Source organism: Melozone crissalis, unplaced genomic scaffold, assembly GCF_028551555.1.
Source record: "Melozone crissalis strain CALT ecotype California unplaced genomic scaffold, PUWL_Pcris_2 ptg000061l_1, whole genome shotgun sequence".
Classification (NCBI taxonomy): Eukaryota; Metazoa; Chordata; class Aves; order Passeriformes; family Passerellidae; genus Melozone; species Melozone crissalis.
The window spans coordinates 8,619,723-8,738,946 of NW_026535839.1; the positions used below are offsets into that span (position 1 = coordinate 8,619,723).

General features: G+C 42.7%; 1 protein-coding gene across 1 annotated transcript; it reads left to right on the forward strand.

The window, feature by feature from the left end:
- Positions 1 to 2,830: 2,830 nt before the first annotated feature.
- On the forward strand, positions 2,831 to 72,565 carry TRPC7 (transient receptor potential cation channel subfamily C member 7). The gene is made up of 12 exons (XM_054288178.1): positions 2,831 to 2,894; positions 10,561 to 11,338; positions 29,988 to 30,170; positions 44,796 to 44,960; positions 49,816 to 50,032; positions 54,745 to 54,978; positions 56,792 to 57,056; positions 62,469 to 62,664; positions 65,642 to 65,863; positions 68,493 to 68,573; positions 71,489 to 71,564; positions 72,347 to 72,565. Coding segments are annotated over exons 1-12 (2,562 nt in total). The 5' UTR covers positions 2,831 to 2,892; the 3' UTR covers positions 72,490 to 72,565.
- Positions 72,566 to 119,224: the final 46,659 nt, after the last annotated feature.

The window sequence follows — 119,224 nt, forward strand, 5'->3', positions numbered from 1 at the left end:
TTCTCCCCAAAAATCTTTCTTTAGTCTTTTAGTCTTTATTGGTGGTGCATGTATAACTGCTTGAAACTCCAGATATAAGCAAACAAAAATAGACTTTTGTTTAACATGAATATGTGAAGCAGTTGATATTCTCTTTCTTCAATATGTCTGGGAATACAATAATATTTGAGGATAAAGAATAATGAACCAAATAAAAACTGAAGAACTTTCAAAGCTACAAACCTTGAGAGAAAATGTGAAGTCTCAATATTCATTCAATGTCATGACATAACCATACAATTCCATGGCTTATAAAATTGCTTGATTGTTTCCATCTTTTGATTCTGCAGAGAAATGTGCACTTGCTTGGTTTTTATAGTATGTAACAACTACCATGTGTTTCCTTTAGTTAAAGGCACAGGTGAGATGGAAAAAGTAACAACTTGATTCTTTAATAAAAGAATCTTGCCAGTGAGGCAAAAACATTTTTGGTACCCTCTACAAGAGTGCAAATATTTGATGATTTTTGGAAAAAAACCCACAAGTTTTCTATGGTTTCTTATTCAATACAACTTTAGTCAGAAGTGTTTTGTATAATATTAGAAATAGATTTCTCAGCACACTCTTTTCATATGAAACTGTTGCAATAGCAAAATGCAAAGTTAATCATGATGAAAGGCAAGAAGTTCAGAACCTTCTGATAAATGCCTTTTAAAAGAAACAAGTGTAAGATTTCTTGGTTCTGAAGCTGTGGGTTTCCACTGGTTCTGAGCTGTGCTTAACCAGAAACCTACAACAATACTTTGTACATATTTAATGTGCATTGATAATAACAGACTAGAGACATCCCCAGTCCCCTTTTTCCCATTTTTTTTTTCTGCTTTGCATGTTAATCTGGCATAATTAATTGCAATTGGGAGTGCTGTCAGTATTTTATCAGCTGCAGATTTATGGAGTGGATAAGATGTTGATTATTAAGATTATTAAGAAGGTCCTCCTGATAACTGAGTGCTAGACATTGCTGGGGCTTTAGGCGTTTATGGCTGGGCTTTGAGTTTTTTTAAATAAAGGTGGGAAAAAGATAAGAGCACAGAAATAGAAATTGTGAATATTTTCCAGTGAAGTTACAACTCAAAAGGGTCAGGAGATGTAATTGCAACTGTACAGATACATGGAGCAGAAATGTAGTACATGCATTTCAAAACTATCTCAACAGCATAAGTGAGTAGGTAGCTGTGGAGTCTTTCTTTTGTTTTCTTTCATTTTATTTTCCTATCTGCACAGGTTATCTTTTCCTACACAATGCTGTTCTCCCACGAGCCTGGCAACATCCACATCCTTCTCATATTTGCCAATACGAGACCTGATTAATTACAAAGTGAACTTCAAGAGTCCCTAAATGGGGCAAGACCAAAGCCATGGGTGCATTTTACAGAAAAGGAGGTGCTGACAGTGTCAAAACAGAGTGCAGTGAATCCTGCAGAGCTGGCTGCTGCCCTTGATCCTTAGAGGTTAATACTCTCTCCCCCAAATTCAAGACAAAAACTCTCAGTAGGAAAAGACTTCCCCTCCTCACAGCTCAGGCTGGTAAAACTAACTTCGTTGCCCAAAGATGTGGGTTGAAAGTCCTGCATCAGGCACCTTTAAATGTTTCTAAAAGGCATCATCTGGGATGCTTAGAAAAGAGAGAAGCAGAAGCCACAGCAAGCTCTCTGTGGTCCTTGCCAAAATGGTCAGTGCCCTCAGGTGTTTCAATCAAATAACATCCTCAGCTGATTGCACAGGTTTGAGACTGAAAGATGGTGAAAACTCTTCTCCTAATCAGTGCTCCCACTTCTTGCAGTGCTGTGAGGGGGTGGCAGAGGGAGAACTTGGGGCAAATCATCCCTGTGCCATCCTCCCATGTGTGCTGTTCAGAGAGCCCAGGCCTGCCTCCCACCATCACCCCTCCAAGCTGAGGGGTTCCTCCAGGCTTAAACTCCCAGAGACACAGCAGGGGAGGCAGGGTGCATTATTTGGTAATTGCATGAGTAAGTGGGGATCCCTGCATCCAGGTAAGGCAAAGGAGGGGAGTTGCACCAGTGGGGAAGGACATGGAAGGTCATGGACCTGGAGAGCCCTGTGTGACTGGAGCTGTGTGGGAGGCACAGGGAGCATCCCAGGGGGATGACTGGGGGAGGAACATCCGCTGTTACCTCTCGGAATGGGGTGCAGAATGACGCCCCTGTGCTCCTGGATGCAGCTTCAAGTTGTTCTGGCAGATCTACTCTGCCACGCAAGGGAGGGGAGTGATTGAACTGACTGATAATTTTGCATGCTGGTTTCACTCTCCTTTCCCTCCTGTCCTAGCACACGCATGCACACAGCCCTCCTTCCTAAAAGACTCCTAGGTCTCCTAGGTACGGGATCAAACACTCCCAGCCCGGGCATGGCAGAGGGGGAGAAGCGGCTCCAGCCCCTCCCGGAGCGGGGCGGCACAGCGGGGTGAGCAGAGCCCGGCATGCGAGGGGAAAGCCCCCTTGGAGCCCCCAGGCAGCCCTGCCCTCCCCGGCAAGGCTCCCTCGCCCCGCCTGCTCCGGGGCAGCCCCTGCCAGCGCTCCGGGCTTGAGAAGGGGGCGCGCCCACGCCATCATCGAATCCACACCCCCGGGAGGACAGCGGCGTGCCAACAGGGGGAGGGAAGGCGGGCAGGACAACGCCACTCTCATGCCAACCTCGCAGCCGGCTCTTCCTGCAGGAGGCGAATCGCGGGCGCTCCCGGGGAGCCGAGCCCCGGCAGAGCCGAGGCTGGGATGAGGATGAGCGGCTGGGGCGGCGGCTGCAGCACCGCGGACAGCGGCAGCACCGAGCGGCACCGCGGACAGCGCCCCGCGGCCACGGCCGCCCGCTGAACGGAGCCCGCCCGACGCGCTCATGTGAGAGGCTCCCCGGGGATGGAGGGACGGATGGGTGGGTGGATGGTGCCCCTGCCCCTCTCCTCTCGGCTCCTGGCTCCAATGCCGCTCCTCACTTAGGCACTGGGAAGTTCTGTGGGGGTTAGAGAGGTCTCTGGGTGACTCTGTCTCCTGCGAGCCTGAGGATGAGCTGTGGGAGTGGGGAGGGTTGGTTGTGTGTGATAGAATTGATTTTAATATCAATCAGTTTGGTTTGGCTTTTCAGCAGTGCTTTGCCTTTTCACCGGTGGTTTGGCTTTTCACGAGTGGTTTGGCTTTTCATGGGTGTTTTGCCTTTTCACCCTTGGAATTTGTGCTTGCTGTCAGTGTAACGCAAAGGGTTTGTTGTTTGTTAGTAGCCACATGGTTTGGAGGCACGCTGTTGTCTTCTTTGGTAGCTGGGTGAAATGGTTAAGAGTTTGTTTTTCGTTAAAGCAGTTTGGGCTAGGTGAAATATAAAAAGAAGAAGTGAAAGGGGATGCTGTATCCTGCCTGTATCATGCCTGTTGCAGCTTGCAAGGGCTAATGGTTGTCAGGGGTCCTTCTCTGCACGCTGTTTCCTGTCTTGAGATAACTATGAAGTGAGCATTGAAAAGGGTGCATCAGCAGGGGAAAATGACATGCAGCCAGAACAGAGATTATTAGTTCTTTTCAAAGCTTTTCTTGCTCTTTTTAATGGAACTGCTTGTTGAAAATCAGCGTTACACTGCCCCCTGCTTGAACAATTAGAGATTTTTCGTTTCTCTCATCACTAGTAAAAATTTATGAATGAACAGGTATATCTCTGTTGTGTTCTCTAGTATGATCCAAGCCTGAGTTTTGAAGCGCTTCAACAGTGAGAGTGAATTATTCCTAGTTCCTAAAGCCAGATTTAAAATAAAAAAGTAGAACTCATTCTTCTTGTGACAGTTCATTTGGTGGTCAAACATATTAATGAATGAACAATGGGACAGAATATAAAAATAGTACATTTTGGTACATCTATATCAAATGTTCTGTGATAAATTTGTAATAATTAGCCAACTTCACAACCAGAGATTAAGGGGAAACAAGGAAGGAAGGGGAAAAAAGTAACCTAGTACTTGTTTTATAACACAAGAATTTGAATAAAAGAGAAAAGATCCTAATTTGTCAGTCTCTTCTGCTGTAAAAGTAATGTATTGGTGCACAACATTTCTATGGGATGGGGAAGAAAATGCTGATGATTAGTTTATAAGAAAGAGGAGGGTGAGACAGCTGAAAAGCAGCGGATGTTTTTTTCTGCAGGATAGCTGGTAGAAAACCAAATTCCATTTCCTTTTTGTTTTTCCAAACCACAAGACAGAGCTGCCTCCTTTTTAACAGAGAGCAGGGAGGATTGGAAAATGTAGATGCTGTTAAAGATTTGGTGGTCCATCCTCAATGTTGCTAGGCTATTTTCCTCAGACCTTTTGCTTCACGTCACAAAGATGTTAAAAGTGTTCATGTGTGTCGTTGATCAGCAGTTTTTAATGGCACCAGAGGCCTGGTTTGTCTTCCTGAACATTCTCGTGCTGCCATTCCCTAAAAAGATTTGGAAAGGTGTGGTTTTGCTGACTGCTCCATGAGGAGAGAGACCTCTTTCCAAATTTTTCTTTTATTTGTATGAGCAGTGGGAATGATGGGGAGGGGATATCACTTCCTGCATCTGGTTTGTAGGGCTACTCTGCAAATGAATTAATATTTGCCTGCATGGGCTAAACATTTCTATTAATTACATCAAAAAATCTGTTAATGAAAAACCTAATAATACATCCTGGACATGTACTCAACTTTACATGTAGGAGAATGACCACATTGCTGACAGTATTGAATTGGGGTTTTCAAAGTTGGTCACAATCCAAGAATAAATAAAGTGGCACATCAGCTTTTCAAAGCATAGAAAACTTCTGAATAAGCTGCTGCCAATCAAGGCAGCATCCCAAATTTTACTGAGTCTGTTTACATAGTAAATCAGCAATATGTGAAATAGGATACTCAAAATTCTTGTCTTACAGGAGAAAAAGCTTGACTTAAGGTAAGATTTAGAAGGCTGATTAAGATTTTGGAGAAAAAGGGGGTATCAGAGGACTCTGGCAATACAAGTCTGTGCAGCATTTGGAATGCCAGAGTAGCCTGTTGTATATAGGACAATAAATATATGCAGTTGTGTTCAGTCTGTGTTCCTCACCTGAAGTCTGGAGTATACTTCAAAATAAGTTGCAATTTTTAATTAAAAGATTAAACATTATACTATTTTTACTCTAAAAAAATGAATTATTCTTTTAAATTGATTGATTTTTATATCAGTTTTTATTTTCTTTTAGAACCCAATTTCTTTCTATTTTGTTCATGTTTATAGCATGTCTTGGCTGGCCAGGTTTTCTGTGTGGAACCAAGGGTTAACAGAGAAAAATGGTCCTTTGATATATAAGAGCTGTGTCAATTCCAAAGAGGCCTCAGGGAGTCTGGAGCCTTTATGTGCCCTGATTCTTTTCAGAAGTATTGATGTAAGTAGAAAGAAAAATAATAAGTAAAGTGTCAATTTGACAGTTTCTGAGGCTCTGTAGGAACTGAGGGCAGTACTTTCAAAATGGCTTTCAGAAACTGAAATTTTCTTTTCAACAAGGAAGAGTTAAGGTCTCATCAAAGCCTGCTATGATGGGTGCTTACAGAGCTTATAGGGCACAGTAATGGTTTCAAATCCAAAGTCTCTTCTGTAGTTTCTGGACAAAGGGGGCATTGAAAGGGCACAGGGAGACGCCTGCCAGCTTCTCCCCACTTAGTGAAGGCAAACCCAAAGTGTAGGCAGAGACCAAGTGTCCCTAAAGCTGCCTTTGTAAATGTCCTGCTCAATTTCTAGGCTTAGAGACAGGTAAAGGTTGACATCATCTGAGAATTCCAGAATTGCTGCAGTTCCTAATACCTATTGATTTCAATACCTTTCACAGACTTTGGATGTTTTAAAATCTCAAGCAGGTACTATTCAGCCTCTCCTACAGCTCTGGTTCAAAGCCATGTGTAAAAACTTCAATTCAGCCTTTTAAGGTATTTGGGTCTTTGAACATTTTCTCCAAGCCCCAGCTCCAGGTGGTGGCCCTGCCCTCCCATAGGTTTTTCTGTGGTACTAGAGAGGCAGCACAAGGTGTTGAATGGCAGAGTCTGGAGCACTGTGGAAAGGAAGGTCAAGGAGAGGCCATTTGCTGGAATAAGCTCCATGTGGAGCAGTTCAGCTCCTTTGTTATGACCACCCTGTCCTCCCTGGCAGCACTCAGATCAGTTAAGAGAGTGTGGCTGCAAAAAAAAAGGAGAGTTTCAGCTTCAGTGTGTTTCTAATGCCTCCACATTAAGAACAAATTTCATGTTATGCCATGTTCCCCTCTCAGACACTGTCTCAGCACCGTCAGAGCCAATTGCAAGGACCTGCTCTCAGTCACTTTAATTAGAAACTGAAATGGTCCCAGAGGAAGATTTGTTACCAGCTAAATCACCTTTCAGAAAGAGCTATTCTTCTCCACTCCCCACAGGAGTCCAGACATCTTGTGGCTCCCTCAGCCATGGAAAGCTGGATGTGCTTTGCTGCAAGCAGTACTCAGGCTCTGAAATTTTTAATTTTCTTTTCCTGGACCATTTTGTCTCCAAGAGCACTGCATGCATTGGCATCCTTTCCTAGAAAAACACAGTATTTAACTGCAGTGCCTGATGAGTTTGATCACTAGCTGTCTCAATAAAATATGCAAATACAGAGTCATTTCAATCCAAAGCACCTTTGAAGAAAAATGATAAGATAAATGCAATCAAGTCACAATTACTTTTATTAAGTGAGCACATTACACAGGCTCAGTAAATATGATTAGTTCTAAATGTGCCTGCACACAGCTGAAAAGCAGAACAGAACAAGGTGTTGAGTATAGTTGTGATATTGCAGGAGGGTTCAGCTTCCAAGAGCTTCAGCTATTGCATCCTTTGCTCTTTGCACTACTGCTTCTCTTGTCATGGTTCAGTGCTCAGGTCAAGCATAATTATAACTTTTTTTCAGAAGGGGGTTTGGCAGCTGAGCATGTCTAATGAAATTATTCAAAGTTAAAGGTGTAATTTTTTATTCATCTCTACTTCTCTATAAAGATGATAAAGTGTGATAGCTGAGATATTGATCTTCTCTGCTGATGAGCAAGGGGGTGGGCGGGTCATAATTCATCTGAGGTGAAGCCCTCTGGCTGATGGTGCTCTTGCCCTTAGCTGCAGGGAGTGGAGAGCAGCTCTGTGCTGTAGGGACATCCCTGCAGAACCTTTATGGCAAGATAAATATTGGATGGTCGTTATCTCTGTGAAGAGCAGGTGTTCTTTCCTGTTTCCTCTTTTTCTGATGTAATTTCAGTTGTTAGAAACTGTGTATGAAACCAGTGTTCTCTCTGAATTGAAGAAAGTGAAATGAAGGTCCTCTTTTTCTGGCATGTTTTCACATATACAACAAACAGGTGTGAATTAGCTCTAGGCCAAACTCTAACCTCTTTTTCAGGCAAAAATCTTAACTAGGCCAACAGTAATATTTTGTGTGTTTATGTTTACTTTGGGTGTGATTATAAGACTATCTGTCCCATCTATCTGCCTCCATCTAGAGGCAAAAACATACCTGAAAAGTTTTTCTAAGAAAAAAAATGTAAAGTATCAAGAACTGCATGTCTAGATCAGGAAAAATATCTAATAGATTTCTCACTGTTGGAAATTATACATATTTCTGAGTTGCTTCCAGTACTGATACTATAACAACAAATATAAGATTGCCAATGTCTTACCATACATGGGTTTTGAATATCAAAAAAGCCAAGTGGAATTCCTCCAGCTTGAAACAGCTAATAAAATTAACTGTCCTAAAATATTCAGGCATGTGCAATCCTGCTGCACTCATGGGTGATCACTGAGCACCTACCTGGGCTGGACTGGTTTCCCCTTGATCCCAGCAATGATGGCTTAAATCATCACTAGCTCATCCTTTCAAGTTGCTTAACATTTTAAGAGATTTAATTCAACACTCAGGAACTCCCAAGGCTGTAAATTTTTAAAAAGTGCTTTCTAGTTCCATAACTCCCCACTTAACAAAGTCACAACTCAGAAGTGTTTCTTTGCATGTGCTGTCCTTGCTTGAACTCAGCAAGGTTCCACTACATGTTCAGAATGTAAATGCTGTCCTGAATAGCTAAGGACAGGAGCTCCAGTTTAAAAAAGCATTTGTGCATATGAGTAAACACTTCTTTTTAACCACATGTTACTCGTCCTGGCCTTGCTGGAACTGCTTTTCAGATGAAAGCTAATTACTGAGGAAAATATCAGTGTGTATGCATATATGTTTCCAAAATTTGGACTCCACTGAAATCAGTGAAACCTATAATGTTGACTTCAAAGGGTCCCAAATTTTACCCCAGGCATTTTTTTGGCTTTAGAGAACTCTATATTTCTGTGAAATATGTTAGTTGCATACTTTATTTATTTAGTTGTTATTGTTTTCTCTTATAGTAAATTTCATGTAGTCTAGGGAATTCATTTACTTAACCATATTGCCTTCATTATTCTTGTATACCTCATCTCTATGTGCTTCTTCAACTTCAAACCATGCTGGAAGGAAATAGTTTTGAGATTCATACAGCACTCTATCTCTCAGTGGAGCCTGGGATCATATGTTCAGTTCCTACTAGCTTTTATTAAAATGTTACAGTTATGCATCAAAGCTTAGGGGGAGAGGTTCTCAATTATGAATCTGTTTCAACCTTGTGTGGTCACATAATTGATTCCCTAGGATTTGTTTAAATTTTAATGTAACTCTTAAGAAAATGCTGTAAAATTTGTTTGAAAGTCTTCAGTCCATATCAGCACAATGAATTAAATTATAATTATGTGTTAGTTCCATAATGAATTAAAATTTTAAGTATGTGTTAGTTCCATAAGAACAGCAACCTTGAGAATTTCAGTGTCCTGGATCTTTAGATATTTTGGGTTTCTGATACTTTGTGTTTTGCCAGGTTCTTGCTGGTTCCTTTACTCCTTTGTTACCTATTCTTGAAGGCAATGGACCTTCTCCACTTTGTCTCCTGGCACAGTTCCCTCTCATCCTCACTGCAGAACTTTCCAACTTCTGTAGTATTTTTTCAGAGCAACACATGAACTTTTCATTGACTGAAGGTCAGCACTGACTTGGAGAACAGATGGAGTGTGGAAGGATGAACCTTTGCCACCCACTGAGCATTAACACCTGCTTATTTGTTACATCTGTCCACTGCAGCTCAGAGGCTCCTGAAGATTTTACCTAAGTGCTTTAGGACTTTCTATTGGGCTGAGTGCAAATGCTGTCTGTGAAAGAGGTGTTGTTTTTACCTTTTTAATCAGGCTGCACATTCTGTGGGCTTTGGATGGCAATTAGCTCCACAAGCTTAGACTCTAAAAGGCACTGTGGGTGTGCTGAATGCTGCTGCAATAAAATTTTTTAAAAGAGCAACATTGAGACAGCTCTGAATGCAAAATATGAATGTTTTAAAGGCACAGATACATTTAGGATTTATGTTTATTTCATACAAAAATGCATTTTCTCATCCATGAGACAAACTGCACATCACATTGCTTTCTTTGGGACTTCCAGAGAAGGTGGAATAAGGATAGTTTATCATCTCACCAGCTTCAAGTGAAGGGCATTTCAGCCACATAATCAGTGAGGAAATTTATGACCCTTTTTCTCCTGCCCTCTGTTTGTGATGAGAGACTTGTGTCTTGTATTTCTGCAATAGCTCTCTAAAACATGCTTACTGGGGACTGATGTGATATATGAGGAGTTATTCCTGTGTTTTCCCAGAGTCTCCCCTGGATCTGGGTACTTGTATTTGAAGTAGTGGCTGACTGTATTTCAGTAAGAAATTAGACAGTTCATCATTAAACTCTCTAGATCAGGAAACAGAAAAATGATATTATGTACCTTGAAAAAAAGAAGGGAATGAATAGATGGTTTTCTTGTACCAGCTGAATCTTATCAGAATATGCAATATAATTATCCTTGTTACCATGTGCTTAAAATTAGAAGCATATAAACTTTATGGAACATAGTTTACTGGCCTGATCCTAGGTCTATTGCCAAGGGAGAGTCCTGCTAACTTTCTTTAGGGCCCTCAAGGACAAAATTCAAGAAGAGTAGTTCAGAGAAATATTGTCTTATGCACATTAATCCTAAATACGATGCAAACAATACAAATGGAAAATTATATATATTATAAAATATAAGAATATAATATATAAAATTATATATTTTATATATTTATCATATCATATCATATCATATATCATATCATATCTAAAATAATATCATATATAAAATAATATGTAGTATATAAAATTATATCTATTATAAAATTATGCATTTTTTTTCCTATTTATCAAGTCAAGGATTTGCATCCATGTTGCAATCAGGAAGGGTGAGCAAATCACTTGTCTTTTGTTCAGAAGCTAATCTTTATTCCACATATATCCTAAATTATTTTAAGTAACTGGCGCAGGCCACACAAAGCTAGCCAGATCTGGTCATGATGACACATTTCCAACCTTATTTCAGGTCCTGTGAAATCATGACTGTGCTAGGATGTAACCAACATTCCTCTGTGGTTTTCTGCAGGTTGAGACACAGCAATTCTAAAGACATGCATCGGAGGCACGCCACCCTTCGGGAGAAGGGCCGGCGCCAGGCCATCCGGGGCCCTGCCTACATGTTCAACGAGAAAGGCACCAGCCTCACCGCAGAGGAGGAGCATTTCCTGGACTCCGCAGAGTATGGCAACATTCCTGTCGTGCGGAAAATGCTGGAGGAATCCAAAACTTTGAACTTCAATTGCGTCGATTACATGGGACAGAACGCCCTCCAGCTGGCCGTGGGGAACGAGCACCTGGAAGTGACAGAGCTGCTCCTCAAGAAGGAGAACCTGGCCCGAGTTGGGGATGCCCTTCTGTTGGCCATCAGCAAAGGGTACGTGCGCATCGTGGAGGCGATCCTGAACCACCCGGCCTTTGCGCAGGGACAGCGCCTCACGCTCAGCCCCCTGGAGCAGGAGCTGAGGGACGATGACTTCTACGCCTACGATGAAGATGGAACTCGCTTCTCCCACGACATTACCCCCATCATCCTTGCTGCCCACTGCCAGGAGTATGAAATTGTTCACATCTTACTACTCAAAGGTGCACGGATTGAAAGGCCGCATGACTATTTTTGCAAGTGCAATGAATGTATGGAAAAGCAGAGGAAAGACTCCTTTAGCCACTCTCGCTCAAGAATGAATGCCTACAAGGGATTAGCCAGTGCTGCTTATTTGTCTCTGTCCAGTGAAGACCCTGTCCTTACTGCTCTAGAGCTTAGCAATGAACTGGCCAGGCTAGCCAACATTGAAACTGAATTTAAGGTAACTCACCACTGTGCCTTTTTCCTTGGGCTGAGAGTGTTCAGGCTATTGAGTAGTTTACATGTTTGATCAAATTTTGGGCTGCTGTTTGAGAGGTGGGGGAGTAAGACTGGCAAAGACTGCCAGATGTGTTAGCTATGCATAGATTCAGATCACTGTCAATCTCCAGTTAATAAATGCTTGGAACTGAACATTGCATATTACAGCAGAAGCTTAAGTTTCTGTGTTGCACAGTGTGATTGCTTAGAATCTCTAGTTTGCAGCAGGAATAAAAATTAGATTGTTCAAAAAATGGAGACTCGTTTTTTGTAAGAAAGGTAAGTCTTTTAATTGAGCAATCTATTTTAGAAGCAGAGTTCTAGAGACTGTTTTAAGAATCCAGTACATCTAGTTCTGCTACAATGATAAAAGGGATAAATCAAGAAATTTTGGTTCTCTGTAAAATAATTTAAACTGCATTGCATCTTAATGGTTTGGTGCTGCATCTATACATGATGAATTGCATGAAAAAGGAAAAGAGAAACAATCAATAAATAGCTATGAAGTTTATCATCATGCCAAACATAAGAGTAGAGCTTGTGGAACTCTCTTACAAGTTATTTGAGATTTCCATTATCATAATGAGTTTGTAAATGTCCAATGCCATTTGCAGTATTTCTGTATGTCATTTACATGATGTAAAGAGCATTGTCTTCCTTTCTAATATAAATTAGTCATTAAACCCCTCATTTTCAGTGGCTCAGCCATCAACATTAGCCTTTTTTCTGACTTATGGCTATTGTGCAGCTACAATCAGGATCAGTGACTCTGGGGTAATAAATTCCGTGTTGTGAGTACACTGGGGCAGGATGCTCACCAGGAATCCCACATTTCTAATTAAGAAAACTATTCATGTGTTAAAGCATCTGTTTCAGGATTTGTAGCTGTATACTACTAAGGACTGGGGAGATCACCCGCTGCACCAGGCACTGGTGGGGCTGCCTTGAATCCCAGGTTCAGTTTTGAGCCCCTCACTCCAAGAAAGTCTTTGGGGTTCTGGAGTAGCTCCAGAGAAGGGCACAGAGCTGGGGAAGGGTCTGGAACAGAAGTCTGATGAGGAGCAGCTGAAGGAGATGGAGCCTGGAGAAAAGGGGGCTCAGGGGGCACCTTCTCAGTCTCTACAGCTCCCTGAGGGGGGCTGTAGCCAGGTGGGGCTTGGTCTTTTCTCCCAGATAACAAGCAACAGGAGAAACAGCCTCATGTTGTGTCAGGGGAGGTTCGGGCTGGATTTCAGGGAAGATCTCTTCACAGAGAAGGGGGTCAAGCCCTGGAAGAGGCTTCCCAGAGAAGTCGCTGTGTCACCATCCCTGAAGGGATTTAAGAGATGTGTAGAAGTGTCACTTGGGGACCTGGTTTAGTGGTGGCCTTGGCACTCTTGGGTTTAAAGCTGGATCTTGGAGGGTTTTTCTGACCTAAATGGGTCTATGAATCTGTGCTCTCCAATTTAAAAGTAAGAAGAAAACATATTCTCAGGATTTGTAATTGAAAAAATCACAATCTGGTGAGATCTTCTGGGCAATAAAATCAGGGTAAAATTTTGCAATCTTTTTTTGATGTGCTCAGAATGCAAGGACACAATAATTTGAAGGGGAAGTTTTATTTGGATTCAGTCTGGCTGAAGCAACCTCCTTGGGCTCAGTGAATCCCGGTGCTTGAGTGAGGGTTGCTCCAGTGTGAGGGCACTGGAGGCTCATGCCCGCACTTAACAACAATAATATCTCATTAATGCTCCAGCTTCTTTTCATAGACAGTTGTTTATTGAGAGGAGCATGAGCAGCCCCAAGCATTGAGTGTCTGTCAGTCCTGATAAGTGTCTGGCTGCAGAAGAGTAAATATATTTACTCTTCTGACATAAAAATACCAGAATCTTCTCTTGCACAAATTCTCCAGGAGCAAACCAACAATCCAATATTGAAGAGCTCCATGGTGGTTATATCTCTGCACTGGCAAATGGATGGGAATAAATCAATACCCAAAAAAACCCCAAAACATTAGAAACCATTTACCAAATGATGCATTTCCAGGTTTTCCAAGTTCATTGTCTTGTTGGAAGGGTCTGTGCAGCACACATCCATGAATGTTAGTGAAGTACCTACCCATACTATCAGTTTGCTTCAAAGATTTCACATTCCTTTGCTATATTAATTCTTCCAGAAATAAGAAAGCTCTCAAGATTCTAATCTATTCTCACTGTAGCAAAAAAACCCCAATACCCCTTGAGGTATGTATTTATGTAAAAATATTTATTCTTATTAACATAATCAGTGTGATGTGAAATAGGGTATTAATAAAACAGTGGGGGGTTTTTCACAGAACATGACAACTTAAGAATTTATTTTGAGGAAAGAAGACAATTGCTGAAAATGTATTTAAGAAGTCCGCAAATGAAGAAAGTTTATGAAATTAGACAAGTTCTAGAGGGCTTTTTTTGTGACTAAAATAGAATTTTCCCAGAAACTTAAAATGTTTGATTCCTAAAGTTCTATAATTAAAATTGGTACTCAACAGATTTATAAAATTATCACTCAGGATTGTTTAAGAACATTATTTAAAAATTATGTGCAATTGCAGAAATGCAGTTTTCAGGAGGTACAAAGAGTCCTTGAAACGGAAAGACACAAAATTTTAATAATGTAGGTGGACAAATAGTAATTTAGTAACCTCTGAAGAAACTGCTAGCATGAGCTAATTAAAATATAAATGTAGTGCCTCTCTCCTGCTGCTTGCTGCCCCAAATCTCTTATGCAATAGCACCTTTCAGCACATCAAAATGAGAAGCCAGTACATGTGCTATTTTTTAAAGAACATTAAATTTTTTAAGCAAGTTGCCTCTTTGTGCAGAGAAATGTGAAGCAAAACAGCCACATGGTCTACTTTAAAGACAACTTGTGTTACCTGTGGTAGGCCAATTTATCCATTCTCTAGTTTTTTACTGTGGCAGAAACTGAATAGATTTCTTTCACCCTAAATTGCTAAGATTTGGTAATATGCTGCAAATCTGATGAAACAGGTTTGCAAAATTTTGTCAAAAAACAAGTTTTCGTATTAATTGTAGAAAAAAAAATTGCTATGAAAGATGTAGTCCATTAGTCTAGAAATAAATGAGACCCCTTCCCCAAAGTAAAATGAAAAGTATGGAACCAGTTGTTTTTATGAAAATACATATAGAAGTGGGGTGGATGGGAAACCCCTAAGAGATGGATTTCAGAAGAGAGAGAAGCAAACATCAGAGCCCCTGAGTGTGTTTGCAGGTCTTTAAGCAATGATATTCTCCTCTAGTGGAGGCAGCCTAAGCTGAAAAAAAATACCTTAATTAAGTGCTTTGTCATTTTTGTATATCCCACTTGAAAGCTCAAAATTAAGAACTAGTTCATTACTTTCTCTCTCTTTCTAGTTTTAATCTTGTGTTTTAAAAAGCCAAACCAATATCCCATGGAGCAAAGGCAGTTCAGACTGGGGGCCTCATTTGGTCCAGTGGATGGGTCCCTTCTGTACTGCCCTTGCAAACACAGAGAAAGAGAGCATCCCGTGTGGATTGAAGGGTTCCAAGTGACCATGACTCTGCAGAGTGTAGGAAAATCTGGGTAGGAAACTGAGGGGCACCCCAATTCAAAAACAAAAAGTACAATTAAAACAATTATAGGACAAAGTTAAAGTGTTTTGTAGTTTTCCACACAGGGAGGAAAACAGATATTAGGCTAATGATTTATATGTGAAGCTGTTTTGAGGGAGAAAGCGTTTATTGTCAGCCTAGCAGAGCTAGGATCCCTCTAGCCCACACAGGAAGAATTCTCCTCTCTCATTCTCCCCATTTTATTCAAAAAACCCCATCTCCGTACATTCCAATATCTTTAAAGCTTGCAGATCTTGGACCTCAGTCATAAAGCAAATAATCCTTATGCCATCTACCAGAGGATTCTGTTTGTTTTGCTCATATAAATAAGTCTGATGTCACTTGCAGTGTGAATAACAGGGCCAGGGTTTGTCCATCTGAAGCAGCATCACCCCTGAGCCAGGCTGATGAGAATTGCTCTCCTCTTTGGTCCAGAGAAATCCATCTCCCTCGTGGCAGCTTGGTGTGAGAGCATATGCAGATGTCTGCCCAGTTACCAGCTGTTCACAGCCAGGTGACTCATTTCCAAGACTGGAATATTAAAAGCAGTGTCAACAGAATTGTTTTTATATGTCTATCAAAAGCCTTAGAAGATTGAATTTCTAGCAAACAGCCTGCAGGAAATGCCTTTGCAACTGTCTTTAACAGCAGCATCAGCTTAATGCTACTGTCCACTATGTGGAAACTGAGTGAATCCCAGAATAATAGTTCCGTTTACTTTTCCTGAAGCAGTGACTGTGTACTCCTTTTTCTGGTGAGATCCCACTCCACAGCCAGCACTGTCTTACAGCCTTGCATGCTCTCAAATTAGACCACATGCTTGTGTGTGTCAGGAAGCATCCTTGTGATGAAGTAAATCAGGCAAATCATTCCATTTAGCAATCCAGACAAATCAAATTAGAGCCTTGCAAAGGAGACTTAGAAAAGATCTCACCAACCATGAGCAGTAAATCAGAGCTCAGCTCCTCCTGACTAAAATGTTACTAAAAGCAAGATCAAAATCACCACCTGGAAGACATATGGTGTGTGGTCTTTGTTTACTGCTCCCACCAACATTGTCAGTGCAATTACTACAGCATAACATGTTTTGTTTCTCACTTATATGTTTCTTCCTGTCTCTCTTCCTTTACAACACTTTCTCTACAAGCTTTTGGGATCCAAAAGCAGGTCCTGGCAGTGAGCCTGTTCTCATGTGCAGGTGAGCATCAGGTGCAGGCTCAGGGACTGTGGAGGCTGCAGGGATGAGCCTGAGCTGCCTCTGCTTCCATTGGGCTGCAGTGATGCAGAGCAGCTGAGCCTCAAACCCCTCTGTTCTTACGATGCTGAAAGAGTAAAAAACAGCCCTTGAGACTCTGTGACTTGTTAGGGTGATCTGGCTCTCCTCTTGCCTCAGTAAATCAGATCCAGCTTTTATTCTGGCTAACTATAAACTGTTAACTTCACAGGATATGCTTATTTTAAACTTTTTAAGAGAAATTACTTAGTCTACTTTCTCAGTATTTCTGGCGCCATGCTGCAGGGAGTTAAAAAAATCATTATTATACTCTTGGTGTTTTGAAATAAGAGTGATAAAAAGATGGAAAATGGCATGAAACATTGAAAAGTAAAATAGTAGGATGGGGAAATACTTTGAGAGAATGGAGGATAGCAGTGAACTTGGAAAGAGAAAAATTCTTGAAAACCCTCAGACTGTAAACCAGCAAGGCTGCACTTATAAACTCTGCTTTCTACCCAGGCTGGACAGACTCTGGGGTTTGTTTGCTCTCAGGCCTGACTGATGGGAGCTGTGCCTGCAACTCATCTCCCACTGAAAGCAGAAACTGGCATGGGAACCTCTCTCATTAGCCTCATGAACATTCCTGTAAATCCATCACTTCATATTTCCGCTCCGACCCATTCTTCCTTCAGTGATCTTCTCATCTTTTCTTAATCTCTGCCCTCAACATATTCTCTGGCAGACATCTTGCTTCTGTTATGTTTGGGAATACTTTTTATGACTCATATTTATTATTTCAGCAAGCTGCTCTTAAAGGCTTTAGTGTGTTCATACGGCATTTGTTTAAGTTTTCATTTAATTTTTCAGACATTCTGTTCTTTTCTTTATTTTTCTTCCAGACAGGAGCTGCATTTTAAAGAGAGGGATTTTTTTACTTAAGCAGCTTTCTTTTTTTTCCTCATGTTTCACTTTGCTGGGTTTTAAGAAGAGAAGGCAGCAGGGAACTTCAGAAATTTGGTCTGGTAGGCAGAATGTACTCATTGCCTTTTATTACTGTTTTTATTTCTCTTGCAAAGCTCTTAGTCTTACCTACTGCCTGTTTTGAAAATTAAGCATTCCAGTACAAATGAGTATAATAATATCACTACTCCCAAGTGATTTTTTTTTTATATTAATTTTTCTAGGTCAATATTTAGTGAGAATATAATTTTTTTCTTAGGGATGGAGTCAGGGATGTGGTTTGGTGGTTTTTAACTTTTAAAAAGAACTGATCCTTTTTCCCCCCTCTCACCTATAAGCTAATTTTCCCCACTGCCATGAAAACACTCACATTTAGAACCTATAATGTTTTTATTTTAATTTTCACTTGTGCAAAGCAAATGCATAAACAGGTACAACCAATTAATTACCCAACTCATAGTACAGGAAAGAATCAAGTTCCAGTAAAGCAGGAAAACAAATTTCCTATTGTTACAAGTTTAACTTTTTTTTGGAACAAATTAGGTATTAAAATAAGAGAGGAAATTAAAAGTGATAATGGAAATAGCCTGGGATAAGGAGAATAGATTTAAGCCTTCTAGTGAAATCAGTGTTTGGCTTACTGAGTGGGATTCACTCTGTGCAGAAGGAACTCATTCTCTATGCTGTTCTTTTTCAGAGACAAATTCACTAATGATAGCTGCTTCACCAGCTTTGTCTTAATAGCTAATTAATTAATCGTGGTTACATGTTTCTAAGGATATGTAGCAGAAACTGTGGAAAAAGAATATATATAGTCTTTCTGCCCTTAGAACCCACCAAATCTGTGACTCTTATGTTGCTCTCTACGTATTTATAAACTAAGAAATATCCTTTATATTTTGAGAGTTGTTTTGGTAAGTGCTCTTTTTAGGCTCTGTGATTAAATAATTTTCTGCCTGGCATATTGCCCAAGGAAAATGGTTTTAAAATGTTGCATGAGAAGAAAATCTTCAAAGCTTTTCAGAGTGGTGTAGAGCCATTGCCAAAGCTGGGATGTCTGGAGCTGCCTTGAGAAACCCAGATTTGTATCTCTGTGTGTGAAGGTGTGTTAGCATCCGTCTGTGTCTGCTCACAGTCAAGCAGAGCAGTAGGTGCTGTGATTCACAGTGAAGGGTTTAACTCAGTCATCTACAGCCCACACCTGTACCTGGGAAAATGAAGACCATTTTTCATGGAAGTTGTAACTCTGTTGGCAGCACAAGCCACTGAGCAGTCACATAAAATTGGATAATGTCCACTGCCCACAAGGTTATTTCACCCACCTTAGGAGTGACATGGTTGTTAAAATCTCCCAGCTGAAAGAAAACCTCTTTAAAGTTATCAAAATACTTTATATGCAGGAAAAACTTTTCTCTACTTTCCTAGGGAACCAGCTCATTCTCTCTTTTGAGAGAGTGAAAAGGGAAAAAAGATTCTTTGTACACATCAAAGCATAAACAATGCATCAGTGGAAGAAAATGGAAAATTTGAATTAATGGTTGAATCGCCTTAGATTGAATTAAGCCTCCCCTAAAAAATCTCCAAATCTTGAAGAAAACTTTCAGCATTTGAGGATGGCAAGACAGATGTAACCCTGGAAATATCTGACTCTCCCAGACAGTATGGCTGGGATACTTTTGTTCCCTGTGATGCTACTGCAAGTGAGATTTTTGGCAATGCCAGTGTGCACGCCATCAGTGCAATGTTTATTGCCCTTTACAGCTCCCTGGGAAGTCATTTTTAGTCCTACTCAGTTAAGGATGATCAACATTGCAACTGCAGCACTCACATCTTACTGCTTCCAGCTTGATTGAATGCGTCCCTGGAGCAGGATTTTAGTTTAGGTGAGCAACAGACATGATCATAAAAATATAAAATAACATGGAATTCTCTTATGATCATTAATGGGAGAAAACATCTGGGAAGCAGAGAGCAGTAGAAAAGTGTCACATAAGGAAGTAGCACAGCAGTTGCCTCACCACTGCCAAGCAATTCAGAAGCATTTTTTACATATAAAGCTTTTAAGCCAATCACTGAGATGCTTTAGCTAGGTAGAGAAATAAGTGTAAAATCTGGAACCAGGTGAAATTGCTTTAAGGTAATTTTCCTCCTGGGATTTCAATGTTTTCTTAAAAATAAGCAGCTCATCCTCCAACAAGAGCCCATTTCTGAGGAGCTGGAAAATCCCTATACGAATAGTTTAGAAATACTTCAAAAATTTAAATGTAAAAAGTTTAGCTTACCACAATCTCATTATTGTTACATGATGATCTTTATAACAGCTTTAACATGGGAGGAAAACTCAGTAGCTGGCAAGATCATGACCCATTTGACCATCATCTTCAGATTTGTTGAAGCCATGATTTCTTCTTCACCCTTTGACAGAATGACATGCAGTGAAGCAGTGGAGCGACCAGCAGGTCTGATCCAAGGCTGAAACCTGCTCATTAATTCCTCTTTTTATACAAATGAGGAATGACAACTCACATCTTGGATCCATCACAGCAAGGCGTGATGGGCTGGTGTATCAGTAGGTGGGATTGATGCCTAGCACAATCTCTCCCAAAGATCTGGATTCTCCCACAGGATGAGCCTTTGTCTCTCCAGCCTCTAAGCAATAAAGGTGAGACAAACCCCTGTGTGCCACGTCCTGCTGTTCCCTGGCTGCCCTGTCCCTGTGCCATGGTGCTGGGCTGGAGCCCTCGCAGCGCTCTGGAGCAGAGCATCCCAAATTCCCTGCCAGCACTGCTGCCAGCTGCTCAGGAGCTCTGAGAGCAGGGACAGTGATTTGGCCACTTGTCTGTGTTTAGTTAACAGTGACAGAGTGTTTTTCTTTCTTGTCCACTGAGTGTGGAAGACAAAATGAGTCCTGGTGCTCAAACTGGTTCATGCTGTCAGTGGCAGTGCAGTGAGAGGGTTCCTGCTGCCCTGAGCTGCTGTTGAAAGGAAAGACTCATTGGGCCTTTCCATCCCAGTCACTGGGTCCTCTGCAGGGAGCTCAGAGCTCCTCTGACTTTGAGCTTGCCCTTACACACTCACACTCATCTAAGAGAATTTTCTCAGCCCACTTACTTGTGGCCACATTTCTCTTCACAGAGAAAAGCAAGGCTCAACTTCCCAAGGATATTTTCTGTGAATCACAGTGAGGAACCTCAGAGAAAGAAGAAACAATTCTTATCTCATTTGCTGTGCCTGTGTTTGTGCAAAAGTAGAATGCAATATGGAGATTGTTTTCCCAGAGTGATGGTGCTTTGTTTCCTTGGCCTGTCAGGACCAAGTGTATGTGCAGACTGGTGGTCAGCAGAGTCACAAAATTCTATTCAGTAGAGTTGAGTTTTGTGCAGGTTCAGTTTAGATGTAGTGTAATATAGCATTAAAAGTAATTAATTAGGCTTCTGATATCAATGGAGTTCTCCTCATCATTTCTCCCTTGATCAGGGTTTCTCTGCTGTTTTACTAACTGATATAAAATGGCACAGCAACACAATCCCCCTTCTTCCTCCACTCATCAATGAGTGGTACCAAGAGTGATCAACCTTAGAACACCAAAGGTGAAGATATTTTTCAGAAAGCCAAAATCCAATTCTTGTTGAGGAAAACAGACAGAAAAGGCTGTGATCACTACTGTGATATCATTCCAATTCAACATTGGTAAGCTTTGTGTTTAATTAGTGCCAGCAAATGGCCAACCATTCAGCTGGTACCAGCACTGGGGTTTGGGAACAGTTAGGAGCCAGGAGGTTTATCATGAGGAAGATGACTGCTTTCCAAAGAGTGCTGCTCATTATTCACATTGGGAAGGGATATCTACTGGAAATACAAATGAGCATAATGAGGAAGATTGCTTGGAATAGAATAATGGTGTTAGATCAGCAGATGGGAGAATGGAGTCAGGTACGTTTATCCAAGGCACTGTAGGGAATCAATATCATATTAGTGAATGTAAATGAAGTAACACATTCTGGGGATCTCAAGTCTGACATCAAATAGGATGCAGATGGGCAGTGATTTAGTTTATCCCTCATTATGTTGTTAATTGTTGTTATTGTAGATAATTATGATGAACTTATCCTCACTGAGTCCAGGCAGACTATTCAGAGAATTGTGGATAAACAGTAATGGTGTACAAACAATTTCATATTGCTTTAAAATGGTGCTAAGTACTGTAGAATCTATGGTTTTTTGGCATTCACATGATCAAAAATGGCAATTTTCTGGAATTTAATTCGTTGCAGGAAAATTGTCACCAGTGCAGCATGGAAACAGCTCATTACCCACTGGGTGTCATTTCATTCTCACTGTCCAAACTCCAGGATCGGAACTCATTTCAGAACAAAGAGATATAATTATACACTTTTTATATTCATATTTCTGCTCAAGAAGGTTCTACAGCATGACTTCTAGGTCTGCTCTTCTCAAAGAGAGGAGAATTTCCATAAAGTCAAGAGTGCTCTGTGACAGGACTCAGCAGCTGGAATCACATTTTTCCAAAGTGATTCGTTGCTGTTTATGTGCCATGGGAACTACAATTTCACCCACTCTGATGCTTGTGACCAGTTTTATTAGAAGCTCTCCTTGCTGGGCATTGAGAACTGTGGTAGTTGGCTCTTTGAGACCTGGAAAACATAAGGTTATTTTAATTACTAATATCATTTTGCAGTGGCTTGCAATTAGGTCAACATTCACTTGCAGGATGGATTTAGGAGGAGTCTTTTTCCTGATATGCATGTGCTGCTGCTTGTAGCCAAAATTCCTGTGAGAGAAGGCACTCATAGCACTTTTGAACACACAAATGTGTTTTTTAAGCAAGTCGAAGGTACCAAATTTACCTCAGCCTAAGGGATAAATGAAGCTGTCATGAGCAAACAATTACTGTGAATTTAAATACATTATTTTCTCCTGGTTGTTTGCCCTCTTATTTTCAGGAAACACAGAGATTTCAAGCAGCTGAGCTGAGAAGAGCCACACAATTGAGGAAGAGCAGCTAATTCTTTTAGTGCAAGGAAACTATTTCATCTCAAATTGTATAGGAAATAGAAATCTTCCCCAGTGAAACTTGCAACAAAGAGATCAGGAATGTAATATACATGGGAAAATGTCAGAGAGAAAAAGTATGGATGGCATGAGGAATGAGAAGCTTGGCCCAGAGGTATAACTTTGTGCTTTGATAAATCTCTCACATCAGAGCTGCAGAATGACCTGAAAGGAGGCTGTGATGAGGTGGGGGATGGCCTTTTCTCCCAGGTGATTTCCAGTGTCATATCCCCACACAAGGAGAGAACAAATGTTTGAATGTCATGAAGATGGATTTGGAGCAATGTGCTGCATCTTCATGAGCTTGATTTTACTGCTGACATGAGCAGATCCTAAACTCCTCTTCAACCACAAAACCATCAGAGTGTTATCTTGAAATGCACAGTTTGCATTTAAAGAGAAGCTGTTGACAGGACACAGGAGACAGGCCCTCTCCTTGACCGCATTTGTGTATTCCCCACATTTGGCATGCACTTTTCACTAATACCTCTGTCCTGTTTATGAGACATCCAGGGACTTGACAGTTTATCTTCTGAAAACAGGTGTTTCAGCATAAACATTCAAATGAGCTAGGGAAAATCTGGAGGGAAAAACCACCTTTCACTTAGCTGAGGAATCAAAAGCTGTGGCTTATTTGTGATATGTTTGAAAACAAGCTGAGGTGATAGGAAAGAGAAGCACCTCAAGCATCAAATGCCATCTTATGTTGAAAAGCTGCTATGCTAACCTTAAGACTTTAAAAATTCTCATTTTTTAAAAAAAATTTAGACCAATATAATTTCTGTTCTAGGTTAATAAAATATTTTCAGACACTTGGAATGGGGTGGTAGCTCTCTGGTGAATAACACTGGTGTTCCTGCACAGGGATGCTCAGTAATGGTACCTGTCAGGCTGAAGGTGACTTTGGGGGAAAGGAGTACAGGAGATGGAGGTGTTTTCCAGGCAACTCATTAGGTATGAAAAGAAAGACTGTATTCTGTTCAGGGTGAGAACTTTGGATAAGTCAAATCATCCTTTAATTTCAGTGTAGAGGGAGTTCACATGTACAGGAAACTTATTTCAAGTTTCAGATAGTAAAAAAAAATCAATAGAAGTAATAAAAAAGGCTGAGTGGATTCTGAAATTTCTTATGCCAGGGAATCTAAAACTTTGAAGAGTCAGGAATTGTGCTCAGTCTCAGTCCTTAACTATAAGGACTATGTTTGATTTCTGCATTTGCTTTCCCAAATAATACATCCATTAAATTTAGATTTTAAAAACCATCCAGACACCTTTTAAAGGAATTGTTCCAAGGGGAAGTCAAAGTAAAGTATTTTTCCTGTTCTAATGTTTTTATTGATGGAAAAACACCTTCCAAAATTTATTCATTAGTTTTGGTCCCAGAGAACCTACATTTATCAAAAATATTAATAATTTCCCAGAAGGCATTATTGGTAGAGTCTGTAGATTTGTAAGAGCTAGAGCAGAAAAGAGCTAAAGTGCAAAAGAGTAGAAATGAAACAGGGAGGTGCAAACCTGTCCTTTCTGCTGCTTTTGACAGTTCACACTTCAAAGTTCTTGGAAAGTTATTGCTGAAGGTTAAACATATACCTGGACCTGCAAATGATGCTGCAAAAGCATGGTAACAATTCTAAAGGATTTTCAATCCTGCAACTAGAATTACTACCACCATCTTGTTGAGCTTCTTGAAGTATTTCATGTATCTACCAGTCAATAGGTATGAGATGAAATTCAAAGTCAGTGGTTTGATGGATTCCTAAACGCTCTATCCCCTTGGTGGAGGGATATACTCTCTCAGAGATGAGCTTCTGCAGTGAATATGAAGACATGAATTGCAGCTAGAAAGCTGAGGAGAATAAAGAGACACCAAAAAAAAAAATCTTATTGTAAATCAGTCAGTGCAACTGCCATTGAAATCCTTGTAGTGATGCAAGGGATATTATTTCCATGGCTTGTTGGAAGTCAGAAAATTTTTGGTCCTCAGTCAAACAATCCTGTTGTTTTCTGGGTTTCATTGGAGAAGAATAATGTCAACACAGACACACTCTGGTTTGTCCTTGGGCTCCTGTATTGGCCATATCTCTTGGTGTCTCCTGATAGAATCTAAAATCCCCCTTTGCTCTGCCATGCTGCAGCCTGGCCCTGCTCAGAGGACAAACCATGGCCATGTTTATCTGGGCTCCATTTAGAAGGGCCCAAATTGCTTGGAAAGCAACAGAGTCACACTTGTGAAATGTCAAACTCTTGTATATGAACAGATTGGTTATTATATTATGCACGCTGGAGATTAAGAAGTCAAGGTCTGGATCATTTTGAAAATGAAATGAGGCATCTGTTCCTACCTCTAGAAACATTTAGCAACCTGCACCTGAGTGAGGAAATGTTTTAAACCAGCACTGGGCTTTAAATTCAGAGGCATGCCCACGGCTATGGCACAATGTACCCAGAGCTCCAATAATTCTCTGATGTGCTGCCACTTAAGGAGCAGGAGAACATAAACCAATGTTTATGTGCTTGCTGAAGAATTAACTGTACAGCCTTGGCATAGACTGTGCATGTAGGCATTTAGTCTGGAAACAATAAGAATGCACTCAACTGTATTCAAAAGTGTCAGCAGCTGGCAAAGCTTTTTGGGAGGGTGCTCAGTGCATTTCAGAGCAAAGCAAAGTTACATGGCCAGGATCAGTGCAGGGCCTTCCTCAGCATCTTCTCTCATCACCCTTCCTGCCACTGGCCTTGTGCTTCTTTTCACTCCCAAACACATGGCCAGCCAAAGACACTGTAAGTGCACACAAGGAAATCTGCCCCACAACTTTTCTGTACAGGCTTGTGCATATTTCATGTGGTATCTAATTGGTAAATATTTATAAGCATTTTGAATATTTGACATGATGGTTTATTTAACAATTTCATTACAAATCTTGCATGAAATATTTCTGCTTTTTGTCCCCCTCTTTTCTCTCAGCTTTGTTTTCTTTCTACAATAATTTTTACTTGGGGGAGTTTTCTGTTCATATTTACAGAATTGCCTCTCCATTTTTTTTCCTGCTGTCTCTTCTCAAAATGCTAATCTAAGCAATGCAATATTTCTCTCCTTGATATATGTGTATGTGTGATGTAGAATAAATACAAAGAGCCAAGAGCTCAAAGAAACATAAAAAGAGACTCTGTGCAATGTGCCTACAGCTTTCATTTGCACAGCAAATTTATAATGCTACCCAGAAATGCCAGATAGGTTCCTCATCTTAGTTTTTCTCATTTCACTTAACTTTTTTACTCAAACTCCATCCCTCTGACCTGAAACAGCTCTTTTCTGAAAAAATCTGGTTGGTTTTGAACAGATGTGGAGACATGACAGAGTTCATTTAGAACATAATCAACAGATAATAATAGGGTACTCAGAGAAATTGCAGTGAATGACAAGTACCATCAGCCTTTTCAAAACAGCAAAATTAGACATTTTTAACTCCACATGCACAACAGTGTTAGAAGAAGCAGGAAATTACTAATTTGGAATCCTTTTATTACATTCTAGTTTTTAAAAAATGATATTGTAACATTCTCAGGCATTATCCTGATCCTGCTCTGCTCACTGCCTCTATTGGAAATAAAATTCTCTTCCATGTGTAATTTGAAACAGACTGGCTCTCTTGCCTACTGGGTTGTATCCCTCATCTTCCTCCCTGAGGCTTGACAGCAGGATGAGGCCTCTCATCTCTCATGTGTGATCTGCAATTTTCATTACTGTAAAAATCCATCTGGTTCATGAGCCTCTTAATCCTCAAACTTCCATAATGTGGCATTTAACTGGGAGTTTGGGAAGGTCTGGGTTATTGTCATTGCCTGTGTGTGCTTCTGCTGCTCCGCCAGGAGAACTGAGCTGGGGTTTGTGTCCCCAGCCCTGAGTTTCCTGTTGTGGTACAAGTCTGACCCCACTGCCTGGCCAGGCTTGCAGCCAGGATGGTTCTCCACAAAGCTTATTTGGACAGCAGGGCCGTGAAGTGCCTGGTTTAGGGGTAGGACCCAGCTGGCAGGGCAGTGGTGAAGTGGGGACTGTCCCTTTGCACCCCAAGGCACAGTGGCCATCTGCCCCTCTGTGCTCTGGCAGAGTCAGGGGAGGCCTCAGGGCTGTGATCTTCAAAAACCTTGGTGTAACCAGAACCACAGAGAATCACAGAATGCTCTGAGTTTGAAGGGACCCACACAGGTATCAAAGTCCAGCTCCTGGCCCTGCACAGAGCAGCCCCAAGAATCCCATCATGGTCCTGGGAGTGTTGATCTCCTTGAGCTCCGTCAGGTTTGACCTGTGGTACTATGACCACTGCCCTGGGGAGCCTTTTCCAGTGCCCAATCACCCTCTGGGTGAAGAATATTTTTCTAATATACAACCTAAACCTCTCCTGACACAGGTTCAGGCCATTTCCCCAAGTTCTGTAACTGCTCACCAGTGCAAGGAAGTATCTGGAAATGCATCCTTGTTCTTCTTCACCTCCTCCTCCCACCCCTGGCTAATCTCTGCCCTGGGGTGCAGCCTCCCATCCACTGTCCCAGCACTCCTTCCTGCAGGGAAAGCAGCACCTTGGATGCTTCCAAATGTGTGAAATACAGGCAAATGTGTGAAATAAACAGTGCTGGCATGAACACCAGTAGAGCTGGGATGTTGCCTGTAAATAAATCTTCTTGGCTTCCTTGGGATTTTTCCCGTGCGTCAGAACTCACAATTCAGGATTTCAGGTGCAGGTACAGAATTTCTGCTTGCGTCACCAGAGCTGGGCATTGCAAGCCAGGATCAGGAGAGGCTTGGCTGTCAGACCTCTATTAATCTCAGTTTTTAAGTAAAGAATAATGTGTGCTTGAGAGAAATACCTTGACATGAGGAGAGTCATTGAGCGTGTTCTCGCCATCAGGGTGATCAGGATTTTCTATGATGACTGTGAGCATTAAGGAGCCCAGAACAAAGATGACAAATGATTTTGTAAAAGGGATCATCAGAAGACACAGCAGGTTCAGTGATCTTTGAGACTTGTTTTAACAGATGAGCAGTCTCCTGAGAGATGTAATATGCCTGCCTGCCTGGCTGCAGAATTGCTGTAGAGCAGTTTATTTTATTTTATTTTATTTTATTTTATTTTATTTTATTTTATTCTTTCTACAGCTTGTACCTTGGACAGGATGTATGGCTGCTTGCATCTACTTAAAAATCAGAGTAAAAACCTTTGACTGAGGAAATCATCCATAGTTCCTACAAACGTACAGAATCAGTAAAAACATTAAGGTTGGAGACATGCATAAAGTCGGGTCTTGATAGAGTTTGCCTGCTGGGAACCTGCCATTTGCAGATGCTTTGGAAGCACTTTGCTAGTTGCTACTAAATATCTTTCCTTAAAGAAAGGAGAAGAGGGAAAATAATGCAATCTAATACAAACTAGTTGCTCAGATGATGTGGAAGTGGTGATGAGAATTAAAATGTGCTGGTTAAGAGATAAGCTTGTGAACTTTGCAAACAGTACATAGAGAATGGTATTAAAGCCCAGCAGAGTTCTCACCCTTGGTTTTTTTTAAGCTGCTGAGCTAATTGAGCGTCTCCATTACCTGTGGCAACAAGGCATTTCATGCCCACCCTACACATGTTTTCAGATCCATCCATATTTGCTGTCCTTCACTATTTCTGTATTTATTTTGAGGCTGATATTTTTGTTTGGCCATCTATTCTCTCAGTGAAGAGGTAAGCTCTCAATTTATTGAAATTCATCTTGGTGTGGGGAAGATTAAAGCATGGAATTGCTTTGAGAGGAGTGCTTTGAAGCCATAAAATAAAATCTCTTTCATTTACATTTCAGACTTTACCTCACCCTGTATTTGAACACATTTACTCCACAAATCCTATCTATCTCCACAAAATGCTCTTGTACTGGATTTAGATGTAAATGGACCATCAGATTTTGCCTGAGACATAAGAACATCTTAAATCTTCGAGCTCTAGCTTGGCACATTTATGGAAGTCTTGGTGCCCCAGCTTCTGCAATGGGGCATTCACCCAGATAAAGATCTGCTGGTTGTGCTCTTTATGTCTCCTCTTAATGAAGATTTGAGGTTCTTGCTCCCCTCCATTAACAACACAATTAGAACACCTGGTCTGACTACAGCACTAAAGGACAAAGAGAGAAACTCAGATCTAAAGTTTTTTGATACATAAGAGGATGTAAGCATACAAGTTTCACCTTGCATGAGGCGTCAGCAGTAAAATCCCTGCTATTCCCCAGCTGTCTTCAACCCCTTCTCCTAAACTCAGATCAGAAATGGCTCCTTCCCCTTCCTGTGAGAATGCCCCACTTGCAGCCCTGAGGGGCTTTCTGGCTCCCTGTGATTATTATTCTGTGGTTATTCAATTATTCTGTGCTCTACCCAGCTCTTCCATGCATGAAAAGTGAAGTTGGGACATGCACACACATTCATGGTAGAAGTAACCTCAAACCCATGACAAAGTCATTAAACCAACTGATTTTAAAAATTCATTAACATCTCAGTTCTGAAGGGGAAAAACTGACCAAAGAAGTTAAGCCATCTCTAATTAAGTATTTTAGACAGTGCTGTTCCAACTAATTAATGAATGTTTGTACAGTGCTTTGAGATCTTTGTGTAACAAGGAAGGCTCATATGTTGCTATGTGTAAATGATAGAATAGATAATTTAGAAAATACAGAAGCACAAAGCCAGGTTACCCTTATCACTTCATCAAAGCCAAGTTTAACTGTCTTCTTCTTTTGGCTGCTGGCTTAATTAGATAAGGTTCTGAATTTAATTAACTCATCAAACCTAATTTGAAAAGACCTCTCAAATCAGTTAGAGCTTGTCTTGTGCTTATTATTCCTATTTGTTGCATGGAGCCTTTAATATCACCATTTTGTTATGATATGAATGGTAGCCTTAATTGCGTTCTAATTTACAACATTTACTCAGATGGTGGCACTCTCCTTGTTTTTTAAGTGTCAGCTTGTGAAAATCAATCACAATTTAATTTAGGGAAATTGCTCTTCTAGTCCTCTGTCAAGTCAGGTACAGGTTACCTCCTCCCCCGTAAGTGTAATTTGGGTTCTCAAAGTGAAATTATTTCACAGGAAATCATGTTGAGTTTCTGAAGTTCCATTTCTTGGAGAGGTGGTATGACAATTTTCATCTGGATGCTCTTTCAGGACAGTTTAACTAAATTCCAAGGTTTGAGGCTGAAGTTGGTATTGCAACTATATAATTCATTTGAACACATCTGTGTGTGATGCTCCAGCTTGTTGTACCAGTCTGAAACTTCTTGAAAGTTATGAAAGAAAGAATTACTAGGAAAGAATCTAAACTGTAAAATTTGCTGTGTATTTTACCCAGTTAGCTGGACCTTTTTCTTGGCCATATTTTTACATTCCTAGAGATACACCACACAGAGAGCAGACATCAACTGATTGCTTAAAATCAAAATTTCCCTAGAAATTATTTACTTGTTCTGTAAAACTTGTTCTATTATCATGCAAACTATGCTGCTGGTAGAAACATTGCTAATTAAGTCTGGAGGAGTTCCTGTACTTTTGTGAAAAGCCATCAACATGCTGTGTAAATGAAATGCTTTCTTACTCTTCCAGGCAGCAGTTTTGCAGGAGTAACCTTGCTCACGATTGCTCTCTCTCCTTTCTTTCATTTGCTGTTTGCAGCCCAGCTTTCCAACACACAAATTAATACCTTTTTTTTCTGTTTTTCCTCAGAATGACTATAGGAAGTTATCTATGCAATGCAAGGACTTTGTTGTGGGGGTGCTGGACCTGTGCAGAGACACTGAAGAGGTGGAGGCCATTCTGAATGGAGATGTGAACATCCACCTGTGCCCTGAGCACCACCGGCCGAGTCTGAGCAGGATTAAACTTGCTATTAAATACGAGGTCAAAAAGGTAAGCTCCTCCTTTGGGTCCCATATGTCTTCACATTTAATGATGCTTCCTTGATGCCTCCTGAAAAATAAACAAAAGATAGATTTCAGTGGGACCAGGACTGTCCCTAGAATTTTAGCAACTTGTGGCTTGATTTGTATTTTCTCACTTGCTTTAATGTGGAGAAGGTTATCTGCAAAGTGAAAAATAAATTCTTCTAGAAGTATTTGAAACAACTAGCCAGCCTTACAGAAGCGTGTTGTGTGAATGGAAAATGTCATTCTGGCAAATTCTAGGCCTGGGTGGTCCCAATTAATTGCTCCTACAATATGCTTTGATGGAAACTGGGCTCCTGCTATGGGACTCGAAGAGCATTCCAAATTTTTGAGCTAACATCTGGTCTCTCATTCCCCTCCCAAGCCCACCACCTGCTCCATTTTGCCTCTTGACTGTGCTGGCTGGAGAAGGTCTTTTCCTGTTATGAAAGCCATTAATTAAAGAGAATCTTAAAACATATTTGAAATTAAATGCTTTCATGCAGGAGCACGTAGCACAGAGCCAAATATTCTCTCCTAGGATGTTGCGTCTCTGCTTTGTTCCATCACCAAGACCAAGCTGAACATCTCAGTTCACTCTCAGTTCAACAAGCTGGGTCAAGCTTAGTAATTGAAATTGTTGCTTTGGTAACAGGAGGCCAAACTTGCTCTGGTGCTCCTTCAGAAAATGAACTAATCTAAAAGACACAGTGCCTCATCATGGAACAGTGCCCAGTGATCCATGACCTGAGAATCATCAGTCACAGAATCACAGAACATTCTGAGCTGCAAGGGACCTTGAGCCTTTTCAATGTGTGAATTCTCCTGTGCTACTTTGCTCACTTATCCTCCTGAAAATTTGTGTCATCCTTTTGCTACCAAGACCACGAGCTGGAGCTGCTGTGCTGCTCTGGGCACTTCCACCCTGGCTTACCTGGCTCCAGAGGGACATTCCCCCATTTCTTACCCTGTCTGTATGCGCAGCTTTTCACAATGCATGAACATTGACCTAAAGCACCAGTGGGGGTCATGTACAGTGGATCTTTTCATTAATAAATATCTTCCTAAGCCCAGGAGAGCTGAGCATCCTTTGTGGATCACAGCAACTTGTTGCGCACTGGTAACAACAGTTAAACTAATTGCAGGATTTCAGGATGGCTCTCATGTCAGCACTTTTCAGCACATTCCTTTCAGCAGCTGGTGTGTGTCTATGTGTAAGATGAGTGTTTAACTGCTGACTCCAAAACAAGGCAGTTCAGCCTGTGAGAGACACAGACACACTCAGATAAATGGGTTTGGCTTTGGCAGTGACGTGATAATGGACTGATGTTGGTCACACTTGCTGAACAAAGACATTGTGTTATGGTGACACAGTAATTAATTCCTGAAGAGGCAATGCACTTCAGGTGCAAGCTTTTTATTCAGTTGAGAGATATTTAGGTTTATGTGTACAAATCCTGTGCTTTGAAATCCATTTCCATTTTAAGGAAATCCTATAACAGCGAGGGGTCAGAGGGAGGGTGAAGTATTACACATATTTAATGGACAGATTCTGTAAATTTCAAGTCACTTTTCCAAAGCTAATGACTCATCATGACTAGATCTTGTCCAGCTCTGGGCTCCTCAGTACAAGAGAGATGTGCAGCTCCTGTGATGGGTCCAGCAGAAAACAAGGATAATTAAGGCACTGGAGCACCTTTCTTATGAGGAAAGGCTGAGGGAGCTGATCCTGCTCACGCCTGAGAGGATTCCCCATCCATGCCTGTCAGTGCCTGCAGGGAGTGCCCAGAGGATGGACCAGGCTCTGCTCAGTGCTACAACTAACAGAAGAGACATCAGACAGGAACTGATGCCCAGGAAATTCCACCTGAATATAAGAAAGAATTTCTTTACTGTTATGTGACCAAGCACTGGAAGAGATCACCCAGAGAGTGTGGAGTCTGCTCACTGGGGATACTCAAGAACTGTCCCAGCATAATCCTGTGCCATGTGCTCTGGGATGACCCTACCTGGGCAGGAGTTTTATACAAAACAGCTTCAGGGACTTCAGAATGGTCTGACGAATGAAAAAAAAAGAAAGAGGGGTTAGTGGTTATGAGTTATTTTTTCATTAAGTTCATATCCAGACTAAATATTTGCGCTCGCATGGGAAATTTTAAGAAATATTTGATGTTTAAAAAATCTATTTCTACCATTAGCTTCTTAATTCCCATTTCCATATTAATACTTAGTGCCTACAATAGACTTTCTTTGATGAAAAATTGCAGAGAACCATGAAATGCATTGAAAATTATTATTTAATATCCATTATTTTACTTTTACAGCTGCTGATGCAGCCTGTATTTCATCACATTTTTATTTCTAGAGTCTGGCAAAGATGTCAAGGACTCCCACCCTCAGAAGAGCAATTGCATCTGCAGAGTTTCATCAGGCCTTTGCAAAATCTTTTAAAATCTTTCTAGCTCTTCCAAATTTCTTTGTTACTTCACTGTCCTCACACAGTGCAGTTACTGCAATTATGGTGTCTAAGGAAAATCTTGTGTTCACTCAGAGCTGAAGCATTCTTACCTTCTTTGCTCAGTAAACCTGCAGCTGGTACCTACAGCAGGATTTTTTCTATATTAATGGAAATGTCTCTGCATTTTTCCTTCTGTGTTTCCAATCAAAGTCCCCTGTTACCTCATTCATTTTCAACTTCAAAAAAGCAATTCTCTGGTCAAGTGAAAGGACATGGTTTTATTGATCCTTATCTTTATTCCTAATTCACAAAGTTTGAGATGAACCTTGTAAAGTCATTCAAGAAAGCATCAACAATTATAGGCTCCATTTGTTGGTCTCTTTTTTTCTTTTCTTTTCTTCTGCAAAACATCCTACTAACACATATGAGAGAATGGTGAAACGCTTAAGGCTCTAATTCAAGGACTTTCTATAATAGAAAGATATTTGAAGAATTAAGAAACACTGCTTTTACATATTTTGCATCAAGGAGAAACCCAAAATTACAGTAGTTTATAAAGTCTTTACAAAAATGGTGCATTGCTGTTATTCTTCACACTTTTTGAAAGAACTAAATAATCACTCTGTACTCCAAGATTTTTTGGAAAAAATCACTCAAATATCCTCTGACCAAGTTTTCCAGAAGCATTTTTCCATTTAGATCAGCTGTCTTAATGATTCCTTGAAATTTATCAAAATGGAAACAGTTTTTCAAGAGCAAGACAACCAATTTTCAAACACTTAAGCAGTTACTGAGTCCTGGATTCTTTCCAAGAACTGAAATTTTTGCCCATGTTATGGGATTGTTGCAAATGTACCATTGTCTCCCCTGGTTTGTTTAGTGATGCTTTTAGAGATTTCTTTCTCTCCCAGCTCTGCAGGGTCAGGGGCACAGGGAGGAGGAGGGTGGGGAGCAGGAGGAGCAGCCAAGCACCCTGGTGATGCTGCAGCCAGACTGCCCAGGTGCTCACCTGGACACTGGAGCAGAGGCTGGGAGCTCTCTCAGTGACACCAAACTCTGGGGGGGTCCAGCAGCTGCTCACAGAAGTGGCAAAATAAAAAAGCAGCATTAAGGTAGAACAGGTGGCTTTGGTGGATTATGACCAAAAGTGGCTTGAGTTGCTAAGTTCTGATCCCAAGCACCGTGAGCGCTGTGGCCGTGGATATCCTCAGCTCCTGCTCATGCAGGTTTACAACATCTGAAAGCTTACTGTGCTCTTGATTGAAAATTTTACAGTAATGGTTTTTTTCTTTTCTTGGAACATTCAAACAAATTTGTTTTCACTCAGCTACTTGAAATGTAAGGGTAGCACACATTTTTTCTCTGTGTGAACTCATTTCTAATTAAGCCAGAATATGATTCCTGCTTTTGAGAGGCAGAGGTTCAGAGGTTGGAACTACCCTTGGACAGCCAACGGTGAGAAAATTAAAGTTTTGATGTCTTACAATGAAATTATTCTGCGGTATATCAGCTGCACAGATGCACATATTTTATGTTCTCATTTTAGTCTGTACCAACATGATCCTTTCTTGCCTCTCTTTAATGTTGGCAGGGGACTTGTATCAACATTTACCTTTAGGTATAAAGCTGTGGCTTCTCTGTAGGTGTACAGCCATTGCTCCTCTGTAGGAGGGGACATTCATTTCCCTTCTTTCCCAGTGGCAAAATTGTCATTGCTCTTTTCTTTTAATTGCAAATGTTGAGTGCCCACCTCTGTCTTCTCAGCAGCTCTGCCCATAACCACCACAAAGCCAGAGCACCTTTCTCTTTCACGAGTTTTAATTGAATTAACAGTAAGACACACAAATTGGGTTGGGGAAAAAAAATAAGAATTAAACAGAACACCAGATGGCTGTGTAAATCCTATTTAAGAGAGAACTGGAACAGGAACTTTTTTCATAACTATATTATTAATAATTAACATATGGAGGATGCTCTGAGCAGAATACTCACGGCTGCATTAGATTATAACTTTTCACTGTGCTGGTCACATGGTTCAGATACTTGAGGGCATGAGGAGTCCCAGCTCTCATTAACTGCTGCAGCAGCCTGGATGGGAGCAGGAGAAGGCCAGGAGAGCCAGCCCTGCCTGTGCTGAAGGGCTTTGGCCTCAAATGTGCAGTAACAGCCACTGCCCCACTGGAGCATCCTCAGGAAGGTTACCTGGGACAGCCTGGGTTTTGCCCAGGAAACACAGGAAAATAAGGTGGGAACAGAGGGCAGGAGAGATCCAGAAGTGACCAGAAGTTCTGGCAGCAGGAGAGCAAGGAGTGTCTCTGTGCCACATGCCATGGTGGGTGAGATCTCTCTGCTCTCAGTTATCCTGCAGGATTCTGGGCACAGCCACACCTGCACACCAGCCTGAACACCCATGGAAAACTACATGTGGGTAACCCAGATGAATGATTCACATCCACAACTTCAGTTTAGGAATTTCTCACAGGACAAACATTGACCTTTCAGTGCCCCAGTGACACAGATATGGCCTGGAACAGGACAGGGTTATGGTTTATCATGTGATGAGAAGCCTCAAGGAACGAACTTCTCAATCAAAAGGGCTTTCAGAAAGTTGTATTTTTGTTTCTGCAAGCCCTCATTAATTTTTTCCCTCACTTTTTAGTTTCAAGAATATGTAACTGAGGTCTTGTGAAGTCATTGATGGCCTGGACAGGGGTGGTGGGAAGAAGAGTATCTCTTGCTTCTGTCACCGGAGAGCCAGTGAATGCTGTAAAATGTAATTTAATATCAGTGGAAGCACTGTGGTCATTCTGGACTCTAGAGCTTATCCATGTAATTTTTCTTTTTAGATTTTTAATTGCATGTTGCAGATGTTTTGACAGAGATTGGAAAGGGAAGGAGTTACTTCCCTTCCCCACAAAATGCATTTCTATATCTGAGTATTTCATTAGCAAGGTTCCTTCCTCCCACTAAAATCTGTGACTTTGATTATTTCCTTTTTCCTAGATGTTTTAATTTCTTTTCTTTTCCTTGATGAATCTCATTTTGTTATTTCCTGCACATACATCCATCCTCTTAAGGTTTCAATGAATCATTTCTCCATCCTGAATATTGTCTGCAATATTTCCAGGTCACTGTAATATGCAGACTTAATTATTTTCATTTGCAAAGTGTCACAGGGTCTTAAATGTCCATCAAGACACAGACAAGTGAGCACAAGAACACATCAAAACCATTGTATGGATGTACATCACTGGTGAAAGGAATTAAAATTAGCTTTATTAATAATTAATAATAAAATTCCCATAGAAAAGAGCAATTAATATGGTTTGCTACAAACCTGACCTCAGCTGACTCCAGTTTTGACTTTGCCTAAATCCCCATAGACAATGTTTTAAATCTCTCCTTCTGTGCCCTCTGTGGCTGATTTTAGATACCAAAGGGACATTGTTGTTTGGTAGTTTATTGTGGCATGTTTTCAGATGAATAATTCAATGATAAAGATTTTCAAGTGGTTTTGATTTTGCACAGATATGAAAATCCTGGAATGTTAAAGGCTGGGACTTGCAATTCAGTCTCTTGTTTTCACATAAATAATTCAGTGATAAGTTTTATTCATATATGTAAAAAGAGGAAAAATCAGACAGTAACAATAAATCTCTTCAGAAAACATGCAGCCCACTAGAAGAAGAAACTGAAGTTTTCCAAAGAGCCAACCACCTTATTCCCTACCCTAGAGGAGAATGCTGAGCCCCAAAAAGCTCAATCTTTGTCTCAGAAAAGTCAAATCATAAAAAAAACTTAAAGGCAAAGCAAGGTTTAAACTGAACCAATCAACGAATTTGTGTAAACTCCACATTTTCTAGTTACACACATCACACATATCAGGCTTGCCTTTTCATTTCATATGGCCTAAAATTAACAGGAGAACAACAAAAGTGCCTTCCACTATTATCATTAATTTTGCCTTTCCAGTCAGTGCTGAGGAGCAATAATGTTAATGGGCAAAGATATTGGATTTCAATAAAACTGGGGAATGTGTGAGTATCCTGGGTTTTGGTGTGAGTATTTGCCCTCTGCCAAATGGCTCTAATAACAAAGATATTTTGGTTCAGAAGGAATCAATGTGAAAGGTTTTGTAAAGGTGCAATTTATTACTAAAACTCTTCTAAATACTTGTGGGTTTATGCCCTAAATGTAACTCAGAGGCTGAAGCTGCACAATTAGTTGGGCTTTTTCTCCTGATAATCCTGGCTCATCTGGGCCTTGCTTACAAACACAAACCTTTCCTTTGCTGCAGGTTTAAAAACACTGAAGCTCAACTCCAGACAGCAGGTCTGAATATTCACCAAGCCTGCCACAGAGCACATCTGCAGGATGAGCAAGAGCCCCATGAATATTTGTGCGATGCCATTAGACAGCGAAATGAGCCCCAGGGACAGAGGGAAGGCTGCAGCGATGCCCCGGGCAGGGACATTTCCCTGTTCTCTGGGTGTCTGCAGCAATTCCTCAGAGGACCTTTGGTCACGCACTGTTTCCTTTCATGCTGCTGTTAGATCCCATTGAAATGAGGCTTGATCAGCTGAATTTTCTCTCACCCATGAAAATCTTTCTTTTGCATCTGGACAAAGGAATCTGGACCTGTTTTTGCTCTCTCTTGTAAGGTTAGTCTGGTGCAAAGTGATTTTAAAACAGGGCCCGCGGCCATGGATAGAATTTAACTACAATTAGAGCAGATATTTTTTTGTGAAAAGGTCCCAGTGTCACAGCATGGGTCTTTGGAGTGGGACTTTACTTGTTATTTCTAATTCATTAGCAGGAGGGCATGTACTTTCTATTTCTTTCTTAAACTTTCTGCAGTTTTATTTTCCTCTCTTGAAGCCACAACAGCAAAGAGTGAACCAAGTTCCAACTTTATTTACCCCTTGACAATTTCAGCTGCCAGAATTTAATAGCACATGCATTTGCTAAAGGCAATTTTTTTCACATTCCAGAGCATGAAATAAATACAAAATATATTGAATATCCCACCTTCTTCTGCTAAGGTCTCAGAATAGCTTGTGCAAAACAAAGAGTTCTTTGTTCACTTGGAAGTTCACAGAGCAGAGAAGGCTTCTGCCTGTGCTGGTCTTTCCCTGCACTGTGTGTTTTCCAGGAAACTTCAATAATTCCCTCTGAGCTCTGTCATCTTCTGCTCTGCATCAAGTGAAACAAATCTGTAATGGGTCTTTTACTGGATAAAAAAAATGTTTTGGCACATTTTTGACCTTTTGTACTGCCCCCCCCAAAAAAGTATGTTTCAGCTCAAGAAAAGTATTTTATTCAGTGTAAATGCAGACCCTTTACTTAGGCTTCAAGTCTTAAAAATGCCTAAAATATCAAGGGAATCTTCAAAAAGAGAAGTGTTATAAAAGCAAAGAAATTTTTTTTTTGTTTTGATACATTCAGTGATTTTTTTCCCTCTAATTTGCATGTGGGGATATATTTACCTCTTAGTTTATCTGATCCTCTTTGGTGAAATGGCAGGGTATTTATGACCCTTCGTAGGAAGAGCAGCAATAACCTGCTTTGCCCTTTCCCTGAGTTTTTCCCAGCCCTGCCAATGTTTGCTGGCACAGTGTTCAGTGCCCTGCTGAGCAAGGATGATTTCATTGCTCCTTTGGTGAAGGCTTTGCTGGGAGGAGCACAGCACTGCCTGTGCAGCAAGCTCAGCTTTCCTCCCTTCCTCTTCCCTCTGGTTTTGCTCAAGAACAGCAAAGCTGCCACGGAAACCTCAGCTCCCCTTCCAGCCCAGCCCTGGCTTTGGGAGCACGAGCATGGCACGATCAGCTCAGGCTGGTTTGTCTGGGAGGTGTCAGGAATCCTTTGTGATTATTCTGATGTACTTTGAATTTTCCAGAGCCCACAATGTGTGTGGTCCAGATCCCACCTGGTTTTTCCAATGTGTGTGGTCCAGATCCCACCTGGTTTTTCCAGTGTGTGGATCCCTGCAGGAGCACTGCCCCTCTGCTCCTGACAGCACAGAACCCCAGAGTGGTTTGGGTTGGAAAGGGACCTTAAGGATCACCCAGGTTCAACCCTCCTGCCATGGGCAGGGCTGGCAAAATGGGAAAAGCCTTGTGTGCAACCCATTTGCTGCCCCCTTCTTTTCCACTTGTAATTCAGGGGCACAAGGTGCCAATTGAAACCCTTTGGATGGCTCATTTGAGTCAGCATTTTCCCTAACAGATTTCTGGCATTTGAAGCATTGCACACCCAGCCCAGGGTTCCTGTGAGCACATGTTGCAGCCCAAAATGTGTTAATAAGTGAAGGTTTGCAGAAGCAAAGAGCTACATCAAAAGATAAATGCTCAATAATGAACCCAGAAAGGTTGTTCCAAGGACATGAATGCAGCTACATGATGGAAAGAGAAATTGCTCATCCCTGCCCCTGCCAGTGTCTCTTGACATCCCCAATGTTCTAAAAGTCTATTTGTGCAGCTCCTTTTTAGCTCACACTCAGTGATTAAACACACTGAAGTTTGCCATGGGGCTGACAGGGAAGGCACAGGCTGAGAGGACACGACAGGAGCACCTCAGGACTTTGCAGTCCCAGGTTCATGGTGTTGGTTCTGATCTGCAGGGTTTTATCTGCTTTCACTGCTCCACTGATGAGTTTTGCCTTCCTGCCACAGCCCCTGGCTATTCAGTGTGGGGCGCATTAGCAAAGGGAGATGATCCTGTCTAAGTGGTTCATTCTCTTGCCTCAGTGGTAGATTTCTGTACTTTTAAGGGAAATGGAATTATTTCAGTAATAAAAGAGATACTGGTTTCTTTCTGCACCATTAATTCCAATCATCTGAGGCTGACCTCTGTCTCTTAGCTCTCTTGCCATGTTTCCTTATTTCTGCTGACACCATTTTTCTCTCCAAGATAGAGACCCTCTCCTCTCCTCTCCTCTCCTCTCCTCTCCTCTCCTCTCCTCTCCTCTCCTCTCCTCTCCTCTCCTCTCCATTACAGTCTCTTTCTCCGATCAATACAATAGAATATTAAAAAATAAAATTCCCTCTATTTGCAGTGTTTTCTATCAGAAGTAATTTTCTATATGTTTATAAAATATAAAGGTATTTTATCTTGGAGTGAAACTCCTGCTTTTTTGAGCAACTATGCCAAGGAAAACCTCTCATTCTGTCATAAGAGCTCAGAAGTGTTTCCCCACAATGCATATAACATGTTAAGCTACCAGAGAGAGCTGTCACACATCAAATTAAATAGAAATGTGGAAAAGTGATCACTCAATGTGGTATCCACGTTGGTCTCTGAAAAACCTTCTTTATTCCTATATGTAAAACTCTTCCTTTGGGTCTTTTCAATTCCAACAGAACTCTTCAAGAAACACTTTCCATATTCCAGATAAATATTCATGCCTCTTATTTAATCCCCTGTAGCACAGGGCAGGGCTTTTGGAGGTGTCAATACTTACCCGAGTCTTCCACTACCTCTCAAAAATTCTGCTTTGGTGCCTTCATTATTTGAGCTGATTGCTGTGTGACTTTATTATGGGTTTTTTAAAGCCTTTTTTAACTTAAAAAGCTGTGTGAGTGATAGGCTGGAGGGAAGAACAATTTCCTTCCTATATCAAGAGGTATGCACAGGAAAATCCACTGCCATCTACTGGGATCCAGGGCCCTGGGGCCAGCAAAGCTCCCCCTGTGGTTTCTGAATGCAGAAGCACTGCAAAACATTTTGCTTGAGCCCGCAGATCCTGATGCATTACCTTCCTGACTCTGCCCCGGAGATAAAGCACTCAATGCTTTTAAGTGGCTGGTTTTGGAGCGAGGCAATCCCCTGCACTGCCAGTGCTTCCATTTCAATCAGAGATTTCCTGCCCTTCTGCACAGCCCTGGTCACACTGCTCTTTCTTGTCTGCAGCTCGGGAGCACCCACAGTTTGTCCCTAAAAGCCTCCTTGCCTCATTTTCCAGCTCTGAGGAAAGGAAAAAGAGCATTTAATGGGAACATTGAAAAAGCACTGCAGCATTCAGCCCTCTGAAATTCAATATCACACATCACCATTTGTCATTATGCTTTGAAGCATTCTGCCTTGAAGCTTTTGTCTCAAGCTCTGTCCTTCTCCATGCCTAAGTGCCTAACCAAAGCATTTTTAGTGTAATCTTTACCTTGGTGTCAGTGCCCATTACAGGGAAGAGAGAAAGTTAAATGTAACATCTTTGAGGAGATGTAAGACCAGTTTCTGAAATGTTGACAGAGAGAGGGCTGACAGTGCCCAAGGGGTCACTCTGTGTTTCATTAATGTCTGATAGGGAAAACAATGAAAACTGCGCTGCTTGCTGTAAGCAAGTGACAGATTAAAACTCATTCATGCTCTGATCTTTAACTTATCATTTTATCATCTCTAATCCTTGACTTATTTTTCCCTCATTTTTGTAATAATCAGAGTAAGATGATGATAATCAGAGTAAGATGATGTCCTGGGGTGACTTTATGATGCTGAATTATATCTTCATTCATCTGTTTAGCCCAGAAATAAATTTTGTGCCTTTAAAATTAGATCCAAGAGCAAAGGAGGGGAGAAGAAAAAACGTGAATTTTTTTGTGTCTGTATTCAAAAACAAAGAGCTTCAGCTCTCTGTGTTGCCTGTATTGTCTGCAGCATGGACAGGGAGCAGGAGAGAACTCACCTCTGATTTTAGTTAGGTTTTTTAGTTAGCTGTGGCTGGAAGGTTTTTTGGAGCTGTTCTGCTGTTGCTCAGTCTGGAAATACCAGGACTATCATCCAGGCCCCCCTCAGGCTGCACTACAGCTGGGACACCAGACCTGAGCCCCAGAGAGACCAGGAAAATCCAAGGACATACCCATGAAAAAGCTTTTCTCTCTCCAATCCACAGAAGGACTTTCTGAATTTTCCATCTCTTCAGAACAGCAAGAGGTTCCATTGTTCAATATTATTAATCTTTTCATGTTTGTGAGTACTTTGCTTGTTAAATAAATAGAGCTTTCCACTTTTCCCCAAGGAAATCTTTTCCCAACCAGTGGGCGGGAGGGGCCACGTGAATTTGCTCTCCAGAGGAACTCCTTTGGAAGTTTTTTCCCACATTTCCCATAAACCAGGAGAAAAACTCTCTTAGTGCCCAACATGGGGCTTGAGAAAGTGGAAAAAGCCTGTACTGATTGCATTTTAGTTGTACTTTGTAATGGGATAAAGCAGTCAGCAGCTATTCTGCTTGAATTCATAACGTCTCTCTGGGTGGAGGCCTTCATGTGTCTCTGGTCCCTGGGGTTTTTTGAGGTTTTAACACTTTTCTGGTCCCTGGACTTATTTTCTTATCTGGAGATAGCTCCAGTATTATCCCTAACATGCAGCTTTTACAGTAGAGGGACATGGATCAGTATAGCAATTGTGCTGGGCTGATAGTGATTTATAGGGAGTTTACAAAGGTACTGGGATTTGTTCAAGGTATGTATGGATTGTGGTTTCTTCATCCTGCCATGTGTCCTAGCTCCAGTAGCATGCTTTGGGGGTTTATTGGTAACTGCACCCAGTTTATTAGAGGAGGAGCAGAGGATGAAGCTTTTCAGCCTTTCCTTTCCTTCTTCTCCTTTGAATCTGTTAAGTCACTTTTTTAAGTCACTAAGTCACTTTAGTCACTGTGTTTTACTGAAAGAGAACATTCTAAGAACATTAAAGAGACCACTTTCCTGGTATTTTATCTGATAACCTTCCTCTATTTATGGTCTGCAGCATGTCTAGAGTGAGGGCTGAGATGTCCATGGGGGTTGATGAGACCCCTGACCCAGGAGGGGACCCAGCCATGGAAAATCCTGAGTTCTGTGGGGAATGGGAGGATTTGGGCCAAAGACAGATGAGCACCATCTAGGCTCCATGGCACTCTGCCTGTCTTTATTGCCTTGTACAAAATAAATTGTTCCACTGAACTGGGTTTTATGGCAATTCCTTCTCAATTTTCCTATACTTGTATTTTTATTGTAGCTGTTTCCAGACACATTGAAAAAATGGACAGATTAAAATGTCTGATGAAGTCTCTGGAATGCCAACCAGAAGTCTTTGACTGTCTCATTGCCAAGGACAGCTGAATTTCTTTGTTTGAGTGAATCCTGAACAATTGCAACAGGAGGAGGAGGTCAGGGTATTGCTTGGGCCCTTCATCCCAAAGTCTGCACATCCACCAGTGTCATTTCCCTTCCCATGAGTCACTACAAGTGTGGTTGAATTCATAATATCCGAAAATAAAATTTGCAAAAGGGATCAATTCTCTACTGAGCTTCCTTCCACTTTGTTTTTTTGTCCATTTGCCAGGAAGATTACAAGCCCAAGCAGCATTAGGACAAACACAAACACTAGGCATTAGGAAATGCCTCCTTGTAATATTGCTGTCATCACCTCAGCCTTACACTTTAAATGCTCAGAAGGACTAGGACTCATGACTTATAATTACCTTTTGTTTGTTTTTTTTTTTTGAAAGCATTCTTTTCCATGAAAGCAGCTTAAAAGAAAACATATTAAAATGTTAATATTTCCAGGAAAAAATTCTAAAGACAAAGGAGGTTAAAAGTACCCATCAATTTTCTTTGTTCTGATTGATTTATTCAGTAGAAGGGGTAGAGTCTCATCTTCTTTTTTTTTTTCTTCTTTTTGAGAAATGTAGACCCCAAAGCCTAATTCATCACAAAACGGCTGCTAATGTGCTATTAATGAAGGAAAAGTGTTACTGCAGAGCAATCCTAATTACTGTGCAACTGTATTTCCTCCTGAACAGTAACAGTTCTGTTGAGCAAACATCTCGAAAAGAGTCCATTAAGTTCCCAAATCGATCATTGTTCACAGGTAGTGAAGATAAAAGCATAGTCAGAATTTTCTCTGGTTTTCAGTCCCAAGAAAACCACAGATGACGGCTGAAATCTTCCAGCTGGGTGATCCAGGGCAAGGGGTGGCTGCTGGGCATGGTCCCTGTCCCTGTCCCTGTCCCTGTCCCTGTTCCTGTCCCTGACCCTGTCCTTGTCCCTGTCCCTGCGGCCCCTGAGCCCTCAGCAGCCTCTGCTTTCCTCCTCTCCTTTTTTCTTGACCCCCTTCCTCCTCCCCTTCACCTCCAGAAAGTTCTACTCTCTGAAAGAGCAGAGCATTTTACATTTCCCTCCTAGGAACATTTATTCAGCCACAGAACTAATAAATGAAACACTCGGTTCTACTTATGAAATCAGCTGCACCAGCAACATATTTATTTTTCATTTTTTCTTTCTATTCTTTTGCATTTTAATTATCTTTTCTTTGTGATTAAAATAGCCACGTTCTAAATTCAATCACCTCAAAGAACAATATGAACTAAAGTTTAATCTTTTATTATAAAACTCTTAGGTAGGATCTGGTGGTGCTGTAATTTTGCCATTAGGAAACTGCCCTTTTCACTTTTCTGCCGTTCACCATTTTTTTTACCCCTTTTTTTTTTTTTTTACTTCTGAACAGTAAACTGAAGAGTCCCAGTTACAGGGTACAAAACAGGTACTTTCTGTACCAGAGCACCACAGCTTTCCCTGCTGCTTTTGAATTTGTCTCTTTGTCCTATCAGTAAAGAATGAGCTGTCATATTTTGAAAGGTACTTTGAGATAAAGCATTTAAAGTAGCAAAATACCAGCCAGATCTCATAATTTGCAGGAGAGCCCTGCAGAATGGCTCCCTTTTGGTCTTTACAAAGTGAATAGAACAATTTAATGTTAGTGCTGTGTTAAGCTGCTGTGTCAATGGCCTTGGCAAAGTCATCACAGTGTTTTCCAGCTTGATTCTGAGCCCCTCTGTGTATTTTCTGAATCTCAGGGTTCACTCTCTTTCCCCAAGAAGTAACTTGCTCAGAGGCATTTTGTCAGTGCTGACCACTGATGGATTTTGGGGTTTGGCTCAGATATTCTGCTTTTTAACCACACAAAAATATCTTTCTTCTAGAGAAGACAAGGAACAGAAGTGATGCACGTTCTGCCACCACCTGGGGGTCCTCTGTGCCTAGTTTGCTGTTTTCTGTTTGTTTTATGGACAACAAAGACATAACTTGTTGTGTTCCACAGGCAATTTCAGAAGGTTTTTCCCTGAAATCTCTTCCTCTTCAGACAATGCTACTGATGTCTCTGTTTCTGCTTTTCTTGCAGTTCGTTGCTCACCCCAACTGCCAGCAGCAATTGCTCACCATGTGGTACGAAAACCTCTCAGGCCTACGGCAGCAATCCATAGCTGTGAAGTTCCTGGCTGTTTTTGGGGTCTCCATCGGGCTGCCCTTCCTTGCCATAGCCTACTGGATTGCTCCCTGCAGCAAGGTACAAACTCCTGATGGGCTGTTTGCAGGCATCTTTACCCAGGGCCTGCAGAGGAACTCCAGATTTTTCCATAAAGATGCTGGGAAGTGATTCATGGTATCCTCTAAGATACCATGGGGAGAGCAGGCTTGGGGTGTTGCTTGACAGACACAAATGGAACTGCCATGATCTGAGATTTAGTGGGTAAAGAGGGTGAGGGAATCGGTGACAAGAAAACAGAAGGAACAAGAAATGTGTGGGAGATAACATAAGAGTATGATGAAGAAAAAATAGAAGAACCACCAAAACTGGAAATAACTAAAGGAGGAGATTCTTGTTTTAGTTAACTCTGATGTTTAAATTCTTGCTCTTTTATGCACTTTTTGTTGTGGGTTCCTCCCTTCTTCAGTGCTCCTTTGTTACCTTTCCTCCTTCTTTCTGAGCTTGTAGCTTTAATTAGTGGAGCATTGTTGTGGTTTTAGTTAATGCAGCATTATTGTGGTTTTAGTTAATAGAGCATAATTGTGGTTTTAGTTAATAGAGCACTATTGTAGTTTTAGTTAGTGGAACATTATTATGACACATGGGCCTGAAACTCTGGCAAGCCCCAGGAATCTTCTTAGTGTTGCAGCAAGGACTAAGACTTAATCATAAAATCTTTATGATTTTGAGGGAAGAGATGATGAAACTTGGAATACAGCTGTATACCTAAATATAGATCAGATGGTGGAAGACAGTTTGTTGAGACCTAGAGGTCAAAGGACCAGAGCCAAACATTAGCTTAGATAAAATCTCAAGTGGTTTGTGGTATGAAATCTGTAGAGGTTTCATCCTAAAAGAATCTACTCAAACAAGTGGAGATAAATAAGTGTGTGGCTGAGTGATAAATAGCTTTGTCATTGCTCTTGCCACAGAAAAAGGGGTGGCAGGGGAGAAGATCATTTCACATTCAGCAATAGCCAACAACACCATCCCTTACAAGGAAGATGTCTTCTGCAGGAGGCTTGTCACAGGTACTTAAATTTAATAAAAATGACCCCTGCCACTGGTATTCAGTCTTGAAAGTATGTTCTTCCACTTCCTCTAAAAACCAGTGAGGAATCCTTTCTAAATATTTCAAACTCAAGTAGTTATAGACCCATCAATTAGTATTGAGGAAAGACTATAATTTGAAACACATATTAGTACAACCAGAAAAAATCCTTCAATACATCTGAGATAATAAAACACATTTAAGCCTTGGTCTCCTCCAAAATAGCTCCAAGAGGAGCACTTTGTGTTAGAGGATATGAGGATGTAACTTCATCTCCTCGAGGTCTGTACCAACACAAAGCCCCTCATTTTCCATGGGTACCAGCCAGGACTCAGAGGTGCTCACAGCGCAGTTCATGTGAAATCCAGGCCATGCTGTGGGTGCTTTTGGCTGGCTCATAGAGGGAATTATTGCTTGGAATTACCACCTTGATTCCTCCATGTCAGAGCCCAGTCTAGCAGGGATTTACGAAGCTGTTTAATTTCCTCCACCTCTGTTGAATGTGTTGGGAGTTGGCACACCAGCCAACAGCAACATTTGTGATGCAGTCTCAGAATTACAGAGGCCACATTTGAATATGGCAATAGGTAGGAAGAACAATTAGACTAGAAATAAGTGGAAAATTTAAAAAACATAAAAACTAAGAGGAAAGAAACAGAGGCAGCCCCCTGCTAAAACTAAAACAGTTTTACAGCAGAAGTAAGAAATTATTGAGAAAGTGACTTAGTTTTAATTTCTTGAGGTAGGTGTATTAAAATTTAAAAATGGGGGGAGGGGGATACTTAACTTTTCATCAGCTTTGATTTCATTATCCTAAACCTTTCATGCATTGTCATTTTTCAATGTTCGTTCCTTCTCACCCCACTAGACTGTGAAAAACCACATGTGACCTTCTAACACAAAGCCCAATTGAAATTTCTTTCAGGCAGGTATTGTCTTTTAATGCATGGATTTGCCTTGATCAGAACAATGTAGTCTTGATTTTTGATTGGGGCCTGTGATAGAAATAACTGAATCACAAACCAAATTTTTTCCCTAAGAATTGGTGCCTCACCCAAAATCATCACTGTTAATTTCAAAGGCTGCAGGTTGATCCAAGAGCCTGCTATCGTCTCATAGTGTTATTGCAGAAAATTCTACACAGGCAGCATCTCCACTCTGAGCAGCCCAGTTTTGTCCTGGTCAGCTTTACAGTTATTTTATTTGGTTTTTACTGATGGAGCAATCTTGATCTTACACAACAGGGCAAAGAAATAATTTTTCCACAGTAATAATCAAGAAATTGATGCACTCATGCAGTTACACACCTTGAGTTTAGTTATGTCATGTTGTTTGAAAACTCTTATTGTCATAAAGCATTAGACTGGTTGGAGGAATTCACACTTCATAAGTTTTTTACAGAACATTTTAGTCTACATTTTATTTTAGCTCTAAGCTAAAAATTAGATTTCTGAGAAGATATAAAAAGCATCAGCTCAAAAAAATAATGGTAAGCTTTCTGAAGTAATAAATGGGACAAATGGCTGATGTAACATTAACTAAATGCAGATTTCTGTTAAATCATGAAAGAAGTAAGGGAAATTACCCACGGAATTCATTTGGTTCTGTAATACATGGGATTATTTCTCTGATAACTGAGACTATGCTACTTTAATCTAAGGTCTTTTTGTTTTACATTTCTATAGACAGCAGGAAAAGTCTGTGTGGAGAGGATTCATGATTCAACAGGGATTGCTTTTCCTCTTTTAGTGAATTCAGGGTAGAAATGAGTCTCATACAGATTGCAAATGCACTTTCTTAAAAATTTCTTGCTAAGGATCCATGGCTGGTGTTCCACTTTACTCTTGCAATCTGAACTCTCTCAGTTCACAGGAGGAAAACATCTGAGATTATTACTGTGTGACTTTAGACCTATCCCATCACCCCCTCAGCTCAGTACTGAAATTTTAAATTCTACTACAAAGCATCAATCTACACAACATCAACCATAAAAACTGTTGAGAACTACACCAATGGTGACAGCACAAGAGGTGAACCAGAACTGTAAGGGTCGAGACTGGTTTTAACACTTCACCCACTCCTATGTCTGCCATATTATTCGTAGACAAGATTAAATAAACTTGGGTTTCAAGCCAGTGCAATATCTACCCAGCTAAACATGTCCTTACTGACCTCAGAGAATGTCAATAAGGACCTCAGGAAAGAACAGATATTTTCATTTTCTTTAATGGAAAGTCTTTTCAGTATTTAGAAGCATGCACATTTTCCAATAGGACTTCCTATTCTTTCAACTTTATAAAATATTTTATTGACATTTTATAATGTCAATAAAAAAACTCTGATAAGAAAAACAAATAAACCCCTGATTCCTAGTACTTCCTTTGAATTTCTGCTAGACCTAGAGACCTCTGCTTTTGAAATATTTCCTGTTCTGCCATAAGCAGAGACCAGGGTTCCTTGGAATTAATCTTCTATTGGAGATAAATATGAAAACAAGTAACTTCCTTTTTATGTCCTTTTTCCTATGAAGTTTTATTATCAAATCAGTGGATTTTAAAAAAAATGGATTATATCTTGGTATCAAAGGGAAGGAATCAATGAGTAATAAACTGAAAAAAATATTTTGAATTGGCTTTGAGGGGAGTTTGGAAAGACCCCATCCAGGCCAGCTCTTCCATTGCTCCCTGTTGTGTCCAACACTAGAGGCTTTGGCCCTAGTGCTCCTGAAAATGCTTCTACTCCTTCCATCATTCTGGAATAATGTTTTCTTGGGTCACAGAAAATTTAAAATTTAAAGAGTGATATTTAAATTCATTAACCAAGAAAGCTTGTCAAGAAGAGCAGAACAATTATCTGCAGGGAAGAGACGTGCTGCTCTTGTTCTTGGCTTAGTTTCTTGAAATAATCCTTGTATTCTGGAGCAAGTAATTCTCCAGCAAGAAAGTAATTCTCCAGCTTTGGTACTAATTATGAGAGAAGACTATCATAGCAAAGCATTTGAAAAGCATTACTAAAGCATATTTAACCAGAAGGCTGTTTCTTACACATTGATAATGAACCGAGAATTCACTACTAATAAAAGATTCTAACATATAAGGATGAGAATTGTGTCCATCATTAGTCTTTATATTGACACACAAGTGCATTCATATAAGACAAATAAATATGTCTCTCATATAAATGTCCTGGCTTTTCATTTTCCACTCACCATATGGCCAGGACAATTAGATATTACATATGGGTTTAAAGAAGCATTGCCATGCATAGAAAATTACCCAATGCATAATGTCTAGTAATAGCAAATAGCAACTTGAACAAATCTAAACTCCATTTAGCTAATGATCCAGAATTAATTACTGAATCCTTTTCACCCTGGGCAAAAGGTTTCAAATTTTATAGTGAAAAACATCTAGGACATCACATCAAATGTCACTGTTAGGTTGGATGTGACGTACATACATGTGATCAGGGTCTGAGAAAAAAGTTTTTATTCTGTGTGTTCTTCAGCTTTTATACTCTTAACAAAGTGTGATCTTAAGTCATTAACTACATCACAATAACTTATAAATTGGTGCAAGCAATTAGTGTCAATATAATTGGCAAAAGTTTTACAGAAATTTCATAAGGCACGTATACACATTTATTTCTGCACATAGTTTAGCTTACAAAAAATTTTCATGTATCTTTTCTAATTTGTTTCCATGCTGACAGCCTTGTCTTCTTTTTTGCTATGGATACACTCGAAAATCATCAATTTTTATTTCTCCTATTTACTCAGCTTTGCTTGCAGGCTAGCTGAGGTGGATAAATAAAAACCTTCTGACTGTGCCTGTTGCATTGCAGCTGGGACGTACCCTTCGAAGCCCTTTCATGAAGTTTGTGGCTCATGCAGTTTCCTTCACAATCTTCCTGGGACTGTTAGTGGTGAACGCCTCCGATCGGTTTGAAGGGGTCAAAAATCTCCCCAACGAGACCATCACGGATCATCCAAAGCAAATATTCAGAGTCAAAACAACCCAGTTCTCATGGACAGAATTGCTGATCATGAAGTGGGTATTGGGTAAGTGAAACCAAAGTGTCCACAAGTGCTCTGTGGAAATTCAATCTCATTAGGAATAGCATAACACACAATGACAAGACAAAGAAAAAAGAAAAATTAAAAAAACCCCAAAACAAAAACAAACAAAAAACCCCCAAAAACCCAACAAACCCCCAAGCTAAACAAACAAAAAACCCAAACCAAGAAAACTCCCCAAAACTGAAACCACTTACTATGAGTCTAGAGGTTGATGTCAAGACTTTCATTAAAAGAGGAGCAAAGAAGACTTTGATCTTGGCCACTACTTTTGAAAACATTGAATGGTGCTTAGCAAATTCCCATTTACCTGATTTTTCCATTTTCCATCATAAATGCCACAGATGTTGCCTATTTATCTCTGTTGGTTTAATCATTGCATCTTAAAGAAGATAATATTAGAATAGAAACTTGTGGCTTCACTCTGGGACAAAGTGAGCAGAAAGAAGTGTGGTGAGTCTGATTTATTACCCTGCCATGGGATCCTACTGTAATTCAGTGAACCTCAGTGTCTTTGCCTGCAAAATGAGTATAATGTCATTTGCTTTTCTTGTAGTGCACTCCAAGGTCTAGTGATGAAACCTTCTAGGCAAGTAAGAGCTAGATTTTATGAAATCCTTAGTATGAAATTTTTGCTGGTGAGAGGACAGTGCAGGGCTCAAATCTTACAAAAGAAATTAAAGTATTCAGCAATTACAAAGTAAGGATTCATGTGGGTGAACCTTTTGAGTGTGAAAGTGTGCCACATCCACAAGTCAAATTTCTGAGGAGTTTCAGACAAATTCAGATGTCTCACGTTTCCTACAGGCATCATTTACTCCTGGCAGGTCACTTAGTTTGAACGACTAATCTAAACAAGTTCAGGAGAATTTATTGGGAAATTGAGCTTATCAACTCTGTAGAATCTTTGTCTACCTCTTCTGAATCTATTTTTGTTCACCACCATGATTTTGATTCTCTTCTTGCAGCAAATAATTCCACTGTTCCATGAGTACTGATGGCATTAAATTCCCCTGAAAAATAGGATATGCCTGCTCTATCTGATGACTTCCTGGCCAGTGTTTCTTTGTTCCCTGTCCCTGTGATAATCAGAATCCCATACAGGATATTAGGCTAGAAAATGCTGCATAGATGCCAGACTGGATAGAGTAAGACTGTAAGATATATTTTTAAAATTATATTAAAGCAGTTGGACAAGATTATTAGATTTTAAACTAGGTATTCTTCCCTTATAGGCAGTAGGTATCTGTCTGCTTGTTGAGTTCCTGAGAGATGAAGAAGAAAACATTTCATTTAAAGAGAAGGTTTTCACTTTTCTGGGAGTAGAAAGGTGATTCATTGTACAGACTCCTGAATATAATGAGATTTTCTAATGACTGCCTACATCTGCACTGACAATCTTCTCTGGCCATTTTACCTGCCTGCCTCCAGAAAGCTTCAAGTAATGTTTCAGCAATGCTGAGGTGAAAGTTTGGTGCATGTGGCCTGCAGATACCTGCACTTGTTGAGCCCCATGCGTGACCCTGAACTTAAAGGATTGTAAAAGCACTAAGAGTAGCAGCTTTTAGTGCTAAAATCTTACAGATATTATAAATACCTATATTCAAGTAGAAATATCATTAAAGTGGCCAACACAGACCTACCTAGTGGCCTTCTCTGATGGAGTGACTGTGTAGGTGTACAAGGACAAGGTGCAGATGTCATTTAACTGGACTTTTGTAAAGCCTTTGACATGGATCCCCACAACATCCTTCTCTCTAAATCGGAGACAGATGGATTTGATGGGTGGGCTGATGGATGTGTAAGAAAGCTGCTGAGGGCTGTGTGGCCAGTGGGTTGGGTCAGAGTCCACTGGTGACAAGTGGTGTCCCTCAGGATCTGTATGGGGACAGTGTTATTTAATACCAGCATCAATGACAGAGAGGGCTCTAGTGCACCCTTGGTGAGCTGGCAGATGGTAAATGCTGAGGCTGGCACACCTGAGGGATGGGATGGATTGTCAAGTTTAAACATTCATGGGCATCTCATGATCTTAAACAAGACCAACATCCCCTTTGTACATGGTGCACAGCAGTTTTGGCTCATGTACCCAGGGCTCATTGCCTCCCTTGGCTGCCTCTTCCCTTTGGCCAGGGCTTCCCATCTCTTCCTCTTCAAATGAGGAAGGCTGGCATTTCCTCATGAACAGCATGGGCAGAAGTGTGCACTCAAAGCAGGGGGTTTATTTCTAAATCCCCACTGCAAAAGCAGCCAGGGTAGCAGTCAAACTCTGGGTAGATGCAATCTGAGCACTATTAATCTCTTAATCCAACAGCCTTTGGTGGACCCAGGAGGGCTCAAAGGCAGCTCTGCAACATCAGCTGCTCCTGATTTATGTACCAGGCCAGAGGATATAAAAATCTGACAAACGGTTCCTTTTTGTGTACAGGTGGTGCACAGCACTTCTTGCACACTCCCATTTTTCTTCCAGATGGGCTGTGCCTGTATCTTGACTCTCCTTCCCCTGCTGAAACCAGAATTGCCCTTCAAGGTGACATTTCTGATTATCCCTGCTGTGGGAACAAGACATGCAGAAGCTGAGCCTAGGATGTGCTCACATCCCACATCTCTGAGCATCAAACTCAGGGAAACACCCCCTGCCAGAGCCATTGGGGGCCTCAGAAACACCACACTGCAATCTAATCACATCCTGGCAGAGCTGCTTTGTCTAACTACTTCTTATTTCTTACACCTCATTTTATGTCACATCCCCTGAATTTTAGCTGATTTTTCTTTTCTCAATACTTTTACTGGGGAGAAACTTTAAATTACTCTCTCATAATGGATATACAATTACCCAGCGGTACTGACCAAGTAATTACTGTAACTTTCCTACTTGTCCTGACAGACATTTTTTAAAAATGATTGCCACAAAGTTGGGGAAAAGAACAGTGGAAATTATAGGCCACTAGCATGTTACTTTCGCAGATGGATTCTTATTTTAGTCAGACTCCTCAGTTTTAGACACTTCTTCATTAATCTGTGGCTTAGGTATATTAAGTGAGCAAGATTAAAAATAAATTTGGATGGGAATCATTTCTGGTCATCAGTGAACAAGTGCTTTGTTGGGCAATGCTACCATGCATGTGATATTTCTTTAAGTGCTTTGGTACCTTTTTAAAGCACACATATAATGCACAGGGCTAATGGCTCCTATCCATCATTTCTGGAATGCTTTTTTTTCAAGGCAGAAATGTTTCTTTAATATTTCATCCTTGCTCCAGGAAAATTCCTGAGAAACCAATTCTTCCACCTTCTCTCTTAGGCTATTTATTATTAAATCTCACTCTTGGTGAGCGTCAGTGTGGGATGAAGTTCCTGCTTTCACACAGCCAGGCACCAAGGAGAAGGAGAGCTGGGATGCTCCTCTCCTGCCCTCTGCTCAGCATCCTGCAGCTCTCAGGCTCTCTCCCAGGACTGACCTACACCAGGGAACATCTCCAGGGAGTTCCCAGGGCTGTGGAGCTCACAGGCTCGCTGTGACCTTGCCTGATGGAGAGCTCAGCTTTCCTTTTTCTCTTTAAATCCTTGCCCATGCACAAGGACTGAGAGCGGCAGCTCTCCTCTCCTCCACCTCAGGCTACATTCCCAGTGACCTGTTTCCCTCTCTGTAACCCCAGTGCACCTCTGGGGACACCCCAGCAGCTTCCGAAAGAGCCAAGCAAAAGCATTTACATGCCACACCACGAGAGCTTCCAGCAGAGAGGATGAGAGGAGTTCACAGAAAGGAGAAGATTGCAGGAGGTCACATGGAAATTGGCAGGCGCTGCTCCTCCTTGATTAAATGTGAATTTTGCTGCTGCTATGGAAACAGGACTGGGTAGAGAGCAGGAAATATTTATCAGTGGGTTAAATATTCCAACACTTTAGCTATTCAAGAGCGAGATTTTGGCCCTGGAGCCCTGCTGAGATTGAAACTTGGGTAAATTGGTGAATCTGACCTGAGCTCTTTGACTGAATTCACTTGTCCACTCCGGCTCTTCCCAGCGGGACATGGATGTCAAATATTTGAATTCACTGGGTTTGGCATTTAGGTTTATTTGTAAGTCTTGTCAGAAATCATAAATTTGGGCTAAACTCAGTGTTTGCAAAGTGGTAGTTCAGACTTTAATATATGGAAATTCATTATTTAATAGAGAAAGCTTTATGAAATTGGAAGGAAAGAATTTCTGTCTTACCCTTTTTTAATCACAATAAACTTACTCTTGAACAGTTCTGTTTGCATTCTCAAAATGGACACCCCCACTATCTTAGGGAAGGAGGAACAAAGCAGCAGAGCAAGCAGTGCCATTTTCAGTGCCACGGTGTAGGAAGGTCATTCTGGGGACAAGAGAGGAAATCTACTTTTTTTCCAACTGCATCAGCAGTAGAATTTTCTACTGTCATCAGAGTTTCTGAACAGTGCTTTTTCTGTCATCATCATCAGAAATCAGCTTTTTTATTGACATATAGTGACATTTTGAGATTTCTGCTTCATAAGCACAAAAGGTTGGATTAATTTTTAAGAAAAGATGGCATGAGCCATTCTCAATTCATATGTTTAATTAAAAAGTCTGCAGCTTTGATCTTAGAAGCCACTGCAAGCAGGAAACAAACAGATCTGTCTGAATAAACATCTCCTGTGCTTGCCAGTTACAGATGCTCTGATCCCTCCACAGGTATGATATGGTCGGAGTGCAAGGAGATCTGGGAAGAGGGTCCCCGTGAATATGTGGTGCATCTCTGGAACCTGCTGGACTTTGGGATGCTGTCCATCTTTGTGGCATCATTCACTGCCAGGTTCATGGCTTTTCTCAAAGCCTCTGAGGCACAACAGTACGTAGATCAGTACGTTCAGGATGATGACCTCAATAATGTCACCCTTCCCCCTGAAGTTGCTTACTTTACCTATGGTAAGATGCTTTTTGCTATCTAATATTTCCTGTTCTTTTGAGTTAATGTGTGGCAATACTGAAAGCAGCTTTCTTTTTGTGATATTTATATAGTATTTTTTCTGAATAAACCGAATTATTTTCCCTAGATGTATCCATTCCAGCCATCTTCCTAACCAGTCAGAAAGGATCTAAACCTCATTCAGCCTCTGCTCTTGTGCTACATTCAGGTCAATCACATGCTGAAAATGTAGCTTGAGCAACAGGTAATCAGGAACGATGAGTGAGCAGAACAGAATTTAAATTACAGATGAATTAATCTACTTGGCTTTCCAAATGAGAGAGGAGGGAAATGTGTGAACAAACACAGAATCTGAGGCTGCAGTAACTGCATTTCTGTTACATCCAACACCTCGACAAAAATAAATAAGAATAGCAATAAAAATAGCTGCTGCTCATCAGAACCTACATTTTTGTAGGGTCTGTATCATCTATAAGTGCTGACATTGGGAAATGCAAGCCGCAGCAGTGCCTTGAAAATGCTCTTTTGGATGGCTGAAATGGTTTTTCTTTGCTATACAGCAATGAACAGAGCTTCACACACATGTGGGGAGTGGAGACACTGCACACCTCTGCCAGCTCTAGATGGGCAAAACCCACAGGGATTTTTGCTCACAGGGGCTGCAGGAGCTCCAGAGCTGGGCACTAAGGAACACCATGGCTCCCTAGGTGTTGTGGTGGTTGTTCTGGTGCTGCACTTGGGCTGGAGAGGAGAGCTGGGGCAGCATTTCCTCCACTTAGACCCACCCAGCCCCAGAGCCACGGGCCTGACCCAGAGCAGTTCAGAGCCACAGGATGTGAGTGGCCCCACCAGCTCAGCCTCCAGCATCCCTCCCTGGCCACACAAGCCAAGAGCCACGGAGATGAGATTGTGGCTTCTCCCCCTCTGCCTTGCTGCTCACCCATTCAAAGTGAGTTCATGACACAAAGGTGCAAAGGGTCCAGAACAGAATATCCCAACAAGATGCTGTGAATTTCTCCATCTGCTGCTTTCCCTTTGGTTCAGATTACTGCAAATAATGCCCTAGTTTACAGCTGTGGCCCTGAAGATGTCACATGTTTTATCTGCGAGTTGCAGTCTTTCCATCAAGAGCCTGAGTTGATGCAAGGGCACTTATAAGCCATATTAATATAAATGTTTACATTTCAGCAGATTAGGTAAATGATGCATATCTGGAGCTTTTTAAAGTAAAAATATTAGAGTAACTAGACTTTAGAAACTGGTTTTAATTTAGAGATAATATGAAAATGGTACACAATGTTTATATCTACTTTATCTGAAAAAAATCCTAACTTTCTTATCTAATGGTGGGGATAGAAGATCTTGGTCTCCCTAGTGCTTCCTTTCCAAATACTGACAGAGTACCCTGTATCCAAATCTACAGCTGTACTCCACTGTGTTGTGGCTTTGGTTCTCCATCTCAAGAGCTTCAAATGGAGAAAGCACAGCACAGTTAATATTCAACTTGGAATCAGAAAATATCAAGTTTGTTTAAAGCCATGTTGATTTTTTTTTTTTTCACTGTGTGGCTTCAGTAAATCCCAGTGATTTGGTAATTTCCTACCTTTACCATGTGAAAAATACAACTAATTCACCATATTTGTACAGCACGTTGTGGTCCAGTGTACAATTGCCCCAAAGTTGTTTGGTTTTTTTTTTTCTCTTTAACTCCCACCCAAATGCAAGACTGAGTCTGGAAAAGGGTCATTTATCATAGCAGCTTCCAGCTAACCCTTTCTGTTACTAACACCCAGTGTACATGTATTGTTTTAGCCAGGAACAAGTGGCTCCCCTCGGATCCCCAGATCATTTCAGAAGGCCTGTATGCCATAGCTGTGGTACTCAGCTTCTCCCGCATTGCTTACATTCTTCCAGCCAACGAAAGCTTCGGCCCCTTGCAGATCTCTCTGGGCAGGACCGTGAAGGACATCTTCAAGTTCATGGTCATCTTCATCATGGTGTTCCTAGCCTTCATGATTGGGATGTTCAACCTTTACTCTTACTACCTTGGTGCAAAGTACAACCCCGCGTTTACAACGTGAGTACGCGTGGGAGGGAGGCTGCTCTGCAGGGCTGGCCCCTCTGGCCCTCTGCTCAGGGGCTTTCAGAGCAGGGACAGTCCTGCTGAGAATGAGGGATGTGTCCCATGCATCCAGGGGAAAGCCTCCTCCCTCACTGTAATGTGGCACCAGCACGGCACTGGGACAGTTTTGTGTCACAAATCCCCCTTAACTTGCCTTAGGGATATAGGCGGGGCTTTCCTTCCCACATACCTGTCTGTGGGAATCCTGGCACAATGTTTTCCCCTTGGTGTGAGCTTACTTTCAGGAAACCACTCCAAAGCCACAGAGCCTGAGCCCACAGTGGTGACTGTGTGCACAGCAGACATTTGATGCTGCATTTGATGTGTCAGTCCTGAAACGTGTCACACAGTGAGCCTGGGGCTAAGCTCATCACTCCTCTTGGAGAAATTACCTTTCCAGCGTCATTTCTGTCCTGCAAGTGGCTGTTGCCTTACAGTTTTACCACACCACCCTCTTGTGCCACATGTAACCTGTAACACAATGTTTACTTTCTCTTGTTGAGCCAAATTTGCATTCTAGACCTCTCCTGGAGCCTCAGGGTGCATTTTAATGGAAGGATTTCTGAGACCATTTACATCTATCTGTGCTCAGTAGTTAGGGAGAAGAGAACTGACTGTGTGGGATGTGACTTGCTTCAGATTTGAAAAGAAGAAGATGCCCTTGAAGCACAAGATTTAATGAATATTAAGGCTGCACCATCCCTGGCTGCCTGGTGGCACAGCAGCCCTCACTTGTGGCATCCCCCAGGCACATCCCTGGAGAGCAGCACTGACAAATTCCACTCACTGGTGCAACTCTGCACAGTAGCTCTGTTATTAGCACTCATTATCTAAGTGCATCTTCCAGTAGTTACTGTCTTTTGATTGAAATAATGATCAAATATTCACCAAAATGATGACTGCTCACTGGAGTAAAGATTGCTTTAAATGCCCAAGGGATATTTTGACTGGGGAGAGATCCTCCTTAACTTCAGCCTGCTGACTGCTTATCCTGGGGGGACTTCATGTTCTTATAAAGCAAATCTTCCATGAGCATAAATTTTCCTTTCAAGAATTTGGAAGAGCCTTTAAAAATACTTACTTTCTTCTGATTATTTAAACACACAGGAGGTGGCAAATGATGATCAGTGAAAATGAGCCCTTTCATCATGTGAAACAAAGAGAATAGATTTACATTCATTCCAAAAATCCTTCTTAGACATTCCATGCAAAAAAAAAAAAATAGAAGCCCTGAGGTAGACAGTCTCAAACAATTTTAATAAGCTAATTGCAAGGTTGTTTTGGCAGATGGGCAGATACCAGTTGTAGAAGTGCTTCCTGCTCTATTTTGGGTGGCTGCATGTTGGCCTTGCTGAAGGTGGTGGTCCCATGCTGCCATCAGTTTACTCATGGAAAGGAGAAACATTTCAGTATTAGAGCTTGGGTATTAGAGCTTTTATTACAGCTTCACAGGTATTACAATCGATTATCTTTGTTTCATTCCTTGAAAAATCCCTGGGGCAAAAAGGGGTCATGCTTACTTTAGTGTCCTCATAACCCTTCTGTGACTGCAGCAACACCACACAAGCCATCTCCTGGGAGCGTGTTTGTGAATTCTGATGAGGATGGGTGAAATTTTACAGCGAGTTTTGCAGTCAGAAATGTGACTATTTAACTCTGATTCTCAGAGGTGACTTGGACAGTTGTGACAGAAAAAGGCCCAGTGGATTTGTGCCCATAATTGACTGTGGGCAGTTCCAAACAGCACTGCCAGCTCCCTGGTTTGCCTCAGTGGGAAGCCTTAGACAAACAGCTGCTCACTAAAATACTTCAAATTACACATTTTAAAAAAGCACACCTTCCCAGGGCAGTATGTAAGCAGAAAAAGAGTGCACACTGAGGGAATTGCTTGCTTAGTTTTAATGATAATAGTTAGTGAATATTTGGTTTAACTTTCACCCTCCCTTTCTACTGTACTTTGAAATTGTGTACTCAATTTCTTCTCTGTTCATCTACAGAGCAAGCACATAGCACCCCAGTGGCCTCTGATTTGAGTTATTATACAAAGTTTCTGTCATTTCTTTCCTTTTGATGCTCTGGAAGCAAAGGAAATAAGGATGCAGTTGTCTTTACTCCACACTAGTTAAATATAGAAATTATTTAACTAAATACACTTTCAACATTTTTTGGAAGTTCTTCAATGCTGAAGAGCAGATCATTTCCCCAGCAGTTGCCACCACACCAGCTATGTTTATCTGTTTATCAGATGCTGTGTACAGCACACAGCTCTTGAAACAGCCTGTAATTAAGAACATGCTATGCAAACAAAATCGAAATGGAGGCAAGGCTGATTGTGTTCATCTTGCTTTCTGCATCAGAAATCAGGCTGAAGGCTACAAGGCAAGGTTTTCTGTCTCACTCTCCCCAAAGGGGAATGTGACTCACTGCTCAGTGCCAAAGCTACTTCCAGGCTTGGAGGCTTTTTTCTACTTGTTTTGTTTTGTCAAAATGTGATAGTTTTGTAGATTGCGTTGACTGTGTTGCTTTTTTGGCAGAGTTAGTTCTCAAATTCATTTAAGGAGATAAATCTGAAAGGATGCCTTAAGGTTTCTTAAAGAGTAGGGCACAAGACTGATATGAAATGACAGCCTTGCCATGATCCTTTGTGATGAAAAGCACTCTGCTGTACACAAAAGTGAGGAAAATCTGCAAATAAATAACTGGCTATGGTGTGTTAGGAAGCATCACCTTCCTCAGTGCAAAATCCTTAAATTTTACTGAAATAAGTGTAATGAACCAAACAAACAAACAATCTCTGTGGTCTCCCCAGTGCAGTCAGTTCTCCCCCAGTAAAGAGGGTGATTGCTGCAGAGGCTCCTCCACAGGGAGCATCTGCCAATCTGTCACTGCCAGACCCCCCTGCTGCCAGGAGCTGTCAAGCTGGGAAGGACTCCTGACTTCCTAAATCCTTCATTTGTTTGCCTTTGAGAAGGATGAAACACCTGCTGACCTTGCAGGAAGGGGGTAAATTGCTTAGCTGGCAACAAGGGGACACCTTGGCATTTTGGAATCTTTGAGAACTTGGCTCCCAACGTCCTCCTCTCATGTTTTAGTGAGATATTCTTAAAAAAAAAAAAAAAAGAAAAAGAAAAAAAAAAAGCCCAAATTATGTTCTCTGCAACCTGTGCCAAATCTTGTGCAACCTGGCAATAATCTAAAAGGGAGAAGGAAAGAGTCATCCAGCCTTTGTGAAGGGTAGGGATGGGCTGGTACAAAGTCTCCTTAAATCGTTTCCTCTGACAGAGAGGCCTGCATCTGCCTGGGGCACTGCTAAACATCATTTTGGTGCTACAGGTTAGGTCAGCCTCTCCAGCAGCCTCCCAGACCCACCACCACAGGCACTGGTCCCTTACCTGACACTGGAAATCAGGTTTGTGGACATGACAGAGGAACCTGGCACCCCCCTTACCTCTGGGGCTCGGGGTGGTCAAGGCTGCTCACAGCTCTCAATTTAGTTTCCAAGGAGAATCTGGCACTGCTCGAGTATAGAGGTCAATGCTCAAGCTGCAGAAAAGGAGCAGAGCTGACACATTGTATTAAAATCTGCCAACAGGGCGGAAAACTGAGGGAACCTTTCTAAATTAAAAAGGAAAGTTAATTGCAGGGTGCAGCTGGGCTCCGGGCTGGAGTTATGGTTTTTATTAGTTTGGGAAATCACCTCGGTGGTGGGTTTCAATGCCAAAGACCATTGGTGTAATATGTGTTCTTAAACTGGAAAATACAACATCTATTGAAGGAGCAGTGGCCAGATTGCCGCTGCACAGTGCGGGGAGCCTGACACATTAATGCCAGGTCAGCCCTGCTGCAGAGAGGGCAGGAGGACAGAGCAGGGTGTTACAGGAGAGGAAAAGCAGGGGGAAAAGTGATGGCACCTGAGTGCAGCATGGTCACACATCCCCCAAGGGTATCTCTGCAGCCCTGCAGAGCAACAGGCTCAGGGAGTGGGATATCAGCAACTCTGGTTATCGGTGAAATTGTACAGCATTTATTTGAAACATCACTCAAGGTCAGTCCCCACAAAACAATATACAGAGTAAATATTATACTCTTTACTGCAGTTTTACTACTACTTGTAAGTGAGCTGTGGAGTACCACAAATTATGATGAGAATTAAAAACCAGTTTGCTGCAGCAGAAAGAAGCTGTCCAGGAATCTGCACCAGCCTTTCAAAGGGTTGAAATTAATTTCTCTTGCTTTTATGAATGGTGGAATTGACACTGGAATTGATGTAATGTTTATTTTTCCTGTTGAATATGCCACGGTTTGTGTCTATAAGCTGTTTTTATAAACAGATTTAGCAGGATTAGTAAGATGCCACCCTAGCAAGAAAAATTTCATCAAAATAATTTTTTATGGCATTGTTTCATTTGAAGGTGCTCCCTCCTGGCAGGCAGGAGGAGAAGGGAGGCAATTAACTGTTAACAGGCTAAGGTTTGCTCAGCAAAGGCAAAATGCCTTATAAGATAAATATTAGGCAAAAACTTTTAAAAATGTGCCAGCATCCCTCCTCCTCCTCCTCCTCCTCCTATCCTTTTCAGCTGTGGCTGCTCCCCTCCCCTGTTAGAGCCCCAGCTCCTTGGGTCAGACTCTCATCCTGACCTGTTAGTCCAGCTTCATTCTTTCCAGCCCCACTTCTCTTTGTCATTGGCTTATTCCCCTTTTTCCTGTCTTTCAGCCTTTTAATTTTCCTCTTGCTCCTTTCCGCTTTCAAGCAAGGATAATAATCAAATCAAAATTCCTCTCTGCAACATCTTGTATCACTCCTTAAATCCAATTTCTTCCTACAAATGCTAGGGTGTCTGACATGTTTGGAGTCCCAAAGCAGGATGGGAAGAAAATCACACTATGGTCTGACTATATTTGCACTCTGTGTTCTTTATAATAATGCCACAATGCAGAACTCTTCAGTCCTTTCTCCTGGGTAAAAGACATGCTTCTCTTCTGCCCTGGAAACTGCAGAGAAGGAGGTCAGACTTGGTTCTATCTTCTTGGGAGGAAAAAAGAGTGAGTGAATGAGTAGAAGCAAAAGCCCTACATAAAACGTTTCAGACTGCAAGTTGCCCATGGATTTGTCATCCCTATTAGGGACACAAAATCCTAGTGTATTGCACCCGACAAGAACAGATGGAGCAAATCAGGGCAGTCTGTAACTTTGTAGGATTAATCAGAAATCATATTTCTTTATCAGATCAGGAAATGTGATTTGGCACATCCCTAGGTGATGGATAATGGGTTGCAATAACTGTGCCAAGATATATTTATATTTGTGGATTGCTGCTTTTATTATTAGCATGCGGCCTGGCTAACCCAGTGTTGTTTTATTTTTAGGGTAGAAGAAAGTTTTAAAACCTTATTCTGGTCAATATTTGGCTTATCTGAAGTGATATCTGTGGTGCTGAAGTATGACCATAAATTCATTGAGAATATTGGATATGTACTCTATGGAGTATATAACGTGACTATGGTGGTTGTGCTGCTTAACATGTTAATAGCCATGATCAACAACTCCTATCAGGAAATTGAGGTAAGATAAATCAGATTACAAACTCAAACTTAATTATTACTGATAATGAAAATGCTAAAAACCCAAGGATGCTGTAGTTTATTTTACATCCAAGGTTAGAATCATGAAAACATCATATGTGGTATAACAGTTAAGGCTGAATCTGTCCCCAGATTATGATTGAATTAATAATCAACAATGAATAATTTCTGTAACTATTTCAGCTTCCTTGTTTTTAATGATCCTCTGTGAGTAAACCAAATTTCCTTAACATGTATTTAATGAAAGTGGCTTGTGATATTTTTTATTCCTTTTGTTGGTTATCATAATTTATCCATGTGTGTTGCCTTAGCTGCATTGTTTGCTTATGACAGAGTAAAATTTCTTCTGACTTTTTGGCCTGTTCTCTACTGCTTAAACACTCCAGCCCATGTAGATATGAAGCTCATGTGCATTCATGAAAATGTTTAGAAATTACCAGGCATAAAACTTGATACAATTTTTTTGAAGAGTCTTTAGGGTCTGCAAAACATGACTTTGTGGACATTTACAAAATCCATCTTTTAAAGCATATAAACAGAGCCCTCAAGGAATATTAATAGGTTTCTGCAGAAAGGCATTTGCAGGGTTTACCCAGTCCTGTTCAGTAGCGTGGCTATTAGCAGAGTGGATTTGCTAAATGCTTTGGACATAAACAACTCCCTGCTAATCTAAATAAAGGCAGAAAAAAATACATTATTTGGATAATGTTAATGTTGAGTCACCTTTTACTTCTGATTTGTTAAATGTCAAACTTCTGCAGTTGGGTTTGTAGTAATTACTTGTCCTAATCTCCCCTCAAAACCTGACATTGAAAAAGGCCAGGGCTGAAAATATTTTCTCACTGTAATGTCTGATTCATCCATGAACTGTAGTACAAATATAACTCTATCCTGTGCATGCTGTAACTGAGTCTAAAGGTCAGAGAGACCTTACACATGCTCTCTGCCCCAGAACCTTTCAGGATTGCAGAAACCAGAGTCATTTCTCCAAAGGTTTCTAATCACACAGGATCAAGCAATTCCCTGAATCCTATTCACCTGAAACAAGTTTTACTTCAGAAGGGGTCTCAGCCTCTTACTGCATTTTCCATTTTATTGTAGTAGACGGAGATGCTCTTGAAGAAAAAAAGATCTCTGAAAATATCTGAATAGATGGCCCATATTGACTTTCCAGTTTAAACTTTGTGAAAGCCATTTTCTTGGAAAAATGGTTTGTCATTCTTCTTGATTGCATGGAAAGTTTCTAAATTTTGTTAAAGATTACTTGTAACTATCAGCAAGCAAAACAAGTGTGAGTGTTTGGCCCAGATCCTCCTAATTGAAGAAAAACTAGTTCTTCTCATAGTAATTAATTTCAGTACTCACTAGTGTGAGATTTCGAGAGCTCTCTGTGAATCTCTGTGAAGATTAAAGAGAGTTGTAGAATCTGAGTCAAATAGGTTGGAAAAAACCTATAACCATTCATCCAGGTGGGCAAGGCCACCACCAAACCATGTCCCCAAGTGCCACATCTGCACATCTTTCAGTATCCCCAGGAGTGACTGACTGCAGAGGAAGTCCCTATTGCCAAAGTGTGTGTCTGACCAGAGCAATGTCAGTGATGTCCTGGGATGGACATTACTGAGGAATTAAATTCCACTATGGTCAGTGGGCAGATGGTTTGCTATTAGCTGGAGTGACAAGACCATATTTTCCAGCCTTCCATTTAACATCTCTCTTTGCTGCTTCTGGTTTTCCTCTGTTTATACCTCAAGTATTGGTGCTTCCTGACAAATTTGGATTTATAGAAAGAAAGAAAGAAATCCTTTTGCTAGCCATAGAACAGAACAACTCCCATCAGTAGTACTTCTCACTGCATAACAGAAAGGCATTAGAACTGTTCACTGGTGGTTTGTTCTGTAATTGACCTTAAAGGTTTTGTGAGGTGCAACCCCAAACCATGAGAACAGAGAAGGGAATGCTGCTGCTCTGGTGAAGCCACACTGCTGTAGCTGTGGCAGAATTCATCTCCACGGTGTCGTGGCAGTTCCTGAGCAGGTTCCAGAGGTTCAGGGTAATCAGAGGGTATGAATTCCAACAGAACACACAATTCCAGATGTACACGAGTACAGGGAGCTGGCAGATCCACACCCCTGCTCCTTCTGCCCTCCATGTAAAGCACAATGAACACAGTGGTACAGCAGCTGTATCTCATCCTTTCTTCTGCCTGATAAATGCTCCTGGTACATGGCCCTGATCATCCTCCTGTATAAATGCCAAGTTGAACGATTTCCTCCATAAAATATTTGCTAACCTTGCCCTTGTTACTTGGAAGTGATCCTGGCCCACTTTGACAATTCATAAAGGACATTCACAGACTTTGAATGATGGAGTTTTTCTCCACCTTCATCAGCGGCAGGAGGTGAACAGTAGGAGAATTAAAGGGTTTGGGGATACATGATGGTGAATACAGACAGGACCCAAGAGGAAATCAGCTGATGACAGAGGAATGCTCATCCAGCAGTGTCTGAGCCTCCCTAAGGGGATTCCTGGCCACAGCAGTGGTAACAGATGGCACAGAGCACTGCAGTTCATCACAGACAGTCTTTGCTGTTGTTGTGCTCATAAAAATTTTTTCTGCTTTCCATGTCTCTATGTTCTGACACATTCATTTGTCAGCATAGCAAAAACCCAGATTGTTACTGAGACAACCCCTGTGATATACAAGGAAATAGTCTAATATTTGGAACACACATGTGTTCTGTTTATGCATCATTTTGTTTAAATTTTCCTTGTTTTGAAATCACCACAGAGAAGCCTACGAATACACATTTTGTGCAGAACCTTGTTCTGGGAGGCAGAATTTTGTTGTAGTTAACAACATAATCTGTATCTGTATGTTTGTCCCGGTCAGAGCTAAATTCCTTCCTATTTACTAATTTGGGTGTTGATTTGCTTTTCCTTCTCCCCTTCCCAAGGAGGACGCGGATGTGGAGTGGAAGTTTGCACGTGCCAAGCTCTGGCTATCCTACTTTGATGAAGGAAGGACTTTACCTGCTCCTTTTAATCTAGTGCCAAGCCCTAAATCATTTTATTATCTCATACTGAGAATAAAAATGTGCCTCATAAAACTCTGCAAATCTAAGGCCAAAAACTGTGAAAATGACCTTGAGATGGGGATGCTGAACTCCAAAAAACGGGTATGTTTTATTTCCACTTTTCAGCTTCTTTGTGGAAAGGATTCATGCCAGGGAGCTGCTGGAGAGGCCTGGATGGTGCTCAGGGACAACTGCACGTTGTTCTATCACATTGCAAGCAGGGTGTCCTCCCAAAGGTGTGGCCTCGTTGGACCAGGCACCAGGGAAAGGGCAATTTTTGTAAAAGCAGGCACTTTTTAACTTTTGTAAAAGCAGGCACTCCAAGGCCAAATAAGCAAGATCAGAGAGAGGGGCAGAAGCAGAGGCACAAAGAGGTTCACAACTTGTCTGGCTCAGGGCCATTGTTCCAGTTTTCCCAGCTGAGCTGTGTGGCACTGCCCAGGGAGGGGACAACAGGGTGGCACTCTCCAGCTGATATGTGTGCAGGCCACCCTCAGCTGTAACCTTGGAAGAGAGACTGAGGAGAAGGGAAGGGAAATTGGAGGAGGCTTTGCAGAATTTGTCTTTGGGGCATGTAGGCTGCTTTAAGGTCTGTTTGGACCTCTTGGAGGAGCAAATAACAGAGCCCCCCAGCTCACAGTGAACTATCCAGCTCATGGTGAGCCATCCAGCTCATGGTGAGCCATCCAGCTCATGGTGAGCCCCCCAGCTCATGGTGAGCCATCCAGCTCATGGTGAGCTCCCCCAGCTCGTGGTGAACCATCCAGCTCATGGTGAACCATCCAGCTCATGGTGAGCCCCCCAGCTCATGGTGAACCATCCAGCTCATGGTGAACACTTCAGCTCGTGGTGAGCCATCCAGCTCATGGTGAACCATCCAGCTCATGGTGAACACTTCAGCTCGTGGTGAGCCATCCAGCTCATGGTGAACCATCCAGCTCATGGTGAACCATCCAGCTCGTGGTGAACCATTCAGCTCATGGTGAGCCCCCAGCTCATGGTGAACCATCCAGCTCATGGTGAACCATCCAGCTCGTGGTGAACCATTCAGCTCATGGTGAGCCCCCAGCTCATGGTAAATCATCCAGCTCATGGTGAACCATCCAGCTCATGGTGAACCATCCAGCTCATGATGAGCCATCCAGCTCATGGTGAGCCCCCCAGCTCATGGTGAACCATCCAGCTCATTGTGAGCCCCATAGCTCATGGTGAACCATCCAGCTCATGGTGAGCCCCCAGCTCATGGTAAATCATCCAGCTCATGGTGAACCATCCAGCTCATGGTGAACCATCCAGCTCATGATGAGCCATCCAGCTCATGGTGAGCCCCCCAGCTCCAGGCAAAGCCCATGGCCTCCAAAGAGGATCATCCTCCCAGGAGTTTGAGAGAACTGCTCAGGTCTGGTACTCACCCACTCTCTGCCAGCACCTAAATTGAAGGGAGAAGTGTGTCCATGGGGTTTACTCTGTATTATCAAATAATTTAACTATCAACATAGGGAGTTTTGTTGAGATAGACAAGCATGTCTACAAATGCATTTAACACTGCTATTGATTACTGGAAGAACCACTAGAACAGTGGAGTCTCAAAATGAAAGAAGTGTTTCTCCTTCAACTACCTCAAATAATGATTTTAAAATGCTTTTAAAATGTTATTTGAATCAGACTGCACTAAGCTCGCTTTGTTTGAAATTTAATTTCTGCTTCAAAGCCTAAAACAAAGTAATAAAATTTCCTCTAAGCCTCTGCTTCCCCAAGCCTGTTGAGGGAAAGTGTCTGTCCTTTTTCATGCAACTCATGCAATATTCATATTTTCCATGGCTTTAGCATAAACAATTAAGAATATCAGTCATTTCTTGCTTGCCAATTGATTTTGTTCATGTATCATCTTCAAGAGTCTCTAAGCTCATGATACACCTGATGAGTGAGAAAGACATTTTTTAAAAATTACACTATTATTTCAGACTTTCAATCATTATAAACATCCTGATTTGAAAGAAAAAACACTAAATCAGGGTGTCTGGTTCAACCATGGAAGAAAAGCCCTTATCCAGGGCCTCCCCTCTACATACAATTGCATATAGGTGCAGAAGTCTATAATATTTATTCCTCTGAATAAGTGATTTTTTTTTTGGTTAATATTGGATCAAAAACCTCAGAGGTGGATTGCAGTCAAAGAAATCTCCAACCAATATTGTGTGTAGTCTCCAGAAAAGTCTCCTTGGAAGCTTCTAGAGCTGTCATGCCTCTGATTAATATAAAATTGTCTGTTTAAAAAATGCATATTTTTCTTGACCCAAAAGAAATAGCAAAGGGTACTGCTGTTTTAAAAGGACCTGTGAAAATCAATTGTGTTTCAGAATTTGGCTTTGTACCACAATCCTGTTCTTTCCAAACGCAAGCAGTTATCTTGTGTTCTGAATGGATAGGCATCAGCCTCATTAAGATAAAAGTATTTTGTGCCTCTTTATACCTTGTTGTCTAAAACATGTGTGTGAATAGCATTTCTGTCTAGATAATTTAGAATCCAGATTTTTCCATTAATTTGTGTATTTTTTTGTTTTTTCTATCTTCCAGAAATTTCCTTTTTTGGTTTGAATGTTCTGGCTTTTACTCTACTGTACATAGAACCATTTCCTACTGTTTTTCTAAAGCTCTTCTTAGTTTGGGGCTGTCTAGGTATGAGAAGCTATCATTGATTTAATCATGTCATGATGTTTTATAATTTCAGAAAGTTCGTTTTCACTCTAGCATTCAGAACACAGAGAGTTTTTCTGGGAAGAACGCTTACACCAAGCCCACGAGATACCAGGTAATCAGAGCATGAAAGCAGGAGCCAGGGGAGAGCTCTGCCCGTGCCCAGCTCCCACCTGCAGGAATCACCTTTGCCTTCTCCAGGCGGTGCTGTCCTGGATGGGCACTGGCTCAGGCCTGGGCTGGGGTGTTTTGGAAACCAAGGCAGTCTGTTCCCCATGGAAACATGCATGGTGTTAGCATTTGTCATGCTGATTAATGCCTCCTGAGGGTGTTTAACTCAACACACATCGCCCAACCTTTACTCCTCCCATCTTGCATTGACAGCATTTCATCCCTCACCTCTCCAGCTGCTGCATTAACATCTGCATGTGCTTCCTCTGGCTCGTCCTGCCCAGCTAACCCTGCAGTGTGCTACGGTTCAGAACCCCCTGTGGCTGCAGAGGTGGCACAGGGTACCACAGCTGTCTGTCCAGCTCCAGTGTGGTGCCAGCAGATGTGTTATTTCTTGTGCAAACGTGTCCCAGGGTGATACAATTAACGGAATGTGCCCCGCAGGATTTTTACCTTCTTTTTTAGCATAAAGTGGAAAGGAATCCGATGGCAAGTGCTGTGTCTGAAGGGACTGACATTAAAGACAGATGAGGAAAATAATAGCTAAATTGGCTAAAATGTGCAAGGGCAATTCCAGAAGTGGTTTGTCTTGTGTTGGTACAGCTTCCAGCACAAGGGGCTCCCAAGCTGTTCAGCAGACCAGTAAGAAATTTCTACTGGTTTTAAAAATTTTTCATGCTTTTCCACCAAAATAGGAGGGGAATCTAAAAATCTAAGTTAGAAATGGGATGCATTCACTCTGGCATCTGGAGTTAGTTGGCTTGATCCTATCAAAGGAAAAGGGATGGGAGATTGTGCTCTGCTCAAAGTGGCATTTCAGCGCTTCTGACACATCCCCATCCATTCAAACTCACAGGTGATGTGTCAGCCTCTGCTGAACTGGTTCTTTTCCTGTAGCTATTATTTCTCAATAAGACCACCCAGTGTTTATGGTAAATTAGACCTTTATTTCCAATATTGAAAAAGCCAAAGGTGACCGTGAAAAATAGATAGAAAAAGATAAGTACCTGTTCTTTTGTTTTAATAATGCCAGGTTTGTCTTCAAACTACCTTAGAACATTTTGGTTGCTGCAGAAAGAAATTGCCCAAATAATATAAGGAGAATGTAATAGTCTAAACATAAAGAAGAAGGAACAGTGTGATAATCTGGCTGGAAAGTTTTTCTACTACTGGGAAAACCTTTGAAGCACTTGTTTCTAGTTTAGAAGTGTTTATTGAGGGATGTATCTGCAATCTCTGCAGTCTGTGTGCTTAAGACTACATATGAACAGCGCTCTAGAGGGGTAACAAAAATATACAGATTTTAATAATGCAATATTTTGAAAAGCATGAGGAACAAGTCAATACAGCTGCCATGATTTGGGAATGAACTAGTCTAGGAAAAACGATATCTTTATCAAAGAGAATATGGGAACTGATGTAAGGAGAGGTTATGTATTATTTTTTTATAGGTAATAAGAACCTGTGTTCTGATTCCTTGTTTTAGTCTAAATCTCCTCTGACTTCTGCTCTGGAAAAAAATGACTTATTTTTGGATCCAGGATTTCCCTACTTTCCCCAAACATTACTTCATTTATGTTTTCTCAGGTGACAGCCCTACCTCCCTCTGGATTCTACTACCTTGGCCATCTCCAGCACACCGTAGGTGCACTGTACTCATCTCTGCTGCCTTAGTGACTCACCTGCTTAGCCAGATGCCTCTGGCATAAAGGACAGTCTAGTCATCCCATATTCCATGGCTGCATGGCATAGACAAATGACTGGATCCTTCTTTGATCCCCACAAGCCTTTTGCACTGCTATAATCCTTATTTGGCTAGGCAGAAAAAAGAGCAGGTGTGCTGTTTTCTTAATTTCACACCCTTTGTAGCATTTTTCAGGTGTTCCAAGCAGAGATGTGATTACTTTGTGAAATGAGTCCATGCTGGGAGAGGCTTCTCCTTTAATGCTGGACATCTGGTCTATCAAAGACACTGAACTCTCTTGTGTTTGCAGAGGATGTATGTAAATCTCTGTCTCTGAGAGAACATTTCTTTTTATGTTTATATCTTTTAATTCCTTTTTTTCTGTATAGGATTTTATTATGAGATTTTTTCCCCACTGGGGTGTCTTTTCCACAGTGAAGACAAGGCTATCAGCTGTACCCCAGAGTGCAGCCCAAAACTGCCAAAGTTACTTTCCTTTCAGATAAATGGAACTTAGATATTCTTGGAACAATAGCACATTGCAAGCTCATATCCATAACTATCATCTATTCCCATACTTACTATTCCATACTAACAATCATCTTCCATTTTCTAAATTTACATGGCTTTATATTTTTCCCCATATATCTCTCTTAAAATCCACCATTTCCATAAGAAACTTTTCTCCCTTAAGCCAAGTTCCCCACCTTTGTTCAGACTCTCTTTTTTCTGTCCTTCTCTAAATTTATTTTCTCTTAAAAACCCCATGACAAGGCTAACAGAGTCTTTCTGTGAACCTCAGGTCAGCTGTATTGTGAGTGAGTTTGCTAACATCATTAATTACCACTTATTTCTTCATGTAAATTACTATTAGACAGCAACATGTTAAAAGAAGGCTCTGGAACCCATTTCCTTAGCTTTTTATTGGATCATCTGTGTTTTCTTTCTGCCTGTGGGACATGCTGTGCATTCACATGCATCCCACAAAGAACCCCAAAGTGCTGAGTGATTGAGTGGCTGTCAGTCAACTACTGTAGTGCAATCTTCACAATATAAAATGTAAAATAAATGGGGAAAAATAAAAAATATCCCTAGTGAAACCAGATTAATTGCTCATAATAAGTCTGGCATGTGGACAGTCTCTCACTGAAGGAGTGTTTCTGTTATCCTTCCAGAAGATAATGAAGCGTCTGATCAAGCGCTACGTGCTGAAGGCTCAGGTTGACCGGGAAAATGACGAGGTCAATGAAGGCAAGTGGAATTTTATCATTGACCCACCTAAGGAGCATGAGCTGTTATTGCTGCTGATCTGGCCAGTAGGAGGGCTGAGCTTAGTTAAGATGCTCTGTAGAGAGAGCTTGCTCATGCTCACACTCAGGTGACTCTGAGCCACCCTTGTGCCCTTGGAATTCCAGGTCCTTGTTTGTCCTTAGCAGAACAGAGATCCCACAGGACCTTCACCCAGCCCTGGTCCTTGTTTGTCCTTAGCAGAACACACATCTCACAGGACCTTCACCCAGCCCTGCTCACCCCTGTAGCTCTAGCTCTCCTTCCTTTACCACCACCAGGGTATTGCCAACACCCAACCTTACCTTGGTGTCTAGGTGAAGCATTTTCTGACTGCCCTGCCCAAGCCTGCCCCAAGGACCCTGTTTTGAATGGGATCCAGATTCTTATTGATGTGGTGGCTTGTGGGATTTGTGTGCAGATGGAAAAAAACCTCTAACACCTCTTAACTACCCACTTGCAAATAGCCTATGTAGGTGGAGATCGGATTGTGGAGAGAGAACAAATTTGAGAAAGAAACATGAACTCTCCACAACTCTTCAACAGCTGTAGCTGTTGGTACCCCTACTGCAAGTACAGGCTATTCCTTATAACTACAGATATTAAGTGTGTAATGCAGGAAGATCAAATGCAGCTCCACACACATTCCTGACCAAACACTGCAATTATTGCTCTCTCAGGTCTTGGAACCATAGGGATTACTGACTTGGTTGAGTATGGCTAACAAGAACATTTTCCTCTTTCAGGAGAACTTAAAGAAATCAAACAAGATATTTCCAGTCTCCGCTATGAACTCTTAGAGGAAAAGTCCCAAGCTACTGGTGAGCTGGCCAAACTAATACAGCAGCTGAGTGACAAGTTTGGGAAGACCTTAAATAAGGACATTTGATGGAGAATACAGAGAAAGACAACTTGTTTTCTAAACATTGTTCATTCTCAACCAGCATCTAAGGAGGGCAGAAAACATGTGAAAGATGAGTATTGCACACTCAGCTTTTGTTGACAAGCAAGGGTTGGTAGGAGCACTTTGCTTTTACTCCTGCACTTGGTGAGTGACCAGTTAAATCTTTTCTGATACAAAAGTGACTTAATGGTAAAAATCTATGCCCCTGACATCAGAAACAGATGCACCACAGAGAAGGCACCTCCAATTAAAGGCAAAAAAAAGCCAGATCTTCATTCACCTGACTCCAGAGAAGACAATGTAACTGTGCTCATTAACACCAACAGAGTCTGTACTGACCAGGAATGGGTGAAGCCTGAAGAAAAAATGTGCCAAGCAAATTCCCTGCAAAAAATTTTAAATTTCTATTCTTGGGTGGTGTGTACTCTCCTTTTATGTTTACATTGGGAACCCTGAATATAACTTTGGCAACCCTGAATATAACTTTGATCAGCACTGTGGCTAATGAAAAGCTAATGAGAAATCATTTGTTGAAGTGACCAAGGCAGTGAACGAGAAGTAGACACTGACAGCACTGGAAAAATGAAATCAAGCTTGTGAGGTAAATTATCCTTTAACCTGATGAAAGGATTTCCAGCCAAACACTCCTGTCCCCCTTTTCCAGCCATGTTAGCTAGTCTGCTGATGGATATGGTCTCTTTGTATGCACTTAGCCTCTCTTTTATCTTTAGTCGATCCCATCTCCGACAACAGTGGACTGAAATATTCGTAATGATGTGAAACTCACTTCCCAGGAACACCCAGAGATAAAACACATTGTGCTAATGTATTCAGTTCAAAGAACAACATTAATCCAGAGACAGCGATGCAACTGAGCTCAGCTTTCAGATTCCAGAGGTCAAACTGCAAGCCATAGGGAGAGATCAATCACAAAGAACATTGCCCAGTAGTTTCCAGCCTTGAGATTTGTCAAAAAGGTTTCAATCGAACATTCTTACCAAAAAAAAAAAAAAAAAAAAGGAAATAAAGGAAAAAATCGTTGTAGAAATTGTTGCCATGTTTTTGGCTCTCACAGAGGATGAGAAAGGGATTCAAAGTGTTCTAAGGCTGTGGTAATAGAAGGATCACACTTTTTCAACAGGAAAATTATAAGTCTGTGCAACACAACTGCAAACATGGATGGCTTGGGTTTTCATGGTTGGCTACATGATCTCAACTACTTAAAGCACACCTTACTACTTGGGAACCATGGAACTGGACTGTGTGTTTACATGAGACACCTATAAAATGAACATGACATCTAGGTTTCAGCTGAGACGAACAAGCAGAGCCAGAAGGTGACCTGTGATCAGTTCTTAAGTGCCAGATGAGAATACATATAGCCTATTAGAATAATAGTTATATTTGTACAAAAATGAAAGAAAACAAAATAAAAAAAGTGTACTGTACGTAGATCTGTTTAGAGAAAAAAATACTGTATTTTTACCTTTAATAAAATTATCTTGTATACTGTAATATTTTTACCTAAAAATTGAAAAAAAATAAAATTACCTCATAATATTTTGTTGTACACTGAGTGAAATATTTGCTTGATCTTTTGACTACCTATTACATGGCCTTTTTTTTTTTATTTTTGCTTTTCTACAATATGCAAACAATGAAATCATTATACAAAGTAATTTTACCATAGTCATTCTGAAGTGTGAAAGAGCCAAAATGCAACACTTAAACTAAAATACATTTTAAATGAGAAAAACTCAGGAATGGTATTTACTCGGCACTTTGGGCTGTCTCCCACAGCAAGTTTTGACAATATATATCCAGTTTTCTCCATAAGAAGAAGGAATATATTTCATGGCAATGCTACTTGTCCCCTCCCCACCTTTCCAGCTCACTGCTCTCACTCAGGAACCTGCCAAGAAACAGCACAGTATTCTCTAGGACTTCAAAAGTAGACTAAAATATTTAAAATATTGTTTTAAAAAATCTGCTTCCTCTTCTTTTGCATTTACATTCTTGAAAGCATCAAAGTACAGAGACTTTATATAAATATTCATGACAAGCAAAATCCCACCACATCAGAGCACTTTTCTCATCTGATCCCAGTAACACACCCAAGAAAGTCGCTCACTGTGTATCAATGGGCTGTTGGCAGAAGCAGAGTTTATTCTCCAAGGCCAATTTATAAGAAATTAAAATTAAGAAACTTCACTGAAAGAGAAGCCTGAGAGAACTTAAGAGAGTTTGAAGAGGAAAAAGAAGGTGGGTGAGTCCCAGATTGGATGAGACCTGAAACATGTGGGTCCCATTCCCCATCACCAGGGGACCTCCTGGCAGAGAGTGTCACATCTGCTGAGCTGGATTTCCTCCAGTCTGTAACACCTCTGACCTTTGGTTTGTAGTGTAGGTGTTGGTATTCCTTGGACAAATTCATACCGTGAAGGGATGGAACTTTTTACCCAAATTATTTGTAGATACTGAATTATAACTTTTTACGGGAAATAAGAGAAGTCCCATAAAAATGAGACTAATCTGGACTCCTCCACACAAAGGTGAATATTCTCCAAGTGGTGGTCACAATTCTGCAAATACCACAGGCCAATCAAACTGGAACTGGAACAGACACCCTGAGGAGGATCAGAACAAAGTCATTCACCAGCCGCTATTGATTTATTGACTGCCCAAGTCTCTAGACAGTTGCTTCACGCCTTGCAAAGGCCAAACCAGCCAGCTGCTGCCAACAGAGAGGAAAAACCAGCAGGAAGCATTAACAAGAGTTGATATTTCTTGGGGCTGAAGTGCCTGGTGTTAAGCCAGGGACCCCAGAGGGGCAGGTCCCAAAACAAAGGAGCTGCCCAGGGGCATCAGGCACCTCGTCCCTGCTTTCAGCACCAAGGGATGGATGGGCTGTGCTGCCACAGGGCAGATGTGATGCTTCATGCTCATCTCTGCTCTCCAGCTGGATTAATTCTGCCTGTAACTTTGTGGAGGATGACTAACAAACACTGTCCTCAGTTCCCAAAAAACATGGTTGAAAAGTAAATATTATGAAGAATATGAATGGTGTAATGAATAATGGCTTACAAGGCTGCCTGCATCCTGACCAGAGCTCATATTAAATTGTCAGAGCTAGGCTTTATTTTTAATTAATCTACATGAGGAAAGCATTTCCAGCAGGCCAAAAGAAATTGCCCTAATTAAAAGATACAAGAAATGAATGATCAGTCAGTGAGGACAAGCCAGGACACAGTCCATCAGCACAAAGGCAGCAGAGCTGAGCAGCCTGGACAGGGCTCCAAACACATCTGCAGCTGAGGGCAGATCTCTGCTGCACCATGGCCAGGTCTGGCTGCAGCCCTGGCAGGAGGCAGGACCTGCCCACAACCCCTGTGCCTGACAAACAGGGCATTTCATCCTCAGCTGAGGATGAGTAACCCTGAGTTCCTTCCCTGGGTAACCCACAGCCAGGGAAGGGAACCACAGCAACAGGAGGGCTGGCAGGCTGTGCTCAGGTGGGCAGGGAGGTGTTTCCTCTATCCAAACACTATAAATACCTCCCCTGTGACCTGAAAAACAGTTCTGCCCTTGCTTTGGGCACACATCTCTCACCACTGCAGTGTCAGGCAGCAGATCCCACTATTCCCCTTTCGCCCTGGCTGGGACTGGGCTGTGAAACCTGCAGGTAGCACACCTGGTGCTGGACAGCAGCCTGCACAAGCTACAGCCTTAAGGAACTGACCTTTTATTGAGAAAGGAGGAGTTTTATGCATTTCTATTGCACAGGGGAAATGAAATAGCCTTAGCTATTTCTCTGCATCTGCCTAGTGAAGGAAGGCAGATGCAGAGAAATTCAGTGATTTGCCTTAATAACTGAAAGGAAGGGCCCAAAATGGGGCTGTGGTTCTGAATCTTATTAGAATGAAAATATGCTCATTAGCTTTGCCCTCTCTTTGTCCCTGTTCTGCATCTTTGCAGGGCAGCATATACTCCTCAGTGAGGGACAGGATCTGCCAATGCCCGATGCCAGCAGCACAAGAGCAACAGGAAAAAAAAAAAAAAGAATGATTGCCTCAGTGATCATATATAATTTTGGGAAGTCATTCCCTTTGATCCCTGGGAGATTTTAGTGGCTCTATATCAATGATATTTCTTCACTATTGTTGAATTTAAATAAAGTCAAACAGGAAGGGAGATTGTAACCAAAGGAGCGAAATAACTAAACTGGTTCTGAAATTTGTGACACCTTTTACAGCAGGTGAAAGGACACTCTATTCAGGTCACTTGAGACAGACATTTAACAAAAACCTGCAGTGTGACAAAGGGGATTAAACAGTTAATGAATAGCTAATGATCCTGTTAATATACAACTAATGTTTACTATAATACAGACTAATATTTAATCCCCTTACTAATGATTAATAATTGTGCTGCAAGGTTTTAATTAGGCTTGCATAGCAGAAGCATGGGGGATCTGGTGAGGAGATGAATTTCCGTGTGAAGTCACTGCCCTGAGCCCAGGCTCTTCACCAGCAGCTGCCCCAGGGTGGGCACAGCTTTGGCAGCACAGCCCAGCCCACATGGGAGGGAGCAGGAGATGAAAATTGTTCCCTTGTACATCCAGGTGGGTGGCACAGACTCATAGTTGCTTTTGAAAACAAGCTGATAGCTGAGTTTCTTTAAATATTTAGAAAAAAAAAAATTGAGGAGGTGAGGGATGGGTTCTGCACCCATCCTAATGTGTCCCTGTGCCCTGAAGCTGAGAGCATCCTGCACTGTGCTCTCCCCTTGCAGCAGGGCTCCCAGCCTCTGCCCTGGTACCAGCATCCCTTCTGATGGCAGGCACTGCAGCAGGGACTGCAGGAACTCACTCCAAGGTTTTCATTTGAACATGAAAGCTTCCATGAAATTAAAAAGCTGGTTTGATGCAAAAGTTCTCTCTGTACAATAACATGGTTTGGGCCAAATCTTCACCATGATTCCCAAACCCAATTAAAGAATTGAGCTCATCCTAAAAAGAAGCTTGTTGGGCTCGTGTGTATAGAAGCAGCACTGACTGGTTTTGTCAGTCATTCCTGCAGCCGGGCAGGACAGACAGACAGGGCTTCAGCAAGATACTCAGAATACCACACTCAGAAGTTGGAAATAGGAGTATTCCCAGCTCCAATTGCAGCCAGCCAAGTGAGCCCATGGTTTAGGGACTTTGATTTTGGTCCCAGATCTCAGGCAAGCCTTTGGGAGAGCAGAGGCCAGCAGGCTTGTTGGAGGGGCAGCCTCTAAGCACACCCAGGAGCAGAACTCACTCCTGCTGTGCTTTCAGGCAAAGCCTCAGTGAGATCAAAGCACAGCAGGGAGGGAATAACAGATACCTGAGCAGAAGCAACGTTCACTGCAGAGTGAAGAGACACGACTGGAGGGAGACTATTGTGCTCATTAAACACTCTGTAGTGTTTGCTGTGTACCTGGGAGCACCTGGCTGGTCCCTGCTGCCATCTGGGCATCACAGCAGAGCCACGTTTGTGGTGATGCCCCGAGGAGCCACCACTCTGCTGTGACAGGAATCCTTGGGGACATGGGTGTGGTGGCAGGAGCTGCAGGGACCAGCAGGGTCCTGGGGTAAAACTGCAGCCACTGTCCTCCAGGGCTGGATGGAAAGGATGGTATCACAGAGGTGAAACACAAACTTGGAGCGGGTTTTGCTTTCAGAGCAGAACAAGGTGGGAGAGGTGAATGCAGGCAGAAGAGGAGTGAGACTAAGGGAGGAACTTTGCACTCTCAGCAGCTGAGCTGTAGCATGGAGGCTGGCGTGTGCATCACCTGCCTCTGCCTCATTGTCCTTTGGGGTGAATTACAGTCCATGCACTCTGAGCTTTACTGCTGAGTTTCTTTAAATATTTAGAAGAAAAAAATTTTTGGGAGGTAAGAGATGGGGCCCATGTTCTGCACCCATCCTAAAGTGAAAATTATGAGAAGGGAAAGGTCCCACTAAAAATATAATTAAATGAGAGGAAAAAGTGGGTGTCAGCAGGCATAAGAGAAAATAATAGCCCTTTCTCAACTGGAGTTCCAGCCACCACCATGAGCTGCTGCCTGTGAACACCTTTTCCCAAGCTGTGCTGGCTCAGAGCTGACCCCTGGGGACAAACAAAGCAAGGATTCAGCTGCAGAACCTGCTAAAATCCACCCTGGCCCCAGATACTGGCTTTGGCTCAGAGACAGCATCTTAAGGTGGTGGAACAATTGTGCCTGGTAATGTCAGTTCATGCCCAGCCTGCAGTAAGCCCTAAGACCCCCCAGTATCTGGTGCTCTGAGAGGAAGAAACTGTTTGCTGTTTTTTTCAGGAGTTTTTTCCTGGCTTTTAACTGTAAAAGTTGAAAGCTCCTGTACCTGCAGAGAGCTGTGAGGAGTTCCTCTATATTTTCTCCATGCTCTAGGATAATCTGTGGATGTCTCACGGGGATTTCAGTGGGCATGTGCATTCAGGAGGGGAAAACACAGCCCAGAGCTCTGCCAGACACAAACTGCAGTGGATGGAGAGAAGGGAGGTGGATGGATCCGTCTCTTGCTGCTGGTTGCGCTGGGAGCCAGCAGGTTGTGCTCACGAACAAGAAATGCACAGCTCTGCCTCTAGGATGCTTCGCAGTGAAAGCAAAGCTACAGGAAAAAACCAACTCCTCTTTATGCAGGGCTTTTCTGCAGCTCGTTATAATCTACGTGTTTTAACAGCCCATAAAGCCACAAGGATCTGGCACTTATTAAACTCTGTTATTAAAAAAAAAGAAATGATGAACTGATGTTTTCTTGTTAGAAAGCCAATATTTCTTCAGCTGACTTTGATGCACTCAGAGAAGTTTCTGCTTTTCACTCTTACTCTTTTTTTTTGTTTTCTGGCTCCCAGAGGACAGCACCTTTCAGTATCTCTCATTTGTACCTGCACAAAATATAGATATAGAGCTCCAGAAAAAATTCCCTCCTCAGCTGAATTTTTTGTGTAGGACCTACTGTGGCCAGAGCTGCTGCTTCCCTAATATAGGGATTCTGCTACTTGAACTGATTTAAAAATATAAAGGTTAGGTTCTCTTCCAATCTGTACGTACATAAACCAACCAAACTAATTTAAATTAGAAAATAAAAATACATGTTTCTGCTATCACCTCACAGGTAAGGTTTCCTTAACCCATTCTTCCAATTTTAGTAGTGTTTCTAACAAAATGTGAACAATTCTTAAATCTGAGGTACCAAGAGGTTTGTGATAGCAGAATGACTGACAGTTTTTTCCAAAATCTGAAGGGGAATCCCTCCAGCATGCATCCTTCTTGGAGCTGGAATTGAGCCTTAAGCCTCCTTCTTGTTGCCCTTTCTTGTTGCCTTCCTTTTTGTAAGGACACAAAGCCTGTCCTTAATCAAAGACAGCACTCCAGTCACAGCCTGGATTCCCTAGGTGCAGCAGTTTATCTCTTGCTGGGCTTGCAGCAGTGGCTCAGACCTGGCTGTGTGAGAACAGCTCAAACCTGGGTGCTCCCAGAGGCACCAGAGCCAGGGGAAGGCTCAGGAGCCCAGAGCAGCTCTCTAAAGGCAGCACCAGTTTATTCCTGGTGCTCAGGTCTCCAGCAATGCCAAAGGCACTCCTCTGGGGCTGGGGTGCAGGGCAGGAGTGATACAGAGTTATGGGATGACACATCCACCACACGTCAATTTAAATTGGGTAGTCAAAGTAAAAAGCTGAGCTGGCCCAGATAAAGAAGTTCAGCTGTTTCTTGAAAAAAAAAAATAATAAAGCAGACATAAAAGCATGCTGTAATTGAATTAGTGAAGATCAGAAACGTCAGGACGAGTCCATCAGCAGCTCTGTGTGTCAGTCCCAGTGCTCCCAGTGTTCCCACAGCCCTGAGCTGCAGGGCCTGGAGCCACCCCCTGAATGTGACATGCTCAGCCTGAGCCACAGCCTGCATCTTGCTCAGGCACAGGGCTGAGGTTCAGAAACATATTGTTATCTAAGTCAATCCTCCCAGCCAACCAATTCCAGCAACTCACTTAGAAAACACCACCCACGTTCTGTAAAAATTCAGGTTTGAGATGCAGCCCACAGAGATTAATGAGGGTTTGAATTTATGCCTCAAGAGCTTCCAATGCTTTGGGTTTTCTGCTATACCATTATAATCTTCCTATACATGAAGGGCTGCTCACATACTTCCAGAAAGGGCTTGATTTCACAGCTAATAAAAATTGCATTCAGGAAAATTAAATAAATAAAGCAGCTGCTGTTACTCAGGCTGCAATTTAGCACAAAGTCTGGTGATGCAAATTAGTGTGCAGTGGCCAGACTGAGTTTCAGGTGGTATTTTTCTCTGCCATGTGCAGGTGGGCCCCAGAAAAGGGACCCAGTGGGGTGGGGGCTCTGCACAGCCCCTCTACCTGTCCTGGCACTGGGGGCACTTTCCAGCAGCCCCCAGAACACCATGGGGTGTTCCCTGAGGAGAGCTTTTCACCCAAGGCTTGAGGAATGGCAGAAGCCAGCAAGACCCTTCCAGTACTCCGCAGGCTGATGACAATTCCAGCAGCCCTGGTGACAATTGCTCAGCACTCAGGCACAGATGCTGCTGGCAGCCATCCTGCTGAGTGCACCCATAAAAAGCATCCAAGCACAGCTCTGCAACAGCACTGAACAAGGTGTTAGCTGGGAAACACCCCTGGGAACTTATAGTGAATTTATGCTCTGTTGTGCTACAGCAGACACAGGCAGCCCTAGCACAGCACCAGGGTTTTGCCTTTTTGTGTCAATGTTGCTTTTCAGATTGCGTTTTTGTCAAAATTGAATTGGATACCCTGGGGGAAAGGAGGGGCAAGAATGCCAGCACTGGCTGAAAAGCCAAATAACCTTGTTCACACAGACTATCAGAAGATGTCTCTGTCCTGTGCACCTCTCCCAGAAAGGACAGAGAGAACATTCACCTTTTCTTAGCCCCGAGTATCTCCTCATTCCTATTTCTCAGTGATCCAGGAACCCATAAAGCTGTAGGCAAGAAAAGACATTCTTCCTCTCCACCATTCCATGTGAGACACTGGAACAGCTCTCAGGGTGGTCCCACTGACCAAGCCCAGAGGGACAGTGGGGACCAGCACTGTCTGTCACTTGTGATGTTCCTGCTTCTGCATCCCTTTGAGCCTCACTGTGCACAATCCAGCACAACTGTACACATTTCATGGGGAATGTACTCAAAATAAGCATTACTCAGACTGATGACTAGGTCTTCCCTTACAGCCATCTGGATGGTTTATTTTAGAAAGTGATTTGGAAAACAGTGCTTTATTCATAATTATTCTGAGGGCTCCGTTAGAACACAGGGGCTGCAGGGACCCAGCTCCTGCCTCTGTCTGGCTTTTCTCTCACTGGCCTCCAGCTTCACAATCCCCTCAGTGGTTCCCACAGTTTTTGAAGGAGGAAGATCAGATTTATCATTAACCACAACAGCCTCTTATCATCAGAACTTTGAACTGCAGCACCAGGCAGGCCCCAGAGGTGACCCACCACAAACTCACTGACCCAGAGCCACCACACACCTCCAGCTCATCACCTTGCACTGGGCTGCAGCCACTGACAGAGCTGAAATTTACACAAATACAAATTAACATTCAAATTGCTCACTCAGGCCTTTGCTGCCTTTCAGTGTGTGTCACCTGCTGCACTGGAGCCACCATGGGCAGGGGCAGGTTCAGGATGCCACCAACACATGTCCCAGAGGCTGATTCCCTCCTGCCATGCAAAAAGGGAGAGGCGCTTTAAATTTAGGAGGGGTTCCTGTGTATCTCATCCAAGCCTCATGGTGCCTAAATTATTTATTATGCATTTGCTGCATTATTTATTGAGTCCCTTTTGCCCACACACGCAAGGAACATGAGCCAGTGGTTCTGCCACAGATTTCATACCCCATCCTAGCTCCAACAGCTCCTTCCCATCCTCCTCCAAAGGACAGACCACCTTGCTGTTTTCAAGGTAAATAAGTTTTTCCTTGGGTGCAGAGGATGGAGGTTCCAACCAACCTCTGGAGAGGCAGGATCTTGCTCAGCAGCTGTGCCAAAATGAGCTGAAATTATCCCAGAAGATCACAGGAGGAGTTTTTCTATAAATGTGGTCCTGGTCACTGTGAATGAGGAGCCCATCTACCCCCAGGTGTTCACAGGCCCTGGAGGGCACTGCTGATTCTCCTGCTGTGGCCGCCACAGCCACGGAGCATCCCCCATGCTGAACCACTGAAGCCTTTGGGGACTGGCATGGAGCTGTGTCAGGGGAGGTTTGGGTTGGGTGTCCTCACCCAGAGGGTGGCTGGGTGCTGGAACAGGCTGTGGTCACTGCACCAAGCCTGACAGAGCTCATTGGGTGCCTGGACAACCCTCCCAGGGACAGGGTGAGGTCTCTGGGGTTGTTCTGTGCAGGATCAGATCTTTAGGGTTGTTCTGTGCAGGGTCAGATCTCTGGGGTTGTCCTGTGCTCTCAGTGATCCTCGTGGGTCCCTCCCAGCTCAGGATATTCTGTGACTCCAAGGCTGGCTTTGCTTTCCCACATCAGGGCAAAGCTGCTGCCTGCTGTTTCAGAGAGCCAGTGCTGCCTTTTCAGAGAACATTTCCATCTGTAATTACTGCACAATGGGACAAAGTGAGGGTGCTTTGATCATGTATTCATGATATCTCCCCTGCTTTGAAGATAACTCTGCAGAGTGACAGCAGCTGTTTTAATCTCCCAGGTGGTGCCAATAAATACAGGAACTGGTAGTTTAACACAAGCTATCCATGTTCTCATATTCCTCCAATATCTAATAATAGAACAGAACTGTGAAATATAGCAATGATCCCACAGCTGCAACCACCTATTAAACCAAGACAAGACATGTGAAGGATGGCTGTTAGCACCATCCAAGCCAGTGAATTTTCAAATGCCCTCCCATCTGCAGAAAGGATTGCAGATTTCATTTATTTCTCCAATACCCGACAGAGCAGAAAAAAAGGAAGGATATTTTAAAAAGGTATCAAAAATCATCACTGTCTGGACCAGGATGGAACCTCTTAAATTGTCAGATTTAACAGCAGAGTCTGCATGGCACTTCTGCAAGTTTCCAGAATCCTGCCCTGTCAAAAGGTTATAGGGCTGCTAGTGATTTGATCTCTGAAGTAATTGCTAGTTGGGAGAAATAAGCAAGACCATTCATTATATTTCACAAAGAACAACATAAACCACAAAAATAAAAAGACAGAGGATAGATTTGGCTTGTTGAAACAGATGGATATTCCCTCAACTACATTTCAAGGGCAGGAAGATGCACCAGTCTCTTCCCCACTGTGGATTTTTAATCAAGGAGGCAGAAGCAAACAAAGAGGGTTGATACCATGAGGCTGCAAAGGCAGCTGCAGTCTCAGGAGAAGCAATTTTGCCTACAGTTCGTGCTGTGTGGTCTCCAGGGATGTATTCTTTGCTGGCATTAATTGGCATGGAAAATCAATAGAGCCACGTTTATAAGCTGCAGTTGTTGCCTGGGTCTTTCTTTGCTTCCCCTGCCCTGGCAGAGATGTGCTGCTTATTGACAAATTGCTCCTTGGGATGATATGTGCTAACTCCACAGTTCCTCCAGTAAACTCATTTCTCTCTAATCCCCTCTGTGCAGAGGCTTATGAAGGCAGTTGTGATTCCTGGATCTTTGCCTTTGGCTACACCTGTGATTAATGGCATTCCCCAAGTCTTGCAGATTTGGGATTTTGAGAATATGGTGGGAGAAAATTTGTATTTGTCGGGCCCCGGGAGTCTAAAGTGTTTTGTGTCAAATCTTCCCTGTGTGGCATTACATTATCCCCATTTACACATTATTTTATCCAGACTTTGCATTTCAATTAGCAAGTCTTTAGGGGTCCCTTGAATGAAAAGATGAAGAAACACACTCAAATTTTTTTGCTGATCTTTCCCTTGAGACATCAACCATTTTTGGCTGTACTCTCCTGCATATTCTTCTCTTTAGTTTACTCTTGTTTTTTATTTCCACTCAATTTTTCACTGTTTTATTATTGGTTTTTGCATTTCTCTGGTGCTGGTGTGACATTTCAAGGAGGACAGGATGGATGCCCTGCAGTCCCAACAGAGCTGTCTGCTCTTGCTGAACCTCTGGGACTGAGGACAATTCCTTGCTCTTTACTGGAGATCTACTAAGGGCTGAAATGGCAATAAATAAATAAATTAATCCAAATTGAGACCATACTGTACATGGTTAAGGGGGAGTTAAGCTGGCTGCTGGTTTTCCCTCTCAGTGGCTTTATCTCCAGGCCAGCATCAAAGAGATTTGCTTGACAGCAGCCAAGCAGATGGGAACAATAAATATGTAATAAAATAATTGCATGGATTGCATTTACACAGGAATGAGAGCAGTAACAGGGGTGTATAGAATAGTGCAACTCCACAAGAAAGAGTCTGCAAGTGTCCTGAGGAAGGGACTTTCTGTTCAAAACCTTCTGATTTCCCAGAATTACCATCTGGCGTAACTCTGCCTTTCCCCGAGGATTTGGTGTCAGCTGTAGATGACATTTGGCGCCAGGTTGAGTGTTAATCCTCAATTCCCCCTGTGTGCAAAGATGCCCCTGGTGGTGTCCCCACAGGGACATGGGCCAGAGAAGGAACATGGAAAGCTGAGGGAATTGGGATTGTTCAGTGTGGAGAGGGAAGGCTCTGGGGTCGTTTTGTGGCCTTTGGGCATCTGAAGAGGCTACAAGAAACTTGGAGAGAGGCTGTTTTACAGGGCTTGCAGTGCTAGGACAAGGAGGAATGACCTCAAACTGGAGGAGAGCAGGTTTAGGTTGGATATTACGAGGAAATTCTTCCCTGTGAGGGTGGTGAGGCCCTGGCACAGGCTTCCCAGAGCAGCTGTGGCTGCCCCATCCCTGGAAGTGTCCAAGGCCAGCTTGGATGGGGCTGAGACCAACCTGGGACAGTGGAAGGTGTCCCAGCCCATGGCAGGGGGTTGGAATGAGATGTTCTTTAAGGTCCCTTCCAACCCAAACCACTCTGATTCTCTGTCCAGGCCTGACTCTTTGACACTGCTAAACAAGGACAAAATTAATCCAACTTTGTGATGCTTTTTAAAAAGGAATTGCTCATATCTCTGAGGGTTTAAATTATTCTGTCAGACATTGCTGCTGGCATGAACTGTTGGCATGGAGACTGATGCGAAATTTAATACAACATAAATAAAATATTAATGACATAGGAGAAACCAGTAGTGATTTAAAGAGATACTGAGCTGCCAACCAAGCTATGGTTTGGAGTTCATCATATGAACAACAGGGAAAACAGTGATTAAAGCTACAAAGGGCAGTGAGGAACAGCTTCATTCTGCCCAAATCTTCTGACCATCAAAAGCACACAGAAAGGTCTGGTTTGGCAGAAGGATTAAATGAAGGACTTCCCCAATTTTTTTTTCTTTTTCCCCAACAGAAATTAATGGAAAATCCCTGCACCAGGAGCAACAAGACCAGGCCAGCAGGCTGTGGAACGTGGTTGAGAGCATCACAGCAGCCACTGAGGGCAGAAAAACTCTGGCCTCAGTCTTGGGTTGCCTTTGCAAGAAAACAAATAACCAGAGGGGAGGAGAAAGGACATTGCTAGAGTAGGGTGCCCAGAGCAAGGAAGCATTGCTGATTATATTAGCATGGGCTTAGTCCAAGAGATTAAGGCTGAAATCCCTGTTTCAATAATAAAATTGTTCCAACAGGTTCAGCTCATTCAGATTCCAACCCAGGTGTGCAAAGGCCAAGTTAGAGCGTTTGAGTATTTACTGGAGGCAGTTTGTAAAATGCATCCCATTCTCCAATACCCTGCGCAATCCCCTTTCCCAGTACAATTTTTGAGTTTAGTGCTGCATTGCCAGTTTGAGAACTCTTTTTCTTCTGCAAAGCTATTTCATTGAAAAATTCCCAACAATCCCTCATTCTGAATACTCACACTAAGTTATATTCGTAGTCATATGATTCCAAAACATGCAAAGATAATGAGCACTGAGTGTAACCTAGAGCATGATGGAAAACACTGAATTAAATTAGATACTTATATGAGCTTTTCATAGGCTCGGGTAATTGAAAAGCTGTTGGTAAACTGTCAGAGAGAGTCAGCAGAGAGGCAGGAATGATCAGAACAGGTCCTAAGCTGGGGCAACCAACACAGAGCTCAGAGTCAGACCAACTTTATTGAAACAGCTGATCTTGGTGCACATGGAGGCAGAATTTAATCCCAAACCAGCATTTTTATTATTTATTAATGTCTAAATGAATGAGAAGTTAGTCCTCTCTGCTCATGTCTTTTCTCTTTACAAGGCTCTGTTATCCACATCCCTCAGTCCAGATCCTGTTACTGGTTGTATGGAAACAATATTAAAAAATAAATAAATTTTCTGTAGCCTGATAATTTTCCTTTTACATAAATCATAAAAATTTCTCCTGTGTACATTGGAAGAGAAAGGCTGAGTGGTTTGGGAGTAATGCAAGTATATCTGGGCTAAATATCTGAGAGAGGGCTGGAGATGAAAGACTCCCAGATACCATGTATTAGTCATAATTTAAAAGCCCTGTCTCCAGGAGATAAAATTGTCCCAAGTAACTACTATAAATGCTGACTTTGTAGCACAGAACTTACAGCATTTCCTATTGAATGCTCTGTGCATCACAGAGCATCATCACAAAGAGCCACAGGAGGACATTATGTTGGGTGACAATGGAGACCAGAGCATAATCACTGGGGATTTGTGCTCTATCATTAACTTACCATTCAAAATGAACCAGAGAAAACAAGAGACTCACATTCTCCAGAGCCACAGGGCAACAAATTCAAGGGCCCTTTTCTGATTGCAGGTGCAGATCAATCAACTGGGCATTTGTGCATGTGCAAAAATTGTCACAGTGCCTCTTGCACAAATGGATATAATTGTATCTGAAATATTTGAAGCACAATCTCGTTGTAGGAAGCTCACACAGGCACAGGGATTAGTGGGAATAGTCACTGAGACAACACACACAGCACAAAATCAGTTCACATCTCCATCAATTATTCAGCGAATGAGAGCTGATGTTGTGGCTGGTCCGTGGCTCTGTCAGTCTATTGCACACTATCTAGAAAGCTGCACGAGGTGCTTGTTGACTCATGGGCATGTGGGGAAATGCAGGAGAATGATGTGGAAGTGCTCATTAAAGCGTTTAGCACATGCACCTATTGTGCTTGTTTTCCTTCTATTGTCTCTGGGGCAAGGCAGGAGGCTGGGCCGTCTCCCAGAGAGGATGTCTGAAGTCAACATCAAAAATATTTTCCTGGGAAGTGAATACACATTTATAAACAAAAGCACTCCCAGGCAGAGGCCAAATGTCCTCATTGCCTGGGTAATGTCACCTCTGCACCTTCCATGGTCCCTCTGCATGTGTCCCACAGAGGACAAAGCTCCACTCTCACCTGCTGGCACCTGCAAAGGGCTGTGCCCTGCCCCAGTGTAACCATGATATTTTCTGAAAAATCTTTTCCTTAGGATTTTTCCTCCTGAGAAGCTGGGAGGCCTCAGGAACAAAATATAAACATTGATTATCTGCTGCTGTGGAATGCAACAGGTGCATCTGTGATTGGTCTCATGTGGTGGTTTCTAATTAATGGCCAATCACAGTCAGCTGGCTTGGACTCTGTCCGAGACACAAGCCTTTGTTATCATTCCTTCTTTTTCTATTCTTAGCTAGCCCTCTGATGAAATCCTTTCTTCTATTCTTTTAGTATAGTTTTAATATAATATATATCATAAAATAATAAATCAAGCCTTCTGAAACATGGAGTCAGATCCTCGTCTCTTCCCTCAGACTCCTGTGAACACGGTCACACACCAGTGATGCTCAATACCTGCTCCTCTGCACCTTCTGCACACAGCTCCCCTCTATGGGCTCTGCATTCTAGACTGAAACTGTCTTTATTCTGCAATAACCACCCTGCAATCTCAGGCCATTTTAGGAGAAAAAGACAAGGAAAACCAGGATGCCTTATTCAGTCACTTAAAAAAAAATGTTTTGTTTCTGTCAGTGCCCATGACCTCTAACAATGCTTCAAAGAAAGGATCCTGGTTTCCTACATCCTTACCATCTCCCTTTTCCCCATGCCTCTAGCCTGTTTCTTACACTGAGTGCTCCTAACTAAGCACCCACAACTGGGATCTTGCTGTTAATCCCTCTCAGATCAGTCCTTTTGGTGGTGTTATCATGCTATCACATTACATTTTCATTACTACAACCTCAGATGTTGCTGTAGTCCCAGTAAGTGCTACCAAAATCGTTTGTGAAAGCACTTGCAATTAGGCAAATCATTATAAACACATTTACAGTAGCTCACCTAGAAGCTGAGCATTAGGCTGCTCAGGAGAAGCTCATTTCCAGGCAAATGGGTTCCAACATCAGCTCCTTCCCACGGTGGAGGGTGATTAGAGATGGATACCTGAGAGCAGTGATCCCAGCTGTGCTCCCAGCCTGAACCGCTGTCCTCCACCCCTGGGGAAGGCTGTGGACAGCAGCAGAGAGGGCAGCACCCTCGGGGTGTGTTTTTCTGGAGCAGGGTCTCACAGGAGTGTGATTTCCTGCTATCACCTGCTGTGCTGGGCAGAGGATCCACGGCATCCATCAGAGGGGCCGCTGATAAAAGTCAGCAACAAGGCGCAGGATTAGCGCTGGAAGAGAAAACCAGCAACAAGGCCGGAGTACATGAGAGGTGCAATTTTTCTTATCTTTTTAACATCATGTAAAAGCAAGATCTTTCAACAACCGTTCCAGAAAGTTCCCTCAGCTGCCTGCTGAGCAAACCCCGGAGAGCAGGAACCCACAGGAGTCAGCTGCCACCTCTTCCCGAATAGCAGAGGTGCTGCTCTCTCCAGGCACTCACCATTGTGCTGTTTTTACAAGATGACTAAAACACCTTAAAAGCATCCGTGTTGTGCCGGATTTCTCCAGAGGTGACTTGCCTGGAGGAATTTAAGGAGTTTGCATGCCTGCCCTCCTTCCAGCCCACCCCTAGGGCTGTTTGCTGTGACCTGGAGATGCCAACACTGCCTGCACACCTTCCCCATCCCACCCCTCCATCCGAGCCCAGCTCACAGGCTATGGTCACCAACTGTACCAATGAAGGCTGCCAAAACAAACCAGCTGGTTTTGTGCAGAAACAGTAGCCTTTATGTAATTTTTGTCACCTTTGGCTGTGACAGTGGTTGTTATCAGCTGAGGAGATGCGAGCATCAAGTGGAGATGTTTTCTGCAAGATCACAGCCGACCTCCTGGTGCCATTTAAATGCTTCTCTCATTGAACATTCAAAAGCGGAAGGGCTCAGACACATTCTTTGCCCCTCATTTCATCACAGCTGACCCAATAACACACAAAGGGAGCTGATTTGCCTTTGGAATGCCAGACTTTGCAACCATGGTAATACGTAAATGTGCTTCCCTTCCCCCTTCTCAGGGAAACTAGCTGAGGTACAAAAGCACAAGAAGAACAGAAAAGTTTCCTGCTCAGTGAATCTGGAGTGAGCAGGCAGTGTCAGCCAGGAGGGACTCGCCAAGGAGTTCCAAATTACCCAATACAAATCCTGCCAAAGGGACTGACAGCTTGCAGGACCCATATATGTTAATCTACTTAGCTGAATTTGCTATAAGCCTGGCCCAGCTTTTAAGGTTTGCTATAAGCTACCAAACAACCCTGCCTGATTAGTTTTACTCCTTCCAGCACAACTTTCTGAGTCAGAGAATTTAGTGTTCCTGTGGCAGAAAATTATAAATTCCACTTGGACAAAGCTTGTATGCAAGGAAGTTCAGAGCCTGAGAGGAACCTCAATGTAATTTTCACCTTGTGCAATCTCCAAATTTCACCTTGTGCAATCTCCAAATTTCATGGGGTTTTTTTCAGTGAGAGAATACTGATACTGCAAGAGATGCTTTAGCACAGCAGAATGAAATATTCACAGCTGTAGTGAAACAATTAGTGAAACATGCTCGTGCAGCCTTTGGCTCGCTTCGGGTGCTCATCTCACTGGTGATTCCTGCCCTAATCTTGTCACATGCCATTTCTCTGGGGGATTGCAGCCTATTTTCCAAAGGAAATGAAAAAGTCGCCTTGAGACTTGCAACAAAATCCCCACAGCTAAATAGGCAAAAACTTCCCCGGCTGCTTCGTGGCTGCTCTCCAGCCTTTCCTTTGGCTGGGCTGGCTGCTCTGCCAACAGGAGCTGCTTTTGCTGAGGCTGCTCCTGCTGTGCAGCTCCCACCCTCCCACACCCAGCCTGTCCCCAGGGTGTGTTTATTTTCCTGCTGCGGATGCAGGCGGCAGACGGGGCAGAGCAGATGCTGAGCTCCATCCCTGCTCTGAGTGAATAACGAGCTTGGCTCAGCCCCATCCACCCTGCCCGACTGTGCTGCTTTAGCCACCGTGCAGGGAAAGGCACAGCTCCTTCATGCTGTACTAGGCACCGTGTGTGATGGTGTTCGCAGGGGTCCCAGGACGAGGGAAGAGACGAGAATCTTGACTCCATGTTTCAGAAGGCTGAAATAAATAAATAAATAAATATTTTATTATATATATTATATTAAAAGAAAATTATATATTATAACTATACTGATAGAATAGAAGAAAGTATTTCATCGGGAAGGAATAGAAAGGAATCAATAACAGAAGTTTGTGACTCAGAGTCTGAGCCGGCTGGGCTGTCATTGGCCATTAATTAGAAACAACCAACATGGACCAATCAAAGATGCACCTGTTGCATTCCACAGCAGCAGATAATTATTGTTTTTCTTTTCCTCTGAGATTTCCCAGCTTCTCCGGAGAAAAATCCTGGCAAAGGGATTTTTCAGAAAATATCATGGCGACAACGGTGCCAGGGAAAGGCCCAGCTCCTGTCGTGCTGCTCTAGTCACCATGGCACAAAGCATTTCCGTGCCCCTGGACCTGCTGGGAATGGCTGCAGCATCCTGTTCTCAATGAGAACTGCCCCATCAGTGCTTTCCCTTTGCTATCCGTGGTGCCCGTCTGTCCTGGCTGGCTGGGAGGAGCAGGACACACAGCAGGGCTCAGGGCTCAGCCTCTGCTCCTCTCTGTGTGTCAGGCACATCCCTGCCTGACAGAACACCCTGTTTTCAGGTGGTTTTACTGGAGCTTTGCAGAGGATGCTCTTGCACAGGTGAATGTAGGAATGGTGCTCTCCCACCAAAGGTAACCTGTACCAGCCCCTTCCTCACCACTTCCAAACCCACAAACAAACTCCATTTAATAACGAGATGTTTAAATGCACTAACACACTCTTACATGCAGAAGCAGCTGTTGCTAATAGAAACAGATGCTCGATTTCTATAGAGGCAGTTTACTCAGAAACTGGTGCCAACACGGGGCCTCATCCTGCACGGTGCTGTTGCTCAAGGAGAGCAGGGAACCACGTAGGAGGTGCTGAGCATCTTTCTATTCTTTTGTTTCACACCTTCTTGAAAACAGGCGGTGTCTGTAGCTGTTTGGAGAGCAGATTTTGATTTTCCTGTGGTGTGAAATAGTTGCAGGAGGAAGGAAAACATTCCCCCATCAACAGGACATCTGAGCAAATGCTCTGAAATTAGTCACTCGTTTACAGCACATAAGAAATGCCACATCTCTGATGTCACATTTGATATTGTGGTTTGCTACTGTTGTCCATCAGCTCCAACACCAAAGACTGGAAACCCCATGGGAGTTAAATGCTGTTAAGGAATTTATGTAAGAATTTATCAAATGGCATGTGAGCACACAGCTCAGGCTGTATTTTACTCACCTGAGACTCTCAAGGCATCCCCGAAGGCTTTTCTGCAGCAGTAGAAAATGTTGGAAATGTGCTCAGTTGTGACATGGATGCATAGATAGCATGGGATTCCCTGGGCTTGAGGGTCCCAGGAGGCTCAGGAATGAGAATGAGCAGGTGGAAGTTGGGAGGCATGAAATATCCTGCCATTCTGGGGTTGTGGGTCCATGAAATCTGCACCTGGCCACAGGATCTCCAATCCTCCAACCACCTGAACATCCCAAGCCCTTCACTCTCCCAGGACATCTTGTGCCCAGCTGCAGGCAGGAGGCAGCAGTCCAGGCTGGATCCCATGCCCATCCCATTAACTGGAATATCCCCCTCTGGGTTACCTCAATTGCCCAAGGTCACACCTGAATTTCCCATTTCCCAGCTTGCCTGTCTCTCCCAGCAGGCACAAAGGTTACAGGACCCTGAGGCGCTTTCAGAAGATCATGCAAGACATGGAGATGAGATGTTGCTCTCACTGCTCCCCAGTGCTACCCCTGCTTCTTCCCCTCCCACCATGGCCTAAGAGACATCAGGTAAGCTCTTAATAAATCTTCTCTATTCCTATTTCATTTTGAAGGCTGCTGTTCCTACTCACAAGCACTGGGATGGTGAAAAGCCCTCAGAATTTTCTGGTAATACCAGATCAATTGAAAAAAAAAATTCTCTCTGCCTACAGATCTTGCAGTCTCTACATACGGTCTACTCTTGATTATTGGTCAGTATAAAATCCAAAATTACAATATCAGCCTTTAATCTGGTTTCAGTGGTAGATTCTCCTCTGATTTTTATAGGTGTAGCATCAAGCAGTAACAAAAACTATGATTTTAGGGAGTTGCTTTTTTTGTGTGTGTGTGTCTACAGAGATGGTGTGAAGCTCTGTGACATTTTCCTCCTTCTGCCCTCAGAGCTGCCTTATGCCTCCCACAAAAGAGCAGCTCTTTATTCTGCTGGGAGAAAAACAGAGAGCAGAAACCACGGCTAAGTGCAGGCTTGTCTCTCCTGCAGCCACAGGAGAAGATGCAAGGTCCCTGCAGGACCACAGCAGCCACCACAGCAGCTCATTTGCTCAGTGAAGGAAGCCTCTGAGGGTTTGGGGTTCGAGCACTCCCCTGACAGCCCCTGCACACACAGATGCTTTATGAACTTGGTTTATGGAGGTGCCAGGGATTTCTGCTCCACTCCCAGCAGAAGGATGTGCTTACCTGGTGTCTGCTGCCAGAGAACCACTGCAGGACTGGAGCAGCACATGCAGGACAAGAACAGCACATGCAGGACAAGAACAGCACATGCAGGGCAGGAGCAGCACATGCAGGACAGGAGCAGCACATGCAGGACAGGAACAGCACATGCAGGACTGGAGCAGCACATGCAGGACAAGAACAGCACATGCAGGACAGGAGCAGCACATGCAGGACAGGAGCAGCACATGCAGGACAAGAACAGCACATGCAGGACAGGAGCAGCACATGCTGCAGCTGGCCCTGGGCTCTGTGTATATGCTCAGGATGATTCTGGCCAGGCAGGAGTCTCCAAGCCCTTCCTGCATCTGTCTGCCTCTGTGTGAACTGGAAAGGGACCCAGGAGAAGATGTGACCTGTGGAATCTCCACCTGCAGCCCCTCTGGGCGAGGGGAGGGCAGGCACAGGGGCTATGGGGTGTCTGAGCACAACCAGAGCTGGAGGAGTCCAGGGTCCTCTCACCCACCTCCACCTCAAGGACCACACCAAGCCTGGCAAAGGCTTGCCCAGCCTGCCCTCAGAGACCCCAGGGACAATGTCCCAGAGCCACCTCCCCAGCTCACATTGTGCTGTCACCCCCACCAGTCACTCAGACGTCTCTTGCCACCCTCCCTCCCCATCAATCACATTTTGTCTGTCTCCTCTGGCTTTGTTCTGCTTCTTTTTCTGTTCCCTCCCTGCCTGTTCTTTCTCTAATTTCTGACATTGATTTCAACACCTTTTTTTCCTCCTCATCCTTGTCTTCCTTCCCCAGATCCTCTTTGTGCCTGTCTCAAGCACAGTCCAGGCTGTGCACAGTAATCAGCTCTGAAAACCTTTCCAGACTCTATTTTCCTTCTTGGAAAGAATCTCAAAACCAAATAATAGATGTTTATTTTAATTAATGACAGACCAAAGCCTAGCATTAAAATCTCCTTCTGCTGACAGAATGCACTTACCTGGCTCCTGATTTGCTCAATGAGGCTGCTGGATTCTTTCATTGATTCCAGCCAAGAAAGGTGTCCCACAGCAGACTTGGCTCTGCACATAAACAGCCCTCTAATTACAGAGCACATCTGTAGTTAGGTTAGGGCAGTCTGCTTCTGCAGCCTGTGATTTTCCAGGCTTCTAACCAGGTAATGATGGGACCTGCTGAACCAAAACTTCTGCACTTTGCTCCTCTGTGACTGTCTCATTGCAGCAGGGCTCCAGAGAGGCAGGGCTGAACTTTTAAGCTGTATAAACTGATAATTGAGAACCCTTCCCACCTTTCACGTTACTCTGCCCATTAGATAAGTGCAGTGAATCAGGAAGCTCAAGCCCTCAGTGCTGTGAGTCCTGTGCAGTCACTTCCCTGAGACTGAAACAAGTCCTTCCCTGGTGTCTGAGTAGACAGAATGTGTCTGTCAGGGTCTGTCTCAGACTTCTTCCATGGACAAAAGTCAATCAGGACCCAACTGAATTTTCCTTGACTCTCTAGGGCAGGACAACTCACTTGTTTAACCTTTGCAAGCATCTTCTGTCAGTACCAGCACTTCAAAGAAGTGCAGAATCACAGAATTGGAAAGAACCAGAAAGAACATCTTGTTCTAACCCCCCTGCCATGGGCAGGGACACCTTCCACTGTCCCAGGTTGCTCCAATCCCCATCCAACCTGGCCTTGGACACTTCCAGGGATGGGGCAGCCACAGCTTCTCTGGGCAACCTGTGCCAGGGCCTCACACCTTCACAAGTAAGAATTTCTTCCTAATACCTAATCCAAAGCTATTCCTTTCTGTTTGAAGCCACTCCCCCCTTGTCCTATCACTACATCCCCTCAGAAACTACATCCCCTTCCTTGGTTTCCCTACAAAGGTTTTTTGATTGTTTGGAAGGGAATTTTTTGAGGTAAATATGATAAATAATATTTCCCAGTGAGAATGGAGTTAATGGCTGTTAATATCAGCACACAGCTTTCCCCTCTGCCTGGACAGACACACCAGTGTAAGTTCCCAGTAGGCATCTGGAGTGCCCCACTTTTGCCATCCCCATGTCACATTGCTGTTTCTGGCTTTTGTCATCCCATGTGCATCTCCACATCCCCTGAGCACTGGGCAGGCTTCTAAGGAGATGCTGAGCAATTGCTGCTGCCAGTTCCTGGTGTTCCTCAGGAAATCTCCATCCAGCCCTCGGTGCTTCTCTCCGAGGGCACTGGGGAAAGAGCATTCATCGGCAGAGTCTGAAGAGGAGACACAGCCCCGGGCTGGAAAAAGCAGACAGGCTTGCTTCACTGCAAGGCACCGTGAGTGCTGCAGCTGCCAAAATCCCCGAGGGGAGATGGCTCCATAGATTGATCCCAAAGCCTGGCAGAGCCTGGAGCTGTGTGAGTGCTGTGTGAAGCGCTGCAGATGGGACAAGCCTCGGGCAAAGGGGCTGCAGCCCTCTGGGAGAGCCCAGGAAACAATCCTGGTTGTGTCACCAACCCTGCCCTCCCCAGGTGTCATCCTGGCTGAAACACCCCAGGGACATCCCTCTGAACAGTGTTTCCAGACCGAGTTTGCAATACCCCCACTTGTAAAACAGGCGATGCTGCTTTTGGCAGGACTGCTGCAAGCTCTCATCACCTCATCACGCTGCAGCAAAGTAGAAAGGTTTCTAACCTGTCTATTAAAGTGCTGAAGACAAACTTAAACAAATATCCTCCCCCTCCCCACCAAGTCTGTTTACATTACACACTTTTTACTTCCAGATTTTATGTTAATATTTCTCCCTTTTTTTAAGACAAAAAGCCTGGATCTGAGACATCAGCCAGCCTTCTGCTGGCTGACACATCCCTAGTGAGGCTACAAAAGAAGAACAAAGGTCTTTAGTAGAAAAAAATATTTTCAAATATAAGCAGGCATTTCACAATGAGCTGCTCTCAAAATCAAGTGCCAAATTTCTATTAAAAATTAAACCTTTAAACCAAACACCAGTCAGGTCTCAGCCACTTGCTGGGGAAACCAGCACGCTCAAGGATCAACAGAGAAAAGTCTGTAGCCACTGTACCACATGAATAAAATAACTGATAGCACTGGGCATGAGGATGGTTACTAAATACCTGGAATAATCAAAGAAGGCAGCAATTATTTCTTTCCCTTACAGGAGAAGGGTACTTAAAAAAATTCCAGTTTAAGCATTATTTATAGGATAAGCTTGTCACCAAAGCCTCTTGCAGAGGAAATAAATTAGGGCTCATCCATCAAGAGCAAATGCTGCTGTTCCAGCCTGCCCTGGTGCAGTTCCACACCAGACTAAACCATGTCCCAGCATTTCCCCAAGCTCCTGGAGCTGATCCCATCTGGGCTGGCTGGTTATTCACCCTTTTGCACAGCACTCCAGATGAAGGCAGCCCCACATTAAGGTAATCTGGAGCTGCCTGATTCAGATAATCAAAGTCACATCCCCAGGGCTTGCCTCCACTGAGAAACTAATACAACACGGCCAGGATGTGAATTACCAGGATGTGAATTATCAGTGCCACAAGCCTTTGCCTTAGGTCCTCCTCCTCCCCACCAAAATTAACATCTCCCTGTTCAGCATAACCCCACAGTGAGCTGGGCTCAGTGACCCAAAGGCAATTTCAGAGTGGAGGGAAGGTGTGGTGATGGAAATTAGTGTAAAAGCTGCAACTTGGCAGGATCAGCTCTGCTGCTCCTTCAGACATTTCAGGTTGGTCTTTGGACATCTTTCCCTGTGGAGGTGGGAATGTCATCTTCTTCACTTCCTACCCCTCTCTTATTTTAAGTAATGAATCATGCTTTACTTTTCCTTCTTTTCGAGTCCTTCAAAGTTCCAGACTCCTGCAATATCAGCAGCAAATAACCTCTGCTGTTATGAAATGTTATTTTATCATTGTTAAGTGTCATTTGTCATAGCAGAATGACACTTCTGATTTCTTAAAATGTTCCCCATGTGAGAGACCTTGGTTCCCCCCTAATTAGCAAATTCCTTTCCTTTATTCAGAAATAAAGGACATATTACACTCTAAAATCTCAGGATTAACTGGAGGTCACATCCAGCATGGCTGTGAGCCCCCTGAACCATGGGAAGAGGTGAGAAGACCATGGACAGCATCGAATCATTTTTGTCAGAGAAAGATGATTTTATAGACTTTTATAACAGAACACGAGACCTTGGAAATCATTTCTGCGTGAGAAAATGACAGGGAAAAGCAAAGCAGCAGAGCAAAGTGCCCCAGAGCTGCCGGCTCACCCCAGAGCAGCAGGCACGGTGTCCTTCAGCTGACACAGCTTCATGAGCAGCCAGGCTCTGCATCTGCTCCAAGGTGCCAAACACAGCACACTGACAGCCCTCCGCTGCCTTTATTGGGCCTGTTAGTGAGAGGAACAGGGAATCAATTAGCAGCCAGGCTAATTAAGAGATATACAGTGTGGACTAACACCCCAAAGCCACTCTCAGCCCACAGTGGAGGCTGGACCAGCAGCATCCCATCACCCTGGGGCTGCAGGAGCTTTAAGGGAGAAGCCAGAGACAAACAAGGACAAATTTGGGCAAAGTGTGAGATGCTCCATTGTGCAGATGGAGCCATAAATCCAGTCTGTCCCAGAGAGCAGGGATTTGCTGTGGGGCAGCTCTACCCACCCCATCTTCACATTTTCTGTAAAGCTCTTCTCATCATCACATTTCTTTAAGTTCTTCCCTGATGTGAAAAACCTATTTGGACTTTGGTGAGGGAGTTTTCTAGTAAACAGTAAAGCACCTTTTACAGGCAGCAAAATTACTGGCCAGCATAAAAAATATACAAAAACCCAAGAGGAAACAGAAAGTAGGAAATCCAGGAAAATAATCACCCACTTGGCCAGAGTGAAAACAGCAGATTGCTTTGGGAGCTTATCCAGACCATGTGCAAGTATCCAAGATTTTTCCCTTTTAACTGTAAAGTAATCTATACCTACCCACTTGTGAACTTTAGTGAAAATAATGAACTGGCACATATTTATAGCAAAAGTCATGGCACATTAGGTATTCCAAAGGACTTATGTAAGCGTCACTTTCTTTAATGCAGCTTTAGAGAAACTGCTTTAAGAACCTTTATCAGCATAAAACATATTTTGAATTTAATGGAAATTAGTAATTGGCATGGCAAAGTCAAAGCCATCTGAGTGGGATGACTTAACCTTGTTGGACAGTATTTTTCACTAACTACAAAGGGTAATCTGCCAGTGGAGAGAGGAAAATCCTCTTCTATTGTCAAATGCAGTGAAACAAAGGAGGAAATTTCTCCTTTGTGGATGGGGACTCTTGGAAATAAATGGAATATGGTAAATTCTATGGAAAAAGGTGCTTTCTTCAAAATAAATCAAATTAACCATAAATCGAGGAAACTGAGTTACAGCAATGTCCCTGTGACTAAACAAAGCACTGGGGTTTAGTCTGGCCTCAGCCTCTGTCTCCTGAGCAGGAATTTTCTTCTGACCAGGCTGGAGAGTCCTGGTGTGAATTTCCCTCTGAAGTCTTCTGCTCTGAAATATTTGCACCTTCTTCACACCCATTCAGTGGTGGACTCCAAAATACATTTTATATGTAAATGGCAGAGCCTAAGGCTTGGGTTTCCTTTCAGGAGTTGGTAGCAGAGTCCACGGCAGCCAAGTCCTGCGTTGTTACACATTCCTGAATTTGCTCAATTAGATGTATGAATTAAACATACATTTACCTATGGAGAAGCCTGACAAGGCTTTGTGGAGTTTAATTTATACCCTGAAATTTGTGGAGCTTTGTCTCTTACCCTGCCATTCTTGCAAAGAACACCCAACCCCTCTTACCAGAGTAGATGAATTTAGAAGACAGCCACTCTTGGGTCTCAGGATAATTTTGTGATTTGGGGTAGTTAAGGACACCTCAGGCTTGGGATGCATCCTTCTGTAGCTACAAGCCATCTGTTGGCTATCATTTCTTCACAAATTCACTTCCCTGCTGTCATCAAATAGATCCCTATTAACTGAAATGAAGCTCCCCGCAAAAAACAAAGAAAAAAAAATAAAACAACAGAAAAAAAAAAAAGGAAAAAAAACCCCAAAAAACACCAAACAAATTTTGCTTAAAACCAACAACATACCCTCAAACCCCCTCCTAAGAAGGACAAGTCAAGGTCCCCCATAGGAGGGGGTAATTCTTATTTATCCCGAATTCGGCCAACCTGTGGGTACTGCAGGGCTGACTGCAGCCTCCTCCTGGCCAATCCTTCTTGGTGGCTCCTGCTGCTCCCTGAGACTGCAGTGGTGTTATAAAGCCTTCCTATTAGCTATTTAAAAAGAGATAATTTTGGATTACAAGACTTTTCCTGAATTCTTCTATTTTATGGCACTTATCACTTGCTGAATTTTTGAATTCTTCATTAGAAGCAGCAACCATATAAGAGCAAGAGTGGTTACCAAGGATGGTTGGGTTCCAAATGAAAGCCCAAATCCCACAGGAGTTAGAGCAGTGAAGATTTGTATCCTACTAAAATCTAAGATCTAATGAAATCTCCAGCATCCCTGTGCCACTAAATGTATCACTTCCCTTGAACAAAATGAAACTGCCATACCTCCAAGGTTTTCTTGCACTCAGCCAATTTAATTTCTACTTTACATATATATAATTTGCTTTTGTTGTAAAACTCTGAGAAACATATTGTCCACCTGTCACTGTCTTCCAGAACCTCCAGCACTGAACTGATAATGCAACCTTTCATAGAAATACTCCTTCCTCTCCACCATGAAACCCTTGGGGCAAGAAATCATTTTTCCCCTCTTTTTGTGTGTTGTGCCTGACACAGCAGGGGCCAGATTCACATCAAGCAGCACATAATAGGATCTACAGCATAATGAGTGATAACAAGCAGAGTGGTAAATGATGTCATTTAGTGGATACTGTCTCTGTGGTTCACTGATGGCAGTTTTTTTATTGAACAGGCTTTTCTTCACAGTTTCTTACTGATTTAAAAGTCTGCCTCTATCATTATGCCTGTCTGGGTCTCTATTTAATGCTTTCCTACTGCAGCTCCTCTTCTCCTGTCCCTCTTTCTCAAACTGCTTCAGGGAGCTGGAGACTGTTCTTGTGTTTTCCTTTCCTTTCCTTTCCTTTCCTTTCCTTTCCTTTCCTTTCCTTTCCTTTCCTTTCCTTTCCTTTCCTTTCCTTTCCTTTCCTTTCCTTTCCTTTCCTTTCCTTTCCCTTTCCTTCTTTTCCCTTTTCCTTTCCCCCCTTCCCCTTTCCTTTTTTTTCTTTTCCTTTCTTTTCCAGTTTCACTTCCCAGCTGGGTAAGCACTGTGGACAGCCAGGTGCTTCTAAAGGCCACAGTGGAATTGCCACCACAGAGAAGCAGATTTGCCCCTAAACCAGAGATGATCTCCACAATCTCACACTTCAGAACATGCAGCAGGAACTGATACAGGGCTGCCTGGTATATTTCAATTAATCATCTTGCCCTCATCCCATCTGCCACCTCTTTGCTTTGGTCTGGCTCACCCAGCTCCCAATTTCAGAGCACTCAGTGCAGAAGAGCAAATTGAATCCAATCTCCCAGCACAACCTCCAGCATCTGCTGCCCACCCTGGGGTCCCAGCCCAGGCTGCTCAGCCCCAGCCTCATCTCTCTTGTCTGTACCACAGCTCCCATCAGACCAAATCAAGAACACATTCATTAATTTGTACCTCAACTCGGAAGTTTCACTGAGAAACATATTTAAATAAATGTTAGAAATAACATTGTTAGAAATAATCAAAGTAGCTCTGTTCTGTGTGGAAACGCCTTTTGACCATGTCTTGTCATTCTTTGCAGGGCAGCAGAGCCAGGAGCCCCAGCTCACCCTGGGAACTCATCTCTGCAGGTCAGAACCAAGTGAGAGATGCAGGTGAATAAATGGAGGGATGGGAAAGCAAAACAGGGAAAGATAGGCAAATTTCCAAGGCTTGTACCATGTGTTCCTTTGAATAAGAACCACACTTATATGAGTGTGGTTTTCATTATCAACATTTTTTAAAAGCTACTGAAATATAAACAGAAGTAAATAATCAGAGCAGAGTGTTTACCTCCAGCAGTCTTACCTGTTTTTTATAACAGAATTTCCCAACAATTCATAAATTTTAAATAAGATGCTTTTAAAGCCATAACCATGATGTTTGATTTATCACAGATACTGAGGCCAGGGTGGTTTCTGGCACAAGAGCCAGGGCAGGAGGAGGCAGCACTGCAGTCAGGCAGTTCCAACACTCTCTGATGAAGAGGGTGAAGTCCCACCAGCCCCAAGCTGCCCTTTGATACCACAGCCAGCTGTTCCCTGAGTTCTGTCCATGTGTTTGCCCCTGAGAACACCCTGTCCTGCATGGCCTCTCTCTGCATTGGCCATTCATGGGTTTCAGCAGATCTCTAAACGAGACGTGATTGTCCTTTCTGTACCAAAATCAACTCAGCGAAATGATGAGTCTGGGTGAACTAATGGAAATTCTATCATCCACCAGCCCAGTTCCACTCTGCTTTCTTTTGGAGGATGCTACCTCAGGCATTCACTAATTTGCCATTCATTCCTTTTTCTGGAGCCCAGCTGCATTGGCTCTACCCCTCATTTCTTTTCCTCACAGCACAAATCATTTTGATGCCTGCATAGCTCTGAACCAGAGCAGCCATTTCTTCCTGCTCAGCTCAGCCTGGTCCTGCTGCTGGAGAAAATTCATGTGCCTGCTGTTCCCATCCATCCCTGCAAAGGGGGAGGGCAGGGCTGTGTTTAATAAAAAATATCTTACACTGTTTACTGACCAAAGAGTTGTTCAACAGATGCTCCATTCTTAGCCATGCTTAAATTATTCCCTAAGCAAACAATACAAACTGCACACTTCATCTTATCCAACACAAAAATAAACACAACACACAAAATATATGGTTCTGGTTTAAGTTCCCATATAAAGGACACTGATTTCTACTTTGCTTAAATATTTTCTGCATAATGTTTGCCCGGTAATTATTCTTTTACTGGCTACAACAAATTAAATGTCAGAACCTGTTTATTCTATGAATTTTTAAGTCTAATAGTGAGTCTCCTATTTCAGCTTAAATAATGTTGTTGATGAGATACCCCTTGATGGATTGTATACATAAAGCCAGATACAGAGATTAAAAAAACAAAAGCTGGGTTTTTTCCTTGTTTTTCTTAGTTTACCAAAGATGCAGATCAATAAATAAAACAGCTCCATTTTCCCTAAAATAGAGGTGTTTGGGTGTCTTGTAGAGGTAAGAAAAGACACCACCTGCAAGATCACTGCAGATCTGCTTTGCTGCTTTGGGTCCTTCCTACCACATCCCCATGTCCTGTCTCAGATGCAGCCAGAGGATGGAGGGGATGGGGTGAGGCTGGAGCTGGGGGGTCCCAGGGCTCTGGGACCAGTCCCCTCCTTATCCCAGTATGGCCCTGGGACCCCAGACTGGGAGCCACTGAGGCCAGCCCAAACCACAGAGCCCTGTTCCTTCTGGCCAGGGATGCCTTGCTGGGTTTTGCCCATCCTCAAGCCAACAAACCCCAGGGTCATCCCTGCCCAGCACTGCAGGCACTGCAAGGAAGGTGGAGGAAAATCCCTTTTCATCCTGGCCTTTGAAATAAGGACCTGTGTCTAACATATCAGACGCCAGATCTCATCTGGAGTGAAAATGTCCAAGGAATGCCCTGATCCACCATGGCCCTTTATCCTGGGCTCACTCTGGGCTGCCCATAGCTTGGAGTAAGATCCTGTCTGAAGTTCCCATATGCACTTAGTATAAATATTTCCCACTAATTAAACAATTTGCTCACAAGCTGTAAATGGATTAAGCCTGGCAAAGACCTTGTGTATCTCTAAAGCCACCTTATGTTAATCCACAAACAAATTATATCAATTTATTTCACACAAGAAGGCAGAGGGAGTAAGAATCAATTAGAAACACCCTGGCACTGCCAGGAGCTTACTATAATTTTTACTGCAAAAGCAGATGTTGGGCTGTTCTCTTGCTTTCTTGAAGCCAAAAGCCAAAAGTAATGTGCAACACAGGTCTCCAAAGCCCCAGAGCTGCCATCCACCTGCTGCCAGCAGCTCCTGCCAATTGCCATGTGCTTGGAGCCCACCAGGGATGAATTTTTGTATTAAGACTTTTTTAACAGGGTCAGGGACAAGTTCCTGGCTTGCTTTCACTACTGACAGACTTAAAATCAGCAGCAAGGAGTGGAGGGGTTGGCAGGGCCCAGGGTGTGTAAGTCACAAGCTGCAGCAGGGCTTTCCCTGGGCACAAGTCACTGCTGAATTTTTGATTCTGTCTCACCATGTCACTTCCCACCAAGTATTTTTAAAGAGAAGTCAGTCAAAAGAATAAAATGGGTCTGATTCATGGGGGTGTTTCTTCAGATTTAGGCAATTCCACCCAAAATTCTGCTTCAGAAATGCAGAAAAACAATGCAGAGACCAACAGTAGGAGCAGAGCAATTTCTGTGATGCAGGAGCAGTGATGCAGCCCTTGAGGGAAAGGAAGGATGCAGGTGGAAAGAGGAGAAAGGAGATTGCCTCAGTTTATCAATTACTGATGCAATGAGCAGAGTAACAAAATGGGGGAGGCCTGGGGGTAAAGAAATAAAGTTCTGGATGTTGTTGAGCTCTGCTGGTCTTGCTGGGTCATGCAGGGGTGCTGGGCTCCCAGCAAGAGCACAGATGGGTGGTGGGGACGGATGGCTGGAAGGGAGAGATGCTCTCAAGAAGGATCAAAGTGCAGCTCTTCAGAAAACTGGGGTGTTTCTCTGGCTCTTGGGGAGGGTGGACCTGTGAGGGTGGAACACCACCACCAGAAGGGAGGGTGGGTGAGTGACAGACCCTTCTGTTTGTGCTTTCAGCCTGAGGATCAAAGGGCATTTCAGGACACTGGAGGGGCAGGAGGGATGGCACTGACACCTTCCCAAGGAAGACAGACACAGCACAAAACAACTGTTTCTCACATCTAAGAATTGTTGTACCCCACCATCTTACTGTACCAGTGGGTATTCCCAAAACAAGTGGAGAAATTTCTCTCCATGGCCAGGGGAGTGCTTGTCCTGGCTTGGCAGCAGGGATGGACAGCTGGGCACAGAGTGTTTCCTTTCAATCCATCTCTGTGAAACTTGGAGGGCTGGGTCCTGACACTCCCAGGAACAGCCTGCCCAAGTGGCCACTCTCCAAATGAGAGGTAGGACAGAGGGGTGTTAAAGAGCACAGAATCACAGAATGGTTTGGGTTGGAAGGAACCTTACAGGTCATCCTGTTCCAACCCCTTGCCACAGACAGGGACAGCTCCCACAGCATCAGTTTGATGAGAAATGGTAACAAAGCTGACAGGATCCATGCAAAATGGCTCCTTCATTTAAATAACTCTTTAACCAAAGTTTATTTCTGACGCAGCAGCAATGCTAAGAGGGACAGAACATCTCTTGGAGCTTCTTCTCACTAAGAAATTCAAAACTCGAGAGAAAAGACCTGTAACTGAGACAAAGGGGATTTACTTCAGTTCTTTTTGTATCCATGTAGGTTGCTGAGTCTTTTCTCAGTGAACTACAATAGATCACTCAGCTCAGGATCTCTTTACAGTCTTCTGGAATTAGTTCCAATAGCAAGTGATGGAAATTTTCCATTCAAGCAAAGGATTAGGAGAAGATACACACACACAGTGTGAAAATTAGCAGCTCATGAGAACAACATTATTATTTCCTCTCCGCCCTGCCACCAAATCTGCAGCCAGCAGTGGGTTCCAGCAGCTGAAATTAAGGGCTGGTGCATGTTTTATAGGAGATGAAGGGGTCACCCACTCTGCCCAGCATCTGTTGGGGGTCAGACCAGGCGCTGAGAAGACACCAAGGCTCATGTAGGGGCTGGGATCCCAGCAGGAGATGGGTGCAGCCCTTGGGAAGGAGCTGAGCTCCAACCTCCCCTGTCAGAGCAACCCCAGCCCCACACACAGCTCGTGCTCAAAGGAAACAGGGGGATCCTACAGGAATGGCTCTGTTGAACTTCTCTGCTGCTGTGAGGGCAAAACTGAGCACAGTCCCTCATTCCTGTGCATGCCAGGAACCTGCTCTCCACTGATGGGCTGAGCTGTGTGACAAACACTGCCTGAGGGCTCAGAGCTATCACCCAGGGAAGTGGCACATTCAGGGCTGGGTCACTGGGACTCGGAGTTGGAAAATGCTTTCAAACTGCACTGAATAGAAATATAGATCAGTAGAAGAAATACTGTCACAGTAGGGATGGAAAATGACACCTGTGTCTTCATCCAGAATATCCATTTTTTATTCTTCACAGCTCATATTTTAATCGTTTTCTAAGGCATCGTGTTTAATTCTAGTTGGTTAGTAACTTATGGCAATTCAGTACATTGGTTAGTAGTGGCTATTGTGTGTGTCCATCAAAAACTCTCCTCTCCAGGGATGTTTACACTCTTGTCTCCTGGGAAAAAGATGTTTCACACAGATAGAATCTTCTCACAGGTGCAAACTGGTTCCCACAGGAATAGATTGATATCCAAGCTGATTCTCACTGTTCCGTTCCTTTCTCACAGGAACTTATCATGCTAGCTGTTAGCTGTACCCAGCCAAAGCAGCAAGGCCTGAGTCATGATTTTACAATGCCTTTCTCTTGTCAGGTTTTACCCATGTATCACAAAATACATCACAAAATGACTTTTTGAACATCACTGTCAACAGACCCAGTCTCACAAATAATTTTATGATATGTTTGCTTGAGAAAGAGACTGTGAAAGGCATTATTCTGTGAATATAGGTATATTTTTTTCTGCAGGATGATACAGCACAGACCTATCAATGCAAGTCCCAAGGCTGGAGCAACCCAGATTTTCTGGAATGTCAAAATGTACAATTGTGCATCTCCTGCAAAGGCAAAAAGATCATTGGCATTGTGTGACTGCAGCCTTGTTATCATTGTAACTTAATTATTATTTTTACTGCAAAGCTTTTCCCAGTGTTAGACCCACAATCATCTCTAAGTAAAAGGTTTATATTCCTCTTCCTGCAGATCAAACTTGGAACAAATAAAATTTTGTGAAATTTTGTTGACCTCCTGCTGTTGCGTCTGCATTTGGCCCCAGCCAAATCCCTGTGTGTCCTCTTGGACAAACAGTCCAAGTCCTTCCACCAAAATTACACACTAAATTTGCAGCCCCCTTGTGTTTTATTATTCCATTACAGAGTGGAAACAACATAAGAGTTATATAAGGAGTGACCCCAAAACATGAGAAACTCTCAACCTCTGCACAGATCATCTCTGAACTTTCAAAAGGGCTCGGTTAGTTGGCTAACAGAAATATTTACCCAGCTAAAGGGAAAATACTCAGCCACAGATTTTTATCTAACAGCGTCTCTAGTGACAGCTTAACATGGAATTTGTACTCTAAGGGGTAATTTAACTCCAACAAGCTTTTCCTACAAAGAACACTGAAAATTGCACTTTCTCCGGTCGATGCTTTCTTTGTTTCTGGTATAATGTTCTCTCAGCATATAGAAGATTACTCATATTTTGTTACTCATATTATTTACAGACATAGGTCTCAACACATACACAGGTATTGTGTGTACCACTGAGATGTTGGAAGGAAAAACTGCTGAGATTTCCACCTCTTCAAGAGAGAGAGGTTTGAACCAGTTCCCAGATGTCACATGACAGTTAAAATAGAATTATACTCATGTTTTTATTCAAATAACTACTCTAAAATTACAAAAGATAAGTACTACCTTTCAGCATGAATAAACTTGAATACATGCTAAAAATAATCCCACATTAACTCCTGAAGTCTCTGCCTTCTGGAGGGTGTAAATGGATGGAGTTTGCTTTAGATGTTTTACATAACCATATGTCAAAAAATTCAATAGAACAAAAATTGCATATCTGAAAAGTGAATCTGCAGCTATTTGAGAGGTGGTGTCACTTATTTTTTTAAACAGCAACTCAAATCTTTTATCTAAGATGAAGACTTTTGATGCAAATAATTTTTTTTACTCTGGTGGCATAAAAATTTTAGGGGATGGACAAAAAGGTCTGTAACAGTCTAGGGATTAAGGTACAATTCTCTCACTTAGAAGTGTTTGTACTTAAGGATGTGAGTAGCCCTGATGAAATCAATGAACTCCACTGCAGAGAAAGGGACAACTCAAAATGAGGAGGGCAAGCAGTGTCTGAGCCACTTCTAATAAATGTCCTCCAGTGGCAGGCTGTGGTTTCATATATAAACCAGAATCCTCTCCTTTTTATATTTTTGCATATCACAGCAGATTTTTACCTCAGCCAACTGGTAAGAACAGCACAGGACATCATCATCTTTTGGCTCTGGAGGATCCTGAGGCTCCTGCAAGCTCAGAGAGGAGATATTTACTATATGTCACTTATTTTTTATAAAGTTCTCTCAACACAGTGTGTGGCACTGAGGGACAGCACAGCAGGGCTTCAGCAGCTCTCAGGGAGTTTCTTGGAAAGGCAGGGTTGGGCTGTGTGTGTTTCTCATAACTCAGAGGACAATTTCCATCCTTGATTCAGGCATTGCTCACAGAAAGTACATTTCACCAGCAGAATGTCTGGAACTGTGAATAATAAAAGATGTATTAACCCAAGTACACAGATTACAAGATACAGCACAAACAGCTTCCTTCTATATGCAAGGGTGAGTTCTGTAAATCCAAGTGAAGCAATGCCATAAGTAGGCAAAATACAACACGAAATGAATTTGTAAGCACTAAGCAAAGAGTTTGAGAACTACTGCAAATGGCAACTTCTGAGCATTTAAATGTGGAAGATTATGCCCTAATGAAACAGAATTCTTCAGGACTCATCATTTGGGCTGTAGTGTCAAACACAGGATCTCTAAATACCTTGGCCCTCACTCTACCATTTCTGTACAGAATTACAAAGACACATGTTTTCAAAAATTATGATATATATTATTGTAGAACAGTTCTGCTTCCCAAGAGCAGTGGCGTCCAAATTCCAAGCTGATAAATGTGCAGTGAGACTCCTTAATGTTACTCAAAGTTCCAGTGTCAGGGAGGAAATTACATACTGGAGCAGTTCCCAGAGAGAGTTTGTAAATTCATTTGGGGTCCCTAAACACTGTTCATTGTGAGCTGGTTTTCCAATATGTTACTAGGCTCAACAACATTGAATAATTCTGGGGAAAGAAACTCCCTGTAGAAATCCCAGGACTGGATAGCCTTTCCAACACAGAATCTTAGCCTTTAGTGTCCAACTCAACATCCATATCTGGTAGGACAGACTGACTTAATTTTTCATTACTGAGATCCATTCAGCACACAACTGCACAGTTCTCCCTGCTCTGAGCTGGTTCTGCTCTGATGACTTCAGCCCCTGGAAGCAGAAATGCCTGCTGCCTCATTTGGCCATCAAACACCACGCTCTGGGGGTGGGGGGCTTTGGGAAGGTCCAGGCTCACCCTTCTGTCTCCTGACACGCATCAGAAACCCTCCCTGCTCACTCTGCAGCACAGAAACCAGCACAGGCTTCCTTCACAGCCTGTCCCTTCGGTCATGCATTTGTAAATCGTTCTCAGCTGTGGATATTTATGAATCAGACATTTCTTCTTCTATCAATAAACATCCTTCAAAGCCGAGCCTTTGCTCTGTAACCAACTTGAATTCAACAAGCAAATTTTAGGCGTTTTTTTAAAGATCCAAACAACATGAATATGCAGTTGAGAATCTTTATCTTTGCAATCAGTCATTTGCCATCATTTTCCTTCTCTCTACTTTCAAGTTTTAGCAGAACTGTGTGATATTATGTCTTACATAATACAGACTGGATAATTACCAAATGTCCCATATGTTGTAGGTCATTCCCACAGCTGTTAATGCTTAAAATCTTGCCTCCTGTTTCTCCATGAGCAGGCATCCTACCAAGTTTTGTTGAACACAATAGATTGGGTAAATCTATTTACCCAACATTTGTAATATTTACAAATTTATATTTACAATGTAAAAGAAAAAGGATTCCTTTCCATTAAAGGAAAATGAAAATGAAAAGAAAAGAAAAGAAAAGAAAAGAAAAGAAAAGAAAAGAAAAGAAAAGATGTTTTGAACTATCAGAGCAAAACATTTTAATTAGGCTGATGAATAAATCAGTCCAAAGAAGTATCAGAATCTTTCATGAGATGGCAAAATTTATCCGGCTGTGAATTTGAGGAATGGATGCTGAGGGCAGCCTGGAATCTGTGCCAGAGACAGGAAATTATACCAACAGCAGCAGGAGAAGAGGGGTTATTTTATTTACATGAGACACGATAAGCAGCACGGCCCCTGGCACAGGATTCACAAGAAATCCACATTGCAGGACTGTCAGTGCCTGGCACTTCAGATCCTGAGGTACAGAGTTCCTGGGGCTCCCACAGCCTCATGTTTGGGGGAAGGTAATGAGAGCATTTTGTGAGCAAAGCCAGTCGTGGCTCAGCAGGAGAGGCACGCTGTCATGTCAAACTATGGAGATGCAGAACATCCAGGAGGGTTTCTTTTTCTTTTTTGCTGCAGTTGTTTTGTTTAGCCAAGTATAATCTGTATTTTAAGGCAAACAAGATGGTGGTAACAAATGGGTTGCCTCGTTCTCTCACAGGGCTTTGTGAAAGGGGAAGGTGATTGTGCTGCCTCACCAGAAAAGATGGTGATTTCAGAAAGCAAGCTCAATTGTCTGAACAATATTCTGCAAACGAGTGAAAAAAAATTTGTATCAGAGAACAAAGGATGAGTCACACAGAATTACTCAATAAGAAACAGCAAGTCAACTTTCAGAGGATTTGGGTGATGTGGATATCTCCTGAAATTATGCTTCACTGCAGCATCAGTCATGAGGGAAACAAGACACACAGCAGTGAAAATACCCTGTCATTCCATAAGTGGAAAATTTCAGGTGACAAAAACCAAAGCAAAACTCAGTCAGACTGTATTTCATGTAGCTCATGCAGACTCTGCAAGGGGAGCCCAGAAATCTCCCAGAGAAGTCTGAGGGGCAGTGATATTTTACCCACTACCCCAGCAGGAACAAGAGACTGATGACAGGAATGACTGAGGATGGATTTTGACACTTGAGCATACATAGAGTAGGTGTAGAGAAGATTGCAGTTATGCACACAGATGGGAGAAGGAGATCACTGGAGAACAGAAGTGTGACAGCATTAAGACAGATAAAGTAATTTATTTCATAGGAAACGATTACACAGTTGAGAATCGTGGGGTGCTTTCTTTTCCATCAGAGTGAAAAGGAAAGAATATCTGATTTTATTCCACATGATCCACAAGATGTGTCATGTGCTTCTGATGGAGTCAGAGACATTAAATGGTTTAGAGAGTGGGTGAACATTTGGATTTCTACCTGATTGACAATGTGCAAGTCAGGGAATTGGCCCAGCATCAATGAGTATCTCATTAATTTTGGCATTAAATACTGTCAACACTGAGGGAAGAAAGTCATGTAACAGGTTCAGAATCAAGACATTGCCCTATATTTGGAGAATCAGCATTGAAATTAATATAATTTTACTAATTCCCTGTCCCAGCCTTTGCCCTGTGGAAGCTGGAACAGTTCTTATATTGAGGATTGGGGTTTTTTAAACCAGTGTTTCTCAGCGTCCGCTTAATATAGTGATCAAACTACAACAACCCCAAAACTTTGCTGGCAGTCACCCACTGGGAATTATCTTGATGTCAGCAAAAGTTTCCACCCAAATCTGGCACAGTATGGTCTTCTGCTCAGAATTACAGGATTTTGTGTTGCTTTGCAGCAGTGGCACCAGGCACAGATCAGAAAATATTCTGATTTCAGGTGCTAAGACTTCTGTCTTCTGTCCCAGGCAAAGTGTGCAGCAGAAAGGTTTGTACTTGCTGTGTTCTGGTATGCTGAGGCCAAATTCTCTCTTTAGACAACCCAGGAGTTCTACAGAAATTAAAATATGAAATCTGGAATTCTGCTTGAACAGGATGGAAGAAAATGAGTCTTTAAGGAGGAGAAGCAATTTGAGGTAGCTGAAAATAATTTCAGAAATTAATTGCCTTTGAAATAACTGGCAATGCTATCTAGGCACCAGGTAGGCAATTATTTATTTTATAAAAGTAAGAGTTCTAAGTTCCAATGTTGAAATTGGAGAGCAGAATACTTGTATGAAATATATGGGTTTTCCTGCTAGTTTTCCATAATGTTATCTGTAAAACACATACAGGCAGTGCAAAGGCATCAGAGCCTTTCAAAGCCTTTTGTGTATTCTTCCTCTGCACATTAGAGAGGGAGATATTAAGAGCTGAGCAAATAATCAAAGGAAATGTATGTGCCTAAATTCTCTTTGTTTGAGTAGACTACATATTTTCTGAGGATCTGAGTCCAGAGACACCAGATGGTTGTTTTTCTCAGATATTTAGGCACCTACACATGCAAATAGGTGCCCAGCAGTATTTTCAAGCACGTCCAAACGCTTCGTTCTCTAAATAACCATTGAAAATATTGATGCAACATTTTCATCATATGTTGTTTTTTTTTCTAAAATATCAAAGGAAAAAAATACTTCTGTGGAAATTTTTAACTGAAGAGATGAGCACCCCCAGGCTACAGAGTGGGGACTACTCAGATCTGGGATATTTCTGCCAAATGCAACATTAGAGAGTGGAAAGTGATGGTGGCAACTCTAGGAGCAGCCTGGCACTGGAGGAGTTAAAAGCTGCAGTTAAAGAGAGATTAAAAGCTGCAGCCAAATTTAGTTGTGTTGGAACCATACAGTTAAACATCTCTGTCCCTCCCTACCTTCCACAATTTCCCCCAAAACTGAATAGGGACACAAAAATACACTTGGCAGGGGTGATTTGAAGAAGTTCAGATGACATTTACCCTACAAAAATTCAGCAAAAATTCCTGAACCCCAAAAAGAGAAGAAGGAAGCAGCTTAGATAGGAAGGAGAAGATGAGAAGCTTAAACACTAAACAAAAATATCAAATTTACTCCCCCTTTTCTAGGAACATGGATCTTGTGTACCTGAACACTCCCTGATAACCAAAGAGCCTGTGCTGGGTTCTGCTGAAGAGGAATTGGGTCTTACTTCTGTTCTCAAGAAGAATAATTGATGTTTTGTCCTAGAGATATCTTTTTTAGATTCCTGACACTGCAGTAAATTAGTCTATAGCAGAATACAAAGGAAGATGGGCTTGGGGAACAATTAAGGAGTTTTAAAATGCAAAAAAAAGTTACAGGGGAAAAAAAAATCTCTTTGCTATAATTGATAGTTTTGTCTCAAAGGGAATTAACAGAATTTTATGACTTTGATCTTCTAAAGAATGAGGTTCTTTACTTCATTAGTCATTTTGCTTCAGTTTCAGCATGGATGCCACAAGAGAGAAACCCCCAGCCTTTTAAAAGGGGGCAATCCTCCTACATTTGTCACAGCTGCCCTACTGAAGTTCAGTTCAAGAGAGCAGTTAGAGATTTTGTGGCAGAAAATCCATTATAATTAATGAGCATTCATAATTAATGGCTGGCCTGATGTAGCCTTTGAGAAGGATCACAGCTTTTCTCCTTATGATCTTAATGCAACAATTTCACTTTATGATCACAACCTTTCTATCTACTTAAAAACTTCGCAATGGGTTAAATGATAGCAGGAGTTAGATAATTCCACTGTTAACCAAAGTTAAAAGCTCTTTGGTTTGCTGTTCTCAGAGACTGCACTAACTGTTCTGATTATGAAGCATGAATTTTAATAACAATACTGTTCTGTACTCCTCACCTGCATAGGTTTAGAACTAATTAAAATACATCAGGAATGTATCTGCTTCTATCTAAGCAAGGAACACGACTGAGTAACAAGATCTTCCATCACCTCAAAAGAACCATCTCTTGCTAACACTGATTTCCCCTGCAAAGTTAAAAACCAGATCAAGTTTTTACTTTACTAATGGCGGAAATTAGTTGCAAGTATTTCTGTTTGCCTTATATTTCATGCAGCTTTATGAGCACTGTTACAGGTGGGGAAAAAGAAAATGCCGTTTTTCTAACTGATAGCGGAGTTTGAGTTCCTCAAATTTATTTCCATGAAAGTATGGCAGTGAAATTAAAACCAATTTTCTTGCTCCATGAAGGAGCAGCTATTCCAGAAGCAATAAGATTTCAGATTATTGAAATAACCCTTGTCACACCCTGATAGATTTTATTTCCAGGCACATTCAATAAACCCGAGTTGCGGAGCAGATTTGCCGAGGGTATTTTCCTGCTTTGCTGGGGTGGCCGTGGGGACCAGGGCAGCCCCTGCTCACGGCCCTACCAGGAGATTTCTCCAAGGCTCCCCAAAGCTCAGCTGCTCCAGCACTCCATCCCTGTGGCAGCGTGGGCAGCACCTTGCCTTGATTAGTGCTAATTACAGCCCGAGGCAGGGAGAGCCAGGCACGGAGCTGTCACAGCTGGGAAGGGACACAGGGGACACAGAGCGCTCACAAGGGCGAGCTGTGCCACCCTGGGTGGGTTCCCTGCTGCAGGCAGTGACAGCTGGGCTTCCCACTCACACACATCTCGTTTTCCAGCCCTCCCTGGCAGCTGGGCTCTCTTCTCTTCTGCCTCTCCACAAAGGTCTCACCAGCATCCTCTCACAGGAACAAGGATGCAGGGTTTGTGCATCACCAGGAAAATTTCATCTGATTCGAGGCTGGGTCTGCTCATGCAGGGACACTTCATTGTCGCTTCTGTAATAAAATGTAGCTGAAATAAAAGGTGCTGACAATATGTAAATAAGTAAAATTTTGTAATGTCAAATCCTTCTCTGGGATTCAGATTCCACCCCAGAACAAGGAATAAACAGAAACAGAACCCTAATGTACAGGTCTAAGAGCCTTTTGTATCCCTTTTTGGGTGAGCATCTTCAGTGAACAGCACAAATCTTTCAGATCAGCTGTTCTGTAGGAATGGAAATGATGAATTTACCCTTCCCTTGTACATCTGCAGGTGTTTTTAGAGAGCAGAAAAATAGGCAAGAGGTTGCTTGTCTCAATTAAGGATTTCATAAAAAGAAATTGAAACAAAGTTTTTGTTCTGCCATCCTACAGATAATTTACTTCAGCTTAGGACACAAACAAGATTTCAGCTGGAGGAAACCTGGTCTCTGCTGAGGACAGACCATCCCCTGTTTTCAGAGGGGTTCTGTGTGTTTTAGAGGAGATTTCTATCATAGCATCAAAAAGACCCTGGAGTTAAAAGCAAGCAATGTGATTTCTTGAGTCAGAGTGTTCTGAATGACAAATTAGAAACCACAAAACTGTTTTTCTTTATCAGGAAGCACACAAGCAATTAAACTCCCCAATCCCTGGCCTGCTGAGGAACACTGTGTTCAATTTTCCTTTAATTTTTTCTCAGTCATAGATGGAAATACATCTTAAAGCAGTAGCCAGCCACAGTGAGGGACTGCTACTCTAGTGGGATGATGGGGTAACTTTCCAGAGAGTGTCAATAGCTTATTAAGATTTCAGCTTCATCACCCCCAGGGTTCAGCTCCATCTTCCACCCTGTTTTAGATGGTTCTTTAGTTTGTTGGGTTTTTTTAATTTTTCCACCTTTACTGATTAATCCTCTGGATCCCTGCAGGGTAAGGAAGTATTACCAAGTCTGTTTTTCAAACTAAGGAGGAGTTTGCAAACTAAGATATTGCAAAATAGAAATCTTGTTGCACAGAACATGACCAGAGACACCAAGGCTTGGCATGCATGGGCTGTTAACCCATCCATGGGCTGTAAAATAGCTTCCCCCGCTGTGTCTAGGAGATCATCCTGGTTTAATAACTCACCTTATTACTTGCTGTTGACTTCTCTCAGAGCTGACAATATCAACCTTAAGAGAAGCAGAGCAAAAATCAATACCCATAGAAGAAAGGGGAGCCCCATGTCCCCAGGCTGTCACTGCTGCCTGACAGCCACAGCCGGAGCTGCCAGCACTGACAGAGCCTGCCCAGGGCTCAGGAACAGAGCAGGAAACACTTCTGACACCAGGCAGGTGAGGTGGACCAGCAAGAAGCCATAAATAAAGCAGATTCTGGTAATAAAAAACCCTGTGATGATCTGTGAAGATTCACAAATAATCCTTGGCTCATCCCAAACACCTGACATCCCAAAAACTGGCAAAATTAATGTAGGGAGAAGGAGGGAGATGCCAGAGGATTTCTGCCTGAGAGTTCAAGACTTTTCCAAGAGATGATGGGGACCTCCAGCTCCTTCTGCTCTGAATTCCCCACAATGAAGTCAACACTACAGTTAAATGGGAAGTTTTGCAGCATCCCAGTGGAACAGGCAGGAGGAGGGTTGTACACACAGGCGGGATTTCTTTTGTGCAGCAGCCTGGAGAGAGACTCCCTTTAATCCTTTTGAGAAGAGACATGAATAGGAGACAGAGAAGCACAATTTTCCACAGCCTCCCCAAATCTCCTTTTGATCCCCAAAGGATCTATTCAGAATGGGACTGATACTGCCTTTTATTCATATTGCAGGTTGGTGAGGGACTGCTGACACCAGAAGCAAACCATATTCAGAACTGAAACCTTGTTGAAGTTGTATCCCTTCATCCTTTCTTTTCTTACTAAAATTCACCCCCCAATAACTGGGGTTAAACGCTGGCCACGCAGACCCAGTGAACAGCACACAGCCCTGTTCCTGCACATTCCTGTCCTTGGACTGGCCTCCCTGCCCAGAGAGCACCAGGCTGGGCCAGGAACAGCCCGGGGAGCATCCTGGTGCTGCAGGGCCAGCACTGCCATGGTCCTGAGCCAGCACAAGCAGCAGCCCCACAGTGCCTACCTGAGCCCTGAGCTGGGGGCAGCTTTGCTGAGGCTGCAGAGCCCAGCCCAGCCCCACGGCCCCTTTTGCTCCCAGCTCAGCTGAAACAGCAGCACTGTTTGACTCAGGATCTGTTTGAGTGTAAACGAGGCACCAAAGACAACCTTTCTCTGCAGTTAAACCTTTTGCTTTTTGTTCCAGAGCACCTCCTGCTCGTGTTCTGCACGTGTGGATGTATGGGAGCTGCATCCCCACGAGTGTCACTGGATGCCCACCCACATCTCCTGGCTGGGTGAAACTCTGACCAGCTGTCACACCAAGAAGGTGACTGCACAGAGAAATGACCATTTTTGTCAGGACCCAGGGAATCCATGCATGATCACACACAACCTTTCACCAAGGGTGAAGCTCTTCCCACTGCAGAACCCTCCAGAGGCCACATGGAGCTGCCCACCATGGGAAGGCAGGGCAGGGAGGCTGGGATGCTCCCACCATTCAGGAACAGCCAGAGTCACTCCCCTACACCCACTGGAGCAGAGGCAAAGCTCACTGGGATGGCAGGAGGTGTGTGGTGCCCATTGCCCATCCCATGGCTGGGTGAATCACAGCACTCCTCCCAGCCTGGAGAAGTGCAAAGGATCTGGATGCAGCACTGACCAAAGAGACTCAAACTCCCTTTTATAGTGGTTTGGGTTGGAAGGGACCTTAAGATCACCCAGTTCCACCCCACTGCCTCAGACTTTTCTGGAAACTTCCTAAATGCTCCTGCTTTAGCTGGTGCAAACGCGACCTGAGGAACATAATGGTAGAAGTTGGTTTGAAATAACACACACAAGCCCTTCTGAAACAAAACATTTTCATGGCTTCTCTGCACTTGAGCCAATTTCTTCAGGCATCCTGCCCCATATTTAAGAGCCAAAGGCAAGATCTCCACATTAGGTGCCTAATGCTAAATTTTATGGCCTGCATTTGAAAATATGTTCCTAAACATCTGAAACTCAGGCACCTGGAAATAAGTATTTGCCTTTGGAGCGAACAGAAAAGGAAATAATCCCTGTATGTTATTTTTATTTTCTTTCCTTTATATGGTTTTAAGCTGCTTTTATGCGGCACTGGAAAGTTCCAGCCCGTGATTTGTGGCATTCTGGTCTGCTAATAGAAACATCCCCCTGCCTGCTGCTCACTGTGCAGAGCAGAAGGATCGTAATGCAGATTGTGAATGGTTGCATTAGGGAGAAAGATAATGTTTCTTTCCACTTTCATTTCCCTGGGTTGGTGTTTATCGTGGTAGGGGTTGCGTAAGCACATGACAGAGATCATGCATTATTTACCAGGCTGGGGCTGGGGAAAGGCTGCAGCCCTTCAGAGCGTGGATCCACGCCCAGCAATTCCCACCCCGCCAGGGTTTGTGCTGTGTGTGGTGGGAGCTGTGAAAGCAAACAGGATTGTCCTGCCAGCCTGGAGGGCAGCAGGGATGGGGCTGAGGGGCGCAGGCTCTGCTCTCCCTCTTCTCACCTCTGGACATTTATGTCATTATTTATTTCACAAGACTGGACCAGAACTGTCACTGAGTCGCCACAACCATCAACCAACTCCTGCACAAAACACCTGAACAAAACACCAACACACCTGAAAAAAATTTCTTCCTCTTGAATGTATCTGAGGGCAGACAAACCCAGACATGGCAGGAAGGAGAAGCCTTTCAGACCCACATTGTCCCCATAATACCACCAGGGCCAGAGATGCTGACCCAGTTTCCAGGCAGGACAGGAAGTTGCAACACTCTAAAGTTTATTATCATTAAATTCTAGCCAAAGTCAGAGGCCCTGTGTTTGTCCTTGCAGTGCTACTGCACATAAAAACTCACAAAATCAGCCACTAAATGCTGGCAGCCTTTGGAAAGAATTAAAAAAATCCCCAAAACCAAGAAACAAACCCAGTGAAACTACTAAATAAGGAAAAAGTTAATGAGGAAAAATTAAAAGGAACTAAAGACTTTAAAAACTCTTCCAAATTAAGGAGAACAAAGAGAAAGGATCAGCTCTTATTTTTGCAATTAAGGTGTTATTTATGGCAATTTAGCTGTTTTAAGATTAAGCCTGGATACAGTGCTACAGAAAATACATCTGATTTACTCCCAGGGCTTCTCGTCAGTTTGTATATGAGCTCCAGCCAGGCAGCCAAGAAGCAAGAGGAGCTCAGACCTCCCTGTGTGCACACAAAGCTCCAGTAAAACACCCCAAGGATTGATCCCCACGCTGGGCAGCTGCACTGGGACCACGGGACACAATCACAGCTCTGGCACCAGAGCTGAGACACGGCACCCTCGAGGCAAGGATCTTCCAGGAATGAGAGAGAACACTGTGCAGGAGCAAAAGGGAAAATATAGAGACTCTGGTTCTGTGTCTGCATGCAACCTGCAGTGAAGAGGGGTGGAAAGAGGGTGCTCAGGGGGGCACCCTGTGTGTGCAGGGCAGGGATGCAGCCCCATGAGGCATCTGGGGGCATTTACCAGGGAAGGAAAACAACACCTTTGCCCTGTCCCAGCAATGAGGGAACCATCCTGGCCCAGGGCTGTGCCATCCTCCCCAGGGGAGTGAGGGAACCATCCCATCCCATCCCATCCCATCCCATCCCATCCCATCCTGTCCCGTCCCGTCCCATCCTGTCCCAGGACTGTGCCATCCTCCCCAGGGACACAAGGGAATGCTCCCCATGGGCTCAAGGGATGGAGGGATGTCACAGACATGTTTTATGAAAAATCCTTCCCTTAGGATTTTTCCTCCTGAGAAGCTGAGAGGCCTCAGGAACAAAATGTAAACAATGGTTATCTGCTGCTGTGGAATGCAA

Bases quoted from the DNA above. Each gene is read 5' to 3' on its own strand.
- TRPC7 (XM_054288178.1), top strand. The intron at 54,979-56,791 runs GTAAGATGCTTT...GTATTGTTTTAG, and splicing joins AGTTGCTTACTTTACCTATG to CCAGGAACAAGTGGCTCCCC. The intron at 68,574-71,488 runs GTAATCAGAGCA...TTATCCTTCCAG, and splicing joins CCAAGCCCACGAGATACCAG to AAGATAATGAAGCGTCTGAT.